Below are 144,179 nucleotides of genomic sequence, written 5' to 3' on the forward strand. Positions count from 1 at the left end.
TGCCATCAAATCTAGTTGGGGGTAACAGATAAGAAAAGAGATATTTGTAACCTATGGAGGACAGTGCAGCAGAGAAAAGATCAGCATGGAGGCTGTGGGAGCACATTGCAGATACAGCAACTAATTCTCTTGGGGATGAGGGTGGAGTGGTCTAGACCAGGTGATATTTGAGCTGAAGCATTGGAGCATTGTATGAGTTTTCCTAAGGGACAAAGGGAAAGGGCATTTCAAGCAAAAAGTCTGGCTTCAGTATAGGCATGGGGGCATGAGAGAATATGATACCCATGGGAGTAGGGTCTGAAATAACCTGGCATGGCAAAATGTGGGATTCAGGGTGAGATACAGAATGGAGCCAAAGGATGAGGAACTTTAGATGCAGCACTGAGGGATTTGGCCTTTATCCTGAAGGCAGCCGTGATATATGAAGGTTTTATTTTAATGTACATTTAGAGGTGTGACATGGTCAGATTGGCATCTTACTATTATCACTCTGGTTATAAGTTAAGAGAGAGATTGGAGAGAACTGTGGATATGACTACAGTGGTTTAGAAATTTAAAAAGTGAGGTTCTTGATTAAAGTGACAGAGTAGATGCGATATGCCCAGTGCAGATCTTCTTAAACCCACCTTCAAGTCACAGGGAAGTCAGCAAGGGCCTTTCTTTGACTGTTCCTCTTAGCTTCAGCTTCCAGTCAGCCACCTTGTAACCCTAGACCCCATCAGCCTATGAAAGATAACAACTGAGAGTTTCCCATCTTCTCATGAGTCTTTGGACTCACAGAGATCAGGATCTCATGATTGCTATAATTTTACACAGCGGTGTATTGGTGAAATAAAAGGCAGTATGCATGTCCCAGGAAGTATCTCCAGGCAGGCACTTTCTTTGATTTGTGTGTTTGTACAATTAAAGCCTGAAGGTTTGGCAGACTTCTTCTGTGTGAGTGTCTGTGTGTGTCCGGTTCTCCCTGTATCCAGTTGCCCAGTATGACTTTGGACAATGAAACCTTGTTTGCCATCTGCCTGGGAGCAAACCTCCTCATTGCAAAGCTGGACTCAGTGAATTTTCAGATATACTGCGTGAACTTCCAGATGTTCAAGTTGGATTTAGAAAAGGCGGAGGAACCAGCAAAGGTCCGTCTAGTCAAAGCCGTGGTTTTTCCAGTAGTCATGTATGGATATGAGAGTTGGACTATAAAGAAAGCTGAACGCTGTAGAGTTGATGCTTTTGAACTGAGGTGTTGGAGAAGACTCTTGACAGTCCCTTGGACTGCAAGGAGATCCAACCAGTCCATCCTAAAGGAAATCAGTTCTGAATATTCATTGGATGGACTGATGCTGAAGTTGAAACTCCAATATTTTGGCCACCTGATGCAAATAAATTACTCATTAGAAAAGACCCTGATGCTGGGAAAGATTGAAGGGAGGAGGAGAAGGGGACATTAGAAGATGAGATGGTTGGATGGCATCACTGACTTAATGGGCATGAGTTTGAGTAAACTCCGGGAGTTGGTGATGGACAGGGAGGCCTGGCGTGCTGCAGTCCATGGGATCACAAAGAGTCGGACATGACTGTGCAACTGAACTGACTGAGGAACCAGAGATCTAATTGCTAACATCTTCTGCATCATTGAAAAAGCAAGAGAGTTCCAGAAAAATATGTATTTCTGCTTCATTGACTATGCCAAAGGCTTTGACTGTGTGGATCACAACAACCTGTGGAAAATTCTTCAAGAGATGGGAATACCAGACCACCTTACCTGCCTCCTGAGAAATCTGTATGCAGGTCAAGAAGCAACAGTTAGAACTGGGCATGGAGCAGACTGGTCCCAAATTGGGAAAGGAATACGTCAAGGCTGTATATTGTCACCCTGCTTATTTAACTTATATGCAGAGTACATCATGCAAAATGCTGGGTTGGATGAAGCACAAGCTGAAATCAAGATTGCCGGGAGAAATATCAATAACCTCAGATATGCAGATGACACCACCTTTATGGCAGAAAGCAAAGAACTGAAGAGCCTCTTGATGAGAGTCAAAGAGGAGAGTGAAAAAGTTGGCTTAAAACTCAACATTCAGAAAACTAAGATCATGGGACCCAGTCCCGTCACTTCATGGCAAATAGATGGGAAAACAGTGGAAACATTGACAGACTTTATTTTTTTTTTTAATCACTGCAGATGGTGGCTACAGCCATGAAATTAAAAGATGCTTGCTCCTTGGAAGAAAAGCTATGACCAACCTAGACAGCATATTAAAAAGCAGAGACATTACTTTGCAAACAAAGGTCCATCTAGTCAAAGCTGTGACTTTTCCAGTAGTCGTGTATGGATGTGAGAGTTGGACTGTAAAGAAAGCTGAGTGCCAAAGAATTGATGCTTTTGAACTGTGGTGTTGGAGAAGACTCTTGAGAGTCCCTTGAACTGCAAGGAGATCCAACCAGTCCATCCTAAAGGAGATCAGTCCTGGGTGTTCATTGGAAGGACTGATGTTGAAGCTGAAGGAAGCTCCAATACTTTGGCTGCCTGATGTGAAGAAGTGACTCATTTGAAAAGACCCTGATGCTGGGAAAGATTGAAGGCAGGAGGAGAAGGGGACAACAGAGGATGAGATGATTGGATGGCATCACCGACTTGATGGACATGAGTTTGAGTAAGCTCCTGGAGTTGATAATAGACATGGAAACCTGGCATGCTGCAGTCCATGGGGTCACAAGGAGTCTGACATGAATGATCAACTGAACTGAACTGAGCTGTGTGATTGGGGCCACATTTCTATGGCCTTTTTGTCAGGTTTTTTCATTGGAATTTCAAAACAATGAAAGTGTTACATGTAGACATTAACAATTTTCATGAGTAGCTAGCCTGGAGAGTTCCAGTTTTATGTATCATTTGCATTGGTTTGTCTGTGTATTTATGTATGTATTCTAGAAATTTTCTTAGCAGTTCCGTGGGAAACTAGGAAACCTGGTTTTCCCAACTGTAACCTAAGCATCCCTGTCTTATTCAACTGTGGAATATTAGGTAAATTACTTAAGCTCTCTGAATCTCAGTATCATCATGAGTAAGACAGAAGTGTTTCATAAACTCTAAGGAGCACCATAAATGCTCTTCTTGCTATTTTTATTAATAGCACAATTTGGATATATTGCAAATGTCAGTGTAACCTTTGTAAAACTATCCTTCTGACAGTGATTACGATGAGTCTTGATGGCTCTTACAGATTTCAGATCTGGTATCTTTGATAGGTAAATACAAGAAGAACTACTCTTGCCTGAGTAGAATAGATTGCTTGTTTGTTTATATGTTTAAGATCTAAAGAAATTTCAACTATAGTTGCTGTTCTGTAGCTGCTACTATTATTGTAATTTAGAATAAGAATAAAGTCAATGCTGGTAGTGCTGGGGCAAGACTTGAAGGTTCACACAGGTGAAGATTAAAGTGTTCATTGAGTTGTGGGATGTGGAGTTCACAGGTATTCTTGGTGAGAGCATTTACGGGATTGAATAGAGAATGAATGGTAGAATTAAAATAGATTGAATGTGAACAACTTTCTAGATACTTGGTTTTAAAAAAGAGGGAGGCACTTCCGTGGTGGTCCAGTGATTAAGCCTTTACCTCCCAGTGCAGGGGTGCAGGTTTGAGCCCTGCTTGGGAAGCTAAGATCCCACATGCTTTGCAGCCAAAAAACCAAGTATAAAACCAAAGCAATATTGCAACAAGCTCAATAAAACTTTTAAAAATGGTCCACATAAAAATTTTTTTAAAGGGGAAATAAGGGGCAGCAGCTACTTAGAGATGGGAGAAGGCATCAAGGTTAGGAGAAGCTTGCTCATTTTTCTCAGAGGTGAAGAAGGAGTCAGTAGAGAGGGAGGATTTGGACTGTCCAAAGTTGAAGGACAATTGATGGGGAAAGTTAAAGCAAGAACGATAAGAAGAATGTGTTTATAGCAGGAGGAGGAACATTTCTTCCTTGGATATTGGAGGCAGACGGTCAGGATAACGTGGTATATAGGATGGTTGTTGGTGTAGAGGGTGGAGGGTGAGGGAATCCAGCCTGGGTCACCTATTTTGTCTTTGAAATAATTTTCTGTGAGATCATCTGAGGTGGGGGTTTGAAGTGAGTGGTAAGGTTTGGAGCAGTTTCTGAAGGGGATAGAGAGGAAACTGGTCTCAGACAACTAAAAGCAGTGCTAGTTAAAGCACCCTGATTATGAAAGAGCCTGAAGCTGTCCTGGTACCACTCTGAAGAGCAGTGCCACCTTCTTAGACTCCATCTTCCCTCCACCTTCCGAGGATACCCAGGATGCAACAGGACAGTTGACCCTTGAACAGTGCAAGTGTTAGGGGTGCTGACCTTATGTGGTTGAAAATCAAGGTGGGATGTTATGACTCTAGATCTTTCAGTTCCGCGTTACTAGTTTGAGGCCCCCACAGGGCTCCCTCCCTTCCTAGCTGTCTCTCCCCTGTCACAGAGGGGACACTTTCTATCACACACCTTTCAGGAGAATAGTTACTGCCATTTCTATGTCTTGATGTTAGATGCATCAAGAAGATGGACCTAGAGAAGACCTTCTGTTAGCGCTTAATCAGGTAACGGTGACAGCATACAGCACAGTAACCTCTGCAGTCACAGAAGAAGATTCATGGATGAGGAACTCGATTCCTTAGCGCAAACGTGATGGAGATATGGTAGCAGGGGCAACAAAGAGCACAAAACTAGCTTTAATTCCACTTGTTAGTTGCCTATTATGCGTTCTATGATTTATATGCATTATCCTTCATCCTTATGTAGACCCTGTTGAGAGGAATATTATCATCCCATTTCATAGATGTAAGAAAAATGAGGCTCTGAGACATGAAGTAACTTATCTAAGGTCACAGAACAAATGGAAGGGTTGGGAGTCTAGTCAGATCTGCCTGATTCCAAAGTAACGTCTTTTCCTGTTAATTCTCATGTTGAAGTCTTATGTGTAAAGTCTACAACTGTAGGAGGAGTGAGACATTTAGAGGTGCATCTGTGGTCACCGGGAGGAGAAGCCTTCTCTCAGGAGCTGCTCAGGGGAAAATTCAGGGAGAGAAAGCCCCGGTGGTGGCCTGGTCCAGAAGAAACACTGGAGGAGACAAGGGTCTAACCTGAATTCTTACGTGGTTTGTGTGGGGAGGAAATTGTCAGGCTCCTCTTCCATCTTTTCCACAGACCTTGAGTCATGGTGATTTTGCTCATTGCTTGTTATTGGAAGGATCCTGAAGAGGCTTTAGTTTGGCATTTGGGCTGATGTGGGCTGAAGAGAGCATGCATGGGAGTGAGGAGCTGGAGATGCAGAGGACAGAGGACCTCGGGGATATCTGTGTGTGAGGAATGTTCTTCTTGGGAGAAAGAGAAGAAAGGAGAGAGATGAAGGGAAAGAGAAAGGAAGAGAGACAGACATGCAGTGGAAGAGTGTAAGATAAAAAAGCCTTCTTGAGAGATAATGAAAGTCGCTCAGTCATGTCTGACTCTTTGTGACCCCATGGACTACACAGTCCATGGAATTATGCAGGCCAGAATACTGGAGTGGATAGCCATTCTCTTCACCAGGTGGCTTCCCAGCCCATGGATCAAACCCAGGTCTCCTGCATTGCAGGTGGATTATTTACCAGCTGAGCCACTAGGGAAGCTCAACATGTAGAAAACTAAGATCATGGCATCAGGTCCTATCACTTCATGGCAAATAGATGGGGAAACAATGGAAACAGTGACAGACTATTTTTTTGGGCTCCAAAATCACTGCAGATGGTGACTGCAGCCATGAAATTAAAAGACACTTTGCTCCTTGGAAGAAAAGTTATGACCAACCTAGACAGCTTATTAAAAAGCAGAAACATTACTTTGCCAACAAAGCTCCATCTAGTCAAAGCTATGGTTTTTCCAGTAGTCATATATGGATGTGAGAGTTGGACTATAAAGAAAGCTGAATGCCAAAGAATTGATGCTTTTGAACTGTGGTGTTGGAGAAGACTCTTGAGAGTCCCTTGGACAGCAAGGAGATCCAACTGGTCCATGCTAAAGGAAATCAGTCCTTAATATTCATTGGAAGGACTGATGCTGAAGCTGAAACTTCAATGCTTTGGCCACCTGATGTGAAGAATTGACTCATTTTCAATTGACTCATTTTCAATCAGAAAAGACCCTGATGCTGGGACAGATGAAAAGCAGAAGGAGAAGGGGATGACAGAGGATGAGATGGTTGGATGGTATCACCGACTCAATAGACATGAGTTTGAGTAAACTCCAGGAGTTAGTGATGGACAGGGAGGCCTGGTGTGCTGCTGTAGTCCATGGGATCTCAAAGAGTTGGATACGACTAAGTGACTGAACTGAACTGAGGGATAATGAACTCCAAGTCAAAACAAAGCAGGGGGAATATTGAAGAGGAGCCAGATTTCAGGATCTTTTTGAGGTAGAACCAAGCATTCCTGGTGATTTAGGAGGAGAAAAAGGGTAGAGTCTAGGCTAACTCAGAGCTTTATGGATTGCGTGTACATTGGGCTTCCCTAGTGGTTCAGAGGGTAAAGAATCCTCCTGCAATGTGGGAGACTTGAATTTGATCCCTGGGTTGGGAAGATCCGCTGGAGGAGAGAGTGGCTACCCACTCCAGTATTCTTTCTTGGAGAATCCTCATGGACAGAGGAGCCTGGCGGGCTACAGGGTCGAACACTACTGAGCGACTAAGCCCAGCATGGAATGCTGACGGAAAGAAGGCTGAGAGCCCAGAAAAGGAGACAGAGACAAGTGTCATAAAAATACGAGCAGGAGTCTCCAACACCGTCCAGTGGGTGGAGCAGCGATTTTCACACTGACTGAAGCCTCAGACTCAGAATCCTTTCTTCACATGGTGTTTCAGCCGAAACCCAAGAAGTAGCAGAGGCAGTGGTTTTGCCTGGAGGTTGGGGGAGGGGATTCCCTGTCTGCTGCCCGCTCTGTGTCCCCTGCTGGGGTTCTCAGGAGTTCCCACTGATCCTTAGAGAAGGGTCTGAGAAATCCGTGAATAGAAGGTAAGGAGGCTAAACTGTGAGAGGGTGCAGAAAAGAACAGAATAGGAACAAAAGAGATAGTTCCCACAATATTATGCATTGCAGGCTGCTGGTGAAAGACTGAAAGTTCCTGGCTTCTTCATGCCCCGTCGCAAAAGGCTTTAGAGCCAGAGGACTAATTACGAGGCAGAAAGAAAAAAAAAAAAGAGTGGCTAGCTATTGTCACAAAGAGAGAGCTTGTGGAATTCTATTAGAAAGAAAGGGGAGGAAGAACAAACCCCCTCCTAAGTGGAAGATACGAACCCTTTAAGACATCAGAAAAACCTGGAAATGTGTAAAAATGTGGGTCAGATGAAACTTATTATGGATAAGAGAAGAAAGGAGAGGTAGGGAAAGTGATTATTTTTCAAAGCAGAGAGTTTCTACATATTGACACAAAAATTGTGCAGTTTTTTTGTTTTTCTTTTTTGGTTTGGGGATGGGAAAATAATTTGCAAATATGTATTTTCATGGCAAGATTTGACTTTATAAAACCCTCTGAGGGTGAAACAAGAAAATCTATGAACACGTTTTTAAAATGCTTGAAGATAAATAGTATGTGGTGTCAAAGTATTATTATTGCAATTTTTCCGCACACTTTTCTATTCCTGGTCATTCATTGAGTCTACAATATTAATTAGCAGCTAATACCTTGTACAGAGTATATTCCATTAGAAGATGCTCTCTTCAAGAAACTCAGAGTCCAGTTGATTGAAACTCAAAGAACTTGGTCCTCTGTGTTATTTGTTATCCGTGGATATGTGCTAGGCATACCCTGAGTGGCAGAGGGGAAGGAGGAGTAGGTGGAGCTAACCTGGGTTTAAGGATTGGGTGGAGTTGAGATTTTCCAGATGAGTAAGCTGTCGCCAGGTAGACAAGGAGTGGATGTGGGAAGTGTATGTGTGGATTAAGAAAGTGAAGAGTAAAGCCTGTACCTCCAGGAGCTGCAGAGAGGTGGGTATGGCTACAGTATGTGAAGATGTGGCAGGATGGGTATGAAGGTGGAGGGGTCATCCAAGGCCAGCCCATGGAGGACCTTGGAGGTATTGCTGAAGGGCTTGAATTGTATCCTGAAGGCAAAGCAGAACCACTTGAAAGGTGTGTCTGTCACCTGCATTGCCAATACTCCACCATCGTTGATTCTAAATTGTGTGCTGAAATCAGCCAGAATTCAGCCACACTGAGGCTTCTGGTGTATGTCACTCACATGCCTTTGGCCTCAATCTCCTCATCTGTACAGTGGGTTTTTCATAGTACACACCTCATAGGCCTAGGGTAAGACTTGAACTACTTCCTAATGTGGAAAGGGACCTGTAAGATTTCTGTTATTAGAGCAAATTAATTTTTGTCCTGTTTTCCTTTCTGCTGCTTTAACTACCGTGTTCCCACCGTCAGAAACACGCAGAAAATACTTCCAGTGTTGTTTTAGATGTGAGCACTTTGGTCTAGAGTCATATTTTAATTATGAAGGAAAGAGTCATCATTTGAATACACTCAGAGGGTGAACAGGAATGTCTGAGGTTTTTTTATTTTGGAGCAGAGAAGGGTTTACTGCAGGGCCAGGTAGGAGAACTCTGAACTCCTGAGGCTGATGTTTTGGAAGGAAAGGCCAAAAGCCAAACAATGAGGGTGATTTAGGGGCTTATCCTCCCCTGGAGCCAGGACACTTGATGGCCATAACCAACCTACCTAGAGCTTTTCGGTTTACCTGGTGTTTTTTGCATCTATATGTAAATCCATCCATTTAGCGATGCTTATAGGTCTTTGACTTCCCTGGTGGCTCAGACCCTAAAGAATCTGCCTGCTATGTGGGAGACCTGCGTTCAATCCCTGGATGAGGAATATCCACTGGAGAAGGGCATGGCAACCCACTCCAATATTCTTGCTGGGAGAATCCCCATGACAGAGGAGCCTGGTGGGCTACAGTCCATGGGGTCCCAAAGAGTTGGACACAACTGAACGACAAAGCGCAGCCGCACATAGATCTGTAGTTACTGTTCTGATGTTAAGGGCAAGAAAACTGAGACTTCATCCATATCCATAAATAGGCAAGACTTGATCCAGGTCCTTGATCCCACATCTTGTGTTCTTTCCGTTTTCCCACATCGGGTAGGAATTAAGTGGAAAAGCTAATTTTTCCTTTGAGGTCACAGAGGTCCAAGCTGGCTGCTTACTGCATTCCTTGTCTGAGAGTTAAGGGAAACTCTGGCCAGCGTCAAGCTCCTTCCTATAGATTTTCCTAAGCCCGAGTGGGAAGATGGGTGAAACATAGCCTAATTTATTGTCTAGTGTCCAACAAGTTTCCAGTAAACACCATGAGTTTCCTTGGATTTTCCAAATGTGTGGACTCCTAGTGGGCTGGAAAAAGTGGACTTAGAATTCTTAAAAAAATTTTTCTCCTCTCTTTCTACCCCTTATTCTTTCCTCACTTAAACTTTTACAAAAGTATCATTTTCATGTTTAAGCCTCCTGATTTTGTAGCATCAATAATTTGTTTTGAATATAACCACATCTCGTAATTTTAAATGCTTTAGACATAAACTCCTGGGATGCTGACTACAGAAAGCGGGGGAAATCTCAGTGCAAGAAATGAGACTGTGGTAAGGAAAGCTTGTCAACTGTCATGGGGAGGCTTAAAACTTCTGCAGCCGCCCTGTGTACTTCTCATCCAGAAAAAAAAATCGTTGGTAAGAACCAGCTGCAGTGTCCTGCTGAACTGATTGTTCCAAGACAAAGCGTCATCATCTCTGTAGCTTCCTGCTTCCCATCCATCTCCTCTGGCTCTTCTTTGCAACACTCTTCCCTTTGCTTTTCTTCTGTTCTTTTACCTCACTCTTTACTCCTCCACCACCTTGGATATTGTGTTTCTTTTCATGACTACCCACTGGAACAAAAGAAAAAACAGCTGTGAAAGAAAGAAAATAGCTTAAGAAGAAACCATTTTCTTAAGAGAAATAGTAATTTGTTTTTTTTCCTGGGGAATTAAAAAAAAAAAAGGAGCCTGGGTCCACCTCTTTGCAAAGTTGCAGGTCTAGGTTATGCTCTTGCTCACGGATAATGTGGAAGCAACATGTAAGCTTGAAAAATGAACCTTTCCTTGCTGGGTGAAACTTTGCCTATCCCCCTCTATCATAATTATCGACACATTTAGATTGAAGTGATTGTGGAACGCATTGTCCTTTTAAGATATTCAGGGACGTGACCACGAGCAACTCTGATGGAAAGACTGAAAGCAGTGCAGTTCATCATCTGAGCCCCTGAAATGGCTGAGATATGCAAAAGTGCTGGTTTGATCCAAAAGGTATAAATAGCATGCGAGGGGGGAGGGTGAGCTGGGCTTGCAGGCTGCTGTGTTGGAGGAACAATTTGACAGAGACAGAGCAAGATGATGATAACTCGGAAAAAGGATAATTTGTCATGATTACCTCTTTCCCCCTCCTCACTAGAGAGAAGAGCTTGCACCCAATGGAATTCATGTGTGGGTTAAAAAAATATGCAAATTGGCATCGTAACAAAGAAAACATATCATTTCATCTTTTTCCTTTCTGGGTCGACACTTTGGGTGCACAGTGGCATCAGATTGTAACCATTCTGCTAAAAAGAGAGGGCCTGTGGATAGGGTTCTTCTGAAATTTTAGAAATTTTTGGACCAGTAGCTTCTTCCTAAGTGGTGTTCCTAAATGCAGGTGCTGCTGGTTTATGACTGCTCATGCAGAGTCATCACACAGCCGTGTCTGCCCCACCGATTTTGTTGCAAATGCATCTGCCCCATGAACTCAAAGGGTGCTCACTGCTATCAACGGTCTGAGGATAAACCCTAAAATTTTCATGGCAAAATTTTCAAATAGCCTACTTTTCCTTTTAAAATAACACTGAGTTTTAGAGTTAACTGAGTTTTAAAGATCTGATTAAAAAGTAGCATATAGCCAATGTAGCAGTTTTGGAAATAGGGAAAAGTATAAATACTCATGCTTTCGAACTGTGGTGCTGGAGAAGACTTTTGAGAGTCCCTTGGACTGCAAGGATATCAAGCCAGTCAATCTTAAAGGAAATCAACCCTGAATACTCATTGGAAGGACTGATGTTGAAGCTGAAACGCCAATACTTTGGCCACCTGATGCAAAGAGCTGACTCACTGGAAAAGACACTGATCCTGGGAAAGATTGAAGGCAGGAGGAGAAAGGGGCACAGAGGATGAGATAGATGGCTGGATGGCATCACTGATGCAATGGACATGAACTTGGGAAAACTCCGGGAGGTGGTGAGGGACAGGGAAGCCTCAAGTGCTGCAGTCCATGGGGTCACGAAGAGTCAGACACGACTTGGTAACTGAGCAACAACAAGAACATTGGGGAATAAAATAGTATCTGTAATTCCATCGCCCATGTTGTGGTACGATTTCCCCAAGACCTCGAAATCTTGGGTCTAACCTATGATGGAGGTGGTTTCCTTTCCTTTGTCCTGCTCCTTTTCCTCTTCTCATATTTACCTTTTTTCTTCTCCTGCACGCCTTTGTGTCTCTGATTTTGGTCTTTATTCTCTTCCTATGGCTAATCCCTGAGTTCTTTCAGGAACAACCCTGGAGGAGGATGGTGGTAGTTTCTTTATTCGAAAATTTGATGAGCCACAGGAATGCATTACATAAAAACGACTCTGCTTGTTTGCCAAGAAGGGGGCACTCTAGAACAGCGTTTGAAGATTCCTGTTCTGTGGCTAGATAACACCTCCTCAGATTTCCACTCCAGGCCATGGGCAGGGTCACAGTGGGGATCCCTGGATGAAGACGTGGGCTGAAACATAGTCAGATTAAACAAATAAAAATTCTGAATGCCCTGAGACTTCCCCAGAAGTCCAGTGTTTAAGACTCTGTGTTTCCACTGTAGGGAACACAGGTTCGATCCCTAGCTGGGGAACAACGATCTCACATGCCACATGTGTGGCCAAAAAATAATAAACTTTTTAAAAAAATTCAGAATGCCCAGATGTTTCACAGGACATACTTAGATGTAAAAAATTTATTGTTCATCTGAAATTCAAGTTTAAATGGGTGTTCTATATTTTATCTGGCAAGCCCTCACTGAAACAGTAGCTGAACCTCTAGAAGGGCAAGAGTTGACAAACAAAAGAAGAGACCATGGAAAGTATACTCATTCTGATTCACTGGGTTCATGGGAGCCCTGTTTGTTTCCAGAATGGGATGGTTCCACCCGAAGACCTAGGTTAGACCCTCTCCCTCCCCTCTCTACCCTCAAATCATTACCCATCCTGGTGTTGCCATCACCTAAAAACCCTTTACCTTCATCCCCCCACCCCCACCATCCAATGAGGCTTGCATCGTTGAGGACCTTGATCATCATGATGCATGCTTAGACCAGACTATAATATGTTCTGAAAAAGCTTCTACAATGGTGCTGAAAGATCTTTCTAACCACCAAGTTGGTTAAGTCCACTCTGCTGTTTAAAATCCTTCTTCAGGTCCCCTTAGGAGACTGGCCTTAGGAGAAAGTCTAGACTCTAGGAAACCTGGCCAGATCTCACTGAGATGGTCTCTGCCCTCCTCTCCACCCTCTGTCAGGTTCCACCTTTACATTTGTCTTAAGTTTTGCCCCCAACTCCCTGAAAAAGACATGCTCTTTTTTGCATCAGGCCCCTTGTACACACTTTTAATTCATTCAAAAAACACTTATTTCTCCTCCATTAAGTGCCAGGCACTGTGGTATTGAATCCACAGAGGTGATAAAGACACGGTTCCTACCATCGTGGAGACCTAGCCCAGGGCCTCAACACTCAAATGTGTATAAGGTCTGGTTGGCTATACTGGTGAGGGCAGAGAGCAGGGGGAAACATGGCTCCCTCCCTCTATCCTACCTTGTCCATTTTGGCAAAAACACGGATGTAAGAAACATCTTGCTTTTTCTTGAACTCTTCTACTAGCAAGACAACATCACAAGCTCTGCAATGAATATCAACTAATCTAAGCTTCTCTGCTGGTGCACAGGATGGGATGGTGGGGACTGTAGCAAATTAGGGCCTGTTTAAAGGGGCCAGTCAGTGCTCAGTTCTAGCAGGTTGTTTTTATAAGGGAATTTCCAGAGAAATCACAAATCTGAATTTTCATGTGAGACTTTCATGTGAGACCTTCATCATTGGCCAGGAATGAACAGCAGCAGCAGTGAAAGCAACAATGTCAAACCCACAAAACCGTGGGCCACACACAATACATTCACGAGTTTGCTCTGAATGTTCCAATAGCTTGATTCATTCATTACCTCCTCTTTACCTGAAAAACTCTTGCTCACCCTTTAGGCCACAACTTACAATTTATTTCTGATAGTAACTTTCCGTAACCACCACTCTCGACCCTGGACTGTGCCCTATCACTGTGCAGAGTGTTTCCATGGCAGGGCCCTACAGGAAGCCTGCCTCCCCTGCTATAGCACTTGCTTTAATTGCACAGTATTGTAATTGCCTTGGTGATTGTTTGTCTTGTAGCAGACAGTCATCTCCACGAGGCTGACAGTTCTGTTGATGGTGTGACTTCCGGTCCCACGGTACAGAAGGCCTGAAACATAAGGGTGCCTAGAGATTACTGGTCAAATGAATGAGTGATGTTTGTATTCTCCTACATATGTGGCTGTGAGCCCACTTTTTCTCTACTCTCTTAGGACTTGGGCTGCTCATTTATTTGCAGGATTCTACGCCCTCTGCCTTCTCCTCATCTTTATGTTCCAGGCTTCGGTTAGCTGTCGCTGTGCTCAGCTCTTACTGCAGAGACGTGAGAAAGGTTTAATCTTGCTTGGTTCTTGCCAGATAGATTGGAGTATGAATAAATAAAAAGCAGATCCCTTGTTGGGCAGAAACATGGATGCTCAGACACTGTATATAGTACCATCCAACATCCCTCAGTCGCTCTGTCTCTCCCTCACCAACTCAGTGGGTAGCAGTGTTTAACCCTTTCATTCCTGGTGTCATCTGCCTCCAGGAGTGTTCCTTGACATCAGCAAAATGTGCCAAACACTTGATTAGTAAGGATGATGCCCTCAGAGAGAAGTTTTATTATAGTAACTACTTAAAGTAAGACTTTGATATTAAGTCAGTTCCTCAGAGCAAATATTCTATTTGTTAAGAGGCTGAGTTTTTTTCTCCCTAAAAATTTGCCTTTGTTGGTTTAGTTTCTGAAACTCTTGTGAGGTCTAAGGGGTACTTTATGCATATGTAAGGGCCGCAGATGGAGTTGTATGTATGTGTGTGTGTGTCCATCCCGGTTCTACCTTGGTGGGAGACCTTAAGCTGGTTCCACCAGGTCTCACCGTGAACAAGTGTGGGGATAACCCCCAGCCCCATCCCTGTGTCTGCAAGGCACTACTTTCTACTTAGTGCAGGTGTGTGAGTGTGTGTGTGTGTATAGAGGGGGCCCTTCAAGTGCCCTGGGCCATTTCTGACATGGAGTGGGTTGGATGAGAAGCTGGGCAAACTTTTGGATGGAGAGGAGATGAACCCCTCCTCTCCTGGGTGATGTGGGGCTGTCACTGATTGGTCGTCATCAGCAGATAAAAGTGAGGGAGCTGGTTTTCCATTCAAGTCCCAGGTTGATGATGGTGATGGATGACTCCTGCTCAGGTCATTCCATCTCACTGTTTCTGTCCATGGGGGTCTCTCCTCTTCTACTGTCTCAACCTGTCTTTTTAGTCCAGTCTAGTATCAAGAAGTACTCACTCTGGGAATATGCTCTAGATCTGTCTTATGCTTGGACCAGGGATGTTGAACTTAATATTTAAGAATATTCCCTCTTAGTTTTCTGGTTCCTCTATTTCTCTCTTACTTCCACACATTAGATGACTCACATACGTGGAGGTGGATGTCCTTGGAGGAGCAGTGAAGAAAACCAGTCACGGAGGAAAAACACACTGATTACTCCTCCAAAATATTATTTTGTACCACATAGGTATATCTTATATCCTTTTTGCTATTTAGTCGCCATATCGTGTCTGATTCTTTGCAACCCCATGGACTGTAGCCAGGCTCCTCTGTCCATGGGGTTTCCCAGGCAAGAATCCTGGAGTGGGTTGCCATTGCCTTCTCTGGGGATCTTTCTAATTCAGGGATCAAACCCGTGTCTCCTGCATTGTCATGCAGATTCTTTACCATTGAGTCCCCTGGGAAGCCATCTTATATCCTACTTGCTTGTAAATGTAAGTTCAAGACTTTAATGGAAGAACATTTCTAGGGGGCAGACATTTAAAGAATTTAGGCACATTTGCTGAGCTGACCAGAGGATAGACCCTTGAGAAAGTCAAATAAGGATGATAGCATGTATCACCCTTGGTTAGCAGAATACTCTTACATGTGATAACTGTCCTTGTGTCCAGATTATGGAACAGCCAGGATGGGTGGTACCATCCTAATTGACAAATGAAGACCCAGGCAGTCAGGTGACTTCTGCAGAGTTGCAAAGCAGGGGGCAGAGAATCCACACCTTTGGACTTCAGTCCCTGGCTTGTTCTGCACCCCCCAGGCCACCTCTCCAGGATATGAAGGGTTAATTGTGTCTCTGAGGTATCTCTTCCCAGGAGGTGCCTACAGGGTGGGGACAGGATCTTTCCTCACCCTGTGCCTTACATGGCACCATCCCTCCATCCTACGGAAGGTCAGGTCCTTCAGGCTTCCCCGGTGGCTCAGCAGTTAAGAACCTGCCTGCAATGCAGGAGCCGCAGCAGACTTGAATTTGATCCCTGGGTTGGGAAGATCCCCTGGAAGAGAACATGGTAACCCACTCCAGGATTCTTTCCTGGAAAATCCCACGGACAGAGGAGCCTGGCGGGCTATAGTCTATGGAGTCACAAAGAGTTGGACACAACTAAAGCAACTTAGCACATGTGCAGGGGAGCTTTCATGAAGACCTCTTGGCCTCTTTTCCTGCCATGGCTGCCAGGACTGCAGAAACCTCTGGCTTGTTTCTTTGATGTTTAATGAATTCATTAATCCGTGCATCAGTTTTTCTTGATGCTCATCCTAGGCTAGGCTGAGGGGAGAGAGGTGTGTGAGTTGTCCCCTGTCTGGCTGAGATGCAGAGGGATGAGGAAGAGGGGATGAGACTTAGTGCCAGTGAGTGGCCGACAGCCCATGCAGTGCTGTGGGGTAAGAGAGGGGGTCAGGGAGAGCTTCATGGAGTGGGTTGAGATGCTGGCCAGGCTGGGGTGGGGAAGGGACATCAGGCAGAGGGGTCAGCTTGAAGAAAGTCATGGACGCCTGAGAGTGGGTAGGTTTATCTGACTGGTGCTGAGCTTGGGCAGTGATGGGAGTGATGGGAGAAAAGGTCATGGAGATGAAACTGTTTTCCTCAGATTGAGACTGAACCCATGTACCAGGACTCAAACTTGGCCAAAACCCTGCTTGGGACTCTAACCTACATGGCTGGTACTTGAACCCAGCCAAAACCCACAGTAATGAAACTCAGGTTCTTGATGTCTCATCGCAGAACAAATTCAGTGAGAGAAGAGACAAAGTGATGGTAAGAAGTGGATTTATTCAGAGAGACACACACTCCACAGACAGTGTGTGGGCCATTGCAGAGGGCAAGTGTGGTGGCTTTGAAATATGGTGTGGTTAGTTTTTATGGCTGGCTAATGAGCAGGAGGATTATCCAACTATTTTGGTGAAGGGTTGGAGATTCCCACGAGTTGGGCCTCGGCCCGCGTTTTGGTCTTTTGATGGTGCCTTGGAGCTGTCATGGTGCCTCTGGATGCGTCATTTAGCTTACTGATTGAGGATCAAGTTCTAGTCAGAGTGTAACTTGTTTGCCATCTTGACCCGTTTGATTCTAATTGGTTTATGTGGTGTCCTCAGGCTGTGTCATTCTTTCAAAAGTTGTACCCTGCCCCCTTCCCTCCGGTTTCAGAGATGGACAAAGGTGAGATGATGAGGGGCCCCAGAGCCCAGAGTAGGTCTGGACTTTATGCTGAGGCAGGTGAGAATCACTGGGAGGTGGTGATGAAGGTGAACAGAATAGTAATTTAAACAAAAAACAAAAAACATGCACTTTCCTGCTGCAGCATAGAGGATGAATCAGAGGAAAGTGAGGCTTCAGGCTGTAACATCAGTTAGGAATGAAGAAGGCCTACACTGGAGCACCCTCCCAGGCTGGAGAAGAGGGCGTGGGTACATTTCAGAAGTAGTCCGCAGAGAAGGTTGACCTCAGTAGAGATGGATTTGATGAGGTGACGGGGGACAGAGGGAAGTCTCTGGGCTGACAACCCTTCATGAACAAGGGGAGCATTGCTGCTCAGGAAAATGAGGAGTGGAGGATGAATCCAGTCTGGCCAGGAAAAGTAGAGAGCCCTGTGGGGGTGTGTACCAGGCAGGAAGGGGATGTGGGTCCAGTGTGACTTCCAGCCCTGAAGGAACTCCAGCAGAGGGGCTGTCATTCCCTCTCTTCTCTCCCGCAGCATCGCCGTCATCCCTGAGACAGGGTCTGGACCAGCCCTGAGGGAGGAGGTGTTCTCAGTTCCAAACATGTGTCCTCACACTACCGGCCGCCCCTTCATCTCAGGAGTTTTAGGTGTGCTCAGGCAGTGAGGAGAGAGAAAAGAAGGCAGACACTTGTAAAGCAACTGCAATTAAAACCAAGAATTAGAGCATCAGGTTCTTGCCCGGCCTGTCAGTGGAGAAGAGGGGTAAGTTCGAATTAAACCTCACTTGATCTGGGTCTGAAATAGATTTAAAGCAGCTCCACCAAGCCAGGGCAGGTCCTTAAATCAAAACCCGGGCTTCGGGTTCCTTTTGTTAAAGAAATGCCCTTACTTGATGGAACACCAAAACCTCATTAAATTGCAAACACTGGACTATAAAAGATGGAGAATGAGCAATTCCACTTAAACGCGGCAGCTCTCCACATGTTGCCCCGGAAGGACAATGAGTTCTAAAGTTCAGGGTTACACATGGCATGGTAAGTGTTTTTCTGCGTCCAACACTAAACAGGCTTGGAAAAGGGCCAATGTGGGAAGGAAAGAGAGCAAGAGAGAGGGAGAGACATTCTGTAGTCAGGCTCCTTCAAGAATGAAAAATAAACTTTTCCCCCCTGCAGGAAAAAAAAAAACCCTGAAGAAAAGCAGACAGCTGCTAACTAGTTGTCTAGCTGTCTATTCGTGGACACTTCCTTTCATCTTGTCATATCTTTTGTGCTGTTTGAAATGTTTGGAGCTTAAGAGTGGAAGGACGCTCAGTGGAATCCAAACTTTCATTAAAAGAAAGGGAAAAGGAGACAGTAAAGTTCTGACAACAAGTGTGTGTTTAGATGTCTGGGCCATATTCTGCCCAAATACCAAGCGGAGGAGAGATTTATTTTTAGCTAAATGAAGCTCCGCAACACACTTCTATTAAAAAAATACGCAAGAAGCTAACATGTAGGAAGCCAACTGATTTTGTGGGGAGGCTGCAGAGAGATACAAATGGACCTTAAGAAAGGTCCAGGAGGAGAGGGGCCTCCTTCCCAGGCTTGGTCAGGGTCCCTTTGTGCTGGTTCATTGGAATGCTAATTTCTGCCCCATTGTCCCTCGGAAGCTACTCTCCTTTCTCTCGCTGGAAGCCCTTTCTCACTCCCTTGTCTTAGGTGGTCTTCACCAGCTGCTCCTATTAGCTGAGAACCTCAGGAGATTTTATTTCTCCGACTGCCGTTGTGCTCAGACCTCTTTTTTTGTGTTTTGATCGATTCCTCAATTTGATTTTCATTTTTTTCCCCCCTTGCATTCTTCGTCAGGGGTTAGACCACCAGATTATGGTTTCCTTGTCAAAATTAGAAACCCAGCGTGGACGGTCACAAGGATCCCAGGGTTTTTTGCCTTTGACATCCATTTTGGAGGAAATGGAGATTGAAATTGTAGCAGGAGAAGCTCTTCAGGGACTCTTTGATTTTCCCTTTAAAAAGAACCAAGTCCTGAATTAAAATAAATACCTAGACTTCAGATGAGGCGACATTGAATCAACAGAGGGCCCAGGCCTTTGTTTCTCGGGCTATCTGCGTGCACCATAATTAGGGGGAGAGAGCTTGGGGAATTATCTACAGCTCAGCTCACACAGCCAGGTTTCTTTTCAAACCCAATCCTTACCATATCACTCAGAGAATGCATTTGAAGGACTTGTCTGGGTGCCGATGGTATGCCGCGGAATGACAGAGGGGCAGGCGCAGGAGAGATGGGCTCTGCTCATTCATGTCCCGAAATTCCAACAGCCTTTGGTCTGCCCATCCCTGTGGTTCTGGCTGCTTTTTACCCAGTGTTAACCTGAGTTGATGCTGGGAGGGATTGGGGGCAGGAGGAGAAGGGGACGACAGAGGATGAGATGGCTGGATGGCATCACTGACTCGACGGACATGAGTTTGAGTAAACTCCGGGAGTTAGTGATGGACAGGGAGGCCTGGCGTGCTGCGATGCATGGGGTCGCAAAGAGTCGGACACGACTGAGTGGCTGAACTGAACTGAACTGAACCTGAGTTGTATCCTCTTTCATTTTTCCACTGTGTCAGGAGGCAGCTGGTGCAGGGTGACAGGGTGGCGTGACAGGAAGAGCTGCGCTGGGGGTCAGCCAGGTCTGGCTTCTGCCCCACCTCCTCTCTGGGCCTCGTTCTCCATGCCTGTAGAATGGGGATTGTCTACTCTCTGGTCATTTGGATGATACGAGATCATGTATGTTGAGTTCCAGGGATCTGGAAGGCATTCAAGAAGTATTAGTCTCACCCCCCTCTATTCCTCCACCCCTGCCCCCAGGGAAGATTGTGGTATGATTCTCAACTTAATACCCAGTTTGAGTCTGTCCCTTGAATGTGCTCCACTTCCTCATGGCTCAGTGATTTATTTGACCCTGCTGCTCTTCTGACTGCAGTGGTCTTACCCCAGATCCTCCCACAGCTGGTTCCTATGCATCATTTAAGTCTTAGCTCAAATTTCAAAACCCTTTCTTGACCTGACTAAGGTAACCCTTGGTTGGTCCCTTTCTAATAACCCTGTTTATTTTTTTCATAGCACTTGCCGCTGTCTGAAATGTTCCTGTTCTTTTGTTTTGCCTTGATGTGTGTTATTGACTTCCCTCTACCAGAATGTCAGGTTGCAGTGTTAGGGACTTTGTCTGTCTTGTTCACTAGCATACTGGCTGGCATCAAAGTTTATATACTTTGGTCTGGTCCTGGCTGGAGATACGGCATGAGAAAGACCCAGATCCTGCTCTCCAGGAGTTTATAGACATGTAAACAAATAATGATGATGTGCACAGGATTCTTACGATGATTCAATTGACTTTTGGCTTCCAGAGAGGAAACAGACGTATACACACAATTACATAGTGCTCTGAGGTCAAGGCATCAATAAAAGTGTTCTAGGTATAATTGTAACACTAAAAAAGGATTTGACAGTTCTGCCTGGATGTGCTCGCTAAGGCTTCCAGGAGAAGACAATTCAGCTAGGAGGTGCAGAATGAAGAGCAGATCCTGGCTAGGTGGCTGTTCTAGGCAGGGGACCAGCATGAAACGTGGAGACATAAAGCAGCAGCCAGGGGCAGTGGGGCATACCTGGTTCAGGTGTCGATGTTAAATCTGTAAAATTTCATCAAATTGGTTTCTGCTCTACATTCCAACCTGTTGTTTTCAATTCTTCACCCAACATCTGTGATATTAATCATCTCTCCTGACTTAGAGTCATCTGAAATGTGTTCATAAAGCCCTATAAAATTGATCGGCAGCTGGGACTGAAGAGGAAGAATGGAAATGGGCATAGGAAGGGAGATATTTGCCCAGGAAAGTGATGAAATTTGAGCTAGTCATGGCGGGGGCCGAATGTGAGGTGCAAAGAATCCTGGATCTGAAGTTGGAAGTCCTGGACTCTCGCTCTTTTCTGTCACTCCTTGTGTAGTCTTGGGTGGATCACTTAATCTCTCTAAACCTCAGTTTCTTCATCTGTTAAAAAATACTCAGAACCATTAGTTTAGCTAGTAATGGTAAGAAATAAGAATCATAGGAGAAAAGTGTGAGCTTCCAAGGACGCTTTGCCATCAGTGAAGTGGTACTAATGGCTATGAGAGCACCCAGAGGTGCTAGGATTCCATGGGCTTGAAATGCCTCTTATTCAGTTTCCTAATGGTTTCCAGGTTTAGGTTTAAATATTTTTATATAATTTTATTTATTTATTCATTTGTGGCCGTGCTGGGTCTTCGTTGCTGCATGGGCATTTTTCCTCTGGTTGTGGCTAGCAGTGGCTACTTTCTAGTTGTGGTGCTTGGGCCTCTCATTGCAGTGACTTCTCTTGTTGTGGAGCACAGGCTCCAGGCATGCGGGCTTCAGTAGTTGTGGTACATTGGCTCAGTAGTTGCCTGGGCTCCAGAGCAGAGGGTCAGCAGTTGTGGCTCATGGGCTAAGTTTCTCTGAGACATGTGGAATCTCCCCGGACCAGGGATCAAATCAGTGTCGCCTGCATTGGAGGTGGATTCTTTACCACTGACCCACCAGAGAAGCCCCAGGTTTAGGTTTATAAAGCCTTTTCACTTACTTTTTTTCCCCTCAATCTCCCCTACATTCATTTTTAATCCAAAGTATTGGTGTGTCTTCTTTTATAAGTCAACAGTTCAGCACTGGAGAGATTTCCATCCCAGGTTCTTCCCCAAGAAGTGATCAAATAATACCCATTCTTTGGTGTCTCTCCTTACAGAGACGTTAGTGAAGGTTGGAGTCACTGGGCATCTCACCTTATGTCAGCATGTTAAATCCATTTTTCAGATTGCTCAGGGTATGAGTCTTTGTTGCTATGATATGAGCTGGAGTTCTGCCCTTCACTGGCTGTGCCATCAGGGTGTATGTATGGTGTGATAACTTTAAGGAACCCCAGGCATCATCTAATTCAGCTCATCTATTTTGCGGAAGAAGAAACTGAGGCCTTAAGAGAGGAGGGGATTTGTTCAAGCCTTTACAGTCAGGAGGTGAGTCAAAACAAAGCAACAAAAGACAACAGAAGAAAGAAAAAAAATCACCCCTGGTATAACCTTCATTATTCTATTCATGTTTAAAAATATGTAAAAACTGTCATGTCAGTATATGGCAAAATCCACTAGAATATTGTAAAGTAATTAGCCTCCAATTAAAATAAATAAATAAATTAAAAAAACTATCAATATGCTAATTTGTCTCCAAAAGGATCAGAGTGACTTTTAAAAATATACACTACAAAAAGATTTCTATGAAGTAATTGAGAATGAGAAGATAGGCCACAGATTCAGAGAAAACATATGCAAAGACATATTTGATTCAAGGACTGTTATCCAAAAATATACAAAGGACTATTAAAACTAAAATGACCCAGTTAAAAATAGGCAAAAGATATGAACAGACACCACACCAAAGAAAATATACAGATGTCAGACACTGTATGAAAAGATGCTCAACATCACATGTCATTAGGGAAATGCAAATTAAAACAACATGGTACCACTATGCACTTATTTTTCTTCAGTCCCTAAGTCGTGCCTGACTCTTTGAGACCCCATGGACTGCAGTATCTCAGGTTTCCCTATCCCTTCACTGCCTCCTGAAGTTTGCTTAACTCATGTCTATTGACTCGGTGATACCATCCAACCATCTCTTCCTCTATTGCCCCCTTCTCCTCCTGCCCTCTCTCATTCCCAGCACCAGGGTCTTTTCCAGTGAGCTGGCTGTTCGCATCAGGTGGCCAAAGTATTGGAGCTTCAGCATCAGTCCTTCCAATGAATAATCAGGACTGATTTCCTTTAGGATTGACTGGTTTGATCTCCTTGCTGTCCAAGGGGCTCTCAAGTGTCTTCTTCAGAACACAATTCGAAAGCATGAATTCTTCAGTGCTCAGCCTCTCTATGGTCCAATTCTCACATCCATACATGACTACTGGAAAAACCGTAGCTTTGACTATACAGACCTTTGCTGGCAAAGTGGTGTCTCTGCTTTTTAATACTCTGTCTAGGTTTGCCCTAGATTTTCTTCAAGGGAGCAGGCGTCTTTTAATTTCATGGCTGCAGTCAACATCCACAGTGATTTTGGAGCCCAAGAGAAGAAAATCTGTCACTGCTTCCACTTTTTCCCCATCTAGTTGCCATGAAGTAATGGGACCAGATACCATGATCTTAGATTTTTGAATGTTGAGTTTTAAGACAGTTTTTTTTACTCTCATCTTTCACTCTCATCAAGAAGGCTTTTTATTTCCTCTTTGCTTTCTGCCATTCAGTTCAGTTCAGTTGCTCAGTCGTGTCCGACTCTTTGCAACCCCATGGACTGCAGCATGCCAGGCCTCCCTGTCCATCACCAACTCCCAGAGCTTGCTCAAACTCATGTCCATCGAGTCGGTGATGCAATACAACTATCTCATCTTCTGTTGTCCCCTTCTCCTCCTGCCTTCAATCTTTCCCAGCATCAAGGTCTTTTCTGCCATTAGAGTGGCATCATCTACATATCTGAGGTTGTTGATATTTCTCCCAGCAATCTTGATTCCAGCTTCTGTTTACCCAGCCTGACATTTTGAATGATACACTCTGCATATAAGTTAATTAAGCAGGTGACAATACACAACCCTGTCATACTCCTTTCCTAGAGTTGTTCCAGTCCATTTTTCCATGTCCAGTTATAACTGTTGCTTCTTGACCTTCATACAGGTTTCTTACGAGGCAGGTAAGGTGGTCTGGTATTCCCATCTCTTTAAGAATTTTCCACAGTTTGTGGTGATCCACACAGTAAAAGGCTTTAGTGTAGTCAATGAAGAAGAAGTAAATGTATTTCTGGAATTCCCTTGCTTTTTCTGTGACCCAGCAAATGTTGGCAGCTCCCTCTACCTTTTCTAAATCCAGCTTGTACATCTGGAGGCTCTCAGTTCATGTACTGCTGAAGCCTAGCTTGAAGGATTTTGAGTATAACCTTGCTAGCATGTGAAATGAATGCAATTGCATGGTAGTTTGAACATTCTTTGGCATTGCCCTTTTTTGGGGTTGGAATGAAAACTGACCTTTTCAGTCCTGTGGCCACTGCTGAGTTTTCGAAATTTGTTGGCATATTGAGTGCAGCACTTTCACAGCATCATCTTTTAGGATTTGAAATAGCTTAGCTGGAATTCCATCACCTCTAGTAGCTTTGTTCATAGTAATTTTTCCTAAGACCCAGTTGACTTCACACTCCAGGATGTCTGACTCTAGGTGAGTGACTACACCATTGTGGTTATCCAGATTGTTAAGACCTTCTTACTAGACACACTTTTTAGAATGGCTAAAATCCAAACGACTGATAACATCAAATGCTGGCTAAGACGTAGAGCAGTAGGAACTCTTGTTTATTGCTGATGGGAATGCAAAATGGTACAGTCCTTTTAGAAGACAGTTTGGAGGTTTCTTACAAAACTAAATATACTCTTACCATACAGTCCAGCAATTGCACTCCTTGATATTTAGCCAGAGGACTTGAAACCATATGTCCACACAGAAACCTGCACACAGATGGCAATTTTATTCATAATTTCCAAAACTTGGAACAACCAAGATATCCTTCAGTAGGTGAATGGATAAACTATAATATATCCAGACAATAAAATATTATTCATTGCTAAAAAGAAATGAGCTATCAAGCCTTTTTGAAAAAGGCTTTAAATGCATATTACTAAGTGAAAGAAGCCAATCAGAAAGGCTACATACTGTATAGCTCTAACCATATGACATTCTGGAAAAGGTAAAACTATGAGAACAGTAAAAATTTAGTGGTTACTAAGGGCTAGGGGCTAGGGGTGGGGGAAGGGATTAAATGATGGAATACAAGTCACTGAAACTATTCTATGTGATACTATAATGGTGGATACACATTTGTCCAAGCTCACAGAATATATAACTTAAGTGTGGACCCCAATGTAAGCTATGGATTTTGGGTAATACTGAGGTCAGTTGGTGTCAGTGTAGGTTCATAGATTATAACAGTACCAGTCTGGCGAGTGACATTGATAATAGGAGAGATTGCATGGGTAGAGGAAGGGAATATATAGAAATCCTCTACTTTCTGCTCAGTTTTTCTGTGAACCTAAACCTCTCTAAAATAAAGTTTATTGAAAAGTGTAATTGAGGAAATTAAGGCAAAAGGACAATAATGACAGGGAAATAAATGGGAACCCTGAGTGAGGTTAATGAGTAAAATGTGTGCCTCAAACTTTTGCACTCTTGCTAGAGGTGGGTCACATACTTAACTTCCAAACAGATAATTTCAAAAAAGGAATCATATCAGTATTGAGTTGGCCAAAAATTTTGTTTGAATTTTCCCATGCCATCTTCCAGAAGAACCTGAATGAACTTTTTGGCTAATTCAATATGTATTAAGGGCTGATCGTATCTCAGTTGGTAAAGAATCTGCCTGCAAAGTGGGAGACCTGGGTTTGATTCCTGGGTTGGGAAGATCCCTGGAGGAGGAAATGGCAACCCACTCCAGTATTCTTGTCTGGAGAATCCCATGGACAGAAGAGCCTGGCAGTCTACAGCCCATGGGGTCACAAGAGTCAAACATGACTTAGCGACTAAACCAACCAATGTGTATTAATATTTATATGTGAAAAGCAATTTAGCACAGTTGATTCCTTTAATCCTGCAACTAAGATCAGAGAAGAATTTCTCTTATGTTTCTCTGTCCTGGGGACGGGATGAAATAGTGAACAATGTCTTCAACAACATTTGCTATGTAATGAAAACAGTAGATTTCATAGGTAGAGGCCCTAGCCTTATAATGCAGTTTACCCAAAGGGGTCCTAGTCTCAGCGCTCACCTGGGGCATTCTGGCCTGGCAGTGTAGGTCTATATGAATAACAGGTTGGCAGACCTCCTGAAAGAAATTGTCACTATTGGTGCTAGGCCTGGTTGCTACGTGTCAGGGGAACAGAGGGTGTCCTCAGGGTCTCAGGCAGTGGACTGGACAGTGGTGAGAGTTGGCATTCACCTCCCCCTGCCCCATTAATTAAATTCCAGGACTGTGGAGTGATTTCAGATAGAACACTGTAATTGTGTCGACCTCTTTCCCTCTAAGGAACTTGTTTCATTTTTTGAAAGAATATTGCACAGGACTGAAAGAATGAGGAAATTAAAAAAAAATCAACTTCATTGAGGTGTAATTTGCATATAATGAAACTTACACTTGCTAGTGTACAGGCTACTGACCCGTGTAACTCCCACCCCATGAAGACACAGAACATTTCCATCTCCTCTGACAGTTTTATGAACGTCTCTTTTTCAGTTAATCTCTGCCTCCTTTCTCCTCTCCCCATTCCCCACTCCAGGCACATGCTGACATGTCACAGCTGATTGGTGGTCTGGCTAGTGTTTCATATAAATGGAATCATACAATGTGGGTTCTTCTTTTGTGTCTCGTTTCTTTCATTTTGTATAATGCCTGTGAGATTCACTCAATATCCTTTCATATATCAGTACTATACTCCTTCTTATTGTTGACTACTCTTTCATTTCAAAAGTATACCACGATGGATTTATCTGTTCACCTGTTGATGAACATTATGGTTGTATCCAGTGCTAGGGTGTTATGAGTGTAGCTTCTGTGAACACCCATGTATGACTGCTTATGTGGACACATGTTGTCGTTTCTACTATTACTGTGACTAGCGGGTGGTGGTGTGTGTTAAAGATTACCTACTACTCATGTGCTGGATCTCTTCCTGCCTGTTTCCTGCTTCCTTTTACCCTCCAACTAACTTAGCAGACCTAAGAGGGTTCCTCTGGTATTTCTCATCCCCAGGTGGTAACACTTACCCAGGTGGTGCCTCTCCTCTATGAAGATGCTCATCAGCCTCCGTTCAACCTGCAATGGGCTTTTTTTTTTATAGTGAAGCTCCAGAGTATTCTCTGGAGGCATGCCTGAACTTGCAGGTCCTCATTTTTGGCCTTAAGGCAAGCCTAGTCCAAAAATCGGAGAAGGCAATGGCACCCCACTCCAGTACTCTTGCCTGGAAAATCCCATGGACGGAGGAGCCTGGTAGGCTACAGTCCATGGGGTCGCTAAGAGTCGGACACGACTGAGTGACTTCACTTTCACTTTTCACTTTCATGCACTGGAGAAGGAAATGGCAACCCACTCCAGTGTTCTTGCCTGGAGAATCCCAGGGACGGGAGCCTGGTGGATTGCCGTCTATGGGGTCGCACAGAGTCGGACCCGACTGACGTGACTTAGTAGCAGCAGCAGCAGCCCTAAAATACAGCTTTTCCCAGAGAGAACAACATGGAGGGGTGATGTAGTGCTTGCTCTGTTTAATAACCCTCACCCTCCTATTACTCTCTCTTATAAAATTCAGTTACTTGCCTTCATTATATTTATCACAGTTGTTAATTATATACAGTTTATTTGTGGTTTATTGATTATAATGCTTGTCTCTGCTATTACATTGCCATTTTATTAACTACTGTGTACCCAGCACTTAGCATGGAACTTGGTTTGAGTAGGCACTAAGAAATATCTGTTGAATGAATACAGAGGCTCCAGCCATCATACAGTCTCCATTATTGCATGTTTCAGACTAGGATGCCTAAAGGTAGGTCAGCTTCTTGGCCCTGAGATGGTTTGCCCAAGTTGCTGAGGGCGTTAAGATTTCCCTTCCTCTGTTTAATGTACATATGATGCGGAAATCTGCCAGACACCAGTGGCTGAAGTGATAGATCTGCATCCTCATACTGATGGGGATTTGAGACCCAAAGGGGTTTTTCTAAGGCATCAAGCCCTGTTTCAAGCATAATAGTTTTGGGATTTAGGATGTTAGGACTAGGCTTGATTCTCAGCTCTGCCACCAAGTCATTGTGATTTTGATCAAGTAACTCCCTGAGCTCTGGTTTCTGTCCTAACAGGCCTTTTGATATGATCACAGCTCTTATGTCACTTAAAGCCATCTCCAGGCCAGATGGTTTCTTTGACAGGTTCTCTTGTGCCGTGCGTTTAAGTCCACTTATGTTATGGCTACTTTCAACTGAGTTTTCCATTCTCTTCTTGTGGAGTGGAGTCCAGAGGTGAGCGCAGCCACTGCTCAAAATGTGGCCTGGTAGTGCAGAGATAGGCAGGGTTATGTTTTTCCCTTTTTCTGGGTGCAGCTGAGGGGCATGTCAGCTCTCGTGGTGGACACGTTGCTGATTCAGGTCCAATTCCTCGTTGATTAATAACCCTACCTCCCCTCTTTATGTCAGTCATTATTAGCATTGCTATTAAGTTTTTAAATTCAGTTTTAAGCCCACTTGCTGTCTGGGTGACTTTAGAAAGTCAAACCCTCTTGGGTATTTTCCTGTTGGTTCTCAGTTGATCCTATTGCCTTGAGGTAAAACCAGAAGCCTCATTATTGCCCTTATTTCGAGGAAAAATTTGCCGTTTCATCTCTGTGAGTAAATCCTCAGGACAGAATTTACTTAACAACATCTGTGAGTTCTTATTATGTGCCAGGTAATGTGTCAAGTTTAGTAGGGAAGACAGAAAAGAGGAAATTCTTCTTCAGGTAATAAGTGCATGGAGGAAGGGAGATACAGGGGTTCAAGCAGCAGAGGAGGGACCCAAAACCACAGAGACTGGAGCAGCAAGTCAGCAGTTCAGGATACAGGCTGGAGGAATAGTTAGAGTTGATCCTTGGGGTGGATAGTGTCTAATTCATCAAATTCTTTGCAATTTGAAGCTTCTGCTTCTCCCAATCTTGCCATGCCATTAACCAGCACCATATAAAAGAGGAATTCCATACCTGGATGATCCATCCATTTTTTTCAGTTCAATTCAGTTCAGTTGCTCAGTCATGTCCAGCTCTTTGTGACCCCATGGACTGCAGCATGCCAGGCCTCCCTGTCCATCACCAATGCCCGGAGTTTACTCAAACTCATGTCCATTGAGTCGGTGGTGCCATCCAACCGTCTCATCCTCTGTTGTACCCTTCTCTTCCCACCTTCAATCTTTCCCAGCATCAGGGTCCTTTCAAATGAGTCAGTTCTTTGCATCAAGTCTGCCACTGTTTCCACTGTTTCCCCATCTACTTGCCATGAAGTGATGGGACCAGATGCCATGATCTTAGTTTTCTGAATGTTGAGCTTTAAGCCAACTTTTTCACTCTCCTCTTTCACTTTCATCAAGAGGCTCTTTAGTTCTTCTTCACTTTCTGCCATAAGGGTGGTGTCATCTGCATATCTGAGGTTATTGATATTTCTCCTGGCAATCTTGATTCCAGCTTGTGCTTCCTCCAGCCCAGCGTTTCTCATGATGTACTCTGCATATAAGTTAAATAAACAGGGTGACAATATACAGCCTTGACATACTCCTTTTCCTATTTGGAGCCAGTCTGTTGTTCCATGTCCAGTTCTAACTGTTGCTTCCTGACCTGCATACAGTATTCTCCCGAGGCAGGTCAGGTGGTCTGGTATTCCCATCTCTTTCAGAATGTTCCACAGTTTGTGGTGATCCACACAGTCAAAGGCTTTGGCAGAGTCAATAAAGTAGAAATAGATGTTTTTCTGGAACTCTCTTGCTTTTTTGATAATCCAGGGGATGTTGGCAATTTGATCTCTGGTTCCTCTGCCTATTCTAAAACCAGCTTGGACATCTGGAAGTTCACAGTTCATGTATTGTTGAAGCCTGGCTTGGAGAATTTTGAGCATTACTTTACTAGTGTGTGAGATGAATGCAGTTTGTGCAGTAGTTTGAGCATTCTTTGGCATTGCTTTTCTAGGGATTGGAATGAAAACTGACCTTTTCCAGTCCTGTGGCCCCTGCTGAGTTTTCCAAATTTGCTGGCATATTGAGTGCAGCACTTTTACAGCATCATCTTTTAGGATTTGAAATAGCTCAACTGGAATTCCATCACCTCCACTAGCTTTGTTTGTAGTGATGCTTCCTAAGGCCCTCTTGACTTCACATACCAGGATGTCTGGCTCTAGGTGAGTGATCACACCATCGTGATTATCTGGGTTGTGAAGATCTTTTTTGTACAGTTCTTCTGTGTATTCTTGCCACCTCTTCTTAATATCTTCTGCTTCTGTTAGGGCCATACCATTTCTGTCCTTTATTGAGCCCATCTTTGCATGAAATGTTCCCTTGGTATCTCTCATTTTCTTGAAGAGATCTCTAGTCTTTCCCATTCTATTGTTTTCCTCTATTTCTTTGCACTGATCACCAAGGAAGTCTTTCTTATTTCTCCTTGTTTTTCTTTGGAACTCTGCATTCAGATGGGTATATCTTTCCTTTTATCCTTTGATTTTTGCTTCTCTTCTTTTCAGAGCTATTTGTAAGGCCTCCTCAGACAGCCATTTTGGTTTTTTGCATTTCTTTTCCATGGGGATGGTCTTGATCCCTGTCTCCTGTACAATGTCACGAACCTCCATCCATAGTTCATCAGGTACTCTATCAGATCTAGTCCCTTAAATATATTTGTCACTTCCCCTGTATAGTCATAAGGGATTTGATTTAGGTCATACTTGAATGGTCTAGTGGTTTTCCCTACTTTCTTCAGTTTAAGTGAATTTGGCAATAAGGAGTTCATGATCTGAGCCACAGTCAGCTCCTGGTCTTGTTTTTTCTGACTGTATAGAGCTTCTCTATCTTTGGCTGCAAAAAATATAATCAATCTGATTTCAGTGTTGACCATCTGGTGATGTTCACGTGTAGATTTCTTTATCCATTTCTTTATTCAGTGAATATTGGGGCATTTTCCAAGTGCAGGGTCATAGAAGGGCACAAAAGAAATAAAATCTCGGTTCTCATGGAGAGATGGCCATCACAGTCTTTGGCTTAGACTCAGGCCTCAGGCCCTTTTGTGCCTTCCTGACCTGTCCCCAAGATTCTGTGTTTTTCACTTCCTGGTTATTTGCCTTTTTATTGCTTCAGTTGTAACCTTATAGCAGAGACCTAACACCGCTTCTCTGGAGTCCCCTCACTGATATGACCCAGCCTCTTTCTGGCTATATATATGACTTTTGAAAAATATCCTCAGCTTAGTTGTAGCCCTGAGACCTGTTACCTTCACACACAAGCCTCTGGGTGTCAGCGGGTGGCACACCACATGGGGTTTGTTTTAGCTACACCAGTCAAAACTGGAGAGCTGAGAAGCTGAGTGGGTCCAATCAAGGGTGATTTTTGATATCAGAGTGTGTTGTGTGTGGTTTATAGCAGAACTCCATGCTGAGCTGAGAATAAAGAGAACACATTGAACTTTACTGGGAAAGGGAGCTGGCAAGAGCTTTGCCATGCTTAGGACCCAGTCACATGGGCTGGGATTTGGGGCAAGGATCTGGGCTCAGGAGGGAAACCAAACCAGAAGCCCCTCCTATAGCCTGGGATGAGCAATGACTGTGATGGGAAGGAAAATTAAAACAACGAACACTGATAGTTTTTTACAATGGACTTAACACTGTTCTAAACACTCAGCATCTATTTACTGATTTAATCTGGGACTAATTTAGTCTGTGTCTTTTCTAGGAGGTCTTGAAAGGATGCCATTAAAAGAGGCTAAGATAAAAAGAATAAATAAAAAGGGTCAAGATCACCAGATGGTCCCCCCGAAGACAGACACATTTACGCTGAGAGCTGAGGGCTTTCAGTTCAGTGTTGCTTCTGTTTCTCCTAAGAACGTACCATTATCTTTCTTGACTGTTGTGATGCTGAAGGAGGTAAAGAGGGAAGTGTCCTCACAGTGCAGAGTGGTGTGCATGACAGGTTGCTTGAGCCGTGTCTGACCCTTTGAGACCCTGTGGACTGTAGCCCCCCAGGCTCCACTGTCCATTCTCCAGGTGAGAATACTGGAGTGGGTTGCCATGCAGGGTGGTGGGAGGTGGGGTTTAACTTCTGTGAACCTTTGCAACAGCTTCTCTTTGCAACCGTTGCCACCTTAGATTTTATTTCCCACTCTGGCATCCTGCATCTTTTTCACTTTTAAGCAGAATTGAGCATAATGAGCCTGTTGAAAAGCCCAGGAACCTGTCTCTGGGTCTAGATTGCTTTTGCCTTTTCCCTTATAAAAGAAGCCTCACCTCCTGGTTTCTTGTTGATTTTTAGAGGCACGACTGTTTGACAAACCATTTCAGGTGCTGTCGGCAGGCTGCCTCACGAGTCCTCATCCTGCACATCACTGACTATTCAACTGATTTAGGGAAAAGTGCCCCCCACTGATGTGTAAGAAACAGATGCCGCATAATTGTTCTGTATCTACCCCCGCCCCCCTTTCTCTTCCTCTGTCTCTACTTCTGTATATGCTTTCCCAGGAGATCTGATGGTTTCCCTTGCCATTTCTCTACTAGGAATGTATTCTAATAATGCAACTTACTGCCAATTAAGGTATTATATTAGTTAATATTTATGGGTATTTTTTCTTACCTTAAGGTAAGAAATTACCTTAATTTCTTAATGTAATTTAAGAAATTACATTAATGTTTGTTGCTGTTTCAGCTTATGTTTATTATTGAATGACTGGTTTTCCTATTTCTTGGTTACTTTAAACCTTGAAAACACTTTTAGCTTGTCTTTAAACATCACCTCTGTTTCCCCCTGATTTGGTGGTTCTTCTCTTGTCCTTTCTTCTTAAGGTGGTAAATAGAAGTTCTTGTGGGTCTGTGGTTAACCTGGTCCATAAGTACCTTCAGCAAACTTCTCTAGCTGTGTGCCTCTTAAGTGGCAACCCTTGACTAGAACCTATGTATTTTGTTATCAATCTGATTTCCTCCATGGACTCATATGCTTTGTATCTTGGGAATAGCAGAATACACATTTGAGTTATGGGCTCCCAGGGCTCTGTGGGACCTGAAAGGGGGTCTAGTTTGAATTCCTATCTGATGCTTTGCTTGACTTCCTTGGCAGCATAGAGATATCAGAACTTCTTACCTGCTTGTGTGTTCTGGACAGGCGAGGAAAAGAAAGGAGTGTGTTGCTGAATTCAAGAGACAGATTTTTCATTTTCATGAATAAGTCTGCAGTTGTGCTAATTTCAAAACAGCAGACTTTGTTCTTGTTGTTTTTGTTAGATTAGAATATGTTGACTATTACCAGTCAGTGAGAATTGGTAGGTCCTTGGTGGTTTGTGGATAAAGCCTTAATATGCTATTACAGATGTGTTGCATGTCTATACGTGTCTTTGGTCTTCCCCAGAGTTGCAGGAGGAACGCGGTCATAGTGATTCAATTAATCCTGTTTTGTAACTAGGATGGAAAAGTTCAAGGGAAACTCAGCTGCCTGTGCCAAAAGCCAGAAACTTGATTCTAGGAGCTGCTTAATTGTGGCGGTTATTTTAGGTGTAATTATTTGAACCAAGGATTCCTGTCTTCTCTGGAAATGCATTTCTATCCTGATCTGTTCCACAAAGGATTAGAGACAGCTCAAATATTTCTTTTCATTACCCAACAACCCTTTTCCTCAAAGAGCTGAATGGAACATATTTATCTTTCAAATTAGCATAAATTAAACGAACTGTGTTTTGAACATTTTTTGAAAATTAGAGGGGAAATGCAGTAGGAAAAGCTCTGGAGTTAGATAACCTGGCCTCTTCTCCCAGTTTCACTGATTAATAAGAGCTCTGTGGCTTTGGATAAGTCATTCTAATTTTGCATCTGTAAGATTGGGAAAGTAATATAGATGGTTTAATGGTAACAGCTCCCACTTAGTTCAGCTGGTAAAGAATCCACCGGCAATGCAGAGACCCCAGTTCAACTCCTGGGTCGGGAAGATCTGCCGGAGAAGGGAGACGCTATCCACTCCAGTATTCTTGGGCTTCCCAGGTGGCTCAGCTGGTAAAGAATCCGCCTGCAATGCAGGAGACTTGGGTTCGATCTGTGGGTTCGATCCCTGTGTTGGGAAGGTCCCTTGGAGAGAGGGATGGCTACCCTTTCCAGTATTCTGTCCTGGAGAATTCCATGGACTGTAAGGTCCATAGGGTTGCAACGAGTTGGACATGACTGAGCGACTTACACTTTCATGTATGTATTATAGCTCTAAATCCCATTCTGTCCCTGCAAAGTGTGTTTTGATGTTTCCTGGTTTAAAGATGAGAAAAATGGAGGCTGAGGACATGTCCACATAAGTCCAAATAAATCAATAAGTGATTAAAAAAAATTAGGGCATTAAGGCTCCTTCCATGATGCCAGGGTCTGTAGGTAGAGGGAGGAGCTGATGACTGAGATTCTGTTCATCACATGTTTTTTTGATGCTCGTGGAGTGGTGGTCAGTGATGTAGCTGCTGCCTTAGCACAGGGACGGTCATCTCACTGGGGGCTGCTGAGCCCCTGCCTCACTTAAATCCACAGTTTGTAAGCTTGTTCTGGCTATCCAATTTGTTTCTTACTTGTGCAACTGAAGAAATAAAGGTTTGTGTTAGGATAACCTGGGTTCACGCTGCGCTCTGCTTGCACTAGTTATCTAAACTTAGTGGCTTTGAGACTTCTCTGGTGGCTTAAGTGTGGTTAAGAAGCCACACTTCCAATGCCGGGGATGCAGGTTTGATCCCTGGTGGGAGAACTAAGATCCCACATGCCACGCTTGCAGTGAGGCCAGAAAAAAAAATAATTAAATTTAGTGGTTTTAAATAATATGCATTTATTATCTTGTAGTTTCTGTAACTCAGAAGTCCAGGCCTGGCTGAGTTAGGGCCTCTACTCAGAGTCTCAGCAGGTATAAACAAGGTGCCTGCCAAGGTGTATTCTCATCTGGACGCTTGAAAGGAGAAGAATCCAACTCCATCTCATTCAGATTGTTGGCAGAGTTCGTATCATCATGGTTTATAGAAGCCAGGATCTTGGCTTCTCACTGGCTGTTGGCTGGAGGTCACCTGAAGGTCCTGGGGTCCCCTGCAGTTCCCTGCCAGGTGGCCCCTTCCACAGGAAATTCAAACACAGCAGCTTACTTCTTCAAGGCCTCCAGAAGAGCTGGAGCAAGCTGGCTGGTGAAGTGGAGTCTCACATTAAGTAATGTAATCACAAGGTTGACATCCCATCTCCTTTGAGGTTTTCTATGGGGCAACCCACTCCAGTAGCCTTGCCTGGAGAATTCCACGGACAGAGGAGCCTGGTGGACTGCAGCCCTTGGGATTGCAAAGAGTTGGAGACAACTGAGTGACTAACATCCCGTCCATGTTCAGGGAACTCTCAAAGCTGGTTTGGAGTTTTCTGTGGGAGCTGGATCTATTTATTTATTTCTTTTACTGAAGGTGGTCTTTGAGTCAGGAAGGTTTGGCCATTCGTGGAGCTTCAAAAGAGTGCAGAACTAGGGGAAGGTCATACCTACCTGGGTGATCACATAGCTGACTCAATTTGGTGCATCCATGTTGAAGCCAAGTTTTGTTATGCTGAACCCATGTTTGGAACGTCCCTTACTTTTTTTTTTTTTTTCCATTTTCTTACTTTTTACGTTGGGATCTTAATTCCTTACCTTAAGGGATTATGGTAAGATGATGGTTGTCAAAAAGGCTATTCGCAAAAAGTAACATGGGCTTCCCAGGCGGCTCTAGTGGTAAAGAACCCACCTGCCAGTGCAGGAGATGCAAGAGATGTGGGTTGGATCCTGGGTTGGGAAGATCCCCTGGAGGAGGAAATGGCAACCCACTCCAGTATTCTTGCCTGGAAAATCCCACGGACAGAGAAGCTTGGCGAGCTATAGTCCATGGGGTCCCAAAGAGTCAGACATGACTGTGTACAAGCACGAAGCATGAAGCAGTAACATAATACACACAGTAGTCACCTTCCCGCCCAGATTCTGGATTCCCAACCCCATCAGCTTCTGAGAGATGGCACAGTGCCAGCTTCTTTTCCAGGAGTTCACCTGCCCCTGCCCCACAAAAATAAAAATGCACACACTTTCTGGTGTGATGAAAAATAATGCAACGATTTGCACATTTTGGATGCTTAAAAATCAACAGGGGCCATTGAAAAGAGTCTTCCAAGCATCTTTTCAAAGGACTGACATGTCATCATTTTGCTGAGAGTTTTCATCTCTTTTTCATTTTACCTTGTAATTTTCCTTCTGGACCAGTTAGTGAAGAAAAAAAAAAAAGTTTAAAAAGCAGCAGTAAAAGAAAGCCTTAAGAAAACACTCCCATACTCCACAGTTAGACAGAGATTTCTGAAATGGCCACTTCCTGCCTGATTCTGGCCTTGCATCCTTATTCAGGTGCCTGAGTTAGGAATCCTTGGTTAAGAAAACAGGACCATAATGATATCTTCTGTAAACATATGCTCACTTCTAAAGGGATTCTTATGATTACCAGAATATTTATAATTTTCGTCACGAGGATTGGATGGTTTAGTTTTTGATGGTTCTAAATCTTAACATGTTTGCTCTGACAAATGGTAGATGGACTTGCCTTTAGCAGTCACTCTTTATGGTTGTGAAATGAGATGGTTTAGCTCAGTTTTGACTATTACAATTTTCTATATTCCTTCTGGGGTTATCATGAACAATACTGAGCAATTTTTATTATACTTTTATCTATAATAGTAGCTAACTTTCACTATTTTTGGATCATTGTTATATTCAAATTATACATTTTTGAGGAGGACATTGATACCTACACTTGGCTTTGCCTTTTCCTCTATAATTCATAGACTAACTGGTCTCATTTATCTATGCACGGATCACCCTTAATGCCCAAGTCTAGTTATCTAATTGCTGGGTTTGATTTCTTTAGAAGAATCTTAATACAGGCACTAAATCAGAATCCCCAAACAAAGCAGTATTTTAAATGAACCTCTTAATTTTCTTTTTACATTTCGGAAACTATTTCTCCCAAAACTTTTTCTGAGAGTCAGTTGTATGCAGGCATTCTGATTGAGGTTAGAGTACAAAGAAAACTATAATTGCAATAGTATTAGCTATAAGTTCCTTGAGGGCACTTTGATTTACTTACGTAAATGGCTTTGTTTTACTCACCTTTGAATATACCAAACACAAGCTCTTATAACATACTAACAATCATGAAAGAAACAGGTAATGTTTTATAGAATTATTGATAAAATGTTCTGGAACCAGATGGTTTTAGTGCTAAGTTATTTCAGAATTAAAAAGGACAGATACGTAAATTATTTTCTATTGCAAAGAAATGAGCAGGAAGCATTTTTTGTTGTCAGGGAGGAGGCACATCCTCCAAACGCCCTCCATCTGTTTGTGTGAGTCCTCATAGGAGGCACGACCCACTTCATGCTGAAATGGACGTGTAATTGCCTAATATAAGCTGAAATAATATAAGCTGAAATGGACATGTAATTGCCTTCCTTGGGCCCAGAAACTGGGCTTTGTGCAGGCTGTCATACCAGAGTTTTGAATCTGAATCAGTGGAGCAAAGAAATAGGAGCAGTTTAGAATAAATAATCTGGAATGGTGGGAATGGCACCTGAGGTCCAAAGATAGAAGTGTCAGTGGTCATGTTCCCAGGTCTCCTTTATTTACAGGACTGGTTTCCTAGCTTTGTTACTAATCCTATGGACTGTCCTCTATCTTAACTCACAGAGGCTCTGTGGAAGCCTCTAGAATCCTCGCATCTATTAAGGAAATTAAAGCAATACTCCATCTTTGGAGGGAATTTGCAGTGATTAATTTTTTCATCAAAGAAGTGAAATTATGAAGGTAGAGATTCCTATAATATTACATTTAATTCTCTAAAATGAGCAATGCACAGTATGAATAGATCTTGTGAAATTTTTAGAGCAATGTAATACTGATAGTATACAGAGGAAAATGGTAGCCATTCTCACTAATGAACTGATACAAACATCCTCAATAAAATGATAGCAAACTGAATACAATAACATCAAAAGAATCATTCATAATGACTTAGTATGGTTTATTCTGGGAAAATGAAGGTAGTTCTTTTATTAATTCCAGTACAGAAACAAATTGATTAATATAATACATCATAACTCTAGGTAAAAGAACAAAGAACTATATGATAATCTTAATAGACAGTGAAAAGACTTATAAAAACTTGCTATTCTATATTTAAAATATAAATCTTAAGAAATTAAGAATAGTTTTTTCTCCAATGTGCCAAAAGTGAACTATTCAAGAATAAACACTGTGATATTTAATAATGAAACATTAGGTTCATTGCCACCAAAATCAGAACATTTTCCTGGAAGTTCTAGGCCATACAATAAGATATCAAACTTAAATAAAAGACTATTGTAAAGAAATACATAAAGGCATCACTATTTGTACATGTTTGTCTTCCTAGAAAGCCCGAAAATATTAACTGTAAAACTCCTAGAAGTATCGCGTTAAGTAAAATATCTATATATGAGATAAATATATAAAATGAATAGATTTTCTCTATATCACAAACAAAATATTGGGCAATATGATAGAGAAAAATATATAACAACTATGACAAATACAAGTAGCAGCAGTTTTAAAGCATGAAGGAACTAGTTAGCAAATTATATGAAGTAGTATAAAGAGCATTTGGATAAGTGAAAAGACATAGCATGATCTATATTCTTAAATGAGGAGACCAACTAGTGTAAAAATGTCTTATCTTCTCACAGACACGGTGCTCAGTTCTTCTCTACTCTTGTCAAGTAGGAGATACATAGTGAGGCCTGATCATAGACTAGTCATCATTACCCTGTTGTAATCCAAGTACTGTAATATAACTCATGGACCATATATAGCACTGTGACTCAACAGGCAGAATAGGAAGCTGTACTCAGGACCCAGACATCAGATTCAGATGTGGCTTGCTAAAGACAGTTTTCGAAACTACATAAAGTCTCAGAATGACATAGGAGGGAGAGATGAGACCCGCAGAGGTCCCGCTCGGGTGTTTCCATTCCCCGGTTGTACCCCACCCAGTACAGACAGACACCATTGGTGGCACTCAAGGGAACTGGTGGAGACTCAGGAAGTCCGGGTCAGGTTGATATCCTTGAATAAACAGGGTAATATAGTGTATAAGCGTGTTACCTTTACCAGTGCACACAGGGACTCATACGCAAAAGGGTCCTGCACTGGGTTTAATGCTATGCTGAGATCTTGAAATTCTTGATATTTTTTGAACAAGAGCACCTGAATTTTCATTTTTCATGCCATATCACCATAAAAACCTAACTTATGTGAGATGTCAGAGTGTTCATTTTTGTCTGTCTTCAAACCCAGCTGTTTCAGGACAAATTCAACTTTAATGCTATTTTAATTAATTTTCTCCTTTTGGGCCCCTATCGTCCCCACATACCCTGGAGAGAAACTACAGGTCCTTTATGAATATGTACTCTGTAGGATTCTAGTTTATGCGAGACACAGAGATGAAGGACATAGTCACCATTCTCAGGATGCCCACTTTTGTTGGAGTGAAGTGATAGGAACACAAATAAATATAGTACAAGGTGAACGTGTTCTCTAAGAGAAGCAGAAACCAAGAATTCCTGGAGAAGGAGATGAGCAATTAACTGCTTTTCATAGAGATGTAATGTTTCTTCTGGTCTTTGAGGATGAATAGAGATAAACAGAGAAGTTGGGGGAGGGTGATTCCAGGCAAATGAAGAGTATAAATAAGAAGGTCATGAAAGAAGAATGCATTTCAGCAATGGCTGGAGTTCATGGTGACTGGAAGAGGGGAATGGGGTGAGAATAATGGGTAGAAGATGCTACTGGAGAGGTAAGTTGGGATAGACTGAAGAGGTTTGCATACCTCTTTGCAGGCAATTTAGATCTTATCTAGGAGACAATTAGGATGGTGTGAAAGTTTTTTTTTCTTTTTTTATAAAAATGAAAAATTTCATAAGTCAAATTGAAAGAATTTGATTGTGAACACTTCTCATCACCTAGATTCCATCATTAGCATTTCATCACACTTTTAAAAATCACATAAATTTAAAAAGTGTTTAGTGAGGAAGCAGGCCCAATTCAAAGGGTATGGAAGATATACTGGAAGTAGAGAAATTGGTGGGAAGGTATCAAGTAAGAATCACTTCCCATGTAACACAGAACACAGCATAAGAATCTCAAATGAAGAATGATTTCCCTGGCTTCAAAAATACTCATATAACAATATTTTCCCTCAAAACTTTATAGACATTGGTTTATGACCTTCTGAAATTTTAGTGTTTCAGAGTAAAAATCTAAGGTCAGTTTGAATTTTGTTTCTTTAAGAATAGCTACTTTTTTTTTCTTCTTGGAGGTTTTTAGGACTTTCTCCATTAACTATATAATTAACAAAAATTTCAGCTATTTCTTGATTTTGCTGGACCAAATATTCAAAAAATAGTCAAAAGTTTTTTGGCTTCTGGGAAATTTTCTTCAGTTATGTCTTTGTTTTTTCTTACTCAAGATTCCTAGGAGCATCCAATATTCTAGATTACATCATTTTTTTTTCCCCTCTCATTTCCCTTTTAGAACTTTTGCTCTTTTCCTTTCAGTTCTTAGGGAACCGCAGTTTTTCCTTTAGATGTGTGTCTTGATTTTTCCTTTAGATGTGTGTCTTGATTTTCACAATCAAGATTTGTGAAAAAGACTTCCACAATCAAAATAGATTGGTCTATTCTGTTTCTAATAGAGATATATCTACTATTACTCTCTAATTTTTGCCTGACTCATCCTTTAACCTTAGCTAATTTACTTTTCCTTTCTGTCCTTTCCTTTTAGTTTTCTAATTTCTTTATTAAAATAATAGTTATTTTTATTTTATAGAAGTTGTATGATTAAAAACCTTCCACAGTTCCCCATTTCCTAGAGGACAAAGTGTAGTTTTTGTGGTATGTCATTTATGGTCCTTCGTAGTTGGGCCCCATCCACTGTCTCCCTGTATCCACATGCTGTGCTTCAGCCACTCTGGATATTCTTTTACACCTCTCTCCCATCGTTCATGCTGTCCCTTCTGGGTGGAATGCCTTCTTTTCTCACTTCCATCAGGAAAATTGCTGTTTACCCTGAGTCAACTAACAATGACGCCAACGCTATTGTTTTAGCAGTCTTCCATTATTTCTCCACTTAGAATTAATTATTTGTTCTTCTATGCGTCCATGATATAATGATTAGAGGACTCAGTTATAGTTGCGTGGATGCATTGTCTTTTCCAATAAATTCAATGTAACAAGAATCCCATTTTGAATGTACGTAGTGTAACAGCCGATATTCATTCAATCAACAAATATTTATTGAAAAACTACTCAATGACAAACGCTGTGCTAGGCACTTGAGATATATGGGTGAACAAGACAGACAAAATTCCTGACTTCATGAAACTCACAGTTTGTGAAGGGAAAATAAATGACTAGTAAATAAACAATTTCCTATGATGACCCAAAGCAGCCACTTGTAAAATGTTAGATGAACTAAATTTTTGGATGAATCTTTGGTGCTAGCACAGAAGAAAGTACAATTTTTGTATCAGTTATCTTTGGCTTCAAAGCGTTTAATAACCAGAAAAATTTCAGTGGTGTACAACAGTAAGCATTTTTAAACTAGTGTCTGTGGATCAGCTCAGTTCTAGGTTACGCTCATACAGGTGGTTGAGCAGCGTTCGCTTATGTGTCTGTGTGACTTGCTGGGGTTAGCTGATTTAGGCTGGGCTTATATAGGGGTAGCTTAGCTTTCTTTTGCAACCAGCTGAATAACTCTGACAAACTCCAATAAGCAAACCTATCCTAAGTTTTTGCTTGTGTCAAACCTGCCACTGACCAAAGCCAGGCGCATGGTTAAGCCCACAGTCAAAGGGAAGGGAGGTGCACTGTGCCCAAAGCAGGGGGCACTGCCAAGTCACATGGCAAAGGTTGATTTGTAATCCCATTATTGGACAGGGTGTGAAAAGTTGGAACAATAACCTAGACTGCCTCAGGTCTCTTGATGTACATGACATCATGTGATAGATTGTTGTTTAGTCGCTAAGTTGTGTCCGACTCTTTTGTTACCCCCACGGACTGGAAACCACCAGGCTCCTCTGTCCATGGGATTTCCCAGGCAAGAACACTGAAGTGTGTTGCCATTTCCTTTTCCAGAGGATCTGCCTGGACCAGGGATTGAACCCATGCCTCTGCATTGGCAAGAAAATTCTTTATCACTGAGCCACCTGGAAGCCCCCATAAGAACGATTGTTCAATTACTAAGTCATGTTTGACTCTTTGCGACCCCAAAGACTGCAGCACACCAGAGTTCCCTGTCTTCCACTATCTCCTTGAGTTTGCTCAAGTTCATGTCCATTGAGTTGGTGATGCCGTCCAGTCATCTCATCCTCTGCTGTTCTCTTATCCATCTGCCTTCAATCTTTTGCAGCATCAGGGTCTTTTCCAATGAGTCAGCTATTTGCATCAGGTGGCAAAAATATTGGAGCTTCAGCTTCAGTATGAGTCCTTACAGACTGATTTCTTTAAGGACTGACTGGCTTGATCTCCTTGCTGTCCAAGGGACTCCCAAGAGTCCTCTCCAGCATCACAGTTCAATAACACCAATTCTTTGGCATGATAAGGATGATTAGAGTCTGATGAATCCTCAAGCCACTACTTGGGTACATTTTTGACCTTCCCTTACCCTCTGACTTGTCCTTACCCAACCTACCTTCCCCTGACACCCCATTTCCCATGCAACACCACCAACATATCATTTACTTGGTCTTGATTCACTTATTTACTCAGTGATGTGGTTTCTAATATTTGCATCTCTTGCTTGGGAGGTTTGTTTGTTTGTTTGTTTTCTTTTCTGTGGTGTATATACATGTCTTGGGCTGCTCTGCTGCATAGCAGGGCAGAAGTCCCTAAACACTAATATCAGCCAGGAGTTTGTGTATAGATATTCCAGTTCCTTCAGTCAAAGGAAAGGGGTATCTGAAGCATATCTTCCACTGCCTCCCCAGAGTTTCTGATGGAATCAAACTCCTTGTTTGGCAGTAAATCCTTCTGTGACTGTCTCATGCCTCAGCTCCCCTACTGGTGTTTCCTGGGATAACTCTCAAACAAACTGTTATTATTCCTGTTAGTCATCTGGGCATGTCCGACTCTTTTGAGACCCCATGGACTGCAGCACACCAGGCCTCCCAGGCCCTCATCATCTCCCCAGGTTTGCCCAAGTTCATGTCCATTGCTCGGTGATGCCATCCAGCCATCTCATCCTCTGACGCCCTCTTCTTCTTACTTGCACTCAAATCCTTGTTTCAGGGTCTGCTTCTGTGGAAAGCTGAGTAAGATAACATGTATTGAAAGTCTGCCATGAGCAGAAAGCAGCGTGGGAGTCCACTCTTCTGCTAATAAATGTATCCTGAGAAGCTGTATTATTGCTGGTATCAGTTTATAGGAAAAAATCAGGGGGGTAGTGAAAAGAACATGGGGCTTTGGAATCAGACAAAGTTGGGCTCCAGAACTTTCTCCACAACTTACTTTCCTACCCTTCCTGAGTCTTGATCATTATAAAATGCAGATAATGTCTGTCTAAAAGTGTAAGATGATGCAGTAACACATGTTAAATGCTCTTCACCATGCCTGGCACATGGTGGGTATTCACTAAGTATAAGCTCAAAGAATTAGCAGAGAGGTACCTGGCAGTTTCTATGAGAAAGTAGCTCTGAGAGAGAGGCTGATACTCTCCCACATTTCAAGGCTCTTCTTTCCTCCTTTTTGTGTCATTTCATTCTCCCTATAGTTCTCTATCCATTAGGAGGACTCATTAGCCTCATGGATTTGAAGTTATTCCAGAAATTCCTCTTTAGACTTGGAGCAAGTAATGTGCCTCTTCGTCCTTTGATTTCCTTATTTCTGTAATTGAGATTATAACACCTAATGTAAAAGTTGTCATAAGGCTTAACGATAATGATACATTTAAGAGGTTCAGCCCACAACCTGGGAGAGAAAATGTTCAGTAAGTGGCATCAGTTAACATTTCCTTTAAAATAATGATAGCATTTATACAGCATCGTGAATAGACAATATCTCATTTAATCCTCACAACAAGTGCACAGGGCAGGTATTATTATCAGACCCATTTTATAGAGAAAGAAGCTACAGCTCAGGGAAGCCAAGAGACTCACCCAGGATCACTCAGTTAGTCTTGGGCATCAGAAACAAATCTTCCCTTCAACATCCATATTCTTTCACTTTATCTTCCTTCTGCTATCTTTGTTATTTATTCTCTGCCTTGCCTAGTGTAAGTTCCCCAAAGACAGGAATAGATTTATTTTCCCCCTGGATTCTGGGGCTCCACTCAGGGAACTTGGTTATTGAGAAAGGAATTAAATAATTGTCAGGGGAAAAGACAGCTTGTAGGAGAATGTGATAAATTCAACTGAGAAAGCGCCAAGGGCGAAGACACATGCAAAGCTGGCACTAGAGCAGAGGCCTTTAGGCTGTTGCTTAATAATATTAACAAGTAATATTTGTCTAGCATTTTACAGTTGTCAAAGTACTTCCTGATGTTTAGTCTCACTTGATTCTCACAACAGCCCTGTACTCTGCAGTAACTTCTTTTCACAATATTTTTACTGCGGCTCAGATAGGATAAGCGATTGGTTAAAATGACCCAGCCAGTAAATGTTAGAAGCAGAGGGTCTTGGAGGGTCTGGAAACCAGATCTTCTATTGTCTGATGCAACTAGAATTTGCATCGTGCTAAGAAGTTAAAACACATTCACAAATGTCATCTCGATTCTTACAGTTACGAAGGTGTTATCCCCATTGGTGGCTCAGATGGTAAAGTGTCTGCCTACAATGTGGGAGACCCGGGTTCAATCCCTGGGTCGGGAAGATCTCCTGGAGAAGGAAATGGCAACCCACTCCAGTATTCTTGCTTGGAAAATCCTATGGACGGAGGAGCCTGTAGGCTGCAGTCCATTGCAAAGAGTCAGACATGACTGAGCGACTTCACTTTCACTTTCATGGAGAAGAACACTGGGGCTCAAAGAAGTAAAAGGACTTGTCCAAGGACATTGTAGGCAATTGCCTGAGTTGGGTTTCAAACAGGGGTCTTTCAACAGCAAAAATCCGTCTACCGCTCAATCCTGCCAGACCCTAAATGCAGCCTCCCTAATTAAAATGAAGAGATGAATTGTTTTAATCTATTCCCAGTGTCTTCTCAGGGAAAAACCTTCCTTTTTGCCCCTCTCTTCTCTTTAGACCTTAGTCACCATGGGAACAGTCCCCCTAAGGGGCAGGAGAGGGCCTAGGTGGAAGGCCTTAGTGGGAGCCTAGCTCATCCCATTTGCTTATGAAGATCAGCTGAGCTCCTTGAGTTTTCCTGCCTCTCAGAGGAGCAGGGAGGCGTCTCACTGAGTTAAAAATGCAACTTCAGAAGCAGATACTTCTCACAAACCAGGAACCCATGTGGTTTCTTGGGCAGGATGGAGTCTCCCAGCCTGGGCCTCTGATGTCCATCCACCTCTCTCCAACCATAGGAAAACATGGTGATAAAGACAGGGAGGCGGTGGGAATGGAGGCTAAGCTACCCTCTTCCCAAAGAGAAACAGCTCCCTGCTTGTAAACAGCAGAAGGTCTGGGGGAAGACCGAGTTTTGGTATCACACCAAGCCAGAGAACTTCTATATCAGTTGCAGGATCTGAATAGTTTATTTTTCTTTGCTTGTATTGCAAATTTATAACAAACTGAGAATAAAGTATACTTTTTTTTTTTTTTTTAGTTGGCCTCTCGCTCTCTTCCCCACAATGTCTGGGTTTCCCTCAAAGCTACCAAGTGCTAATTTGAAAAACATGTTGCCGACAAGTGGGAAAGAAAAAGGCAACCAACGTGAAATGCCCTCTAGGGCATGGAGGAACTCCCAGAGAGACTGCGAGAGAGCAAGGGCGCATGCGTGCGCCTGGGCTGCGTGCTCCCTGAGAAACAGGAAGAAATGGGAGCAGGAAGAAGTGCGGACGTTGGAGTCTAAGACGTGGAAGCCGGCGTGTCCCTCGGCGCTGGATGAAACTCTCTGTTGCATTTAAGGTACTACACAAATCTCATTGTTGGTATTATTTGCTGCATTTCTCAGGGTGACCTGTAGGATACTTCCTGAGAAAAATTTAGAGTTAATAACTAAAAAGAAAAAAGCACTTTTACTGAAGAATTTATATGTTTCCTTCTCATGGATTAAAAAGACCTAGGTTATGCATTGTTTCCAATTTTGCTTTGTCTGCCAGGAAGCTTAGAGCAAAAAGTACGGCTCACACAGAGCCTTGGAAGAGATGCCATCACCTGCTTAACCAGATTGTTTTTACCCCATGACTTAACTCTCCTTCCTTCCGTTTCTTTCTCTTTCTCTCTTTGACTTAAAGACAAATATTTTATCATTCTATGTATGTAATATAAATGGCTTTAAATTCTTTGTGGAATATGGCAATATGTAAGTAAATAAACAAATATACACATAAATAAGCCTTGCTGGAACAAATTTGGGATGAGCAAGTTAAGAGGATAAAGGAGCGAGGAAAGGAAAGCCTGAAATTGACTTCAGGCTTTCCTCACCTACATCAAATTACATCACCTCATTCCCAGCTGCTTCCAATCTTGAGATCGGCACCATGGATTGGGAGAGAACTTCCAAGATAAAGCTAATAGGAATGGCTTATGGTGGGTGAGTGCTGACCCCTTGCACTTCCTGCCTGCAGAACGCCAAACACAAAGGGCATAGAATTCAATTTGAACATTTCAGAGAGACCTTCCTCTGGGTTCTTCCCATGGCAGTCTGGGTTTTTTAAATTGAGGTATAGGTGATTTACAGATTAGTTTTAGGTGTACCATATAGTGATTCGATAATTTTGTAGACTATACTCTATTTGAGGTTATAAAATAATGGCTGTAATTCCTAGTGCTATACAATACATCCTTATTGTTTGTTTTGTACATGGTATTGGTATTTTGTATCTCTTCATCCTCTATCACTATCTTGCCCCTCCCTGCTTCCTTCTCTGCACTGTTAACCAGTAGTTCTCTTTGTGAATCTGTTTTATTTTTTAGTTTTTGTGTATAAGTGATAACAGTATTTGTCTTTCTCTGACTTATTTCACCATGTACAATACCCTTTAGATATATCTACCTTGTTGCAAGTGGCAAAATTTCATTTTTTTATGACTGAGTAATATTCTAGTCTTTGTATATAAATATATTTATATATGCATAAATATCTCACATCTTTATCCATTCATCTGTTGAACACATCTTGACAATTATAAATATTGGGGTGCATGTATCTTTCCAAATGAGTGTTTCATCTTCTTAAGATATAGACCCAGGAGTGGAACTGCTGAGTCGTGGTAGTTTTTTGCTGAGTCATATTTTTAGCTTTCTGAGGAAACTACATACTGCTTTTTATAGCAGCTGCAATTTACTTTCCTACCGCAGTGCATGAGGGTTCCCTTTTCTGCACACCTTCACCAATATCTGTTTCTTGTAGGGAGGTCTGGTTTTTTTTAAGTATTAGAAAGAATTAGAAGGATTTAGAAGCCAAAGACTGTAAAGTTTCTAGCTCCAACTGTGAGGACTTGGGGCTAACCTCTTACTTTTTGCAAAGAATGGATAATATTAACAACTCTACAGAGTTAATTAAGTATCAAGTGAGAATAAAGGTGAAAGTGTCATGTTGAGTATAAGGAATTACACAAATCTAATTATCTTCATGGGTTCAGGGTTCTTTGCAGTCGTCTCCCACCACCATTTGATACCTTAGTTCACAAACACCGTAACTAGCCGTCCCTATGCTCCAGTCATTGATTGACCATGCCTGGGCGCCCTTCTCCTCCCCTTCAGTCCATAGTAGATTCCTACACAACTTTTAAAACCCATCTCAAATATCACTGCCTTGATAAAGTCATAGCCCCATCATTTAGAATGAGTACTTTTTCTTACTTTTGATCATCAGAGGATTTGGTTCACACCATTAATGTTGCATTCATTATACTGAACTTGGTTGCTTTCTGCCTGTTACCTCTCTCGTGTTCAGTTTTAAATCTCTAACACCTTGTAGGTACATCTAGCTTTGAGCCATTATATCACAGAGTAAACAGAGGTGAATTTTGAGACTTGTGAGGAGAGAACAAAATTTTTGCAAAATCCATATATATCTTAGAAATATTTTGTGCTACAAAAAGCCATGTTGATAAAAATGATATACCAAGCAATAGCATTGAGGTGGGCTGTTTTATTTTGTTACTATCAAATGTGATGGATGAATGTTCCCAGTTTCTTCTGAGAACTCTTGATTTCCAAATCTAAGGCTACATCAACTCTAGACTGGGACATTAGGGAACTGTAAAGAGATATCTGTGGACATTTCATTTTTTTTTATTTTTTATTTAAATTAAAAAATTTTTGTAGTCACAACTACATTTTATTATAAAAAACACAATTCAGGAATAACTGAATGGAAGAGAAACATAGGGCAGGGGGAGGAGGAGGGTAATGCAGTTTTTATGCCTTCTCTTTACGCAATCCAGTGCCTTATCATCATGGCATATTAACGTGTTTATGAACCAGGAAGCTCCACTGAGCCTCAGATCCAGAATATTTACTGGGGTTTCATTGCATAGGTATGGTTGACTAAATCATTGGCCACGTGACTGAATCCAGTTTCCAGTCCATCTCCCCTCCCAGGAGGTTGGGAGTGGGAATTAGGAGAATGGGGCTAAAAGACAAAGAGTATTTTGTTTTTAAAAAGGATACGAGGCAGATTGACAGCGATGGGAACTGCAAAACAGAGAGATTTGGACCCAGACTGTGGCATCAGCTGCCTGAGTAAGCAACTTCACAGTGTTTCCTTGTGATGGTTAATTTTGTGTATTTACCTGCCTGGGTGAAGAGATGCCCAGATAGCTGGTAGAACTTTCGTGGGTGTATCTGTGATGGTGTCTCAGGATGAGATTGGCTTTTGAATATGTAAACTGAGTGAAGCTGCCCCTCACCAATGCCAGTAGGCATCATCGCCTCCATTGTGGGCCTGAATAGAACAAAAAAGCTAATAGAGGAAAGGCTAATAGTCTCTATTTGGTTGAACTGGGACATCTGTGTTCTGTTCTCAGACATTGGTGCTCCTGGTTCTTGGGCCTTTGGTTAGGATCAGCATCAGCATGTATACCATCGACTGCCCTGGTTCTCAGGCCTTCGGGTTTGCCCTGAAAGTATTGATACAACAACCCTCCTGGGCCTCCAGTTTGCAAGTGGCAGATTATGGGACTTCCCAGCCTCCATAATCACGTGAGCCAATCTTTCATAATATGTCTCTTTTTATGTAGATACTATCAGTTTTTTTCTCTGGAGAACATTCTTCATTTGAAAAATGGGAATAATAATAGCACACATCATTTTGTTTTGAGACTTAAATGAGATAATAACATGGAAAGCAGTAAATCTAGTGCCTGGCCTAGGGTAAGTACTCACCAGATGTCATCTCATAATTAAAGTGAAAGTCACTTCGTTGTGCCTGACTCTTTGCAACCCCAGGGACTGTACAGTCCATGAAATTCTCCAGGCCAGAATACTGGAGTGGGTAGCCATTCCTATCTCCAAAGGATCTTCCGAACCCAGGGATCGAACCCAGGTCTCCTGTATTGTGGGCAGATTCTTTACCAGCTGAGCTACCAGGGACTCAGTGAAAAGTGCAACCTCATTTTTACACAAGAGGCCTGTGTATCTCCTGAGCTTTCAGAGTTAGGGCGGCTCTCTGCAGCTGGCTGTCGCCTTTCTCCCTCCTGAATACATGGATGCTTGTGTGAAGTGGGCGAGATCAGATTCCAGGGGACTTCAGTGGCTGACACAGGAGTGACCAGAACCTCTGAATGTACCCCAACAGAAGGCACACAGCCTTGTTCTACTCTGCTCATGTCTCATGAAAAGCACTGATTCATCTGGATGCAGCATTTAGGAAGGATCATTGTCCAGAAGGACCATGTTCAACAACTTACTTCCCTGTCTATAAGATGAAGATGACACTCTGGTAGCTCAGCTGGTAAAGAATCCACCTGGAATGCAGGAGGCCCTGGTTTGATTCCTGGGTTGGGAAGATCTGCTGGAGAAGGGATAGGCTACCCACTCCAGTATTCTTGGGCTTCCCCGGTGGCTCAGCTGGTAAAGAATCTGCCTGCAGCATGGGAGACCTGGGTTCAATCCCAATCCTGGGTTGGGATGATCCCCTGAAAAAGCGAACAGCTACCCACCCCAATATTCTGGCCTGGAGAATTCCATGGACTGTATAGTCCGTGGGGTCACAAAGAGTTGGACAAGACTGAGCACTTTCCAGTGAAAGAATAAATGATACAAGTATGTCAGGGTGTCTAAATGTAAAAGAATGGTCTGTATCTTTGTCATTATTATGATGGGCCAATATGAGGAGGAATTCAGTCTGAACAGCAATCAAATTCATGCATATGCAAATGGCTTACCCCATTATATAATTAGCCATCAAGCCCAGTTGTGGGTTGTTATTCTAGGTATGGAACAGTCACAAGAGCAGATAGATTTCAGTGATGTTCTTCAGTGCTTTGTGCTGGATGTGGATTTTATTAGAAAAATAAATGAATAAAAGCAGAAGACATCCTTGCCAGCTCTGAAGGACAGCTTGGAGCAGTCTCTCCCGGTTGACAGAAAACCACAGTCACCTCTGCTGACCTGAGAGAGCTCTACCTTGGATGATGGAAGGTTGTCACAGAAATATTGTGTTCACTTAGCCCAGGGAGCTGCATCAGCATTTTAGGAGATTGCTGAACTCAACTGTTCAGAGAGCCCTACATCTCCTCCCTGACAGGACACCACAGCCGTGGTGAGGATGAGGGGGAATGGGACTGTTCTGGCAGGGACATGGTGATTTAAACTCAGCCCCTGCTCACTTGGATAATGGGCATCAAAGCAGGGAAAAATCTTGTTCCAGCTGTGAGTGTTCCTCACTTGGTTGATAGCTGTTTGTGTTCCTGGAGATTTGTGTGCAAGGCAGTTTTCAGTAAACCAAATCATTATTTTCTGGAATTCACTGGGAAGTCTGAGAAACTTTTTTTGTGTGGTGAAAGTTTTAGATGTTGGGTACATTTGGAGTTTTTTGTAAGTTGCATAGATTTTGAAACATGGACAATACCAGTAACTGACAAAAAGCTGCTTGTTTTAAGTTGTACTGTGGATTTCTTAAATATTACAGCAGGCTGTATGCAATATTTGCATTTGTATAGTATTATCAAATAATGCAGAATTCTGGATATCATTGGAAATTAATTGAAGTAACCTGGACAGTTTGCTTGGAGCACTGTGTGAATCTAATTCTTTGGCATTTTATGAAGCAAGGGCATTGGGCACTCATGCATGTCTCTCAGATCTACAACTCGTTTCTCAGGTATCCTTTTGAAGAGTGGAGCTGGCTCTTAAATATTCACAAAATATTTCTATGAGATAGCTGAAGAGCCTGCAGTGTTGTGTTTCTGTAACTCTATTTTGTATTTTGGGAAATGGCTTTGCCTATCAGCTTACCCCGTGCCATCATAAACTGAGCACCTACGCTCTGCCTATTCATTATACCATTTTATCATTACAATTGATATTATTTAACCTACTTTACAGATGAGGAATCTGAGGCTCAGAAACTTTAAGTGACTTTCCAGAGGTCAAGTAGGTGGCAGATCTTAAACCAGAGGTTTTGTTCTACATTATCATGTAACCAGGGAGCAAAATTGACTAATGATGTGATTCAAGACTGAAGGTTGGAGGGTTAGAAGGGAGACTTTCAAACTAGTGACTAAAGACAGAGTTGCAAAAAATGGAAAGGCTTTTTAATATGGATATAAGAACCATATGACTACCATTTATCAAGTGCTTATCATGAACTTGGCATTATGCTGTGTTTCTCATGAAAACCAACAGAATTCCCGGGAAATACTGTTCTGTTTTCCAATCATACAGATGAATAAATTGAGGTTCTGAGATTTAAATAAATTCATCTCAGGCCATACACCTTAATAAGCAGGACCATTTGGTGTTGGACCCATTGTTGTCTCCTTCTAAAACTTGTACTCTTTCTGCTCATTATCCAGTCAGCGAGGATTCTCTGCTTGCTCCCTGTCCAAACTCATGGAATGTGAATGCTTTTGCCCATTAATGACAGCTGGAATTTAGGCCTCAGCTTAAGACTTGATCAATACTATACAAGGCCATGAAACCATACAAAAATGTCCTTTGAAACTTAAAGACCAGCATTTTTTTACTAGAACAACAACAAAAACCTTTGATGTGCAAATAGTAAAAATGTAGAACTCATCTTCCCTAAAATTCTACAGGAGCTTAAAATGTGGCAAGATAGCTTTTTAAGGATACATTTTTATAAAAGTTGCAAGTACCTGTAGTTTAAAAAGTCTAGTAGTTTTACATGACTTATAATGGAAAACAGCAGTCTCCTGCCCACACCCCCATCCATTTTTCTACTTCCCAGAGGCAACCACTCACATTTATGATTGTCCCATGTTTAGAATAGCATATATCTATGCATACATGCATACACTGCCATTTCCTATTTGTTTATTTACTTACCTCAGTTCAGTTCAGTTGCTCAGTCATGTCCAACTCTTTACGACCCCATGAACCGCAGCACGCCAGGCCTCCCTGTCCATCACCAACTCCTGGAGTCACCCAAACCTGTCCATCGAGTCGGTGATGGCATCCATCCATCTCATCCTCTGTCATCCCCTTCTCCTCCTGCCCTCAGTCTTTCCCAGCACCTGCCTACCTACCTATCTACCAGCCTATCAACTGAAATTTCTTAGCCCTGCCATAAGTAAGTGCTACAAATTTGTGGCTTAAATATCAGAAATTTTTTGTCCTGTGATCTGGAGTCTAGACGTCTGAGATCAAGGTGTCAGCAGGGTTGCTTCCTTCTGAGGGTGATGAGAAAGAATCTGTCCCTGCTGGGTAACTTTGGTGTTCCTTGATGTGTAGCTGCATCACTCTGATTTCTGGCTTTATCGTCACATTCTCGCTGTGCAAGTTTGTGTCCAAATTCTCCCCTTTTGTGAGGACACTAGACATATTGGATTAGAGCCCAGCTTAAGGATCTCTTTTCTGCTTGATTAACCCTATAGAGACTGTTTTCAAATAAGGTCACATACTGAGGTACGAGGGGTTAGGATTTCAATATACCTTTCTTGGAGAGTGGACACAATTCAACCCGTAGGATTTATCTATTATCTTCCTAACATACAAGATGAGATTCAGCTCTCATCTTTACATCTTCCTTCCATTCACTTTTAGGCCTCCTATCTCTCTGGTAGTGGTTTTTGTTAGATTTAGTGTTTATGCTGTTATGATTGTGAAAATATTACTTACATCTGGGTCATGTAATGAGTATGATTAAATTTTCCTTTCTGTGCAACTCTCGGTTTTCATGGAATTATTAATGGTCTTATGTTCTTGTTTGCCTAGTTTTCTTTTTCTTGTTTATTTTTAAAACTTTTTATTGGTGGAAATTGCTTTACAATTTTGTGTTGCTTCTGCCATATACCAATGTGGATCAGTCATAATTATATATGAAAGTGAAAGTGAAGTCACTCAGTCGTGTCCAACTCTTTGCGACCGCATGGACTGTAGCCTACCAGGCTTCTCTGTCCCTGGGATTTTCCAGGCAAGAGTACTAGAGTGGGTTGCCATTTCCTTCTCCAGGGGATCTTCCCAAGCCAGGGAATGAACCTGAGTCTCCTGCATTGTAGGCAAATGCCTTACCGTCTGAGCCACTAGGGAAGTCCAATTATATATAATTATGGGAAATATATGTATTTTTATATACACACACACACATATATATATATAAATTAAGGGAAATATATATATATATATATTCCCTCCCTCTATCCCATCTCTCTGTCATCATAGAGTGCCAGGCTGAGCTCCCTGTGTTATTTAGCAACTTCCCACTCACTATATTTTACACATGATATTGTATTTATGTTAATGCTACTTTCTAAGTTCATTCGACCCTCACCTTCCCCCACTGTGTCTGTAAGTCCATTCTCTACTAGGTTCATCAGTAACATTTTTCTAGATTCAGTGTGCGCACATTAATATATGATACTTGTTTTTCTCTTTCTGACTTACTTCACTCTGTGTAAAAGGCTCTAGATTCATCCAACTCACTACAACTGACTCAAAGTTGTTCCTTCCTATGGTTGAATAATATTCCATTGTATAAATGTACCACAGCTTCTTTATCTATTCATCTGTTGATGGACATCTCAGTTGCTTCCATGTCCTGGCTATGTGTAAATATTGCTACAATGAATATTGGGGTACATGTGTCTTTTAAACTTGTGGTTTTCTCAGGGTATATGCCCAGTAGTGGGATTGCTGGGTCATATGGCAGATGAATTCCTAATTTTTTTTAAAGGAATCTCCGTATTGTTTTCCATAATGGCTTTATCAGTTTACATTCCTACCAACAATGCAGGAGGGTTCCCTTTTCTCCATATCCTTTCCAGCATTTATTGTTTGTAGATTTTTTTGATGATGAATGAACAGTCACACCATTCTGACTGGTATGAGGTGGTACCTCATTGTAATTTTGATTTGAATTTCTTTAATAATGAGTGATGTTGAGAATATTTTCATATGTTTATTTGCCATTTGTATGTCTTGTTTGGAGAAGTGTCTGTTTAGGTCTTCTGTCCTTTTTTTCATTGGGTGGTTTGCTTTTTTGATATTGAGTTGTATGAGCTGTTTTAGATTCTGCAGATTTACCCTTTGTCAGTTGCTTTATTTGCAATTATTTTCTCTCATCCTGAGGGTTGTCTGTTCATCTTGTTTATGTTTCCTTTGCTGTGTAAAAAACTTAAGTTTTAAGCAGAGTCCCCACCTATTTTTTTTTCCATTAGTCTAGGAGGTGGGTCAGAAAGAATCTTGCTGTGATTTACATCAAAGAGTGTACTGACTATGTTTTCCTCTATGAGCTTTATAGTTTCTGGCCTTTCATTTAAGTCTTTAGTCCATTTTATTTCTAATCTCATTCTTTTGCACATAGCTGTCCAATTTTCCCAGCATCATTTATTGAAGAGGCTGTCTTTTCTCCATTGTTTATTCTTCCCTCATTTGTCAAGGATAACGTGCCTATAGGCATATGGGTTTATCTCTGGGCTTTCTATCTTGTTCCATTGGTCTATATGTTTTTGTGTCAGTACCGTATTATCTTGATGACGTGTAGCTTTGTACTATAACTTGAAGTCAGGGAGGTTGGTTCCTCCAGCTCTTGTTTTTTTGTTTTTTGTTTTTTTCCTCAAGATTACTTTGGCTATTCAGGGTCTTTTGTGTTTCCATACAGATTGTGAAATTTTTGTTCTAGTTCTGTGGAAAGTGCCATTGAGTAATTTGATAGGGATTGCATTGAACCTAGAGATTGCTTTGGGTAATATAATCATTCTGACAATATTGATTCTTCCAATCCAAGAGCATGGTGTGTCTATCTGATTTTTGTTCTCTTTGATTTCTTTCATCAGTGTCTTAGAGTTTCCTGCATACAGATCTTTTGTCTCTTTAGGTAGGTTTATTCCTAGGTATTTTATTCTTTTTGTTGCAATGGTGAATGGAATTGTTTCCTTAATTTCTCTTTCTGAGTTTTCATTGTTAGTGTATAGAAATTCAAGGGATTTCTGTGTATTGATTTTGTATCCTGTGACTTTACTAAATTCATTGATTAGCTCTAGCAGTTTTTTGGTGGCATTTTTAGGGTTTTCTCTGTATGGTATCTGTGCCTCAGTGGTAAAAAATCAGCCTGCAGTGCAGGAGATGAAGGACATGTGGGTGCAGTCCCTGGGTCGGGAAGATCCCCTGGAGGAGGGCATGGCAACCCACCCCAGTATTCTTGCCTGGAGACTCTCATGGACAGAGGAGGCTGACGGACTACAGTCTATAGGGTCACAAAGACTTGGACACGACTGAAGAGACTGAGGACAGCACAGAGCACACACATGTATAGTATTGTGTCATCTGCAGACAGTCAGAGTTTTACTTCATCTTTTCCAATCTGGATTCCTATTCTTTTTCTTCTCTGTTGCTGTGGTTATAACTTTCAAAACTATGAAAGTTGTAGTGAGACTTTGAGAGTGGGCACTCTTGTCTTGTTTCTGATCTTAGGGGAAATGCTTTCAGTTTTGAGAATAGTGTTTGCTGTGGGTTTGTCATGTATGGCCCTTATTATGTTGAGGTTGGTTCCTTCTATGCTGATTTTCTGGAGAGTTGTTTTTTTTTTTTTTTTTTAATCATAAGTGGGTGTTGAATTTTGTCAAAAACTTTTTGTCTGCAATATTCATATGGTCATGTGGCTTTTATCTTTCAATTTGTTACTATGGTGCATCACACTGAAGAATCCTTGGATCCCTGAGATCAATCCCAGTTGATCAGGGTGTATGATCCTTTTAATGTGTTGTTGGATTCTGTTTGCTAGAACTTCGTTGATGATTTTTGTATCTGGTTCATCAGTGAAATGCTTTGTTTTCGAAATTATTAATAAATGAGACCAAGTTCTAAATTGTAGAAGAATTTCTACAAGTCAAAAAATACAAGAAATTAGTAAAAACACGAGGGAAAAGTATGAAGAATTAATTCCAAAATGAAAAAACCCCATGGATTAGTAAGGACATAAAGAGACGCTCAAACCCATTGGGGATTAGAAAAATGAAAATGTCAAAATGCTACTTTTCTTCCACCAGATTGGCCATGGTTAGGAAGCCGGATGGTGCTAAGGGTTGTCAGGTCTGTGGCAATACAAAAATTGCCAAGCTCCATAGTGGAAGTATGGACCAGGGCAGCAGTTCCGGAGAGCACTCTGCCACCTACGCCACTACTTGCTGCTCTGGCATACTCCAAGATGTATGTTCTACAGAAATTCTACTTTGTTTGTGATAGCAGGAAGTCAGAGACAAATCAGGTTGGTGATCAGTAAAGGACCAGATAAGTACATATGGTGAATGCATTTTGAGGACTGCTTGTGAGTCGAAAGCAATGAATTTGATGTACACCCAGCAGTATGCATAGTTCTAAAAAATGGTGCTGAATGAAAGAGGTAAAGAAAAAGCCTAAGATACTTAGCAAATTAAACTTGTATACATTGAAAATATGTGCGTATAATTTAATATACATTTTAAACGAACTCATATAAATGAAATGATACATTTCACACATATCAAGGTGGTTGTCTGTGGGGAGATGGAAATAAGGGAAATGCATAAATAAAGAAGGGAGAGTTTTGCTGAGACCATGGCTGGTGAGCCAGGGATTGAGGAATGTGATTGACTCAACCATCTGCACTTGAGATCTAAAAACAGACTCAATGTTTACACAGTTATGACTAAATAAACATTATTTACACCTGAATCATGGAGTGTATTATGATTACATTTCCCTTTTGGGATAGGAGGAGGTAGTTTACTTTCCTGGAATTAAAAATGATTGGATAAATTTTTGTTCGCTTTTCTGTGCATATACTGCTCTTTTATCCCTGAACTATTTGCCAGTGAATATATCTCTTCCCTTTGTATTCAAATTCCTCAGATAATCTATGTTTTACATTTTCTTTTTTTTTTTTTGTGACATCCATCTTAGAGCCTTTGGTACTTGGCTGTGTACTTAATTGAGTCCCCCCCCCCACCAGCCCGAATTCATGTTAAAGCCCTACCCAATGTGACTATTTGGAAATAGTCTTTCCTTAAAATTTTTATTTTATATTGGAGTATAGTTGATTTACAGTGTTGTTAGTTTCTGGTATACAACAAAGTGACTCAGTTGTACATATACATAAATCTATTCTTTTTCGAATTGTTTTCCCATTTAGGTTATTAGAGAATATTGAGTGGAGTTCCCCGTGTTATATAGTAGGTCCTTGTTGGTAATCTGTTTTAAATATAGTAGCATGTATATGTCAATCCCAAACTCTCAATTTATTCCCCCTCCACCACTCTTCCGCTTTCATAACCTTAAGTTTGTTTTCTGTGTCTGTTTCTGTTTTGTAAATAAGTTCATATGTATCATTTTTTAAAGATGCCACATATAAGTGATACCATATGGTATTTGTCTTTGACTTACTTCACTTAATATGATAATCTCCAGGTCCATCCATGTTGCTGCAGATGGCATTATGTCATTCTTTTTAATGACTGAATAATATTCCGTTGTATATATGTACCACATCTTTATTCATTCCCCTGTAATGGACATTTAGGTTACTTCCATGTCTTGGTTGGACTTCCCAGGTGGTGCTAGGGGTAAAGAACCCACCTGTCAGTGCAGGAGACTAAGAGACATAGGTTCAGCCCCTGGGTCAGGAAGATCCCCTGGAGGAGGGCGTGGCAGCCCACTCCAGTATTCTTGCCTGGAGAACCCCATGGCAGAGGAACCTGGTGGGATATGGTCCATAGGGTCACAAAGAGTTGGACACGACTGAAATTACTTTGCACCCATGCACGCATGCGTGTCTTGGTTATTGTAAACAGCGCTAGAATGACCACTGTGGTGCATGTATCCTTTCAAACCACGGTTTTCTCTGTATATGTGCCAAGGAGTGGGATTTCTGGATCATATGGCCACTCTATTTTTAGTTTTTTAAGGAAGCTCTATACCCTGTTCTCCATAGTGCCTGTACCAATTTACATTCTCACTAACAGTATAGGAGGGTTCCCTTCTCTCCACACCCTCTCCAGCATTTATTGTTTGTAGATTTTTGATGATGACCATTCTGACTAGTGTGCAGTGATATCTCATTGTAGTTTTGATTTTCGTTTCTCCAGTAATCAGTGATGTTGAGCATCTTTTCATGTGCCTCTTGGCATCTGTATGTCTTCTTTGGAGAAATGTCTAGGTCATCTGCTCATTTTTGATTGGATTGTTGGGTTTTTTTGATATTGAGTTGCATAAACTGTTGGTAAATTTTAGAGATTAATTTCTTGTTGCATCATTCGCAAATATTTTCTTTTCATTCTATGGGTTGTCTTTTCATTTTGTTTATGGTTTCCTTTGCTGTGCAAGGCTTTTGAGTTTAGTGAGGTGGAGATAGTCCTTAGGGGGTCTTCCCTCATAGCTCAGTCGGTAAAGAATCTGCCTGCAATGTGGGAGACCTGGGTTCGATTCCTGGGTCAGAAAGATCCCCTGGAGAAGAAAATGGCAACTCACTCTAGTATTCTTGCTTGAAGAATCCCATGAACAGAGGAGCCTTGCAGGCTACAGTCCATGGAGTTGCAAGAGTTGGACATGACTTAGTGACTAAACCATGAGTCCTTAGGAGGTAATGAGCTCCTAAGAGAGGATACCTAATTTAATTGTACTGGTGACCATCTAAAAAGAGGAAGAGATCTCTCTGTCTCTCTGCCACGTGAAGCATAGTGAGAAGATGACCATCTGCACCCAACATGCAAGGTCTTAACAGAAACCAGCTCTGTCAGATCTGAGACTTCTACCTTCAAGAATTGTGAGAAAATAAATTTCTGTTGGTAAAGCCATCCAGTCTGTGGTATTTTGTTATATTAACCCAAGCTGACTAAAGACAGATTTTGAAATCAAGAAGTGGGGTGGAGCTGTAACAAATACCTAAAATGTGGAAGCAGCTTTGAAACTGGGTGGTGGGTAGAGGCTGGAAGAATTTTGAGGTGCATGCTTGAAAAGTCTAGCTTGCTATAAAGAGATTGTTGATAGAAATATGGAAATTAAAGGTGATTCTTTTGAGGACTCAGAAAAGAGCAGAGCTAGAGAGAAAACCTTTGTTTTCTTGGAGTATATGTCAATAATCATGAACAGAAAATTGGTGGGAATACAGATGTTAAAGGTCGTTCTGATGAGGTCTCAGATGGAAGTGAGGGACACATTATTGGAAACCAGAGAAAAGGCAATTCTTGTTATAAAGTGACAAAAAACTTGTGTTCTAGTGTGTTTTTAGAAGGAGGAACTTGTGAACAATGAAATGAGAAATTTAAATGAGAAGATTTTGAAGCAAAATGTTGAAAATACATCCTGGGTCCTCTTGACTGCTATGATAAAATGTGAGGTGAGAAATATGAAGAAGAAACTAAGTGAAAGCAACCAGAACTTGAAGATTTAGAAAATTTGCAGCCTAACTATATTGCAAAAAATGAGAAAACTAGTTCTGAAGGGAGGTTGAACAACCATTTGATAAGGAGATTAGTGTATATGTGAACTATGAATTCAGTCAGCCACTTCAGCAGAAACCAGAATTGGAGATAGGATTATATCCACAGAAACACTGCCAGTTTTAACTGAAGGAGATGGAGATGGATGAAATGAGGAAAGGCTGTCAGGATTTCTTAGATTCTTCAAAACAGGGCAATAGGGATATTTGGCTGCCATACTGTGCTTCTAGTTTTATGGAATAGGGAAGGATGATCCTGAATTTTCTTCTCTGCTTTGGTTTCTCTGTTCTCTTCTCTAGACATTCCAAAGTATGACTTTAATTTCTTTCTCTTTTCCCTCTAGTTTCCAAATGTTTTTCTTTTATACTTTCTGAGAGATTTTCTCAACTTTATTTTCCCACCCTTGTATTGATTTTATTTCTGCTCACTTATTTTTAATTTCAAAAGATCTCATTTTATGCAGACTGATTCCTCTTATTTAATAGATGCATACTCTTTCTTTATCCTTACAATATTCTTTTTTTTTTTTTTTAAATTTCTGTGAAGAGGTCAGTTTTTTGGAGATGTTTTCTTCTGTTTCCTGCATTATTTTTCTTTCCTTTGAGATCCTTTTACATTTTGATTTCTTTTATATCAGAAGCTTTCCCTCAAGTATCTGGTGATGTGGGACTGTTTCATCAAAGAGCAGGACACTGAAAACTTAGGGAAATGAACATTCGGGGAGCAGGGACAGAGCTTGTTAGATGGTGAGTTTCATTGTAAGGTGATCTGGTAGGGCTGTACAAGGACAAAAAGAATTAAGAATACTTTTAACTCTTTTCTGTTGGGCTGATCACTGTCCCCAGAGATGAATCTTCCAGTCTCCCTCCTGGAGAAGATATGCTTGGCTTCCAAGCATTCCTGTTGCTGAGCTGGGTAAGGAGACTGGTGCTCTTAGCATTCAATAAATAGACCTTCTTCTGCCCCTCCAGTTTTCAGTATGAAGTCAGACTTCAGCTCTGCTTAATAACCCTGAGACCAGAATGTCTGGTTCAGTCTCTTTATGGAGCCTGTACGTAGTCTTCTGCTGGAATGGGAGGTCAGGTCCCCCAGTTGCAGATTCTGATCCAGATTTCCAACTTTATCTCCTGTTTCTGTCTCATTGGTCTCCAACTTTCAAAAGTACATTGAGCCATGAATTCCTGAGCTTTCTTGAGTTCTTCCACTTGCATAGGCTTGTTTCTGCGATACCCTCATCATAAGTTTAGAATTCAATTTCCATGTGTCTGATGAATAACTTACTACCTTTCCATCTGCACTCTAGTTTCCAGAATTTCATTCCTGTCACCTTCTTTCCCATTCTCTTGTCATTACATCATATCTTTTTGTACCTCTGTATCATTGTGATTTGTTTTGAGTTGGAGACATGGCAAAACACTTCTGTTAAGTCTTCAGCTTGATCAGGAGTCCTATCAAGTTTTTGAGAGAAATAATTAGCGATATTTGGGAGACATTTATTATTTATTGAAATAAGGGATTTCAGAGCCAAATACTTGAAATTTAAATTCTGGTTCAGAGTCTTTGTTAGCCATGTGCCTTGCGCATGTTAACTGAACCTCTCTTGGTCTCATAGGTTTTAAAAAAAAAGAGGATAATAACACCTACCTTATTGACTTATTAGAATTTAGAAGTATACGTATAAAGCATCTAACTCAGAAACTGATATATAAGAAGAACTGGATAAGTAACAGCTTATATCATTTTATTGTTGACAGATAGAGGTACAATTTATCTATTATTTACTGAGAATGGAGGAAGAGAAACAAAGGCAATTCAAGAGTCAGTTTTATTAGAGGTACCAGGGGAATGTCGAGTAAATCTCCCTCCATGCTTCTCAAATGCAAGATTCTCTAACAACAACTAGATTGGAGAATGGAATTGGGTCTCCTATTTTCCAACTAGAAGGACACTATTTACATACATCCAGTAGAAGCAACTTAACTTACCTCCTTTATTGCAAGTAGGTGGAGAGCTAGGAAGTGGTTAACTTTCTCTGTGCTCTACAGAATCTCTGTTTGGGAATCTTTATCCTCTCTGGAGTCTAAAAGTGCAGTTAGAGAACAATCTATTGAAACACAGGTAAGTGTGAGAAGAAACAGGAGAGAAAAGACATCTTAGACAGTGGTGGCCTCTGAATGCACTGACCTACCATTTAGTAGAGCTATGGCCCGTTGGATGACAGACTGTCACCAACCAACCTAGTTCTACACCAAGTCATACGGTTAAAAGAGAAACTGGAAGACCACTCCAGATTTACTTCTTAGGCCTCTCCTATAGGGAGGGAAGTAGAAATCCCCTTGATGATAAGAACAGAGGAAGAGAGGTTCCTTCCTGAAAGAATTCTTGATACTACCTGGGTCACATCCCATCTGCTGCGATATTCCTGTTACTGTCACCTTCAGAACATTGAGTATCATTTCTTTATATACATTTTTTGTTTGGTTCTCATTTCTTTGTAATTAATTGCCCATAGCCTAACGTGTATCTCTTTGTCTTCTTTAACTTCCTGAGGGAGAGAATGCAAGAATTGTTTTGTGTGCGTTAGTCGCTCAGTTGTGTCCGACTCTTTGCAACCCCTTGGACTGTAGCACACCAGGCAACTCCATGGAATTCTCCAGGCAAGAATACTGGAGTGGGTTGCCATTCCCTTCTCCAGGGTATCTTCCCGCCCCAGGGATCAAACCTGGGTCTCCTCATTGCGATCAAATTCTTTACCATCTAAGCTACCAGGGAAACCCTAAGAACTGTTTTTCCTCAAGGTAATTTTTTCATATTACGTTAGAAAAGAATGAGAATTTCAGACAAATCAAGAACTACTCTTTAAATTGCTATTCCCTTGATGGGAGTGCGGTCCACAGAAGTCCACTTTGGTGACAGAAATCAAACATCCAGTCTTCTCCCTCATCCAATATTGATGTGAGGCTTCTTTCCTGGGGCCATAGTACACAGTCGGATGGGTCCTTTTCTGGCTTATTACAATTTTTCATGCCTTGAGCTTCTAATCTGAGATGAAGGGATGCTTTCCCTGTGGGATTGAAATGCAAAATCTTCCCCAGTGACTTCCTTTCTTTGGAGGGTGATTTTTAAGTCTGGATTTTTTTGTGTGTGCCAGATTTAGCTTTTGTAAAAGTGAAATTCCTATAGAAGGAAGCTCCCTGTTGTGAGAATAATGAATATAAAACAAACAAAAGCCCTCCTGGAATGGAGAGGTTTCTATTTATTGTCGTGATAGAATTTCACATCTCCTGCTCCTTCCTTTCTCTCTCCTTTCCCCCTACCTCTTCCTTTCTGTTTTCTTTTTCTTTTATCCTTTTTCTTTACTTTGTCTGCTGCTTTTTATCTTTAGTTCTCTCTTGCTTTTATTTTTTCTTACTTAGTTTATTTTAATTTCTAGCTCCTCTTTGTCTTCTCCTCCCTTTTTCCCCTCCTCGTTCACCTTCATACTTCGTGGATTGTCCCCACTCAGCTGAATTAAGCAGGATGCTGAGCAAGAGTTTTCCAGAGTTACTAAAAAAAAAAAAAAAAAAAGACTTCTGTTTCTCATGGAGCTTAACATTTGAGAATGCACACTTGTGAACATAATGGTACACAGGACCAACTTAGGAATCTCGGGCCAAATCTTTGTGCTTCTGCTGGAATGGTTATTCCTGGAAGAATGGAAGAATGGGTCCATGGGTGTCACTTATGAGGGTGGTGACTACAAAGCCTCCTCTGGGGCCTCCAACTCATTTCTCAGAGTGCACTGGGAGCCCAGCGACCACGACAGCTCTGTGCAACTTTCCACCTCAGATAGATCTGAACTGATGACCTGAGGGTAAGAAGCTCTGTGTAACTTGATTACATTTTTTAACAATTCCATTTTTCTCATGAAAAGACACCTTCAGAACACAGTGTCAGTTTATCTCTGCAATTTTAGACATCAAATAGCTTATTTTTTTAGTTCTCTCTGGGTCAAAGAATGTTATTAAGAAGAAAAATGTAAAAAAATATTGGCTTTGTAACAATTCGGAGTCCAGACTGAAGGCTCTCATAAACCCACAGAAATGTTCTTGCTTTGAAATTCTTTAGAGGAGAAAGGAAGATAAAAATATTGTACAGGGGAAGAGTGTCCTAAAATATACATTAAAAAATGAAACCAAGCCAATAAAATGGCCAACAGATTTTGAAGGTTAATGTGCCCAAACACTCTTTTGGTGGAATTATCATGTAGGTTCTAGATGAGATTTTACTGCTTCTGGGGAGATCACTTTAGAATCCAGAGTATAGATTTTGCATGAACAGGAAATGATAATTACTCCTCACCTTCCTTATTTATTTTAGAATCTGTGAACTGAGATGTTTGCTCCATTTTTCAGGACTGGCAAAAGATACTGCTTCTTATTTCAGGATCCCCAGATTAGAACTTCATCTCCAGATATTGTGAGTTTGCTTCATCAAAACAGGCACTAAGAAATTAAAGCAACGAACACAGTGGAATGAAAATGAACAAGCCATTCTTTTTTTTTTTAGTGCATAGGAAAAAAATCAATAATTTGTCTTCAAGTGCTTACACCTATGCAGGAAAAGGAAGTGAAAAAATGAATTGTTCCATCTGTAAATTTCAAGCAGGGAAAATGAGTTGCAAGCCTATCAGTAAAATACAGACAGAGGTGGACCTGGCGAAGCAGAAGGAAAATGACTAACCACTGTTTCCCTTTATTCCCATAACTGATTGGACATAAACAAAACATTCTCCCCCAAATGAGACGCAGAGGTCTGATACTGAGCAGTGGCTACTTCTCAAGATATCTTTGTCAGCAAGATGGGTTCAAGTTATGATTTCACCATTTCCATGATTGACATTGTTACGGTTCTTGGAGCAGTTACCATGGAAACAGAAGGGCCTTGCATGTATTTGAAGTAATTCACCTGACCTAGTGCTCAAAATGAGGGAGGGCTGAGTGCTAGTATTTCACCCAAGTATTCCCCATGATCTAGCTGATGCAGGCTGCAGACTTGGCTCTGATCTGAAGAGGCTGTCGAGCAGTGCACATGAGGAAGGATGAGAAAAATGGCAAATTCCTGCATCTGTTTAGACAAATTCCAGCCGGAGATTTCCCCTCGGGAGTTACGATGCTGTCAGTAGCCTCTGGTATTTTCTCCTTCCTAAATGTGGACTTGATTTCTGTCCTTTCTCTCCTGATATCCGCTGGGGAGGCCTACAGGAAGGATGCTTCAATCAATTTGCAGCAGGACATTTGTGTCACCCCTGGGCAGAGGGAAATGGGGAGAGAGACAGATTGAGAGAGAGCCATGAAGCAAGTTTAAGGTGGTTCTCTGCCTTGGGGCGGATGCATCCCAGTCCTCCAGAAATAGTATCTGGATTAGATTAAAAATCAGCGTGTGGTTTCCCATCCCTTTTAGATCAGAGGGCAAAACTCAGGCAGCTGACCATCAAGCCATCACTGCATCTCACTGCATCACTGCAACCTTGACGTTAGTCAGATCCGTCCAGGACTCAAACACTCTCCACATTCTACCTGGCCCCCTTCACTAATATGTTCCTCTGGACTACACAATGCTTCCTCTCTATTTCAGAGTGCTCCCATTTCTTTGAACTTGTGGAACAAGAAGGAGTTCTCCCCACTGCCCCTTGCTTTTTCTATCGACACTCTTGAGTCTTCTTTTTGAGAAACTCAGATTACCACCTGGACCTTCTTCTCCCATCTTCATTGCTTTCGTTAACTCTCCTTTGGGATCTTCTGCTCTTCTCAGTGACCTTAGCCCCTGACCTGGTGTCGTTGCTTCCTGCCCTCTCTCTTCTGATGCACAGGGAATTCACTTTCACACTGATAACTCTACTAGCACATTGGTCCCCTCCCTTTCTTGACCTCTCAACTCTGATCGCCCTCATCTGGCCTCTAATTATGGTCCCTAGGGTAGAAATAACTACTTTTTGATCTCATCTTCACCCAAAATTGAGATGCTTCCTCTATTCCCACATCTTCCTATCCTTTCACCTGATATAGCCTCACCCTCGATGAGCCTCCTCCTGATTCTGATGACACCTTCCATCTTGGGAACCACTGTGCTGTCTTTCTGTCTCTCAGACCCTTCTTAGCTTCTCAGACATTCTCACCATAGCTCACTATGGTTAATGAGTTCAGCTCTCTTCTCGACAACAGGTTGGGATCTCTTAGACCTTATACACTGAATTGTACATGATATGAACTCATTCATTCATTCCCCATTCATTAAGTATTTGTTAAGCCGCTGGCATTTTTATATTGGAGATATGGACCAGTTCTCTGCCTTCCTGGAGCTTGTGAAATAGTGGATGAACCATACAGTTAACATGAAACACGAAAGTACAAACTAAAGTGATAGACAGAATTGACAAGGTTCTGGGGTGATAAATTTGTACTAAACATTTATAAGGACCAGGCACTTTTATAAATTTCTTATGATTATTAATTCATTGAATCACCACAACCACCTTCTGAATAACTGCTTCACATTATTCCCATTTTATCCTGGAGAACAATTCTGTTTCTTGCCTGGGGGTCACACAAGTGATGGAGCTGGGATTTGAAATCCGGCAGTTTCCTTATGCCACCATTTTAACTGCTAAATCCCTGCTCTGGGGCAGTGGTTAGGGGATTTTCTTAGACAAGCTGGTCATTGAGGGCCTTTTGGAGAAGAAAGTTTTTAGCTTGAGGCTTCAGGAAAGAGAAGGAATCCTACACACAGTCATAAATAAATGAAAGAGCTAGGAAAGTATTTCAGTTAGTGCAAGTAGAATGGAGAAAGGTCTGAGTAATAAGGGGAACAGGGTTTATTTGAAAAATGGAAAGAATGTCAAGATGCTTGGACTATGGATGGGGAGGGAGAATGGTCTATGATTGTGCTGGAGAGGAGAGCTGGACCAGATGATCTGAGGCAGTTTTGGCAGAGTAAGGGATTTTTATTGTATTCAAACAGCCGTAGAAGAGCTGGAGTCAATTTTTACTTTTGAAATCTCTTTCTGGCAATTGTATGGAGAGTGGATTGAGAGTTAATAGAGGAAGTGGGGGAAAACAGCTGGAAGCTCATGCAGAGTCCAGGCTGGAGATAGTTTTGACTTGGACGGCAGTGGTGGCTCTGTAGATGGAGAACAGGGTCCATGGTAGATGCACTTTGGAGGTAGGATCAACTGGACTAGGTGACGGGTGAACACGGAGTGGGGGGAAGGATAGAAATGAGGATGGGTCTCAGGTTTCCGACTCATACCTGTGAACTTTACCTTCATTTTACCAGGCAGACAAGACCAGCAGACAGCCCAGTCCTCACCTCTCTTCCTTTTACCCTATGAATTACCACGAATTTTCTTTCCTGCTGTTTCCAATACCAGGGAGTTTATCTCCTTGCCTCATTCCTATGTATCATCTTCAATCACCGGTTTCCAGCCACCCTTCCCGTCTTCTCTGTGGTGTCGCTCAGTCTCTTATCCTCATTCTGTCATGTTCCTTCAAGTTTTCTTCTGCTGGCATCTTGTTTCACTTATACAGCAAATTCCAAGTTTTATCTACTCTGAAACAGAGTAGATAGCTGTGACCTGGGACCTGTGACTTGACCTCCTTGTGCTTCAGTTTCCTGATATGCAAAATGGAAATAATCCTAGTAACTATTTCAGACTGCTGTGATGCTTAGTGAGTTGCCATCCGTAAAGTATTTAGAATATTGTTTGGTACATAGTAAATGCTCAGATTGGAGAAGGAAATGGCAACCCACTCCAGTATTCTTGCCTGGAAAATCCCAGGGACAGAGGAGCCTGGTAGGCTGCCATCTATGGGATTGCACACAGTCGGACATGACTGAGGCAACTTAGCAGCAGCAGCAGCAACAGCAGATGCTCAGAAAGGCAAAGGAGAAAAGGAAAGATATTCCCATTTGAATGCAGAGTTCCAAAGAATAGCCAGGAGAGATAACAAAGCCTTCCTCAGTGATCAATGCAAAGAAATAGAGGAAAACAATAGAATGGGAAAGACTAGAGATGTCTTCAAGAAAATTAGAGATACCAAAGGAACATTTCATGCAAAGATGGGCACAATAAAGGGCAGAAATGGTATGGACCTAACAGGAGCAGAAGATATTAAGAAGAGGTGGCAAGAATACACAGAAGAACTGTACAAAAAAGATCTCCCTGACCCAGATAATCACGAAGGAGTGCTCACCCACCAAGAGCCAGATATCCTGGGATGCAAAGTCAAGTGGGCCTTAGGAAGCATCACTACGAACAAAGCTAGTGGAGGTGATGGAATTCCAGGTAACTATTTCAAATCCTGAATGATGATGTTGTGAAAGTGCTGCACTCAATATGCCAGCAAATTTGGAAAACTCAGCACTGGCCACAGGACTGGAAAAGGTGAATTTTCATTCCAATCCCAGAGAGGCAGTGCCAAAGAATGTTCAAACTACCACACAATTGCACTCATCTCACATGCTAGCAAAGTAATGCTCAAAATTCTCCAAGCCAGGCTGCAACAGAACATGAACCGTGAACTTCCAGATGTTCATGCTAGATTTAGAAAAGGCAGAGGAACCAGAGATCAAAATGCCAACATCCTCTGGATCATCGAAAAAGCAAGAGAGTTCCAGAAAAACATCTGTTTCTGCTTTACTGACTATGCCAAAGCCTTTGACTGTGTGGATCACAACAAACTGTGGAAAATTCTGAAAGAGATGGGAATACCAGACCACCTGACCTGCCTCCTGAGAAATGTATATGCAGGTCAGGAAGCAACAGTTAGAACTGGACATGGAACAACAGACTGGTTCTAAATCAGGAAAGGAGTATGTCAAGGCTGTATATTGTCACCCTGCTGATTTAACTTCTATGCAGAGTACATCATGAGAAACGCTGGGCTGGAGGAAGCACAAGCTGGAATCAAGATTGCCAGGAGAAATGTCAATAACTCACATATGCAGATGACACCACCCTTATGGCAGAAAGTGAAGAACTAAACAGCCTCTTGATGAAAGAGCAGAGTGAAAAAGTTGGCTTAAAACTCAACATTCAGAAAACAAAGATCATGGCACCTGGTCCCATCACTTCATGGCAAAGAGATGGGGAAGCAATGGAAACAGTGACAGACTTTTCTTTCTTGGGCTCCAAAATTACCGCTGATGGTGAAGCTGAAACTCTAATACTTTGGCCACCTAATGCATAGAACTGACTCATCTGAAAAGACTCTGATGCTGGGAAAGATTGAAGGCAGGGGAAAAAGAGGACGACAGAGGATGAGATGGTTGTATGGCATCACCAACTCAATGGACATGAGTTTGAGTAAACTCTGGGGTTAGTGATGGACAGGGAGGCCTGATGTGCTGCAGTCCATGGGATCACAAAGAGTAGGACATGACTGAGTGACTGGAGTGAACTGATGGGACCAGATGCCATGATCTTTGTTTTCTAAATGTTGAGTTTAAGTCAACTTTTTCACTCTCCCCTTCACTTTCATCAAGAGGTTCTTTAGTTCTTCTTTGCTTTATGTCAAAAGGGTGGTGTCATCTGCATATCTGAGGTTATTGATATTTCTCCCAGCAATCTTGATTCCAGCTTGTGCTTCATCCAGCCTGGCATTTTGCATGATGTATTCTGCATTTAAGTTAGATAAGCAGGGTGACAATGTACAGCCTTAATATACACCTTTCCCTATTTGGAACCAGTCTGTTGTTCCATGTCCAGTTCTAACTGTTGCTTCCTGACCTGCATATACATTTCTCAGGAGGCAGGTCAGGTGGTCTGGTATTCCCATCTCTTTCAGAATTTTCCACAGTTTGTTGTGATCCACACAGTCAAAGGCTTTGGCATAGTCAGTAAAGCAGAAACAGATGTTTTTCTGGAACTCTCTTGCTTTTTTGATGATCTGATGGATGTTGGCAATTTGATCTCTGGTTCCTCTGCCTTTTCAAAATCTAGCTTGAACGTCTGGAAGTTCTTAGTTCACATATTGTTGAAGCCTGGCTTGGAGAATTTTGAGCATTATTTTGCTAGCATGTGAGATGAGTGCAATTGTGTGGTAGTGTGAGCATTCCTTGGCATTGCCTTCCTTTGGGATTGAAATGAAAACTGACATTTGTTCAGTCCCGTGGCCACTGCTGAGTTTTCCAAAGTTGCTGGCATATTGAGTGCAGCACTTTCACAGCATCATCTTTTAGGCAAATAGTTGGGAAAGCAAGGAAACAGTGAGAGACTTTATTTTTCTGGGCTCCAAAATCACTGCAGATGGTGACTGCAGCCATGAAATTAAAAGACACTTGCTCCTTGAAAGAAAAGCTATGACCAATCTAGATGACATATTAAAAAGCAGAGACATTACTTTGCCAGCAAAGATCCGTCTACTCAAGGCTGTGGTTTTTCCAGTAGTCACATACGGATGTGAGAGTTGAACTATAAAGAAATCTGAGCACTGAAGAATTGATGCTTTTGAACTGTGGTGTTGAAGAAGACTCTCCTTGGACTACAAGGAGATCAAACCAGTCAATCCTAAAGGAAATCAGTCTGACTACTCATTGGAAGGACTGATGTTGAAGCTGAAACTCCAATACTTTGGCTACCTGATGCGAAGAACTGACTCATTTGAAAAGACCCTGATGCTGCAAAAGGTTGAAGGCAGGAAGACAAGGGGATGACAGAGGATGAGATGGTTGGACGGCATCACCGACTTGATGGCTATGAGTTTGAGCAAGCTCTGATAGTTGGTGATGGACTGGAAGCCTGGCATGCTGCAGTCCATGGGGTCACAAAGAGTTGGACATGACTGAGCAACTGAACAAAACTGAAGTGCTCAGTAAGTGTTGGCTAGTAGTTTTTTTCTATGTAGAATAACTCATTCCTTTTTTTGATCTCACACAATACATTCTTCTATAATAATGATTATCACAATGTCACGGTTGTGATAGGCTGTGGCTTAGAAAAAAAGAAATCCAAAACCACAGCAGTGTTCTTCCCATCTCCTGTGTTATTTCATGTGATACATGATCTATAGTGCACATTCAACAAATGTTTATTGAATTAAAGAAATGCGAGAAATTTTGTGGTTAATTTAAAGATGAATTAATAGGGGACCCAAGGTGAAGTTATTGCTAATGAAATCAGCTATGGTGGTTAACCAAATTACCTAGTCATTTTTAATTTTGTAATTTTAATCTTTGAATATACTAAATCTCTCTCTCTATGTACTAAGATAAAAGTAGGAATCAAAATTTAGTACTGTGCAATCTATGTGCTATATGCTTTTTATATTATAATTACTGCCCTCTTTTAATTTACTAATACCATTCTACAGTGGAAAAATTTTATTTGGAGTTCAGTGACTCATCTAAGGTCAGAAAACTCATGAGTTGTTGGAAACTTATGTAGGTTTCCAATCCATAGAACCAAACTGTAAACTCTGTCTGATCTTTTTACTTTCCTGTATTTTACTTCTTCCCTTCCATTGTTGGTAACTTTCTACCATCTCTAACTCTACTTGCATTGACAATTTTATAATTTAGTTATAAGTGCCTTTGCTTCACTGCTGCTTATGTTTTACTTCTCATTGATACCTTTCTGGTAGTCTAAAAATGTTTTTGTGGCCAGATAAAGGAATTCTGGGTATGAACGGAGGAGTTGCAGTGTTCAGTTCACCCTGGTGAAAATATCAGACTTCAACTGTCAGCTCTGCTTAGCTTCACAGTCCTCCGCTGGCGTGGTGTAACCCCAGCCATGAAAGATACCTCTCCTTGATGGCTCTCCTAGTCATGGAGGAAATGTGTATTTTTTGCCTTCTAGTTTCTCCAGCCCTACCATCAGTTTCAGGTTGAACTTCCCTCAAAGCAGCTGCCATGCTCTTCGGTCATGAAATTCCCTTGGTTTCTCATACAGGAAAGCTTCATTCTTGAATCTTTCCCTTTCCTGGGTACTTCCCACTTAAACAATGTCCCAGCAGTGACTGCCCTCTGCTCCCGTGTACTGTAAAGTTAGTTCCTCAGTGCATCTGCATGTTGACTGTTCCGCAGAGGTCTTTCAACCTGGAAAAAGTCCTGCAATCTCTGAGACATAATTTCTCTAAACTAAGAGTTCTTTCACCCTATATCCCTCCTTCCCAATAGTTTCAATATTCAGAATACCCAGGCTTCCATCAGTGATGAATTTGGCTCCTCCAGTCTCTATTTTTACATTTGAGAACTTAGTTAACTGGAGAATAAGATCAGATTGCCCCGTTGTTGAAGGGGGTTTGTTTTTCCTTCTCTTTTTGGTTACAACACTAAATGATGTATGAAAAACATTGTACAGTGCTTGATGGCACAAACTTGAGGATAAATTTGTACTCTTACAAAGGCGTATATATTTCAAAAGATCTTGTAGGTTAAATAGACTACATTACTTTTGAGTAACACATATATGATATCAGGGGCAAGCAGCAACCTACTAATTAAATGATGGGTGTTTGTGTAGCAGAACCTCCCTCTCACCACCATTTTTTGAAGGATGATATTTTAGTTGATGGTGTTGACTTAGGGAATTATTCCATAAGCAGGTGGTCTTCACTAATACCTGCGTAGATTCTGTTGTTAGGGAAATTAATCATTCCTGTGCTACAGCCTAGGGCTTCCCAGATGGCTCAGTGGTTAGGAATCCACCTGCCAATGCAGGAGATGCAGGTCTGATACCTGGGTCAGGAAGATCGTCTGGAGAAGGAAATGGCAACCCACTCCAGTATTCTTGCCTGATGATTCCACGGACAGAGGAGCCTGGCAGGCTATAGTCCGTGGGGTCACAAAGAGTTGGACATGATTGAGCATGCATGTACTCATGTTCCAGCCTTCCAATCAGTAGCAGATGAAATGGATTCCTGACTTATCTTCTTGTTTCTGCCCTTGTCATCTTCCTAAACACAGCAGTCAGAGAGATTCTGTTAGAGCGCTGTCGCTGTTCGGTCTCTAAGTTGTGTCCAACTCTTTGCAACCCCATGAACTGCAGCACGCCAGGCTTCCCTGTCCTTCACTGTCTCCTAAAGTTTGCTCAAACTCATGTCCATTGACTTGGTGATGCCATCCAACCATCTCATCCTCTGTCACCCTCTTCTTTTGCCTTCAGTCTTTCCCAGCATCAGGATACTTTCCAGTCAGTTGGCTCTTCACATCAGGTGACCAAAGTATTGAAGCTTCAACTTCAGCATCAGTCCTTCCAATGAATATTCAGGGTTGATGTCCTGTAGGATTGACTGGTTTGATCTCCATGCAGTCTGAGGGACTCAAGGTTGAGTCTTCTTCAGCACCACAATTTGAAAGCATCAGTTCTTTGGTGCTCAGCCTTCCTCATGGTCCAACTCTCATATCCGTACATGACTACTGAAAAAAACCATAGCTCTCACTATATCAGTCGATTAAAGTATAAGTTAGATAATTCTACTCCTGTGCTCAAAAACCTCCAGGGACTTCCCTTTTCTTACCAAGTGAAAGTCAACCCACAAGATCATCCATAATCTGTCCGCTGTCTTACTTCCTCTTTTCTTTGATTTTTCTACTAACAGCCACATTGTGCTCATCGCTAGTCCTTGGACTTAAGAGGCATTCTCTTGCCTGAGGATCTCTGTAAGCTTTTCCTGCCTCTTTCTCCGGTATCCTTCTGGCTCCACTTATTCACTATTTTACGTGTGTAAAGGGATAAAGTGCTGCGGGGGGGGGGGGGGGATGAAGCAATGTTTCTAGAGTGGAGTGGGATGGATTGGAGACCCTGTTAATTCTTTCCTTACTGACCCTAGTTCTCTTCTTGACTCTAGTTGGAATCGTAGCCTCTTAAAATGGCAGATGATTTGGACTTCGAGACAGGAGATGCAGGGGCCTCAGCCACCTTCCCGATGCAGTGCTCAGCATTACGTAAGAATGGCTTCGTGGTGCTCAAAGGCCGGCCATGTAAGATTGTGGAGATGTCAACTTCCAAGACTGGCAAGCACGGCCATGCCAAGGTTAGAATTTCATTTCTATACCTTGCCTTCCCTACCTGCTGTCATCAGTGCTAACCCTCTATCTTACTTAGCTCTTGTATTATTACCATCTGACTCCTTGTGGTCAGTACTCAGCCCTGGACATCTTTTCCAACTATTGCACCAGCCTTCAGCTTCCTCCTCTGTTCCCTCCTGTGCCCCAGCATCCTTGGAAGCCCCTTCCTTTCTCCATCTTTGTGTGTCTCCAATTTTTCTTCGTGGTCGTCTATGCTCTGGCTGTTCAGTTGCTCTTTTTCCTGGCCTTTGCTTTTTGTATTTGTCTCCGTTTGAGTCTTTTTAGGTGCTTTTGGTTTCCATTGCTTTGCCCATGTTTTCACCAATCCTAACATAAAACGCACCCCTCCCCTGGCAGGGCACCAGTGCACATCTCTGCACCTCTGTACGTCACTGCTCCACTCTCCAGTTCCAGCTTTCCCATCAGATAGATCTCTGATGCAAGGTCAGAGTGCCTCTACCTGCCCCGTCTTGGAGCCTGCTTGCTTACTTAGTCAACATTTTTCTTTACAGCTTTCCTTGTAACTTCAGACTCCCCACCCCCCACCCCCACCCAAAGCTTCAACCTGATTCATCTTTGAATTTCCTCTGCTTTTGTTCCTTAATCACTTTTTCTGTCTTCTGTTGACTTGGCATTCATCATGGGTTACCCGCAAATGTCTAGATCATTCTCTGTTCTTTCTGGTTTCCTTATTTCCTATATGTGTAGTTCTGTTCTCTCCCAACTCCTTTTATTTTCAGCTCTTATTCCTTCCTGTTTTCTGAACTTTCTTATTTCCTACCTTCCAAGTTCTTGGCCTTTTATATTGATGTCAATAAAACTTCTTGTAAACTTTTACCTAGGTTCCTCCTACTCCCCTAGAATCTTGGGTCTCTTGTTAATGTTTTGATAGCTTGAGGTAACTGCTCCAAGGCTGCCCTACAACCTTACTTGTGTGGTTAGCTGCAATTTCAGTAGCAGTCTTTTGACTTCAGGCTCTTTTTAGAGCCCTTTAGTAGTGAGCCTTTTAGTGTTTTCCTTTTTGAGTTGACTGGTTCAATTCCAACTCTTCTTTGTCCTGACAACCTAGTGTGACTTCCCCCCACCAGCCAAGGATCTCCTCCATCCTAGAGTATAAATGGATTTCTCTTTGATGTGATGTATACATACAGGTCCATCTGGTTGGTATTGACATCTTTACTGGGAAGAAATACGAAGATATCTGCCCGTCAACTCATAATATGGATGTCCCCAACATCAAAAGGAACGATTTTCAGGTATGTAGGTGATGTGATTGTAGATGGTTTAGGAGTCGGGGGGGAGTAGAAGTTGAGACTGACCAAAGACCTTGTGCTGAGAGAAGGGAGATGGGCAAGAGAGGGTATTCGGTGTTCGCTGTTTGCCGCCCTAGTTTGCCCATCACACCCTTCATCCTCAGGCTACTTGGGCTCATCTTCAGCTTTCTTCTCTGTCTTCCCCTAGCTGATTGGCATCCAGGATGGGTACCTATCACTGCTCCAAGACAGTGGGGAGGTGCGAGAGGACCTCCGTCTGCCTGAGGGAGACCTTGGCAAGGAGATTGAGCAGAAATACGACTGTGGAGAAGAGATCCTGGTATGGTGCCCCCATCTTTGTACCCAGCTTTGTTCTTTGTGCTTCTTCCCCTGCTTTGCACTCAGACATGACTCCCCTTCCCTGTGCTCTCCCAGATCACGGTGCTGTCCGCCATGACAGAGGAGGCAGCTGTTGCAATCAAGGCCATGGCAAAATAACTGGCTCCCAGGTAAGTGTGACTCCCCCCCTTTCACACACTTTATCTCCATTAAAGAGCTAGATTAGTCTTAATGGCTTATTTTTTGCCCCCCAGCATGGTTCTGCCCCCTCACCCTTTTTCCCTGTGAAGGTTTATCCTGTCTTACCTGGTTTCTCTCTCCTACCCAGGGTGGCTGTCGTGGCAGCAGTGATCCTCCAGCCTGCAGAGGCCCCCTCCCCCAGCGTGGCCCAGCTCTGGCCTGGCTCTTGGCTGGACTCCTCCTATACGATTTATTTGACGTTTTATTTTGGTTTCCCCTACCCCTTCAATCTGTCGGGGAGCCCCTGCCCTTCACCCTGCTCCCTTGGCCAGGAGTGAGTGCACCATGGCCTTGGTGAAGCTGCCCTCCTCTTCTCCCCTCGCACTACAACCCTGGTGGGGGAGACGGGGTGGGTGCTGCTTGTGGTTTAGTGTTTTTTGTTTTTTTTTTTTTGGTTTTTTTTTTTTTAATTAGCCTCCAACTAATAAAATTTTAAAAAAAGAAAAAAAAAAGCAGTAACTTCTGAAATATGGGTAAGGAAGTAAAAATATGCTATTACCGTTGTCTTGATGGGTCATTATGGAGCCAGCAGGAATTTTAAAGATATTTTTGAGATGAAGTTGACAGAATATAACGGCTTATTTATTGTGAGGTCAAGAAAGGCGATGCTAACTTTGTTTGAGATTGGCAATCCCATTAACTGGAGCTAGGCATTTTTGGATATGCTATTGAGTTGAGATATTTGTGAGAATTCTACATGGAAGTGTCCATTTGGTAGCTAGAAGTAGGAAAGTGAATCTCAGGCAAAATAACTGCTCTCCTCTTAGTACCTTGATACCTCTGTCTTGGCCCTGCATTTTGTTATAGGTTGATGAAAGCCATGGTGATGAGTTTAGCGTTAGTAACAAAATGAGAAAGTAATTCTAAAGTGTAGTACTGATTCAAATATGTCAACAAATTGAGCACTGGCAGGGTTGTTAACCACTGGAATAAAATAGGAGGTGAAGGAAACATTGCCTTACATGTAAAATTTCAGCTCCTAATACTAGTTATTGTTTATTGTTCTGTTTTGAAAGAGATAAATTCTAAATTCTTCATGGATAACAAGGTAAAGGCAAGTCATACATATGTTCCTTGGATACTTGGATACTATAAAAGCCAGATATGTGCTTTATTCCTGATTCAGTCAGAATTGTTATATACCCTAGTAATGAATTGTAATTTTAAACTTTATCCAGTGGTTTGATTAAAGAGATAAAATGCTTCTATCCTCAGCTTATCAACTCAGACTATAACTGATACTAAGAGTTTCGGTATTGTTTTTCTTATAAAGAAAATGGATTGTCCTTGACTGGTAGTTCTGTAAGGACCCTTTATTCTAGTGATTTTTAGCAGCTAGCATAAATTCAGTGTCAAAAGTGCAAAGGATTTTAAGCTTCATATAATGTTATTGTTAAAGTTTTAATTTGCATCAATTTAATTCTCTTGTCAGTTGTCACACCCTATTAAAGATGTGCTTCATCATATGCTAAGGGAGCAAATTAAGTCTGAGGTACCAAATAATGTGGCTTTTTGGGAAAGGCTCTCTAGCCATGGTTCCAAATTCAGCCATATTGACTTCAGTTCAGTTCAGTTGCTCAGTTGTGTCTGACTCTTTGCAACCCCATGGACTGCAGCACACCAGGCCTCCCTGTCCATCACCAACTCCCAGTGTTTACTCAAACTCATGTCCATTGAGTCAGTGATGCCATCCAACCATTTCATCCTCTGTCATCTCCTTCTCCTCCCGCCTTCAATCTTTCCCAACATCAGGGTCTTTTCCAATGAATCAGTTCTTCCCATCAGGTGGCCAAAGTATTGGAGTTTCAGCTTCAGTATCAGTCCTTCCAATGAATATTCAGTACTGATTTCCTTTAGGATGGACTGGTTGGATCTTCTTTCAGTCCAAGGGACTCTCAAGAGTCTTCTCCAATACCACACTGCAAAAGCATTAATTCTTCAGCACTCAACTTTCTTTATAGTCCAACTCTCACATCCATACATGACTACTGGAAAAACCATAGCCTGAACTAGATGGACCTTTGTTGGCAAAGTAACATCTCTGCTTTTTAATATGATTTCTAGGTTGGTCATAACTTTCCTTCTAAGGAGTAGGTGTCTTTTATTTATTTTATTTATTTTTTTATTTTCACGATCAATTTTTTTCCATTTATTTTTATTAGTTGGAGGCTAATTACGTTACAATATTGTAGTGGTTTTTGCGATACATTGACATGAATCAGCCATGGATTTACATGTATTCCCCATCCCGATCCCCCCAGACACAACAGATGGGAGGAAACTAAACGTGTTCATATGGATTGGGAAGAATCAATATTGTCAAAATGGCTATCTAGTCCAAAGCAGTCTATACGATCAATGCAATCCCTATCAAGCTACGACGGTAATTTTTCAACAGAACTAGACCAAAGAATTTCGCAATTTGTATGGAAATACAAAAAACCTCGAATAGCCAAAATAATCTTGAGAAAGAAGAATGGAACTGGAGGAATCAACCTGCCTGACTTCAGACTCTACTACAAAGCCACAGTCATCAAGACAGTATGGTACTGGCACAAAGACAGGAATATAGATCAATGGAACAGAATAGAAAGCCCAGAGATAAATCCACGAACCTATGGACACCTTATCTTTGACAAAGGAGGCAAGGATATACAATGGAAAAAAGACAACCTCTTTAACAAGTGGTGCTGGGAAAACTGGTCAACCACTTGTAAAAGAATGAAACTAGAACACTTTCTAACACCATACACAAAAATAAACTCAAAATGGATTAAAGATCTAAATGTAAGACCAGAAACTATAAAACTCCTAGAGGAGAACATAGGCAAAACACTCTCCGACATAAATCACAGCAAGATCCTCTATGATCCACCTCCCAGAATATTGGAAATAAAAGCAAAACTAAACAAATGGGACCTAATGAAACTTAAAAGCTTTTACACTACAAAGGAAACTATAAGTCAGGTGAAAAGACAGCCCTCAGATTGGGAGAAAATAATAGCAAATGAAGAAACAGACAAAGGATTAATCTCAAAAATATACAAGCAACTCCTGAAGCTCAATTCCAGAAAAATAAATGATCCAATCAAAAAATGGGCCAAAGAACTAAACAGACATTTCTCCAAAGAAGACATACAGATGGCTAACAAACACATGAAAAGATGCTCAACATCACTCATTATCAGAGAAATGCAAATCAAAACCACAATGAGGTATCATTTCCTGCCAGTCAGAATGGCCACTATTCAGAAGTCTATGAGCAATAAATGCTGGAGAGGGTGTGGAAAAAGGGAACGCCCTTACACGTTGTGGGAAGCAAACTAGTACAAGCCGCTATGGAAAACAGTGTGGAGATTTTTTAAAAAACTGGAAATAGAACTGCCATATGACCCAGCAATCCCACTTCTGGGCATACACACTGAGGAAACCAGATCGGAAAGAGACACGTGCACCCCAATGTTCATCGCAGCACTGTTTATAATAGCCAGGACATGGAAGCAACCTAGATGCCCATCAGCAGACGAATGGATGAGGAAGCTGTGGTACATATACACCATGGAATATTACTCAGCCATTAAAAAGAATTCATTTGAATCAGTTCTAATCAGATGGATGAAACTGGAGCCCATTATACAGAGTGAAGTAAGCCAGAAGATAAAGACCAATACAGTATACTAACGCATATATAGAATTTAGAAAGTGGAATGATAACCCTATATGCAAAACGGAAAAAGAGACACAGAAATACAGAACAGACTTTTGAACTCTGTGGGAGAATGTGAGGGTGGGATATTTCAAAAGAACAGCATGTATACTATCTATGGTGAAACAGATCACCAAGCCCAGGTGGGATGCATGAGACAAGTGCTCCGGCCTGGTGCACTGGGAAGACCCAGAGGAATCGGGTGGAGAGGGAGGTGGGAGGGGGGATCAGGATTGGGAATACATGTAAATCCATGGCTGATTCATATCAATGTATGACAAAACCCACTGGAAAAAAAATAATAATAATAATAATAATAAAAGTAAATAATCAGAGAAACAATTCTTAAAAATATATATCTGATAGCTGCTGCTGCTGCTAAGTCCCTGCAGTCATGTCCAACTGTGCAACCTCACAGACGGCAGCCCACGAAGCTCCCCTGTCCCTGAGATTCTCCAGGCAAGAACACTGGAGTGGGTTGCCATTTCCTTCTCCAATGCATGAAAGTGAAAAGAGAAAGTGAAGCCACTCAGTAGGCAGATTTTAAAATTTTTAGATCCAATAAACTTTAAAAATTGCCCTGTCACTTTATTATAAAAGTTCTAAAACACTTTCAGTTCTTGTACTTCTCTCAATGAGATTGAGTAATATCTCTTATGGACTGAGAAGTATATGAGGAATTTTCCAGAAAAGAACACTGAGGTAGGTAGCCAATCTCTTCTCCACGGGATCCTCCCAAGGAAGGAATCGAACCGAGGTCTCCTGCCTTGAAGTCAGGGGTTTTTACTGTCTGCGCCACCGGGGGAGGCCATGAGGAATAAAGAGTATCATAAACAATTAAAAAATCTGCTTCTGTTCTTCATTCAACAAACATTTATTCTGAGATTATACACTCACTAGGCTCCAGGAATAGTGAGATAAAAGGCATTCTAACCTTCAAGGAATTCTCAAAAAAAAAAGATAAAAGAAAGTCATAGATATAGAGGGCAGACACATGTTTGCTAGAGGCAGGGGATTGGGAAGGGAGGGGTTTTGGTGTGAGAAATATGTAAAGGGCTATAAGACATAAAAAGGAAAAATTTGTTAAAAATAAAGAAGCAAACAAACAAAAAAACACCAACCCAAATCTTCTCCCATAATTTAATAGATATGCTGCTTGCCTTGTGGCTTCAACTTCTAATGATTCTAGGAATATGTCACTCATTTCTGACTGGAAGTTTTTGTCCCTCTTACTCTCTTGGGCTGTCAATCTTTCCCTTCTAGTCTCTGCCTGTCTAAATCTATACATAATTCAAAGGCAGGTTCAATCCCATTCCCTTAAGAACTTTGCTCTACCTCACTTGAGTACTTATTTAATAATCCTTCCTCCAGTTTCCTACAGCATTTCCAGAACAAGGCATATAATTGAAAAAAATACAAAAACTAAGCAAAACCTGTTGAATGAATGGATAAGTGAAGATATTCTTGTTCTCATATTTCAGCATGCTACCATAAAGAGTGAAACTGTTGCTGAGTGTAATTTTTATATGGTATATGAAGTAGCCCATATTCAGGTTTCATAGGAACCCAAATCTTGATCTATCAGTCCTTTGATTAACATTGATACTGCTAGGGTTGGGTCTCAGATTTAACATTCAACAGGCAAGTTGGCTTCACAAAGGAAGCCTTTCTCGTGCCCAAGGCCTAGAGCATCATTTTGGTTTCCTAGAAGATAACACATGAAGATCCTGTGAAGAATCTGAAATATAGGATGAGATTAGAACCTGAGAGATATAAAGGTAGGTAGATAAATAACTGTGAAGGGACACAGCAAGGGGACAGTGCTTAGAACTTGGATCTTTGAGTAAATGCTCTGGACTCTGAGTACATATGGCATAACCTGAGGGAGTTAAAGGGAGGATGTTACAGTCCATGGAGGTAGTTGGAGGTGGGGAAGGAATTCTCAGTCTAGTAGAGGAGCCAGATATACAATTTCAAAGAAGTGGTATTCGGTAGAAGATACTAGTCATCACAGGTAACAGGAGTGTAGAGGATGCTGAGAGATACCTAGTGTTGAGAAGATTGTGTCATGAATATTTCTCTGGTATAGGATCCATCTGTTGACTTAGAGACAGTACTCTTTTGTCACCAAACACACTCTAGAAATATGTGTTGAATACACATGTAACTAAACTCATAAAACTATTCATGAATATTTACGACACAGCAAAATAATAACTGATCATGACTGTCATTTACTCCCCTTTAATTACATGTCAGGCTATTTAAATGCATTAGAAGCACAGGGATTACATGAAATACTAAAACGGCAGCTGCACTTGTAGGGAAGAATGTGCTTGCAATCCATCTTTGCTGTAGCCAATAGTCGTCCATCTGACACTGAAACTAGGTTTTGTTTTTTTTTATTTTTTTTTTTTTTCAGTGGGTTTTGTCCAACATCTGATAAAATATGAATCAGCCATTGATTAACTCATTACCCACTCCGATCCATCCACCTCCCTCTCCACCCGATTCCTCTGGGTCTTCCCAGTGTACCAGGCCCGAGCACTTGTCTCATGCATCCCACCTGGGCTGGTGATCTGTTTCACCATAGATAGTATACATGCTGTTCTTTTAACCATGACAGGCAAGATGCTTAAAGTGATGTAATTGCTAGAAGTATTGCAAAATGATGATTCAGGTATTTTTTAAAGCTTGTTATCTTCCTCAAAATGGAGACCATTTATCATTTCTCTACTGATTTATTCCTGATAGCTAGAAAGAAATGTATGTGCCGTTCCTGCCTCCAATTACCTTTCCTTCTCTATAGTAGCTGTATTCTCAATTCATCTTTTTAATCACTTGTAATTTGGATGGCTAAACAGTGCCCCTCAGATTCATTTTCCTTGTAAAATATGTTGGTTTTAAATTACACATGTCTGTATGAGGTGAATAACCTTTGACAAATGCTTACCAGAGTTGGGGCATCATAGTGTTACCACATTATTGAGCTATTGCTCCTCTGTAATTCTGAAGTAAATGCTGCTAATTGGCATTGTACAGTGTGTTAATTGTACTTTATTTTTGATCCGAGTTCATTTAATAGGTTTAGGAAACTGAGATAGTAAAATTATATGTTAAAAACTGATAATGTGATTCTTGTGTTCCTCCCAGTTACCTTTAAATACATTATACTAAAAGAGACATATTACATGTAAGAAGAACATACAGATAAAATAGAATTATATTTGGAGAGATTATTCCATTATTATATTAATGTTGGTATGTGATTGAATAAAGTATAGTCCATTTATTCTAATGCTTGATCAAATGTACAAAAATAGTGTGGACAATAGAAAATGCAAAAGTTGTCATCTGATTACAAAAATACATACTGCATACTTTTATTGCTTGACATTTAAATTTTGCTATGATTCTGCAGAGTTATTTACATGCAAACTTAAATTACAAGACATGTGTTTATTTATGGTACACATGTGTACCTCTGGGTAATTCACTTATTTTTCTCCCCTAGGTTTGTGATCCAGGCTCAAAGGCTAGTCTTAATTCCAGGAAGAGGGGAATTAAAAGACAGATGGTAAAAAAAAAAAAATACTGAAATTTTAAAAATAGACAGATGGTAATAAATCTGATGGCTATGCATTGCCAGGTGTGATAGTTAAGTCCTTCGCTGTAGAATACGGGATGCTGCTGTTATTCAATTCTGAACATTTGTCCTGATGACCCACCAAGATATATTTTGCCTACCAGTGGAAAATGGAAACCAGATTTTTAATTTCAGGCTCCACAGTAGGGTCCTACTTCCTGTTGCCTGAGGCCAGGTTTTTCTAAGATTGTTGTTTCTCACCTACCACCATCACCCTGCTTAGCCCCTTTCTTCTTTTGAACATGTGTAGGTCAACAATTTGCCCACATGTTTCTCCTTTTTTCAAGCACAAATAATGCCTGGATATTCTCACAATTGATAGCATTTCTTTTACAGCTAAAATAGATATTTTTTCTCTAGTGTTCTAAAGTTTTATTTTAGTTTAAGTCACAAGAAGTTGGATAAATAGTACACAGTCCTTAGTGCCCTTTGCCTAGCTTCCTCTGAAGAAAACATCTAAAATAGCCATAGAACATTGTAGGAATCAGAATATTGACTATTAACTACTATAAACTTACACATAGATCTTGTTCAGATTTTACCACTTTTTGCATGCACTTTTTTAATGTTTGGTTCTATAAAAATTTATTACATTTTCAGATTTGAGTAACCATGATCACATTTAGGGGTTTCCTTTGTGGCTCAGTTGTTAAAGAATCCACCTGCAATGCGGGAGACCTAGGCTCAGTCACTGGGTTGGGAAAACCCCCTGGAGGAGGGCATGGTAACTGGGGGAAAGGAAGGGGTACATGGTGTTACCAGAACCTAGGAGTTCAGCAGAGGGATGACCACATGCCTGAAGCTCACATCTCTGAGAGGAGCTGCCAAGCTGCTTTTACTTGGTCCTCACCTGCGGAGGTGATGCAAATGTTCATTCCTGCGGTTCTGAATCCTCATGAGTGTGTGCTAAGTCATTTCAGTCGTGTCCAACTCTTTGTGATCCCATGGATTGTAGCCACCAGGCTCCTCTATCCATGGGACTCTCCAGGCAGAATACTGGAGTGAGTTGCCATGTCCTCCTCCAGGGGATCTTCCTGACCCAGTGTGTCTCCTGAATTGCAGGCAGATTCTTTACCACTGAGTCACCTGGGAAGCCCCTAGAAAATGATGCTTTTATTGAAAATAACAAGAGAATAATTTTAAGAAAACCAGGTCTATTTGGGGCAGACTTTAAAGGTTCCTGAGGAACACACTCAGGGAAATGTTCGATAAACCATACAGTGAAGATATGAAGCTTTGCAGCAAAATTAACAGAGCATGAATCAGAGTGGCACTGATAAGTAAAGTTTGGGAATAGATAAAATTATCTAAGAGCCCCTGTAGGATGACTAAATTTCTAGAAAAAGGGGGCATAATGGAGAATGAGGATTCTGGTGGGGGGAAAGGAAACTTGTACAAGTTTGACTTGATGTTCCTATGAGTCAAGCTATGTCTCTCGATTTTCTATTCATCAAAGCACACTGCACAGTGTATTTTCATTGTGTTGTCATAAAAACGTCAAGTGGGCATGCAAATGCTTGTTTTGGAAAAAAAGATGAAACAATAGCCAACACAAGGAAAACAGTGATGAGTGCTACAAAAGAAGTTCCAAATGTGCCATACAGTTTCAGAAAAAGTAGACATTTCTTTAAAGATCAAATATATTGGGTTGGCAAAAAAACTCCTTGACACACATACATTATTGATACTATGCATAAAATAGGTAACTAGTGAGAAGATACTATATAGCACAGGGAACTCTACTTAACACTGCGGTGACCTGCATGGGAAGAAAGTCCAAAAGGAAGGGGATATATGTATATGTATGGCTGATTCATTCTGCTATACAGTGGAAACTAACACAACATTGTAAACAACTGTACTCCAAGAAAAATTAATTTTTAAGAGTTCTTGATTAAGATCTTATAGAAAAACCTGAATGAAATTTTTGGCCAACCCAATACATGTGTGCGTGTGATGTTCTCTTACTATATCACATACATTATTGTCTCTTTAAATTTTCAAAAAGCCCTGCAGCACAAAATTGTAGCCCTCTTACACAGACAAGAACACCAAACCTCCCAAAGGTGAAATGACTTCATTGATGTGTTTCAAGAGGATGGTGGCTCAGTGGTAAAGAATCTGCCTACAATGCAGGAGACCTAGGTTCCATACCCAGGTCAGGAAGCCCCGGGGGGAAAAAAATGACAACCCACTGCAGTATTCTTGCCTGAGAAATCCCATGGACAGAGAAGCCTGGTGGGCTACAGTCTACAGACTCGCAAAGAGTCAGGCATGACTTAGCAACCGAACAATAACCAACAGGCAGATAAGGATTCAAATTCAGTTTTCCTCATGACCAGTACATTCCCCTGGCTAAGTTGACCCGCAGAGGAGACATAAAATAATAAGGATAGATATACAAGCAAGTCAGAATGTGTGCACTGGCAGAAGACTTGGCTAGAATTTTTACAATTAGAGAGGGCACTCCGGACACAGCGCTAGTTGAACAATAGGACAGAAATGGGAAATATGGGCTCACATAGAAGTTACGAACTTTAAAGCAGCAAAGTGATTCTTCTAGTCTCAGTGACTATCCTTACACCATCGCTCAGTCCATCTAAATGTATCTGGTGTCACTGAAGAGGATGCCAAGGAAATCCACAAGGAGAGAACGCCAGTAACATAAAACACAGCTGTCACACGCATTTATATCTCTGGCTTCCCAGGAAGTCATGTAAATTGTTCAGGGATGTGACACTGGGCCATGGACAGGGGTAAAAAAATAAAAGTAGAAGAAGTATTTCTTCTCTAAAATCACACTTTCCTTAAAGAGAAGGGGACCAAGATGGTATCACTCACAGACACACCAAATTTATACCTATTAATACAAACAGAGCAATTCCTTCCGAAGAGATGAGAGCTGATTGAGCGGCTTTTGCACACAGAAGGACCACCCAGCAACGGGTAGGAAAGGGACTTCCCTGGCAGCCCATTAGTTAGGACTTCGCCTTCCAATGCAGGGAGTTCGGGTTCCACCCCTGGTCAGGGAGCTAAAGACCACATGGCCCACAACCAAAAAAAAAAAAAGCATAGAACAGAAGCAATACTACAGCAAATTCAATAGAGACTTTTTAAATGGTCCATTTCAAAAAAAAATCTTAAAAGATAAAGAAATGGGGAGCTTCCCTGGTGGTCCAGTGGTTAAGAATCCACCTGCCAATGCCGGGGACAAGGGTTCGATCTCTAGCCTGGGAAGATGCCACATGTCCTGGGACAACTGAACCCATGTGTCACAACCACTGAGCATGCGCTCTAGAGTCTGAGAGCCACAACCTCTGAGCCCACCTGTCACAACTACTGAAGCCCACGCACCCTAGAGCCTGTGCTCTGCAACAAGAGAAGCCATGAGAAGCCCGCAGACTGCAACAAAGAGTAACCCCTGCATGCCGCAACTAGTGAAAGCCTGTGAGCAGCAATAGATTCTGCACAGCCAAAAAACAAAATACATAAATCTTTTAAAAATAAAGAAATGGGTAGGAAAGATGGAGACGTGGTATCCACAGGAACCCCAACCTCTATGCAACACCTACAGGAGGGAGGGATGTTACTGAGGAGCCTGAGCACAGACTCACCTGTCCCAGGGCACAGTGAAAAAGCAGCAGTTTAAGGCATGTTTAGATTACCCTGGGGGCTTCCCTGGGGGCTCAGTTGGTAAAGAATCCACCTGCAATGCAGGAGACCCAGGTTTGATCCCTGGGTGGGGAAGATCCCCTAAAATAAGCAGGAAATGGCAAACCAATCCAGTATTCTTGCCTGGAAAATCCCATGGACAAAGGAGCCTGGCAGGCTATATAGTCCATGGGGTCACAAAGAGTCAGACACGACTTAGTGACTAAACCACCACCACCATTCTACATGGGAAGAAGGCTTTTTTAAAATACAAATTTCTACTCTTTTCTCAGATAGAGTTCTAGAGAAAGATGAAATAGAATTATATTATGTTTCATACTTAACACCAGAAAGATTTCTGTGTAGGCTAGAAGTAAGACAGGAGTGTAATTGTACCATAATCTTTTTTTTTTTTTTTGCTACTAATTACTTTTTTTTTTCCTTTGGACGTCCGTATTTTATTTTTTTTATCAAGTGTGAAACAGATCGCCAGTCCAGGTAGGATTCATGAGACAAGTGCTCAGGGCTGGTGCACTGGGATGATGAGGGATGGGATGGGGAGTGAGGTGGGAGGGGGGTTCAGGATGGGGAACACATGTAAATCCATGGCTGATTCATGTCAATGTATGGCAAAAACCATTTCAATATTGTAATTAGCCTCCAACTAATTAAAAAAAAAAAAGTGATTGTACCATAATCTTTACCGCTCCCAAGGGCTGGTTCCATTTTGTGTTGAGGCAGAGAACAGGGGCCCACTTTCCAACAAAGAGGCCAGAATAGGTCAACCCAGGGCTTTGACCCTGGAGACATACTCTGGGAAGATGTAGCCCATCCTTTTTCTAGGGAAGAACTCTGAGATCAATTACTCCTGAGAACCTCTGTGTCCCATTAGGGCACAGTTGTAGGAGCACGCAAGGAGTCTCCACAATTACTCTGACTGGTTGGAATGAAGGTCTGAGCAAATCATGTTTCAGGAGACTTTATAACCTGCTGCATAATTCCAAACGTTCTCATTGCTGTGACCACCTTGCTCCCTTACAGAGGAAGCTAGAATCCTCATCTCCAGTATCCATCCAAGACAGCTCTTCCCACCCCTTCTGCTCTACAATTAGGAAACTTGGGGTCCTTCTTTCCAAACCATCCCAGTCCTATCTCCTTTCCCACAGAAAGAGAGGACCAACTCTGCCAAGCTTCTATCAGCACTTTCTCCAGCACAGCTACTCCCCAGGAGGAATCTGCTAGAACTGGTGGCTGTAAAATTCCCTTTTGTGGAAGAGGCCAGAAGGCCACAAGACCAGGACCCTTCTTGAACATTATCTGAGCTGACGTCCCAGGTAGGGGCTTTGGCTATTGGAGAAGTGACTCTCTATCACAGTGACAGCATGAGATAGATAACCTGCAACTGCACTACATGTATTATCTCCTTTGAGTCTCATAAAACCCTCAAGAGGTAAGTAGAATTATTATATGCTTTTATCAGATGAAAACAATAACTAACTGAATTGCCTAAAGGCAAATAGAGATGGTAGCAAAACTAGGACTCAAGAACCAAAGTCCTCAAGATTTGATGGGTGTGTGTGAGAGAGACAGACAGACAGACAGACAGAGAGAACATGCTTCCCTTCTGATAATACTTCTCCTTGGGCTTTCTCTAAAAAAAAAAAAAAACAAAACAGGACGAGATGGAGTAGCTCTGATTTGGTTGTCTCAGTCTTGAACTGTCCACTTTCTAAAGTAATATTGTTTGTGTGTGCACATACTAGTAGTCACACAAGTGCATTATTTTAGAAAAGCGCTAAGGACGGCACTCCTTTCACCCCCACATTCAATGGTGCACGCTAAGAAGCTCCTCCAGGAAGTTGTGTTATTTCATTGTCAAAGCACTGATGCACCAACCTATCGGGGAGTCTCAGAGCACTCAGAGGATGCCTTTGGGTATGTTTCCTACCTCATACGACAAGGGGAAGCATTTGGCTTCCTCTATCCTCAGCATCACCACACTCATGCCACGGATACCACAGAGCCTCAACACTTTCCCTGAAAGTGGATTTTAGCAGGCAGCATTTCCTGGGACTCTGGCTTAACTCCAGGGAACTCGAGGTTCTTACTCCGCCTGTAGCTTCATGCTGATCCCTACCTGCCCCCTTTCTCCCATCCCCGGCTCCTCTCTGCGGGGGCATATGCTTTTTTACCTCTTTCTCTCGGGTTTCTGCAGAAATCATTTCTCCCCATGAAGACACTGACATCCACCACTAAGGATCTCTATCATCCATCCCTGTGCTCAGGAATCTCTCTGCTCTTGTTCCATTTCTTTGGTTCCTGTGTTGATTATACCAACCTCTTCTTTTCTGGTGCTAGTCTTACATTCTTTCATTATTTACCTTTTTTATTGCCTTGTGGTTGTTCTTGCACAAGATAAGCATTCAAAACACTGCCTTATGAATCAGTCAATTAAAATACATGTCCAAATTTCTCTGTTTATATTAAATAAAAGGTTGCATAACTGTATTATCAGAAAAGGTTAATTTTACTGAGGAGCCTGAGCACAGGCTCCTTATATCCACTATATTATCTTTGTATATAATGAATAAAGTACAAATCGCCTGTGTTGGTCAAAACTCCCCACAGTATAACCCCAAATTTCTTTTCCTGATTGAATTCTTCTTATTCCCCTGCCTGAACTCTCAGCTTCTGATAAAGATATACAACATGTGGTTCTGCCTGAAGGTACCCTTCACTGTCTAAACATCTTGTCCTTGAGATTTTTTCCATGATAAGAAACTTAGACTTCATCTATTAGGTGATATGTAGAAAATGATAGTTTTAAAGAGATAGACACAATCACATTTATATTTTATAATATAATTGTGAGTTCAATAAGCAGCCATCTCTATAAATAAGCCTAGATGAGCATTGTATTTGGTCCCTGGGTCCCTATTCCCAGTGTAAATAACTTCCATTTATTTTTAACCTCTTCACAAGGAACATTCTATCTCCTACTTTCACTGAGAAATAGATTTGAACCACCCAACTTCATGACTACACTCTAGACCCAATGATCATCCAACCTATGAAATCTATATTTTAAGTTAAATTTACTTATTATAAAGTTATTAAAACATCATAATGACAGAGTATAACATCAAAAAACATATAATCTAGATTTAACAAAAATAAGATTTGGTCAAACTTGCTACAAATTTTTTTGGAATATAGTTGATTTACAGTGTTGTGTTAGTTTCAGGTATACTGCAAAGTGATCCAGCTTGCTTCAGATTTTTTAAAGAAATAAATATTAGATACATTCAAAACTCCATTTATCCCATCTCAAATCTCAATTTTCTCCTTATCATTCCAGCAATAACTGTAATTATAGAGTTGATAATATACTCCCATTCAGAATTTATACTTATAAAAAACTAAAGCACTGAGTCTCTATTTCTGCTTAGCAAATAAGTTCATCTGTATTATTTTTCTAGATTCCACATATAAGCGATATTACACTATATAAAGAACAAACTATGGACACCAATGGGGGAAGGAGAGATGGGGTAAACTGGGAGACTAGGATTTACATATACACACTACTATGTATAAAATAGATAATTAATGAGAACCTGCTCTACAGCACAGGGAAATCTACTCAATGCTCCTTGGCATCCTAATTGGGAAGGAAATCTAAAAAAAGAGGTGATATATGTATTGTATAACTGATTGACTGATGTACAGAAGAACCTAACACAACATTGTAAAGCAATTATACCCCAATTCAAAATTAATTTAAAAAAACTAAAGCACAGAGACAATAAATAGAAAAGTTGGGTTATAGACCAATTATTTGAAATTAAATCAACAAGATCGAATGTAGAGGTTAAGGGAAAACTGGATGAGTATGTCCAGGAGTACACCACATGTGGGAAGCCCATATAATAAACCTGGGTATAATTCAAGAAATACTGAGTGTAAACTTATAGGTACACAAAATGAACACTATTCCACAAGTGTCTCTCTGGAAGAGATAAAAATAAAGAAGGCTTTCCTTTTCAAAAAACCTTGCAAACTATTTAGGTTGTATATGCAGTGTGTAGGGATTCTTAGACATGTCACAGTAAAACAAATGTGGAAATAAAGGAAAGAGAGATCAAGTGTACAGATGTTGATCAGACAGTCTACTAAGCAGTAGCTGAAGCCACAATGGGGTTGAATGAGTCACCAAAAGAAATAACAAAAGGGAGGCAAAACAAAGTGTTGCGCTTATATATAATTAAAGGTTTGGAAAAGAGGTAAAACCTACCAAGAGGTAGTAGAAAACATACACTTCAAAAATGGAACACCTGAGGAGGGATTTTACTAGGCTTGCTTTGCTAGGACCTATTCCCAGTTGTCTTTCTGATCTGCATATGTGTGCTCAGTCGTTCAGTCGCGTCTGACTGTTTGCAACCCCATGAACTGCAGTCCACCAGGCGCCTCTGTCCATGGAATTCTCCAGGCAAGAATATTGGAGTGGGTTGCCATTTCCTACTCCAGGGGATCTTCTCCACCCAGGAATTGAAACTGTGTCTCCTGCATCTCCTGCATCGGCAGGTGAATTCTTTACCACTGAGTCACCTGGGAAGCCCATCTTTTGATTTACAACCTTCTAACACCAGGGCAGACACCTGATACCACCTGGGCTCTGGGATCAGTCAGTAGTACAGTTTCTAATTATCCAGGATGCTCCATGTACAACACATTCTTTGTACTGAAGTTCTTTCTTCAAATACTCTAAAACACTGTCCTTTTCCTCTCATGTACAATAATCCTGTGACATTTAGGATTCTCCATGAAGTTATAAGGTCCCTAAGAGCAGAGACTATGTTATATATGTCGAGTAAATAAACAACCATATTTTTGACATGCTCATGGTTTTTCCACAAGGCCTTACAAAGTATCTAGCACACACAAATTGAAATTCAATTGTTAAATGATTAAATCAAAGGTTTTGAATCAGGCAGATGGGCATCACTGATCTTCTTAGCATGTGTCAAAGGCTCTCTGACAATTAGATTAATGAAAAGGGATCATTTTCCCCAAATATTAATTATCTCTGAATTTAGCATACCCAAGTATAACAACAGGCAATCCAATGTGGTGAATAAAGAATATATTAGACACAGTACTTCACTAAAAATTCTGGTTTCTTCTCTTCCCTTGCTAACAAAGGAGCTATGAGAGAAGAAAACCATTCCTCTGCCCTGGATTTCTTCCTCCTAGGAGTTAGTAGTCATCAGGAACAAGAAGACTTCTTCTTCGTTCTTTTCTTGTTCATTTACCCCATCACATTGATTGGAAACCTGCTCATCATCTTGGCCATTCACTCTGACATTCGCCTCCACAACCCCATGTATTTTCTCCTTGCCAACCTCTCCTTTGTTGACATCTTCTTCTCCTCTGTAACCATCCCTAAGATGCTGGCCAACCACCTCCTGGGCACCAAAGCCATCTCCTTTGGAGGATGCCTAACACAGATGTATTTCATGATTGCCTTGGCTAACACAGATAGCTACATCCTGGCTGCTATGGCCTATGATCGCACTGTGGCCATCACCTGCCCACTTCATTACACAACAATTATGAACCCACGGACCTGTGTCCTGCTAGTCACTGGGTCTTGGGTGATTGGAAATGGCAATGCCCTCCCCCACACTGTGCTCACAGCTAGCCTGTCCTTCTGTGGAAACCAGGAAGTGGCCAACTTCTACTGTGACATTACGTCTTTGCTCAAGCTGTCCTGTTCTGACGTCCACTTTAACGTGAAGATGATGTACCTGGGAGTTGGTGTCTTCTCTATGCCATTACTATGTATTGTCATCTCTTATGTTTGGGTCTTTTCCACAGTCTTACGGGTTCCATCCACCAAAGGTGTGCTCAAAGCCTTCTCCACCTGTGGTTCCCACCTCACAGTTGTTTCTCTGTATTATGGGACAGTCATGGGCATGTATTTCCGCCCTCTGACTAACTACAGCCTAAAGGATGCTGTGATAACCGTGATGTATATCGCAGTGACCCCAATGTTAAATCCTTTCATCTATACTCTGAGAAATAGGGTCATGAAAGCTGCCCTGGGGAAACTCTTCAGCAAGAGAACACCCTCACATCCAACATGAGCTCATACACTGAAGACTGCAGTCACCAGTTAGGGTATATCTGGAGACCCATCCCCAACGTCATCCCCTCCAAAAAGCTGCCTAGATCTTTCCTTCTGGAAATTCCTCCCCTCAGAAATCTTGTAACAGCTATGAGCCACGTTACTCAAATCACCACTTTGTATATTTCATTTTGCTTTGGCAGGAATATTGGGTTCATGTCCCAATTAAACAACTGACCATGAGAGGAAAAGTGAGAAAGACTGAGGTTCAGCCTCTACATCCACATGTAAAGAATAATAATACCTGCCCAGTCACTGTCATAAGCTGCAAGGATCACTATGGTTCAGACTATGAAGGCTATAAATCACTATTCAAATGTCATTAGATTTTTTATATAATTATGCTAATTATTAGATTACTACATCTAATCACCTCTACAGTTTGCAAGCCTCTTAAGGCAGGAGCTGTCTTAATGTACCACCATACCTTTCACATTCTTGGTCATATAAAGTGCATCCAATGAATACTGGTGGAAAACAAAATATATGAAGCATTGGTCTCTAAACTGTAATATAATCAGGATTATATGTAATCATAGTGGATATTGCATCCATTATGTACCTCGAGTGTCAAAAAGGACTCACTCTGGGGATAGAAATCATAACAGGTATGTTTAAATAAGAAGATTTACCTCCCACAAAATGGTTGATATCACTTCGATGTGGAATCTAAAAAAATCATACAAATAAACTTATTTACAAAACAGAACTAGAGTCAGGGATGTAGAAAACAAACATGGTTAACAGAGGATAAGGAAGGAGGGATAAACTGGGAGATTGGACTGACATATACATACTACCACATATACAATAGATAACCAGGGGCTCCCCTGTGGTTCAGTGGTAAAGAATCCACTTGCCAATGCAGGAGATATGGGTTTAATCCCTGACCCAGGAAGATCTCACAGCTAAACCAGTATGCCATAACTATTGAGCCTGTGCTCTAGGGCCCAGAAGCCACAACTATTGAGCCCACACACCACAACTACCGAAGACTGAGTGCTCTAGAGTTCTGCAACAAGAGAAGCCACTGCAATGAGAAGCCCACACACAGAAACTGGAGCGTTACATGCGCTGCAACCAGAACAAATCCCTCACAGAAACAAAAGACCCAGCACAATCAAGGAAATAATTTTTTTAAAAAACAGCTAACTATGAAAAACCTATTATATAGCACAGTGAACTCTAGTCAGTACTCTGTAATGGCCTATATGGAAAAAGAATCTTAAAAAAAAAAAAGAGTATCTATTTTGCTGAAACTAATACAACATTTTAAATGTTGTAAATGTCAACTATACTCCAATAAAAAGTTAAATTAAAAATGAATGGCTCAAAAGAACAGCATGTATACTATCTATGGTGAAACAGATCACCAGCCCAGGTGGGATGCATGAGACAAGTGCTCGGGCCTGGTGCCCTGGGAAGACCCAGAGGAATCGGGTGGAGAGGGAGATGGGAGGGGGGATCGGGATGGGGAATAAGTGTAAATCTATGGCTGATTCATATCAATGTATGACAAAACCCACTGAAATGTTGTGAAGCAATTAGCCTCCAACTAATAAAAAAATTAAAAAAAAAAAAAATGAATGGCAAGTTTACCAATACAGTATACTAAGACATATATATGGAATTTAGAAAGGTGGTAAGGATAACCCTATATGAAAGACAGAAAAAGAGACACAGATGTATAGAACAGACTTTTGGACTCTATGGGAGAAGGCGAGGGTGGGATGATCTGAGAGAACAGCATCAAAACATGTATATTATCCAGTGTGAAACAGATCGCCAGTCCAGGTTGGGTGCATGAGACAAGTGCTCGGGGCTGGTGCACTGGGATGACCCAGAGGGATGGGATGGGGAGGGAGGTGGGGGGGCGTTCAGGATGGGGAACACATGTAAATCCATGGCTGATTCATGTCAATGTATGGCAAAAACCACTACAATATTGTAAAGTAATTAGCCTTCAACTAATAAAAATTTTTTAAAAAGTGGTTTGGAAATTAACATGATTCATAAAAAAAATAAAATAAAATAAAAAAGAAGATTTAACACAGGGAATTAGATTGTTGTTGTTCAGTTACTAAGTCGTGTCTGATTCTTTGCAACCCCATAAACTGCAGCACACCAGTCCTCCCTGTCCCTCGTTATCTCCTGGAGTTTTCCCAAGTTCATTTCCATTTACTTTTCACTTTCATGCACTGGAGAAAGAAATGGCAACCCACTCCAGTATTCTTGCCTGGAGAATTCCAGGGACGGGGGAGCCTGGTGGGCTGCCGTCTATGGGGTCACACAGAGTCGGACACGACTGAAGCAACTAAGCAGCAGCAGCAGCATTTCCATTTAGTCAGTGATCCTATCCAACCATCTCATCTTCTGCTGCCCTCTTCTCCTTTTGCCCTCAATCTTTCCCAGCATTAAAGTCTTTCCCCATGAGTTGGCTGTTTGCATCAGGTGACCAAGATATTGGAGCTTCTGCTTCAGCATTAGTCCTTCCAATGAGTATTCAGGGTTAATTTCCTTTAGGATTGACTGGTTTGATCTCTTTGCAGTCCAAGGGACTCTCGAGAGTCTTCTCCAATGCCACAGTCCAAAAGCATCAATTCTCTGGCACTCAGCCTTCTTTATGGTCCAACTGTCACATCCGTACATGACTACTGCAATTAGATATATAGTATTAATATATTAGTATATCCTAAAAGAGACTAAAGATGAAAAAAGAAAATGCTGAGCTAACCCAGAGTAAAAACTGCAAGAAGTTACAATATCTCAAGGGAGCAAAAGGCAAAAGGTGGTGTAACCAGAACATTGGAGCTCAGAAGAAGGAAGACCACATATCTAATGTTCATATCTCCAAGGAGAGCTGTCAAATAATTCGCCTGGAGAGATTAAGACAATTTCTGGATTGTCCTGAATACTGCTCATTTATTTTCTGAAATGTTGTCAATTCTGCCTAAAATGCCAAGTACAATCATGCAGTGTTCCTTATTCACTTGTTTGCTGTTTCTATGTCAATTTCATTTTCATCGAAATTTATTTGTCTCATACTCTCTTATTTTAAAGGTCTTAAAAATATTTTAAAATTTAAAAAATCCTTTTTTTTTGTTCCCTTCTTTAAAGAACTTTCTAATACAATTTTTCATCCAAGTACTTAAGGTGTTTTTCCTCTTCTGTTATTCTGCAAATATATTGCATAGATCATTCTTTAGTATCTTTAGAAGAGATTTAACAAAGCTTGGTATTTTATAACAGACAGTACATTTTAGCCTCTGCAACAATCCACAGGATTTTCTCTTTAGCACATGGGAGGTAAGAGATCCTTTTATAAGCTAAGGAAAATTGCAGCCACTTTACATAGAAACAGTTGAATGTTTGAGGTTAAAACATGGTTTTCTTCATAGTTCTCTCTGATGCCATTACACAATTCCTTGCCCACAGTGAGCCCTCAGAAAATAAAAAGTGGAATTAGTAAGATATTTTGAAAAAGACATAAAAAGAAAAAGTGTGATTACGAGGATGAAATGTTATATTATGAGATGTTATATTATCCACGTCTGTGAAGCCCAAGTCCTAGACAGTGGACTGTGATCTGAGTAACAGTAATAACACAGCAAATATAATGGTGTAACCTGAAACAACTCCAAGGGAAAATGTAATTCAGCATATGTTTCAAGATCGGTAGAATCTGAAGATTTTGGAGAGTCATCCAACAGTTACATGGCTAGTAGTAAAAGAGGTAGTTGATAGGTGGTATTACAGGAGGAAAAAAGTGGCACAGAGATAATAAAATAACAGCTAAAATTTGCTAAGTGCTAACTATATACCAGGCTCTGGTTTAAGGACTTTTCAGATATCAGTTCATGTGATCCTCATAACAAATTTCTGAGAATGTTGTTGCTGCTGCTTTGTTATTCCAATTATACAGATGAGTGCATGCGTGCTAAGTCGTTTCAGTTGCATCCGACTCTTTGCAACCCCATGGACTGTAGCCCTCCAGGTTCCTCTGTTCATGGGATTCTTTAGGCAAGAATACTGGAGTGGGTTGCCATGCCCTTCTCTAGATCTTCCCAACTCAGGGATCGAACCCATGTCTCTTATATCTCCTGTATTGTCAGGCAGATTCTTTACCACAGTGCCACTTGGGAAGCCCCACAGAAATGAATAAGTACATTTAATAACTATGCAAAGTTACTTATAGCCCGAAAGAGGCAGAGCCTGGACTGAAACCCAGTCAGAGCTCACAGCCTTCACCATGGTCCTCTACAGACCACTCACTACTACAGAAGGGGCTAAATCATAGCATAATGACCACTAATCAGGGCTGTTAAAAAGGTGAGACATACATGAGGTGGACTAGATAACATCTGGAACCTTTTCTTCTCTAAGAATCTAAAACATTCAGAGACTTACTATCAAAGCACAAGAAAAAAGAAAGTTTAATTTCCCTCATAGCCTCCCCTAAGACAAATCACAGATAAAAGGTGAAATATAATTACTCTTCTTTGCACATTTAACACCAGAAAGGCTTCAGTATAGCCTAGGATAAAGCCCGGGAGTTCAATTTCACCACATTTCTTGTATCCCAAGGGATGGTTCCAGTTTGTGCTAAAGCAGAGGACAAGGGTCCATATTTCAACAGAGGTCAGAATAGGTGAGCTCAAGGCCTGGACCCTGGAGACACACTCTCTGGAAAACTGTTGCCCATCATTCCTTCTAGAAAAGAACTCTGACAAAATTACTCATGAGAACGACTGTATCCCCTCAAGGCACAGCATGTAATGAGTCTCAACAATTACTCTGACTTTGGCCCGAATTAAGACATAGGAGAGTCATGTTTCAAGAGACTTTATAACCTAGTGAACCACTCACAGTTTTCTCTATCATATGACCCATCCTGCTTCCTTGAGGAGAAAACTAGAGTCGTCATATTTAGCCCTCATCCAGGCCAACTCCTTCTGGCTCTTCTGCTCCACAGCGGGAAAACTCAGGGCTCCTCTTTCCAAATCATTCCAGTCCTGTGTCTTCTGCCTCAGAAACACAGGACCAGAGACCATCCTCTAGGACTACTGCTAACACATTCTCCAGCATGCCTGCCTCCAGAAAGGAAAGCTAACAGGTACTGACTGGACCGGCTGCCTGTAAACTCTCCATTCATGGAAGAGGAGTGAAGGCCACAGGACTAAGTCCCTTTTGGAAGCATCTGAGCTGACTCCCCAGGTAGAAGCTGTGGATGTTGGAGAAGAAACTTTTTACAACAGGAATGCCGCTGCTGCTGCTAAGTCGCTTCAGTCGTGTCTGACACTGTGCAACCCCATAGACGGCAGCCCAGCAGGCTCCGCCGTCCCTGGGATACTAGGGGATTAAATAGCCAGTAACTGCACTACATGCATAATCTCCTTTGACCCTCACAACACCAGGAGAGGTAAGCAGAATTATGGTCATTTTACTAAATGAAAAAGATGGGTGAATTGAATTGTCTTCACAGATGTAGAGACAAAACAAGGACCCAAACCTTGGCCTGAATTCAGAACCCAAGGTCTCCTGATCGAATAAACAGAAAAAGAGAAGGGAGGAGAGAGGAAAGAGGGGGGACAGAGAGGAGAGAGGGAGAGAGACACTCCCCTTCTGACAATGGTTATGCTTGGGCCCTTATCCATGAAAACTGGGTGAGGAAGGGGTAGTTTTGGATTGGTTATGCCATTCCTCAGCTACTTCCAGAAATAATACTCTGTGTGCGTACACATGCATGCATGCAAATGAACTCACAAAAGCCTGTTGCCTCAGAGAGAAGCTACAAACCTTGCACTCCCATATTCAACAGTGCATGTTAACAGACCCCTTAAGAAAAATAAGTTATTTCTCTGACAAAGCAACAAGAGATCAAAGCACTTAAGAGGGCATTTCTTTCACCTGAACTACTATCCTTGATGCCACAGGGAAGAATTTGGCTTCTTCTGAAAAACTGCCTTCAGCATCTTCACACTCATGAGACAAGTATCTTAGAACATAAACACTTTCCAGGAAAATGGATTTCAGCAGCCCAGCATTTCCTGGAACTCTGACTCAGGGTCTCTGTTCATAGCGTTCATGCTGATGCATCTCCTGGCTCCTCTCCTGGGGACATATGGTTCTTTTACTTCTCCCTTCAAGATTTCAGCAGAAATCATCTCTCTCTGTGATCTGCGATGGCACCTTAGCATCTAAGTCAGTCTTTTATATTGAATACATGGATGAAATTCTTATACATTTTGCAATTTTTCCACATGTCTAACAAAGTAGCACATGCAATGTAAAAATCAGTATTTATTAACTGATTAAATCCTAGATGTTGGGTGAGGACGGTTCTGGGGTGGAGGAGGATGGGCACCTCTGATTCACAGACTGTTCAGTTTTTATTCATGACTGTCCAGGGGTAATTCTTGATTAGTCCTACTAATCAATAAAGATATTTCCCCCAAAATATTGGTTATCTCCAGATTTAGTTAACTAAGTTGTAGAGGTGGTTGGTCATGTGAGTCAAAAATGGTGGATAAGAAAGATCATTACACACAGTCACCACACTAATAATTCTGGATTCCTCTCCCCTTTCCTGCTGAAGGATCCATGAGAGAAGACAACCAGTCCTCTACCTTCAATTTCATCCTCCTGGGAGTTACTGGCCAGCAAAAACAGGAAGACTTCTTCTTCTTACTTTTTCTGTTCATTTACCCCATCACATTGATTGGAAACCTGCTCATCATCTTGGCCATTCGCTCTGACATTCGCCTCCACAACCCCATGTATTTTCTCCTTGCCAACCTCTCCTTTGTTGACATCTTCTTCTCCTCTGTAACCATCCCTAAGGCACTGGCCAACCACCTCCTGGGCACCAAAGCCATCTCCTTTGGAGGATGCCTAACACAGATGTATTTCATGATTGCCTTGGGTAACACAGATAGTTACATCCTGGCTGCAATGGCCTATGATCGAGCTGTGGCCATCACCTGCCCACTTCATTACACAACAATTATGAGCCCATGGACCTGTGTCCTGCTAGTCATCGGGTCTTGGGTGGTTGGAAACGCCAATGCCCTCCCCCACACTGTGCTCACAGCTAGCCTGTCCTTCTGTGGAAACCAGGAAGTGGCCAACTTCTACTGTGACATTACCCCTTTGCTCAAGCTGTCCTGTTCTGACATCCACTTTAACGTGAAGATGATGTACCTGGGAGTTGGTATTTTCTCTGTGCCATTACTGTGCATTTTCATCTCCTATGTTAGGGTCTTTTCCACAGTCTTACTGGTTCCCTCTACTAAAGGTGTGCTCAAAGCCTTATCCACCTGTGGTTCCCACCTCACAGTTGTTTCTCTGTATTATGGGACAGTCATGGGCATGTATTTCCGCCCTCTGACTAGTTATAGCCTAAAGGACGCTGTGATAACTGTGATGTACATGGCGGTGACCCCAATGTTAAATCCTTTCATCTATAGTCTGAGGAATCGGGACATGAAGGCTGCCCTGGGGAAACTCTTCAGCAGGAGAATCTTCTCACAATCAATGTGAGGTCATCCTACATTCGAGACTGCCCTTAGAATTTAGAGTGCATTTGGAAATCCATCATTCCTCTCAAAGAAGCTGTCTTTGCTCTTTCCAGCTAGAAAGTCCTCTTCTCAGAAATCAATTTATGATAGATCATTCTGTACTCATCATTGTCCATTTAGCAGAGTGGAAGCCCAGGAATATTAGGTTCTTATCCCAGCAAAGATACTGATTATCAGAGTAAATTTGAGAAGGTTTGAAGCTCAGCTTCTACATCTACATATTAGGAATAATAATACCTGTCCCACCACTGTCACAGGTGTGAGGATCACAGAAGTCCATGGTTTGAAGGATATAAATCACTATTTGAATGTCAATTTTAATTGGACTATGATGTTAATCAGCCCTACTATGCTTGCAAATCTCTGAGGCAGGAGCTGTTATATCACTGTACCTTTTACAACCTCAGTTATATAAAGTGTATCCAATAATTCTTGGTAAAAAGTAGGATGAACAAATGAAAATATCAGTCTCAGAATTGTAATCTAATAATGACAGACATGGGGCTTCCCAGATGGCACTTGTGGTAAAGAACCTGCCTGCCAATGCAGGAGACATAAGAGATGCCAGTTCAATCCTTGGGTCAGGAAGACTCCCTGGAGGAGGGAATGGCAATACACTCCAGTATTCTTGCCTGGAGGATCCCACGGACAGGGAAGTCTGGTGGACTACAGTCTATAGGGTAGGGTCACAAGGAGTCAGACATGACTGAAGAGCCTTAGCAAGTATGCACGCAATGACAGACATAATCAGACTAGATACTATCTGTTGTTGTTGTTTAGTTGCTCAGTCATGTCTGAACCTTTAGCAGCCTAGGGACTGTAGCCCGCCAGACTCCTCTGTCCGTGGGATTTTCCAGGCAAGAATATTGGAGAGGGTTGCCATTTCCCTCTCCAGAGGATCTTCCCAACCTAGGGAATGAACCCACATCTCCTGCACTGGCAGGCAAATTCTTTACCACTGAGCCACCAGAGACAATATTTACCCAACCTTGAAATCTTTAAAGGAAATTACTTGAGTGGATACTTTTGTTCTTTCTGTATTGTTAATTAAACTAGACTGCTTCAAAAGAGTATAAGATTCTCTCTAAAATCTTACTAAAATGACACTCATCAATAGAGTCATTGCACCTAAAGGTAATAAATATTCTGGTTTAATTAATATAATAAAATGGTGATTTAATTATAGCATGAAACAAAGTTACAGTGGCAAGAAAATTGAGTGCCAAATAATAAACGAAAAAAAAAAAAGAGAGCAGTATTGAAAACGATGCAACCATGTTTTTCCAGCATGGCTTGGGAAGGATGAGGCTTTCATTCTGGATGACCAGCTCTCATCATGTAAGTAATATTCCTCAAAAACAGATAGTTAATCCAGAAGGTAATTAAGTACCACTAAGGAACTCTACTGTTTATGATTTGATTCTGTTCATGATATAATTATAAAACTTTTTAAAAATATTAATAACATACAAATGATTGTCCTCAAATATAGTATGTCCACATAGAATGTTTTGAATAGTTAGATTGAGTGTATCTTGGAACAATGTGCAAGTTGTTTTGTATCTACTATATTAACTGGCAATAAAAATATAAAATTATTATCTTCTGTAGATCATTCAGATCGCCAAGAATTTGACCATGGGCGTTGGATAATGACGTTATTCACCTTTCAATGCTTTCTGGGTCTCTAAAACACCAAGGATGAGATTTATCCCAATTATCTTCTTTTTAATCAAAAAAGATTTGATTACAAATGCATATGAATCTGTGTGAATGAATGACCAAATCATGGAGGGAATGAAGGTATTTAATGTAGAGAATTTTCAAGATTGGTCAGTAAAAATGTTACATAATCTTTTTACCTGTTATTCCCACACTAATGTGAAGATTTGTATCTTCAACACTTAGGGCAGACATACAGTAACTACTTAATAAATTTATATTAAATAAATAATTACTGCAATATTATGTTTAAATAAAGAATGCAACAATTTTGATGACTGCATAATTTTGCTGTTACAGGTAAATGGATGTAGACTCTTAGGAGAATCCCATACCACTTAATTGCCCCATCCTTCCCATGTTATTCTTCTGTTTGAATTTAGATAAGGCAAGTTGATCTCCTCTACTAAATTCCCTACAACAATCATAAGAATCTATATGTATGTTTGTAATTTTAAATGCAAATAAAAATCATTGCATCAACATGTCTAGTCACTGTCCTGCCCATCTCCCTTTGATTCTGTCAAACATGCTTTCCTGGGGTAACATTAACATTGCAGTTTAAATTACTTCAAGTACCAATGTCTTGAGATTGTCCGGAAAAGACTGCATAGTAGATATGGCAATTCAGGAAAATTAGGGTCCATTCAGAAAACAAAAGTCACATTAGATATTTTTGAACCAAGAAGATTTAAAACAAGGCATTAAATACACAGGTATATCTTGAAAGAGACTAGAGGAGAAAAAAGATGGATGCCAAGGTAAGCGAGAAATTATTAACTCAGGAAGTTAACTCTCATAAGGCTAGGGGAACAGAAGGGGAAGGTAATGCTATCAGAACCCAGGCGCACACAGGATGGAATGACCACATATCTGATGCTTGGATATCTAGTGGAGGTACTGAACAGCTACCACTTGGTCCTCACCTGATGAGGTGACTGGAACTTTGGTTCCTAAGGGGTCTGAGTCCTCAACAGAACTGCTCTTTGCTTTTTTGGTTGACACAGCTGCTAGTAGTCTCTGCTACTGGGTATGTAAATACAAAAGGCATTCCATACAGAATTCTAGACAAATTGTAGCAGCAACACAATGTCCTTGGTAATTGGATTAGTCACTCCAGCCAGTAGAGAAATCTCTTCTTTTCTAGATGACCCACAGAGACATGCTACAGTTTGGATGGATCTTAGTAATATTTTAAAATGTGTATCCCCCAAAGATTACTATTGATATCCTTCTGTAAGATTATAAACAGTTAAAGAAATCAAACAATAAACTTTCTGGGAATAGACATATATGCAATAAAAGTATATTAAAAACAAAAGCAAGGCAAAGATGAGCATAGGATTCAAGATGGGAGGAAATTCAAGAGGGGAGAGTCAGGAGAATGCAACTGGGAGTACCACGTTATTAGATGGAAGTTACTACTGAAGTCCAAACTCTTCAGTTGCCAGGTGGTCCTAGAAGATTTACAATGCTAGATAGATGGATAACAAAATCTCTGCATGAAGCAATGGTGAATGTTTTCGTTTAACTAAGACTGAATGGATAACAGTAAGAAAGCAGGGAGGAGTGGTGAGACCAAAGTTTAACTAGGCAGCTCCTAGAGCAACCTAGGGGCTTCTTCGGTGACTCAGTGGTAAAGAATCTGCCCACAATGCAGGAGCCGCAGGAGATGCAAATTCAATACCTGAGTCAGAAAGATCCCCTGGAGGAGGGCATGGCAACCCACTCCAGTATTCTTGCCTGGAGAATCTTGTGGACAGAGGAGCCCGAGGTGGGCTAAAGCCCACCGGGTCACAGAGTCAGACATGACTAAAGCGACTTAGCATGCACACAGAGTAATCTAGAGGAGAGACAGTAAAGCCAAAGATAAAGGGTCTAGATATAAAGGTCATGTGGAAATAAAGGCAAAATGCATGATTCTTATGAAACTAGTAAGTAAGCAGATGTCTTCAAGACTTTGGGGTTGAGCCACTAAAAGGAAAATGATGCCTTTAATGAAAATAATTAACAAGGGAGCAATTTAAGAAAAATCAGTTCCATTTTGGGTGTATTTTCAAGGGTTCCTGTGGGACTTTAAAAAAAAAAAAATAGCCAACACAAGGTAGAAAATGGTAAGATCTACAAAGGAAATGCAAAACGTGCCATGCAGGTTTAGAGAAAGTACATATTTTATTAAGTATTGAATATGCATATGTATACAGTCATGTGTATTTACTACATTACATGTAGTATGGTCTCTTAATTTTCAAAATAGCCCTAGGACATAGAGGGAAATAGTCCCCCTTTACAGACAGAAAAGTCGTATGTCTGAAAAGTGAAATGACTTATTTACTAAATGTTATTGTTTATTTTTGACTGTGCTGGGTCTTTGTTGATGTGCAGCCTTTTCTCCAGCTGCCCCCAGTGGGGGATACTCTCTAGTTGTGGAGCATGGCCCTCTCATTGTGGAGGCTTCTCTAGTTGTGGAGCAAGGGCTATAGGTCACCCAGGCTTCAGTAGTTGCAGTTTTCAGGCTCTAAAGCACAGGCTCAGTAGTTGTGGCACATGGGCTTAGCAGCTCTGCAGCCAGTGGGATCTCCCCAGATCAGCGATGGAACTCCTTCTCCTGTATTGGCAGGTGAGTTCTTATCCACTGGACCACAGGAAGCCCTAAATACCTTTTAATTAGTACGATGTTGCTCTAGAATCTGACTCCAGTTTCCTCATGCCTAATGCTCTTCTTTAGACTTTACAGCTAACCCACAGAGGAGATATAAAATACTCCTCTTAGACAGAATAACTGATGGTTGTGATTTTTAATATCTAGAATCTTTCTAATATCAAAGGTATTACATTTATCCTGTGTAGCTCCAGAGGACAGGTTTATGATTAATTCCACTTAACTAATATATATATATATATATATATATATATATATATATATATTTTTTTTTTTGGCCCAGCGTTTCTCATGATGTACTCTGCATGGAAGTTAAATAAGCAGGGTGACAATATACAGCCTTGATGTACTCCTTTTCCTATTTGGAACCAGTCTGTTGTTTCATGTCCAGTTCTAACTATTGCTTCCTGACCTGCATACAGGTTTCTCAAGACGCAGGTCAGGTGGTCTGGTATGTCCATGTCTTTCAGAATTTTCCACAGTTTATTGTGATCCACAGAGTCGAAGGCTTTGGCGTAGTCAATAAAGCAGAAATAGATGTTTTTCTGGAGCTCTCTTGCTTTTTCGATGATCCAGCAGATATTGGCAATTTGATCTCTGGTTCCTCTGCCTTTTCTAAAAGCAGCTTGAACATCTGGAAGTTCACAGTTCATGTATTGCTGAAGCCTGGCTTCAAGAATTTTGAGCAAGTAAAGAATTATTTTACTTGCGTGTGAAATGAGTGCAATTGTGCGGTGGTTTGAGCATTCTATGGCATTGCCTTTCTTTGGGATTGGAATGAAAACTTTTGCTGCACTCAGTATGCCAGCAAATTTGGAAAACTCAGCAGTGGCCACAGGACTGGAAACATATAAGTGTTAAAATTATAAAAAAATAAAGGAATAAAATTTACTACTTATGAGAAGAAACATTTGTAACCTTAGTGAGTCTTAATTTCTGGCATCTATAAACACTGGGGAAACAATACCGTCCTACATATGCCATACGGTTGGTACAGGATCAGTTAGGATAACCCAAATCAAGGATAACTCAAACCACCATATGGAAGGGTTAAGTTGGGTATGAAGCTTATCCAAATATGGGATAGTGTCATTAATAAATACATAAACCTGTTTTTAGTAAAGAATGAGAAGAAACCACTTAAGTAGCTAGATGACGTGATTATGATTTTGGTCACTCAGTCGTGTCTGATTCTTTGTGACCCCATGGACTGCAGCATGCCAGGCCCCCTGTTCATCACAAACTCCCAGAACTTACTCAAATTCATGTCCATTAAGTCGGTGATGCCATCCAACCATCTTATCCTCTGTCATGCCCTTCTCCTCTTGCCTTAAATCTTTCCCAGCATCAGGGTCTCTTCAAATGAACCAGTTCTTCACATCAGGTGGGCAAAGTATTAGAGTTTCAGCTTCAGAATCAGTCCTTCTAATGAATATTCAGGACTGATTTTCTTTAGGATGAACTGGTTTGATCTCCTTGCTATCCAAGGGACTCTCAAGAGTCTTCTCCAACACCACAGTTTAAAAGCATCAATTCTTCGGCACTCAGCTTTCTTTATGGTCCAACTCACATCCGTACATGACTACTGGAGAAACCATAGCTTTGACTAGATGGACCTTTGTTGGCAAAGTAATAGGGCAACATACTATTGCTTTTTAATATGCTGTCTAGGTTGGTCGAACTTTTCTTCCAAGGTGCAAGTGTCTTTTAATTTCATGGCTGCAGTCACCATCTGCAGTGATTTTGGAGCCCCCCAATATAGTCTGTCACTGTTTCCTCATCTGTTTCCCATGAAGTGATGGGACCAGATGCCATGATCATAGTTTTCTGAACGTTGAGTTTTAAGCCAACTTTTTCAGTCTCCTCTTTTACTTTCATCAAGAGGCTCTTTAGTTCTTTGCTTTCTGCCATAAGGGTGGTGTCATCTGCATATCTGAGGTTATTGATATTTCTCGCAGCAATTTTGATTCCAGCTTGTGCTTCATCCAGCCCAGCGTTTCTCATGATGTACTCTGCATGGAAGCTAAATAAGCAGGGTGACAATATACAGCCTTGATGTACTCCTTTCCCGCTTTGGAACCAATCTGTTGTTCCATGTCCAGTTCTAACTGTTGCTTCTTGACCTGCATACAGATATCTCAGGAGGCAGGTCAGGTGGTCTGGTATTCCCATCTCTTGAAGAATTTTCCACAGATTGTTGTGATCCACACAGTCAAAGGCTTTGGCATAGTCAATAAAGCAGAAGTAGATATTTTTCTGGAATTTTCTTGCTTTTTCGATGATCCAGTGGATGCTGGCAATTTGATCTCTGGTTCCTCTGCCTTTTCTAAATCCAGCTTGAACATCTGGAAGTTCATGGTTCACGTACTGTTGACGCCTGGCTTGGAGAATTTTGAGCATTACTTTGCTAGTGAGATGAGTGCTGCTGTGCAGTAAACCAGGCAAATCAACTGGAATAGAAAAGGGAGCCCAGTGATCTGGCTTTCACTGGGACTCCTTTTCCAGTCTGGGGTCACTGAATTTTCTTCGAATTTGTACTTGATTTTATGCCTCCAGCTGTTTCAAAGAAGACATATCTCTATCTTTTACCTCATTCTTTTTTACAATGTATTGATTACAAAATACTAAAATATACAAAAAAAAAAAACAAAGAACAAAAAAATCTTAAGTAAAACGTCAAGAAGTTTGGTGTGTATACTAATCTTTATTTAGACTAAAAATATGTAGTCTATAAAGCCAATTTTAAAACTTTCAATAGCTTTTAAAAACTATAAGCTATTATTTTTACCCCAGTTGCACAAAAGAAGCTTTCAGGCTATCAAGAGGAGCATTAGATAATGAAAGCAAGGTCATTTCATCTTCTAAGAATCCAATCAACAGCTTTCGGTCTTCTTCCTACGGAGGAAAAAGACTGATGATGAATTTCCAAGCAATCAAGTAGAACTTAAAAACCATCATTTCGTATGTACAATTAGAAAAATTTATCAAATAAGGGGAATATATCCTAATTTGGAAGCATTTTAATTAAAGATATTTATTAGGCATATCTATGATCACAATGGTATGAGGACAAACACTATTCTTTTTTTTTATGTTTTATTTTTTTATTTTTTCCATTTATTTTTACTAGTTGGAGGCTAATTACTTTACAATATTATAGTGGTTTTTGTCATACATTCACATGAATCAGCCATGGATTTACATGCATTCCCCATCCCGATCCCCCCTCCCACCTCCCTCTCCACCCAATTCCTCTGGGTCTTCCCAGTGCACCAGGCCCGAGCACTTGTCTCATGTATCCAGCCTGGGCTGGTGATCTGTTTCACCCTAGGTAATATATATGTTCGAATATATATATATATATGCTGTTCTCTCGAAACATCCCACCCTCACCTTCTCCCACAGAGTCCAAAAGTCTGTTCTGTACATCTGTGTCTCTTTTTCTGTTTTGCGTATAGGGTTATCATTACCATCTTTCTAAATTCCATATATATGTGTTAGTATGCTGTAATGTTCTTTATCTTTCTGGCTTACTTCACTCTGTATAAGGGGCTCCAGTTTCATCCATCTCATTAGGACTGGTTCAAATGAATTCTTTTTGACGGCTGAGTAATATTCCATGGTGTATATGTACCACAGCTTCCTTATCCATTCATCTGCTGATGGGCATCTAGGTTGCTTCCATGTCCTGGCTATTATAAACAGTGCTGCGATGAACATTGGGGTGCACGTGTCTCTTTCAGATCTGGTTTCCTCAGTGTGTATGCCCAGAAGTGGGATTGCTGGGTCATATGGCAGTTCTATTTCCAGTTTTTTAAGAAATCTCCACACTGTTCTCCATAACGGCTGTACTAGTTTGCATTCCCACCAACAGTGTAAGAGGGTTCCCTTTTCTCCACACCCTCTCCAGCATTTATTGCTTGTAGACTTTTGGATAGCAGCCATCCTGACTGGCATGTAATGGTATCTCATTGTGGTTTTGATTTGCATTTCTCTGATAATGAGTGATGTTGAGCATCTTTTCATGTGACAAACACTATTCTTATTCATAGATTTTGACCTGAGCTGTCAAATATGGTAGTCACTCACCACATGTGGTAACTTACACTCAAACTAAAGAGAAGTAAAATCAAAGATTCAGTTCCTAAGCTGCACTAATTACAATTCAAGCTGTTTAACATCCATGTATGGTCACCTCACTGGACAACTCAGATACAGATTACTTGCATCACTGCAGAAAGTTTGATGAGATAGTTCTGGTTTAAAACACAAAACGGTATATATTTTTTTAATTAAAATTCATTTTAGCAGTTTTACTTCTCATTAATTTTGGCTCTAAATACTTAAATATAAGCCACTAAAACAGTTATCCTCCTAAGAGTAGAAATTGATATCTGAGTAATTATCAGTGGTGAGAAGTTGCACAATTGCTGAAATACAGACCATTGTGTCCTTAAAAAAAAATAGTCACACCTTTGATTAAAAAATTACCTTTATTTTTAAGCTTTCTTTGACAAACCATTATTTTAATAATCAGAAAATATTTCTTTCTTTTTTTACACAGCACACTATTAAGAAATTTGTTAGAAAAAGCAAGTCTGCTCAATATTAAAGTTTAAAAAGATAACTGTACATTAAATTAGCCAGAATCTGTAAGGGAAAGAATCTGACATTCTATCATGGAATAAATATATAATAAATTAGAGTCAAATATTTTGTCTTTAGGGCTATATTATGTCAACAATAAATGGCTTCTATATATATCAGTATCAACGCTTCCTGGTGGCTTGGTGGTAAAGAATCCACCTGCCAATCAATGTAGGAGACGCAGGTTTGATCCCTGGGTCAGGAAGACCCCTCGAGAAGGAAACGGCAACCCACTCCAGTATTCTTGCCTGAAATATCTCATGGACAGAGGAGCCTGGCAGGCTATAGTCCATGGGGTCACAAAGAGTTGGACATGACTGAGTGACTAAAAAGGCACATACATCACTAGATCCATGAGGAAGACTGGATTACCATCTAACTTTTCCTACATGGTAGGTTAATTTAGAGTGAGGCAGAAATAAAGGACTGTCAAAAGTAATGTTCAGCATGAATAAAGGATGGACACAGCAGTTTTGTAATATGCTGGTTTGCTTAGTGAAGAACGGAAACACTGACAAGCCACCATCAGAGCTACAGTGGAACAGAAACCTCACTCATTTTTAGTTGCTTACTGTATCAGAGGATCCATAAAATTTGGAAAATAAACTGTAAATCTGAAAAAAACTTAACTGTGAAGCAACAGCTATAAAATATACTGCTAAATGAACATGAACTCTTTGATTTGAAAATTTACTACAACACAATTTCTCAACTTTGAAATTTCAAAACAAGTAATACTGCTTACGTACTTGATTCAAAATAGGCTTTGTTTATCAAAGCAACAAGGACAGTTAATTTACCTTAATGGAAAATTTTGTTTAGTAAGAAAAACACTGGTGTGTGCTTCCTTAGGCACTGGCAATCTATGATAGCCACTCAGTTCTCATTTTGTAAATAGTAGCAAAGCTCTTATCTCTTTAGATATTTGGATTTCACACAGTTACTCAAAAAATACGTCTATATTGATTTATTCAATAAATCTATTCTGAGGGACTGCTATGAGACAAACCTTGTATTTCATACTTTATCAAGCCTTAAAATATGTATTTCATATTTATTATGCCTTAAAATACTATTTATGGTCAAAATCAACATACTTAGCATACTTACTGCCCAAGCTTAAAAATGAGAGAGGAAAATACTGACATCACCTTTGTTATCCTGCTGGAAGAGCTTCCAAAATTAAAGAGGAAAATGGTATTTGTGCTGTTGTGCCTGGTAATGTGCTAGGAGTTAATCGCCACAAATTTAAGGACAACAATGGATGCAATCTGTTAAGGTTACATGACTTAAAATATTCTAAACACAGAGATCCTGTGTGTATCTGTATTATGAGGTAGTCTGAGAAACTAGGGTAGAAAAGTTAAAAGAATACTGTACTACTTTAACTGAGTTGGAGCTTCTACTACAAGATATCTTATGATATTGTAGAACTACAGTTTAATATTATAAGAAGATTCAAATCTGACTTGGAAGAAGAGTGCAATAAATATGAACGGCTATACTTTGAATTCAAAAGGCAAAAAAAAGTTAGGATTAGTATGGAAAATTAGGGGAAAAAAGATCTTCCTCTTTGATTTTCCCATTCTAATCCTTTTTAAAACTTAATTTGGATTTATTTTATTGTTTTCCTATGATTACATTCAGATTAATTGGGGGGAGTGGTCAGAAATACTACATAGGAATTACTGTGTCATAATTTCTAAAATGCTTTATCTTGAGTCCATATTTTCAACTCACAGGTGGGACTGCCTCACACTTAAAAATGACTGATATGCCTTAATACACAACGTGTTAATTTAAAGCAATGCTAAGTAGAGTGAGGTGGTCTGCTATACTGGTGACCACCAATGAACCACCTCCTGGGTCAAGCTCTCATTCAGTTTCCTCTTTTTTCAATCGGGGTTGGACCTGTGACTTGCTTTAACCAACAGAATACAGTAGTAGTGATGTGCTAACTCCAAAGCCCAAGCTGTAGCCTAGCAAATTCTGTTTCTTGCAATTTTGGGAGCCCTAAGCTAGCACAGAATGAGCCTGGCTCTGCCACTCCACAGGACGTGCGGACAGAGAGAGGCCCTAAGACCGTGGGGACTGAAGCCCAGCCACCCTTCCAGGAGCCCCACCAACCAACCAGGTGAACACAGCCACACAGCAAGAACAGTGGAAGAGACACCCAGCTGAGCACAGACCATGAGCAATAAAAGAGTTATAACAATCCTTCATGTTTCGGGATTACAAAATACTTCGCTAAAAATGATGAAACAGTATGTTACAGCATTTTGCAGTTTGCTTTAGCTAACACATGTGCTTTGTTTATTAATGAAAAAATTATCATGAAACACAAAGAAATTGCTACATAAGTACAACCCAACACTTTTAAACAAAATATCAAGAAGCACACAATCTCTAATTTTATTTGTTTAACAGAGACTCAAGAGACTATTATTAAAATATGCTTTCTACTATAAACTATTTATTGAATAAGAAGAATAAATAAATTTGTTTCTCATTTATGGGTATTATTTTCACTTATAAACACATTAAAAGATATAACATTAGCTATCTTTCTAAATAGAAAGTGCTTTTACATTTTCCAACCAAAGAATTTTTCCCTTACCTGAATATAACACGTAAGGACTCCTGTTGCATAAACGGGGACAGTAGCTTTTGTGAGGACCCCATTTCCTGCTGAGGAATCTAAAAATCACAAAAATAATTTAAAATATCTGAGTATGCTTTAAATGTAAAGCAAAAAGTCATAGTACAAATTATATTTTAAATTACAATTGGTTACAAGGCTTACAAATAAATGTTATCATTACTTTAAAAATACTTTGATCAAAACATATATATCCACTGGTGGTTGTGAAAATGCAACTTAATACTTTTCAGAGCCATTAGCATACACAATTTTGATAGATGGGAAAAACTTTAATGACCAAAATGCGATGCTATACTGTTATTTGCATAGTCATAAATCAGAGCTCTCTTTAACACTTTCCCAACTGGCCATATAAGCATGTTGTATGAATTTTCAGGCTTTTAATTTGCAGTATTCAGTAAAACATCAAGGTACTCAGCTGAAAGGAGACACCTAGATATATATTTAACCTGCTTCTAGACATCGAGACACTACCTAGTTTCTACTATTAGCCTAGTTCCAGAGCTCTTCCTGTATCCTGTACGGGGGTTTTTTAGAAGCCAGACAGAAGCCTGACTATTTTCATGGAGTAGGGAGGTTAAATACAGCTTGGGGAAAGGGGAAAGCATCTGTAGACTTTTGGATAGCAGCCATCCTGACTGGCATGTAATGGTACTCATTGTGGTTTTGATTTGCATTTCTCTGATAATGAGTGATGTTGAGCATCTTTTCATGTGTTTGTTAGCCATCTGTATGTCTTCTTTGGAGAAATGTCTGTTTAGTTCTTTGGCCCATTTTTTGATTGGTTCATTTATTTTTCTGGAATTGAGCTTCAGGAGTTGCTTGTATATTTTTGAGATTAATCCTTTGTCTGTTTCTTCATTTGCTATTATTTTCTCCCAATCTGAGGGCTGTCTTTTCACCTTACTTTTAGTTTCTTTTGTAGTGCAAAAGCTTTTAAGTTTCAATTAGGTCCCCATTTGTTTAGTTTGCTATTCCAATATTCTGGGAGGTGGGTCCATAGAGGATCTTGCTGTGATTATGTCGGAGAGTGTTTTGCCTATTTGTCTCTAGGAGTTTTATAAGTGTTCTGGTCTTCATCTGGTTTAGATCTTTAATCCATTTTGGTTTATTTTTGTGTATGGTTGTTAGAAAGTGTTCAGTTTCATTTCTTTTACAAGTGGTGACGCAGTTTTCCCCAGCACCCGACTTGTTAAAAGAGGTTGTCTTTTTTCCATTGTATATCCTTGCCTCCTTTGTCAAAGATAAGGTGTCCATAGGTTCGTGGATTTATCTCTGGGCTTTCTATTCTGTTCCATTGATCTATATTTCTGTCTTTGTGCCCGTACCATACTGTCTTGATGACTGTGGCTTTGTAGTAAGAGTCTGAAGTCAGGCAGGTTGATTCCTCCAGTTCCATTCTTCTTTCTCAAGATTACTTTGGCTATTCGAGGTTTTTTGTATTTCCATACAAATTGTGAAATTCTTTGTCTAGTTCTGTGAAAAATACCGTTGGTAGCTTGATAGGGATTGCATTGAATCTATAGATTGCTTTGGGTAGAATAGCCATTTGACAATATTGATTCTTCCAATCCATGAACACGGTATGTTTCTCCATCTGTTTGTGTCCTCTTTGATTTCTTTCATCAGTGTTTTATAGTTTTCTATGTATAGGTCTTTTGTTTCTTTAGGTAGATATACTCCTAAGTTTTTTATTCTTTTTGTTGCAATGGTGAATGGTATTGTTTCCTTAATTTCTCTTTCTGTTTTTTCATTGTTAGTATATAGGAATGCAAGGGATTTCTGTGTGTTAATTTTATATCCTGCAACTTTACTATATTCATTGATTAGCTCTAGTAATTTTCTGGTAGAGTCTTTAGGGTTTTCTATGTAGAGGATCATGTCATCTGCAAACAGTGAGAGTTTCACTTCTTCTTTTCCTATCTGGATTCCTTTTACTTCTTTTTCTGCTCTGATTGCTGTGGCCAAAACTTCCAACACTATGTTGAATAGTAGTGGTGAGAGTGGGCACCCTTGTCTTGTTCCTGATTTCAGGGGAAATGCTTTCAATTTTTCACCATTGAGGGTGATGCTTGCTGTGGGTTTGTCATATATAGCTTTTATTATGTTGAGGTATGTTCCTTCTATTCCTGCTTTTTGGAGAGTTTTAATCATAAATGAGTGTTGAACTACTTCATTCTTAAATTGCTTGTCATTGATATGCACTTTTACCAGAATTATTTTTATGCTGTTAAATTTTTCTTTCTTTTGTATGTTCATGAGTGTCTTACACTAAAACAAAATTTTAAATCTGTTATTCTGCTTTTTATTTATTTTTTAAATCTGTCCTGATTATTTTCTGTGTGAAATCTCAGATGGCAATATTGAATGATCAGTTAGATTTTACAGAATCACTTGTTGAATTGTTCATTCTTTCTTCACCGAGGTAAAATGCCACCACCGTTACAGTTGTATTTGTGGGTCTACTTCTGGGCTTTCCCTCCTGTTTTATTTGTCTCTCCTTCCCTGATAGCATCCTGTAATTACAAAAGAGATTTATAATGTATTTAATATCTGCCAGCGTGAGTCCCCACTGGTTATTCTTTCTTCACAGTTTTTGAGGGGGTATTCTTATATGTGTCTCTTTAGCACTAACTTTAGAATCGCTTGTCAAATTCCATTAAAGGAAACCCCTGCTGGTATTTTGATTGGGTGCTGCATTTACAGGTTCATTAGGAAGAACTGCTTTCTTTAGAACCCTTCCGTGAGAGTTTATTTAGAGAGAGCATGTCCAAGTGTTCTCTAACCTTCTGCACTGACAGTGAGCAAGACCCCAGGTGACTGCCTCTTGCGGGGTAAAGTGGCATGGTGTAAGCAGAGGGCGGTCCCTTTGTGCTGAAGATGCTTGCACCCCCACCACACCTGTGCTGCTGGCACGTCCTCCCCTGTCTGGGATGGGACTTGCAGCTGGTGACGAGTGTGCTTAACAAGAAAGCTTCTGCCATCACCTTGATGGCAGTCTTCCCCAGGCCTGGTTTGGTCTTCCAGTCTTCTGCCCGTTTTCTGTGTTGCATTAGAAATGATCCTCTTGGCAATACCAGAGGCATTGTTTGTGGCTCAGCCTTGAGGGAACACCGTCACCTTTCCTGTAAGTGCATAGAATTGATTTCTGCCAGAGTTACACCACTTAAACCATTAGTGCCCGAGGAACAGTAAATAAGTGGGGTGTTCTATGCAGAAGAATTGCTTTAAAATGTTACTTTTGAGTGTGGATTTTTAATAATTTCTCTTCTGAGATGAGGACCATTCCTCTCTCTGTTTACCAGTAATTGCTAGAGTGGTTTCAAGTACTGAACAGTACAGCATGTCCAGAAGAATATTTCTTTTAGCAGATTCATGTTAATATCTTACTGTTCTGTGATTTGAAAAAAGTTTATGGGGCCAAATCCACTTGTACACCTTCAGTGTGATTTAAATCATCTGGAGAATAAAGTGCTTACGGGTAGGACTGAAAAGAAGAGGACCGCAGGGAAACCCTGCACATTTGAGGACCTAGGCAACTCTTCCGAGCTGACTTTGTAAGTGAGGAGTGGGTTCTGTTATAGAAGCCTGGAGAAGCTTTGGAATAGATGGTGAACAGGACCAGGGTAGCACACAGAGCTTTGGGCTTTATGGAGAACGCTGTGGTTTGCCTGCAGGTAGGTGGCAGAGGAAGGGTGGGTGTGAAGGCGCCGTGATGGGACACGTGGGAGGAGATCCCTCAGTGGAGTCAGTGTGCTCCCGGGGGAGGAGAGGAGAGAGCCGAACAGAGGAGGAGAGGAGCTCCAGCCAGGGTTGAACTGTGACCACTGCCCGCCTCTGTCTGATTGAAACAGGCAGATGGTGGGGAGCTTATACTACTGCTGTTCTACTGCAGTGTGCGATATATGCAGCAGGTCCCGTGCATGGGACCCTCTTGGAGGTGCAGGTCCTGGTGAGCAGGCAGAGTTCTCCAGGTATGAGTCACAAACATGTGCTGTTTTCTCTTCCAGAACTACACTCAGTACATCCCTCTGTCGATATACGACCTGCAGACGTGGATGGGTAGCCCCTCCATATTCGTCTACGACTGCTCCAATGCTGGCCTCATTGTCAAGTCCTTCAAGCAGTTCGCCCTGCAGAGGGAGCAGGAGCTGGAGGTGAGGCATTTTTATTGGCGCCCGGGGTGGGAGTTGGGGGTGAGGGTCCGCCCCTCAGTGGTTTTGTCTTCTCAGGTGCGGTGGGCTCTCTGTGGTGCTCAGAGTGCTGAGTAAGGTGGTAGGGTCCGTGACAAAGAACTTGGGAGGGACTCCAGACAAGCTCTTGGTCTTATTTTGCATTTCGCTTTACCCAGCATCATTTTTAATACGAATTTTAATTAAGTGATAACATTAATAGAGTTGATTTGTGCTCCAGTGGGCTCTGCCTCCGAGATAAATGTGAAAATAAAGCAGACACATTTATTTTCAGAGAAATGGGCCTGTGTCTGGGCACAGTCTTCAGTTCCACTCTCATCTTTGTTATTGCTCTTTTTTTTTTGTCTTTGGTGTTAGGGGGAAAAAAAGCCCTACTGTGCTAAATACAGAAAACAAACCAAAATAGCTGTCATTGGTGGCTTCTGTTGAAAGAACTGGAGAGCCAGTGTAGTGCTCTGATCGTGAAGAGCTGTTTTACTTGGTTGTTTTAATTAATATTTGATGTTTGAATTAAACAGTGAGTTCTAAAGAGAAATTGAAGAGGCAGTTTCAATTAAGAGGCCTCCATCCCGTGGCCTGCACAAGAGTGAGAATAAAATATCCTGCAGTCTCCAGGGGGTCATGAATTCCAACTGGTTGCTGTGCAGGAAATTCTCGATTCAGAACAGAAATGGTCCTGAGAACATGTTTCCTCAAGCCCTTTTGGGCCTCTCCAATTTTAATATATTGTTATGTTTTTTGCATTTCATCTGAGGATATTGCTGAAAGTATCAGGAATAAAATTTGAAGTTCTACTGTGTAGAGTTTAACATGTCATACAGTTAATTTATAAATATTTTATAAATTACCCTTTGCAGAACTTTGCGCCAGAGTGACTGTTAAATTGCCCTTTATTCTTGAAAATGAAACCCAGCGCCACCAGTTGTTATTATTGTTGTTGTCATTAGTAATATTATCATTTGCATTCTAGAATAAAGGAAGGGAAGGATCAAGTTTAATAGCATTAAATTTTTACCTTGCATTTAGGCATGCCATCTCTGTTTACCCAAGGGATAGGTTATGTTACAAGTGCTGAAAACTCAAAACACCAAGAGGTAATTGCTCTTCCTCGCATCAAGTAATAAATATTGCAAAAAAAATTTTTTTTAATTTAAAATATGTAAATAAAAATGCCAAAGAATCTGGCTGGATATTTATTCCCAATTTATGAGCTTCAGGGTGGTTAAGGAAAGACCAGTACATCATCCTTTGATAATTAAAACATGCTAAATACAGCCCCTCTCCCACCCTCTCAGCAGAAGGCAAGCATTTCCCTCTCAGGCATGAAACTAAATGTTTATGCTCTAGCACTTGGTGTATCTGCTCTGTTGGTTCTGTATGTGTTCTCTGTATGTTGCCAAGGATTAATCAGCCTAAGAAACTGTTCATTTCATTGAGTATGACAAAAAAAGTTTTCCATGCATCTTTTTCTTTTTAGGGGGAGGGGGTGAAATGTTTAATTGACTAATTCCTCATGGAGGAGAGTAAATGAAAAATATGTTACCTGAAGTGGCAAATAGATGGCAATGCAAAGTTATACCATATGTTTTATAATTAGCTCCAACTTTAATCTTCATTCTTTTCTTAATTACAATGTAGATAAGTCTTTCGGTTTTCCATTACAGTTACTATTATTGGCTATTGTTCAGCTGGTCTCTTACATAAAGAGCGGAAATTAAAATGATAAAATTGGCTCTCAGCTAATATCTTAATGTTCATGTTAGTCATTTTTTTTTTTTTTTTAATCTGCTGTAGAAACCACAATCCTGTGTGGCCTCTTACGTTTATTCTTTTAAAGTATTCTTTCCCTCTCTCCAGTTGGCCAGATTCTTTGTAAATTTACAATACATTTGAACAGTTTTATTGGGTAGCTGATGACATGAAACTGAAAGAAGTTGGCAGGTAAAATGGTTTTTGCCAGAGTTTAAAAAATAAAGAGGGTAAAAATGATTAAATATAATGCAAGAAAATAGTTACCTGGACCAGAAAGCCTCCAAGTAGTAAACATTAACAACAGATATGAGTGACATAAATTTTAAGAGATGATTATCAGCTTTCATGTTCTCCAGAGCACAGTGCTCATGCTGGGAGCAGGAGGTTTACTTATTGTGGACTTCCATCTCAAAGGAAAACTGCAGGTGAAGCAGCAGACTCCTCTGTGAAAGCGCAGCATAAATTACTGCACACAATAGAGACTTCAGCAGAGCCAGGAAAGTGCCTGTCACTCAGTCACGTTCTCTGCATTTTTCGTTGTGTCATATTGCTTTGCATATTGCTTCAGTTTTCTTTGCTTTCAGTGTTTCTTTTTTTAAGATACATGTTTTTATTTTTACTAAATTAGTATATGCCATGATTTTAAAAATTAAATAATACTGAGAGTTTATGGTGAATGAAATAGTCCCTGGCCCCACACCTCCTTGGCCAAGACTCTGCTATTATAGGGAACCTATTTGAACTGTTTATATTTCTAGTTCCTCTATGAGTATCTCCATAAATGCAAATAATATGCTTATACTAATGCTTCTTGATTCATAATGTTCAGGTTATCTCTGGGCTTTCTGCTACCATATAAACCAAAAACAGAACTGCTATGAGTAAATTCTATTTAAACAATTGGAGAAATTATATAGAACTTAGATAGTAAAGAGACATGTTACCCCAGAGTTTTAAGTCACATTAGTGCATTGTAAATTGTGAGTTCTAAAGAGAAATTGAAGAGAGTGGGTCACTGACTACCCCCTCCTATTTCCCCACTGTCATTTATTTGTGTCTCTATATTTGGATTCCCTATACTTTCTAACCTTTGCCGTTTGAAATCATATGCTTATGTTTTTATTTCTATAATAGTTTTGTCAGTAATCAGTCCTATCTTCTGGTTTTATTAATAGGTTCTTAGCTTCTTTGGACTTTCTTTTACCTCTGGACCTTCCCAACCTCTGTCATCTGTACTTTTGACTATTCTCTAGTCTCTGACCATAATTAACTCCCCATGAATACATACACTAAGAAGATATGCCTAAAAAATGACAAATATTAAACTTCAGTTCCCTGATTATGACCATGTAAATACTGTTCATTGAATGGCTAACTAGGGTGCTGTGCTTTCCATTTTTACAGCAGTTGTTTGTTTCTTTGATTTTCCTGGAGATTGTCTTTCTTCTTGATTAGATCTTTAGCATTTCCACAGTTCCCAAATTTGTATGGGTAGCGTTGAATCTCAAAATATGCCCCTTCCCAAAGTTTTTTCTTCTCCATCTCTCCACCACCTGCTTCTTCAGCTGTTCTAGACAGTCATGCTCCAAAACCATCTTCCTGAGAGTTCTCCTTATTGCTCTCCTGGGTGAATCCACTGTTGCCACCTCTGTCTCTTTTCTCCTCAGTTTTCTCCTTTGTTCTGCTAGGGCAAATCCTCAAGTAGCAACCTAAGAAAGGATGTATAGGAGTAATCTTTCTCAGACTTTAAGCACTTGCATTTGGGCTGCTTTTAGCTGTAAGAAAAATCTCACTTCTGCTTTCTAAACAAGTCACAATGTGTCATTTTCACTAGGATCTCTGAGGCAAATGATTTAATTATTCAGCAGTACCATCAGGGAACCAGGCTGTTTTTCAGTCTTTCCACTCTGATGTTTTATCCTGATGCTTACAGCACATTCTTCCATTTTGAGGCTAGATGAGGAGGGGAAAGGGCAGAGCCCTCACATCTGTCTCTTTGTTAGGAAAGCAAGTGAGACCTCTGCTGAATCTCATTGGCTAAAGCTGGGTCATATACAGTCCCCCCACCCCACCCCCCATATGGCATGGCTGTTGTCTTCATTCTGTCACACTCATCGTGGACAGTATGGGTGTGGAGTTTAGACTGTTTTCACTGAACAATCTCACCCTTACTTCTTATGGTAGGTGAGAGGGTGTACTTGAGAAGTCTGCCTGGTGACCTTGTTGTAGCCATCACAAGAGTCCAGAGGTCCAGCTACCTCCATTCATAATAAAGCCAGAGGAGTATTTATATCCGCCATATATACACAGTGTATACATTGACAGAGAATCCAGGTTTGTTTTGTTTTTTTTTGGCAACAACTTTTATCTTGAATATAAAATCTTTGTAGCTCTAAGAGGAGATTAAATCTTAAAATGGATTCTCTTTGAAATGGTCTTTATTAAGTTTTTTCATTCGTTAGTTCTGCTCCCAATAGATACTTCCCGTGAGCAGTTACGATCCTTCTCTTCATTGAAGACCACAGTGAAGCAGGGGTCAAGTTTTGGCCTTTCTCTCTCTTTCTGTGGAGGCAGAGAAGTGAGTTGATGTCTGGTGGTGGGAAAAAGAGTGCCCTTTTTTTACAGAGATTGATGGGGCTGTGCTGTGTCCCTGTAAGACTTGATCCTGAGCATGACCGTCCTCACTGGTGTGGGACGGGAGCCCAGACAGTTTCTTGGTGGCAGCCATAGCAGTGGTGGGACGATGTCTTCCCCCAAGGACAGTTGACACACTTTGGTTGGGTGTTCTGTTATCAAGGCTCAGGCCATTACTGTGGTGGCATCATTCTCTCCTCTTACTGCCTGTTTACCCTTGGCAAGGCTTCTCTCACAATACCTCCAGCGAATCATGTTTTGTTTTTGTTTTGTTTGGCCACGCCTCGTGGCGTGCAGAATCTTAGTTTCCTAAGCAGGTGTTGAACCCTTATGCCCTGCAGAGGAAGTGTGGAATCTCAACCATGGGGCCACCAGGAAAGTACCAAGAATCATGTTTTGATCCAATGTTTGGTTAACTTCTTTGTGTGACCTGCTTCTGCTGGCTCCAGCAGAAGCACCTTGTCCAGCGGACACTCATTTTCATAGAAACAGTTGTGATCCTGCAGTATCACTGAACTCACAGTGACTTAAATACTCATTTGAAACCCTCTGTTCATACTGATATATGACATTATCTTCATGTAGTCATCACTGTGACTAAATTTTATGTCAGGTATTTAAACTAATGGTGACAAAAATGTCTAACATCAAAATCTTCAGGTTTCTTCAAAAAATGTTAAATGTGTATCCCATAGAACTAGCGAATCTATATTTTGAAACCTTGTGGTTTCTTTGCTAGTGTTGTAGACAGCACATTGTGTGGATGTCTGTGGAATTTGAAATAGAAGTTGACTCTGCATTAAGGTTAATATTTGTAGTATTACAATGTCTGTCTGTGATTTTTGAGTGTCACAGGTTAATTCTAAGGTTATCTGTAGAAAGGAATATGTCTTGATGACTGCTTACTAAATGGAGCTTGTGTGTGTGAATTTGTGAGCATTCTCCATGGACTTGCTGTCGGGATGTTCATGCTACAGAGCAGAGGTCCACCATGCTAACTCTACAGGGAGCTCAGGCTTGTCCATCTCTAGCTTTCACGTTACAAGTTTTTTCATGTCTCCCATTCTTTCTCTTCTATAGCTTCATAATTATCATTTGTAGGTAGTAGGGAAAGAGGAGGTCTTTGATGTGATAACCTTATTTATTTTCTCTTTAAATTTTAATTTATGGACTTTAAAAAGATGTTCCCTTTTCTAAGTTACCTCCATTTCCTCCAATATAAATTTATCTCTTATGGGTCATTTGGATTGTTCTCCTTTCTGCGGAAGGCTTATGATGATTCCGTGTTGCTTCTCATATTTAAGAATGAAGGGAGGCTACCCACTGTTGCTGTGTGCCATGGTGGGGCAGGCAGGTGGGAGCTGGCTATCCTGGAGCACCCTTGCCCACAGTCCAGAGAGCATTCTTTCTCTGGGAGCCGGCGACTACACTAGCCACCCTAGTTTCCCCCAGACACATAAGTAACTCTCTTTAGAGAAGAGCACCTCCAGGTGCTTCCTAGGGCGGGGTGGTTGCAGGACGCCTGGCTTTAGGACATGGGTGAGCAGAAGGCAGTCCTGATGGCAGGTCTTCAGGTGAGCCCTGTCTTACCCCTGCACCACCTCAGGCTTCAGCAGTGAAGTGCCTCCCCCATTTGCTTCTCCACACACACCCAGGACAGGCCCTTTTTGAAATAAAGGCTGGTCAAGTTCACCCTTCTGTATCTTATATTCTATGTATAGTAAGCTGTGAGAATTCTTAGTAGTGAACATTTTCAAAACAAATATTGGTAAGAAACCTATTATCTAGTTGAAACACTTTCCCCCTCCACATTTGTAAATTAAGAAAAAATGCTGCCATTTCCACTTTTTATAGGAGAGTGAGTGGGGGTTAACCTGTAAGCAGATACAGCAGAAACTCCTTTCATTGTGCTCCACACAGCCACCCGCAGCCCCTTGCTGGAGAAGATGAAGCCATTATGGAAATGATGAGTGGAGGAGGAGGGTGGGCCTCCTAGGGTGCTGGGAGCTGGCTTGCTAACCAGAAATTGTAGAGGGTCACAGAAAAGCACTGATAAGAAAAGCAGCCTCTCGAAGATCAGGACCCTTACTGCCACTGAGAACTGGGACGAGAGGAGGCCATGCAAGGTGGAAAGGCACCACCAGGGGAGGCCAGTGCACCTGCAGGCCTTAGCTGAGGGACACTATGTACCCGTTTTTACTTATATGACCTTTCCTAGTTTGCAGAGCACTTTTACATTTAGTCCAGTCAGCCTGGGCAACAGAACATACGTCAAGCTGTCTCCAGACTCAACTCCTATGCACCTTCCCTTTTATGATTTTTATGGGAACCTGCAGTTCTTTTTTCTTGGCACCTTGTACTGTTCCTAGTCCTGGAATTTGAAGACTCTGGGTAAAAGAAAAGTAATTTCTCTGCATAAGAAATTCAGAAATCCTTACTACTGGTGGTATTAAATGAAATTCGCAGACAAGCAAAGTGTATCATTAGTACAGTCAACTTTAAGAGTGTAACTACAATTCTACTTCCCTGTGCCTGAAATCTTTCTCCGAAGACCTCATAAAGCAAATTTCTATGCAATTAATTTGACAAAATAATTATGCATTGTCTTATAGTATCTCTTCTATTGGTGTTGTCTGCTGTATTTATCAAACCTATTATGTAAACCTGTCAAGAAAGCTTCATATGAAGTAGCTGCTTAGGAAACATTTCCAGATTTGGTCTGATAAATAAATATACATTTGAATAAGCTACATTTAGTTATCTTCCTTAGATATATCTATGATTCACTGAATATGTTTAATCTTTGATTGATTTGTATGAAATGTAAAAAGAAATAAAAGAAAAATTATTAGCCCAATCCATGAATATAGTATATTATTGCAGCTATCATAAAACTGGGAGTTTCTCCAAGTTAAGTCTTAGGTTTAATGCTTTTTCCTAATTTCGTCTATTTTAAAACATGCCAGAAATCACTTAATATTTTGGACCACAGATCATGACCAACACTATGGGATATGGGTGCAGGGTGCTGTGGTTCCTGGCAGGACTCATCTGCATGGCCTGACTTGCTATCGCAGGAGGGCCCCCCTCTGTCAGCTGGAGGCCATGGAGATAAAGGCGGGATGTTCTCTCGCAAAGGATCTGTGGTGGCACAGGCCATGGTGCTCCTGGTGGCAGCCAGAAAAATGGCAATACTCAGCTGGGTGACCACAGAGCCATGCACAGGGAGAAGGGCAGGTGGGAAGTTACCAGCCCATTTGAGGGGAGGGACAAGAGGGTAAGTGATTTTCCTTAACATTGGGGTCAGAGGCAAGGAAAAGATGTTAATTCTCATGATTCCTCTTCAACATTGTACAGTAAGACTTTTGCAAGGGGAAAAAACAGAAGGCACAGTCCTATCTGTTGAATGTCAGTCACAGAGCTCTAATTGACCCTGACTGAACATTCCAACAGCAGCAGCAAGATACACAAGTGTCCATGAAGCATCCATCAAGATAGATCCTGGGTCATAAAGCAAACCTCAACCTATTTTAAAGAATAGAAATCACACAGGCCTGCTCTTTGACCATAGTAAAATCAACTAGAAGTCAGTGGTAGAAAGACAACAGAAAAATATCAGAAAAAAAAATTAACCTATAATTGACGGGTTAAAAATCTCAAGGGAAATAAAAGAAAGTACATTAACTGAGTGAAAATGAATATATGTTAGAAAACTAAAAATAGAATTAAATTACCATATGATCTAGCAATCCCACTCCTGGACACATATCCAGAAAAACTCTTAATTCAGAAAGACACATGCATCCCTATGTTCAAAACAGCACCATTTACAATAGCCAAGACACAGAAGCAGCCTGAATGTTTATTGACAGATGAATGAATAAAGATGTGGTATATATACAATAGAATATTACTCAGCCATAAAAAGAAGGAAATAATGCCGTTTATAGCAGCATGGTTCCAACTAGAGATTATCATACTAAGTGAAGTAAATCAGAAAGAGAAAGACAAATGCCACATGATATCACTTATGTGTATGTGGATTCTAAAAAGTGACACAAATGAACCTATCTATGAAACAGAAACAGACTCATGGACATAGTAGACAGACTTGTGGTTCCCAAGGGGTGGGAGGTTGGTGTTAGCAGATGCAAGCTATTATATATAGAACGGATAAACAGGATCCTGCTGTGTAGCACAGGGAACTATACTCAGTATTCGATGATAAGCCATAGTGGAAAAGGATATAAGAAAAAGAATGTGTGTGTGTATATATGTATGTATAACTGAATCACTGTACAGTAGAAATTAACATAGCATCCTAAGTCAACTATATTTCAATTAAACATAAAAAAAGAAAATAAATGTACAACCTGTCAGCATTGATAAGATACAGTGAAAGCAATTGGAAGGGAAATTTATAGCACTATTGGCTTCTGTTTGCCGGTCTCTTCAGAGCCTCATTTCCGCCCTGACACAGGCGGGCGGAGGTGGACTCTTATTCAGGTAGCTAGTTCCGTCACTCTGCGGGGCAGGGAGGGGCTGGCGCTGCCGGGAGGGGCTGGCGCTGCTTTCTCCGTCTGCGCTCCTCAGGCTCCCGGCTGCTCTATAGGGAGCGCGCCCCGCGCTGCTCGCGGTTCCAGCCCTCAGGTGTTCCACAAAAGTGTGGAACAAAAAGCTGCACCTGCTCTCTGTGCCTTCCCCGTCAGAGCGGTCCAGGCAGCCAGGGCCTTGACGGGCGCACTCTCCCCGGGTGCGGCGGGCCCACTGCCTTCCGCGGTCCCACTGCCTTCCGCGGTCCCAGCCTCAGTTTCCGCCGGCGGCGGTCAGGTGCCTGCGTCCTGTGTCTCGCCGCGACCCTCCCGGCGGAAGTCGACCATCCAGAATCTCAGGAGGTCTTTAATTAGAAACTGGAGGCCTGTTTGTAGTGCTGCAGGGGATGCGGTCCTTGGGGCCAAGCCTGCCCCCTTCCCCCCCCCGCCCCGCCCGCCTCCTGCCTCCGGCAGGGCTGGGCCGGTCCGCAGCCTGCGAGCTCTTCTCTGGACTTTCTCGGTCCCTTTGTTCTGCGAACGGCCGGCAGTGTGTTCGGGCCAGTTAATTTTCTCTCTCTCTTTTGCTCTCCCACAGTTCAAGTTGGCAACTCACAAAAGCTCCCTCCGATTGTCCTCAGGGCACTCAGGCCCGGACCCTACCCCAAGCAATGCCGCCCGCTCCTCTCCGTTCCGCCCCCACTTGCTGGTGGCGGATGCGGGTGTCTGGGGTAATTTTCTGCTGGGAGTTGCTTTTAGGCTCGTAATCTGTGGGTTTTATTTATTGTTTCCCTCCCAGTCAGGTTGCCCTCCGAGATTCAAACACTTCCCCCAGGCCCGCCAGTGCGAGGGTTTCCCGGTGTCTGGAAACGTCCTCTATTAAGACTCCCTTCCCAGGACGGATCTCCGTCCTTAGCTCTTCTGTCTCACTTTTTATCTTTTATATTTTGTCCTACTTCCTTTCGAAGACAATGGGCTGCTTTTCTGGGTGCCTGATGACCTCAGCTAGCGATCAGAAGTTGTTTTGTGAAGTTTGCTCTGCGTTCAGTTATTCTTTTGATGAATTTGTAGGAGAGAAAGTGGTCTCCCCGTCCTACTCCTCCGCCATCTTGGCTCCTCCCCAGGAATACCATTTTAAAGTGTACACTTCAGTGGCATGAAGTACAACACAATATTGTACAACCATCACAGTAATCTAGTTCTTAGACCTTTCATCACCCCAAAAGGAAATCCTGTACCTATTAGGCATACATCTAATACTTCTTTTGCCTATACCCCTTTGAGTTCTTTTTTATTCCTTTTGATTATTAGCCATGGCCAGAGTCCTCAAAGAGGATGCCTAAGCTGGGGTTAGAACTCCGAGGAAAGGTGGCAGCCTGGGAGAAGCACAGAAGGGCCAGGTCAGGGTCAGATGATAAGACCAGTCTTAAGGATGCTACATCCTGGACAGAATCACCCTACTCAGACAGGTAGACGATGCTCTTGTCTCTCACTGTAGAAAGCTCCATAAAATAGAATCTGGGATAAAATATTGAAAGCCACCAGATAGATAGTACACTGAAAAAGTTAGATGGGGTGCTAAAGTTCCTAGAAATATATAAAATGCCTAAAGTGGTGCTTGTATAAATATTAAGGAAACTGAAAGTCATCACATTGTCTCTCCTGAAAAGAACAAGTGATACAAAAAAAGAAAAAAAGAAGACTTTCAAAATTTGCCTAGTCATTCTATGACATTAGTGTAATATAGATTCCAAAACCAGATAAGGGCTGTACAAGAAAACAATAACAGCTAATTGAATCCACCAGTGATTGTAAAAGGCCCTGTGTCTTGATCCAATAGGAATGGATGTACCACTAACTGCAGCCATGGGGGCTATCCCATTGGTAACTTTTTCCTCACAACCCCTGTCCACAGACCAGAGCTTCTTCCTTCCTGACTTTCTTTCCCAAAACTGTAATAGAAGAAGCAGGGAGACTTATCACTCATTGGTTCACGTCATACTATAATAGAGCCCAGGCAAGGAATGAGGTTTAAGATCTATTACCTCCTGTGGCTAAACTGCTTAGGTGAAAACATGTTCAATAAATCAGAACAATCTTCTGGGTGGATTGAGTCAACAAATATTAAATAACTTAAGCAATTACCTCTGAAGCCAAAACATCCTTTTTATCTAATCTCTGGCCTTGACTCTATTTATTTTAGTCCAAAGTTCAAAATTAGATAACTGAACATGGAGATTTGGGGTGTAGCCTATCAGTTCAGTTCAGTTCAATCAGTCATGTCCGACTGTTTGTGACCCCATGTACCACAGCACGCCAGGCCTCCCTGTCCATTACCAACTCCTGGAGCCTGCTCAAACCCATGTCCATTGAGTTGGTGATGCCATCTAACCATCTCATCCTCTGTCATCCCCATTTCCTCCCACTTTTAATCTTTCCCAGCATCAGGGTCTCTTCAAAAGAGTCAATTCTTTGCATCAGGTGTCCAAAGTATTAGAGTTTCAGCTTCAGCATCTGTCCTTCCAATGAATATTCAGGACTGATTTCCTTTAGGATGGACTGGTTGGATCTCCTTGCAGTCCAAGGGACTCTCAAGAGTCCTCTCCAACACCATAGTTCAAAAAAAGAACTTCAGACGCTGAAGGAGAAAATAAGACTGAGTCACTTTTAGCAAATTTCACAGACATTAAAACAGGCACCTCTGGAGTTTCTGGAACCTTCCAAATTAAAACATGTGACCTCACTGACAATGCTCAAGGTTTGGGTTTGAGAGTCTCTGTTACCATAAACATAAAAGGTGGAGGATACACAAGATTTCAAGCAGAAGGCATAACCCTCCACACCTGCAGAAGCAGGAGCGTTCTGCCCAGGGCCTGCGGCACAGGAGCTGCATTCAAGAAGCAGGATGGTTCCCAAAGGGGCGCCCCCAAGGGAGGGAACGCTCTCTGAGAGGAGCCGATGGGGCAGGGCAGACGTGGACTAGGACAGACACGAGACAGGACAGACTAGACACGGGACAGGACAGACAGACACGGGACAGACAGACATGGGACAGACAGAAATGGGACAGGACAGACAGACACGGGACAGACAGACACGGGACAGACAGACACGGGACAGACAGACAGACACGGGACAGACAGACACAGGACAGGACAGACATGGGACAGACAGACAGGGGACAGGACAGACAGACACGGGACAGACACGGGACAGACAGAAATGGGACAGGACAGACACGGGACAGGACAGACAGACACGGGACGGACAGATAGGGGACAGGACATGGGACAGACAGACACGGGACAGACAGACATGGGACGGGACAGACAGACACGGGACAGGACAGACAGACACGGGACACAGACAGGGGACAGGACAGACACGGGACAGACAGACAGACAGGCACGGGACAGACAGACACAGGACAGGACAGACAGACAGACATGGCAGACACAGGATAGATGGACACGGGACGGGACGGACATGGGACAGGATGGACAGATACGGGACAGACAGACACGGAACAGGACAGAGAGACACGGGACAGGACAGACAGACAGATACGGGACAGGACAGACAGACACGGGACGGGACGGACACGGGACGGGATGGACATGGGGAGGACAGGCTCAGGACAGCCTGCAGGGAGCCAGGTGGGCTCAGATCTGTCTCCCCACCGGGCGGCCTCCCAGTAGGGGGACCTGGTGCCCGCGCCCCCGCCTCCTGCCCACTCTCTCCTCTGCACTTACAGGTCGACCGGTGCCACTGTTGAAGCCAAGGCTCCCACCGTCCACAGTGGGGATCCCAGGGAGTTCAAGGCTCTGGCACGTTTGGGGAGAGACCACCCCAACCCCCGCCCTGCACCCTCATTTCCTGTCTCGAAGGTCCTGGGGTGCTATGGCTACAGCTGCGGGAGGTGATGAGGGCGTAAAACCAGAGAAACCTTCCTGAAACTGTCAGAGAAACCTTTTTTCCCCCCAAATACATTTAAAATGCGTTGTGGTAATTCACTAGGCACACGAAAGAATCTTCTGGCAGATGGAACACAACGGTTTATGTCATTGCATGTGTGCTTAGCCAGTCATGTCCGACTCTCTGCGACCCCGTGGACTGTAGCCCGCCAGCCTCCTCTGTCCATGGGCTTCTCCAGGCAAGAACACTGGAGTGGGTTGCCATGCCCGCCTCCAGGGGATCTTCCCGACTCAGAGATCAAACCTGTGTCTCCTGCACTGGCCGGCGGATTCTTTACAACTGAGACACCTGGGAAGCCCCATTTATGGCCGTGAGCACACATTTTTCCCCACAGGAAATAGCTGCAAATATTTTAAGAAGGCACTAGGTATGTTTCCATACATTCTCCTTTTTCTTTAAATGAAGACCTTATATTTTAAAGGAGATGTTAGGCTTATGAGAAAACTGAAAGTACAGAGACATCCCTGCTCCCAGTTGTTGAAATTGCTGAAACCTGCAATGTCTTTCTAATGACTTCAGATTTTTATTATGAAATAAAATATGCAAAAAAACCCTAAAAATGAATTGACAGCTTAATAAATTATTATAAAGAAACTCATGAAAACCACCAAGATCAGGAAGTTAGATGTTGTCATAATGATCTCAAAGATGAAGGAAAAGGGCTTTCGTGGTGGCTCAGATTGTACAGAATCCGCCTTCAATGCAGGAGATCCAGGTTCCATTCCTGGGTGGGGAGGATCTCCTGGAGAAGGGAATGGCAACTCACTCCAGTCTTCTGGCCTGGAGAATCCCATGGACAGAGGAGCCTGGCGGGCTACAATCCACAGGGTCGCACAGAGTCGGACACAGTCGACTGAGTGAATAGCACTTTCACTGTTTCACTTTTCATGATCATCTCAAAAGCCCTTCATGTGCCTCTTTCCGATTTCTGCCTATAATCTAATCTCCCTGTTGGTTTTTTTATATTAATCTCTCTCCTTATTTTCTAAAGCAAGATACAAAAAATAAAAATAAAGTAGGACACAAATGACTTTTGCCGATTTTACAGCATCCACCTTCTTTCCGTTAAAATGGCACATGGCGCTCGGCTCTGCATCAACCACTGACCAGGCAGGGGCCTGATCTGTCTCCTGGTGACTGCAGGGTGGCGAGCAGCTGAGCTCAGGTGGGCCAGTGGGCTGACCCCCTATTCCCCGGGCACCAGCCTCGGGCTGAGGCAGCTTCCAGGCGAGCGGCGTGGACCGTGAAACCCAGATGCCCCACGCCCCAGGGGTGGGAGCCGTGCCCCACCACTGGGCTTGCTCAGAACCGGGCCGAAGGTGGCTCTTCCCTCACCCCTCAGCTCAGCCTGCTGTCCTTCCAGGGCCAGGGGCCTCAGCCCTGGCCGCGTTGGGGCGGCGGGCACGCGGCTGGCACGGGGCTGGTCTTGGGGAAGCGAGGGGACGTCCGCCCAGCCAGGCCCACAGTCCGGCCCCCGCATCCCCCTCGGCCAGCGTTTGTCGACCTTGCACCCACACGCCCTTCTGCAGCCGCCCCACCCGAGTCTCGGGGCTCCAGCTCCCGGCGATCCTGAAACACCCAAGCGCACGTGCAGGGAAGTGTCTTCACCTCACACAAAACGTCACGTGACATCTGTCACTGGGAGAAAGAGCTGAGCCCTTCTCCCCACCCCCCCATGACCCACGAGACCCCCAGGAGACCGTCAGTGACGCAGGCTCAGCGCGACTATGAACGTTCAAGGGGTCTTCTTACAAGCTCTGAAGGATGTGGCAATTTAAAAATGTCAATACTTAATCTTCCCCTGATCTATCTTTTCTCATATTTCCATGAATGGTCATGATGTTCCTGCAAAGACCCCCATATGACTTCCAGGTCCCTTCAGGACCCCATCCTGTATCCCGCCTGGGCCCAGGGCACCACGGGCTAGACAGCTGTCCACAACCACACATTTCCAGCCACAGAGCCAGAAACATCGGGGGGTGGGGCAGGGGCTGCAGCTTTCTCCTGGGAGTTCGCCCCGACCCGCCCCATCACTGGCATTACCACCACCATCACCACCACTGTCACTGTCACCATCACTGGCATTACCACCATCATCACCATCATCATCACCACCACCATCATCACCACCACCATCATCATCACCACCACCACCATCATCACCATCATCACCACCACCATCACCACCATCATCACCACCACCATCACCACCACCATCATCACCATCATCACCACCACCATCACCACCACCATCATCACCACCATCACCACCATCATCACCACCACCATCATCACCACCACCACCACCGTCATCACCACCACCATCACCACCATCACCATCATCATCACCACCACCACCATCATCACCATCATCACCACCATCACCACCACCATCATCAGCATCATCACAATCACAGTTGCCATCACTGGCATTACCACCACCATCACCACCACTGTCACTGTCACCATCACTGGCATTACCACCATCATCACCATCATCATCACCACCACCATCATCACCACCACCATCATCATCACCACCACCACCATCATCACCATCATCACCACCACCATCACCACCATCATCACCACCACCATCACCACCACCATCATCACCATCATCACCACCACCATCACCACCACCATCATCACCACCATCACCACCATCATCACCACCACCATCATCACCACCACCACCACCGTCATCACCACCACCATCACCACCATCACCATCATCATCACCACCACCACCATCATCACCATCATCACCACCATCACCACCACCATCATCAGCATCATCACAATCACAGTTGCCATCACTGGCATTACCACCACCATCACCACCACTGTCACTGTCACCATCACTGGCATTACCACCATCATCACCATCATCATCACCACCACCATCATCACCACCAGCACCATTATTACCACCAGCACCATCATCATCATTGACTTTGTCATTGCCACCAGCAGCTGGTAACTACTGAGCACCTGTAAGCCAGGCTGAGGCGTTTCAGATTTATTCTACGGCTCATAGGCTGCTCAAGAAGGCATGTGCACCTCCGAGAGCAACTACCGGTTACAGGGCGGAGGCAGGGAGCCCCACACAGAGGCCACTGTCATCTTCCAGAGAAGAGATGATGACGCTCTGGGAACCGCGATGCCACTCCTCTTATTTTTTTATTTTATTTTATTGAAGTATACTTGATTTACAATATCATATTTTTTCTCATTCGTTGTCTATTTTATACATAGTATCAATAGTGTATATATGTCAATTCCAATCTCTCAATTCATCCCACGCCCATTTCCCCGCTGGTATCCATGCATTTGTTCTCTGCGTATATGTCTCTATTTCTGCTTTGCAAATAAGTACATGTATACTTTATTTCGGAAGCTAAACTGACTTGCATTTTGGATTATTTTTTGCATTTTGGATTTTTTAAGCTCAAATTTTGCTTGTTTGTGTTGCTGTTGTTCAGTTGCTGAATCATGTCTGACTCTTTGTGACCCCATGGGTTACAACATGCCAGGCTTACTGGTTGCTGTTATTGATTGCTTATTTTGGGGAAAATAAGTCTTTGGGAAAGGGTATTCTAAAAAATCAATTCTGTGTAATAATGAGGTAATACTGTGTTGTTATAACATCTTATGGAAAAACCCAAGTGAACGTTTTGGCTAACCCGGTATAATGGAGTAATATGCAGTAATGAATCAAATGGGGAGCTGAGGGTCACATACGTGACTGTTTTTTAACTTTGCATTTGAGAAGCAGTTAGTCGAGGTTAAAATGATACTGAAGATGCAGTTTGCTGTGGAGTTGTGAGGAGGGACCCCAGCAACGGCTGTACCACATGTCAGGAAAACCTTCCCAAGGAGAGAGACCTGAAAATGAGTGCAGATAAACCCAGGAAAATCATCGAGAGGGAGGAGTCTGGGCAGTGAGTAGTTTGCCATCTGAAAATCAGATCCAGGTCTCAAGTCTTTTTCATTAACCTTGTAGTGTCGGGGGGAATCAAACTTTTAGACTAGTGGAGGGTTTGATTCTATTCTGCTTGTCTGCTTCGCTTTGTTTCTGGAATGTTGTATGGCCAAAGCATAGGGTTCATGAGCAGACAGAACAGAGGCTACTGGCCTTGCTCACTGGGTTAGAGACAGAGCTTATCTTCCAGGTTGTGGGAAACACCAAAGTGGAAGAACCTCTTGGCTTCTGGAATAGCCTCCCCACTTCCAGAACGTGGGGCACTGATTAGTCTCTCCATCCCGTGCCGGAGACCTGCAAGGACAGAGCTGGTCAAGGAGTGCACCAGCACTGCCCAGGCACTGTTGACTTGCTCCTCATCACTATTCCACTTTGATGGGGGAGGAACATGTGCTCCAGAACACACCATGCCGGGAGGGAAGGACAGAACCCCAACTCACCCCAGGAGCTGCAGGTGATAAAAGCAAATTGTGTTCAGATCATGCTGTCTGTCACCTCCCCTCTATTCTCCTTATTGCTTTCTTTAGTCCACTTCTCCCCTGGAGAAGGAAATGGCAACCCACTCCAGTACTCTTGCCTAGAAAATTCCATGGATGGAGGAGCCTGGTGGGCTACAGTCCATGAGGTGGCAAAGAGTTGGACATGACTGAGTGACTTCACTTTCTTTCACTTGGTCCACTTTGTTACTGAATCTGACTCCAAGCACTTTCTCCTCCTGCTTCCTCTCCTGTTACTCATACCCTGCCCCCCCACTCCTAGTACCCCACCCAAGTCTAGGTCGTGAATACCTCTAAAGTCTTTCCAGCCATCATGTGCAAATCCAGTCTTCCAACCTTAGCATGTTTTTACTTCATTCAGAAAACAATCCTTTCCATTCCGCATACTGGAGAATTCCCATTCTTTGCTCCAGTCTTGGGTTAGACATCACCTCCTCCAGAAATCCTTCCCCGACTCAACAAGTAGACTTGTTTCTACATCCTTCCTGTGCTTTCCTAGTGCTCCCGTCTTCCCTCACACATTCCACAAGGTACTGGAATTGCCTGGCTATTTATCTGTCTTTTTCATCAGAGAAATAGACTCTAGCAACTGTAGGGAGACCGCTCCTATTCTCCATCATCTCTCCAACACCAAGTGTGGCATTTAACAATCAAGCGTGTTCAAAAAGTATATATCGATTAGATGAGTAGATAAATGAATGAAGGAACTAGTGTGGACAATTTGCAAGAATTTAGAGGAAGAGGTGAGGAGAAACATGCCAAGGTTCCAGGGGAATAGGCGCCTGTGTTTCCATGGCAGCTCAGGCTGTCTGTCTTCTGTCTCTCACAGCCATGTTCCCACATTCTGCCCTTGCTCAAGGGGTCAAGCAAGGTCTACTCAAGAAAGAAGCCCGTTTTCCTCTGAGAAGTGTTCCCTGCTTCTACTCTGCATTCTTGCACCTCTGATGTTGTCAGTGAAGCCAGGAGCGTCTGGGATCTCTATTAGCACCAGACTGTGAGAACAGACTCCGGGCCAGAGCTGCAGCTGGGAAGAATGCCGCTGGTGTGAAGGCGCTGTTCTGAACACACGCGGAGAGAGCAGGAAGGATACGCAGGTGTAAAGGACAACGGATGAGAGCCGAAGACGGGGACCCTCAAACACTAGGGGACTCTGGAGAACAGTGAGCTTTGAGTGTGGAGGGAAGTACACTTCCCGGAGTGAGAAGGCAGGTCTGCACTAACCATCAGGATGACCTTGGACAAGGGATTTATCTTTGGAACTCCAGTTTCTTATCTGTTAAGTCAGACTAATCTCAGTCCCTAATTCTTAGGCATGTTTGACAGATAAGATGAAATGATTCCCTTGGGCTGCTTCAGTGAGTGCTGAGTAATCAGTAAGCTTGGTCTGTCTGTCTGTCTCTCCAGGTTCTCCAGAGAAGTAGAACCAGTGGGGTGAAGAGAAAGAGACAGAGACAGAGACAGAGAGAGATTGATTATAAGAAATTGACTTGTGTGCTTGGGGAGCCTGAGAGGTCCAAAACCTGCAGGGCAGGCTGGCAGAGACCCAGGGAAAAATTGTTGCTGCAGCTCCAGTCCAAAGTCAGCCTCCTGGCAGAATTCTCTTTCGGGAAAGGTCAGTCTTCTTCCTTAAGGTCTTCACTTGATTAAATGAGGCCCACCCACATGATGGAGGGGAATCTGCTTTAAAGTCTACTGATCTAAATACCAATCTCATCTAAATAATACCCTCAGAAAAACATCTAGAATAATGTTTGATCAAATATCTAGGTACTGTGGCCTAGCAAAGTCAACACACAAAATTAACCATGACCCTATCTACCTATCCAACTATCTATCCTCTATTTATTACGTTAAATGTATGAATGAATGGGGTAATTCTGCACCCTTAAATATAGTATGAGCCCACAATTCTTAAAATTAACACAAAAAAAGAACAGAATCGGGTCATTTGCAGAGACATAGATAAACCTAGAGGCTGTCATGCAAAGTGAAGTAAATCAGAAAGAGAAAAGCAAATATTCTATATTGACACATATATGCAGAATCTAGGAAAGTGGTATGGATGATCTTATTTACAAAGCAGAAGTAGAGACACATACATAGAGAACAATTGTATGGATGCCAAGGGGGAAAGGGGGTGCGTAGGATGAATTGGGAGATTGGGGTTGACATATTACACTACTTAGTATAAAATAAATAACTCTCAGTATTCGGTAATAAACTAAATGGGAAAAGAATCTGAAAAATATATGTATATGTGTAACTGAATCACTTTGCTGTACATCTGAAACTAACACACTATACATCAACTATACTTCAATATGAAATAAAAAAAATTAAAAATCCAAATAAATAAATAAATAATGAGAACCTGCTGTTTGCAGAGGGAACTCTACAAAAAAAACACAAATTCACACAGCAACAAGGGCCTTCATTTTATTTTAATCTTCCATTGTAAATGCCCAGGAAACAGTGACTTCGGTCTCAAGGGCAGTATCAAGCATTCATTGTATTAAAGGAGTCTATACATTACCTGTAGCCTGGCGTCCTGTGACCCATGGGGTCACAAGAGTTGGACACAACTTAGCAACTGAAGAGCAACATCTTACCAGTTCTCTGCCTCCAAAAGATGCACATCAGCGTCCATTAAAAGAAATGCTTAATCTGGTTTTCTGGAAATGTGGGCAAGTAGCAGCCCATGCAATAATGGTGCCCATTACGGACTCTCAGCTACCAGATATGGAGACATCAGAGAAACTCTGATTATTCATTCTTCTCACCCCGCCTTCATCTAGGGAGAGCAGGCAGTAGTGAGATAAAGAAGTCAGACATGCGCCATCACCATGACTGCCAGCTGGGAAGCCTGGGTCTCTGTCTCCAGCAGACAAGCCCAGTCTCCCCCTGTGTTGACACGTTGTCTCCAAGGTACACAAAGTACTCTCCAAGGAGACCATACCTGCATTGAGCTTCCTCTTGGGCCACAGCTGGGGGAGCGACCCTGGGTTGGCTATTTATTTTGGACTTTGGTCCAGCAGCACACAACTTATCCCCGATCTCTCTCTAAATGTAAATGGGGCCGTGCTTGACTTCCTAGCCAACTCAATGGGAGTCATTTCAAGTTTTCTGTAAATCCTGCAAAATGCATTTTGCATCAGACAAGGGATATCCCTTAGATGTGGATATCAGGAGTGAAAATGACTAAATGTCCCTGTTTTTAGCTCATTGGGTTATTGTTGTACTGACACAAGCTAAAATAATAGAGTAGGACCAATATACACTGAACACGCTCTACTCTGGTAATCATATTTTTCTTCTGCCCAGTCTGACTGTTCAACCCTCTCTGTCTAATTATGACATCTCTTTCCTATAGTAAAATTGTTTCTCAATCTATAAGGTCCTAGTGGAGGAAGGAACCATTTAGCTCCCAATTACCCAATCACAGGGAGATCTAGGTTGCATCAGGAATAATGCTTGATTTCATTGATCAGAGAACATACCAAAGAGGGATGTGTATGTATGAGACAGAGAGAGAGAAAGACTGAGAGAGAGAGAGACAGGGAGACAGAGAGAGAGATGGAGAGAGAGAGCAGAGAAGAAAAAGGAGGAGGACGGGAGGTAAGGTGGGGGAGGAGAAGGAAATGGAGGAGAGGAAGAGGAGATTATTTAAGACTTAAAACCTATAGAATCTACCGTAACTGAAGTCAGTTACACTCCCTGGACAGCACAAATTATTATATGTGTGTGTGTTCGAATTATAGATAGTTTATGTTTTCTGTGGCTTCTTAAAATTATTTTTTGAAAAATACAAACAACAGAAAAAAAAAAAGGCTAAACTAAAATATTCCGACAGAAGGAATTCAATGTTGCTATTCAGTAAATGGTATTTACAGCATAGTTAAAAATATCAAATAATGATAATGGTAAACAACACTAGTAGGAGGAATCCCACAAATATAATGTTGAGGTAAGGAACTCAGACCCCAAAAAGTACATGAGGTATGATTCCATCAATGTAAAGTTCAACAATAGACAAAATGAATGTATTGGAACCTATGGTATCAGCAGCGAGGAGGGTGATCAGCCTGGTACAAGCCCTGGAGGGGCGTAGGAGAATGTAAATGGCAATATTCTGTTTTTCTCCTGGTTACAGATGTGAGTTCCATTTGTGAGCATTTATTAATCTGTGATTTGTGTACTTTTATATACATATGTTATACTCCCATGGAATCTAAAAACAATTTATTTTTTTAAGTAAACCTTGCCCTGAATTGCCTACATCAATTGCTCAGGAAAGATAGCTAAGTTATTCCCAGAAATGTGCTGTGATATAATACATATCATTTTTTAAAAAAAATTCTGAACTAGCCCTTACTGGTTTGAAAATTAATGACTTTTGCACTTGCATTCTTCCATGCTTCCTTTTTTTTGCAATCTCTCAGTGGAATGCTTCTGAATCCACCCTTCTCACAAATTACCGTGATATTAAAGGCATGTTTTTCTGGGTCTTATCCATGATCTGTGTTCTGAAAGGGTCAAGAGGCACCAGCTCTGCTTTCTCTGAATGACAACATAGTCTTGCCTGTTTATGGAAGGAGAGAGCGGTAATTACTGTGCTGCTCCTTTATTTACAGAGAACAAACTGAAATTCACCTATGCAAAACATTCCCAGATGTATCATGTATATGTAACTAGTAAAGCAACATATTGCTGTTGTAGCAACCAGCACCATTTTCCTCTTTGGGAGTAAATTTTCTTTTATCAGGGAAAAGTTCCTTAATGTGTGACTGTGATAGAAATTGAAGTACCAAGGGCCTTGACGTTGGCTAATTCTAGGACTTCAGAGGAAAAAGGCAAAGCAGCCCATGGAAAGAATGGAAGAGCAGTGGATTTGTGATTCTTTAGCGAAAGGGAAGAGAAAGAGTTGAAAGCTCAGAAAAGATGAGAGAAAGTCTTTGTGGTATGAAAGAATATTTTATTTTATTGGAAGAATATTTTTAAAATGAAGACACTCCTATATGTCACTTAACTACTTGAATTAATCTCATATAAACCCTAATTTAAACTCTACTGGGTCAATAGTTGACTTGTGAGAATATGGTTTTATGGAGCCTGAAGACAGGGCTGAGTTTCTCATGTTTTCAGAGAATCAGAGACCAGAAAAATAAGGACCTCCAGAGGCAGAGGAGACCCTGAGAAATGAGCTGGGTGTCTACTGAATATTTGTTTAAGCCTTTGACTTGATGGAAACACGCAAAGCAAGGAACCAGAAAGGGAGGAAGATGGGGGTTCAGGCAGGAAATCAAGTGACAAATGAGTTACACAAATATGCGTGCCTGCCTGTGAAGTCACTTCAGTCGTGTGCGACTCTTTGCGACCCTATAGACTGTAGCCAGCTCGGCTCCTCTGTCCATGGGATTCTCCAGGCAAGAATACTGGAGTGGGTTGCCATGCCCTCCACTAGGGGATTTTCCTGACCCAAGGATCGAACCCACGTCTCTTACATCTCCTGCATTGGAAGGTGGATTCTTAACACCTAGTGCCACCTGGGAAGCCCCACATAAATGAGAAAGTGAGTTATCTAGAAATTATGCTTCTCACCACACTGTGGGTAGAATTTTAGGGTCGCAAAGAATTGGCCACTTACTGTAAATTAAATATACAAACAGCCCCTAAGGGGTCAGTGGTAAAGAATCCACCTGCTAATGCAGGAGACACAGGTTTGACCCCTGGATCAAGAAGATCCCCTGGAGGAGGAAATGGCAACCCACTCCTGTATTCCTGCCTGGGAAATCCCAGGGACAGAGGAGCCTCGCAGGCTACTGTCCATGGGGTCGCAAAAGCGTCAGACACGACTTAGTGACTGAACAACAACAGGGTCCGCAACACTTCTGTAGAAGGGAGAGTTTTGCCTCCTTTCACGAAAGTAAATCACTCATCACAGATTGGAGAATTTACAATTCTCAAAAAAAAACAAATGTGCTGGGGATACAGTGATGAACACATCAGACATGGCCCTGGCTTATGTTCTAGCAGAAGCAACAGAAATGAAAGATATTACCACATAAGTGCCATGTTCTACTAGGGAATCAAAATCCTATGAAAGTCTGTGATAGGAAGCGAAAACTTCATCTGGGGGAAAAAAACACATCTTGAGGAAGAAATCAAGAAGGCAGACAGTGTGCATCAAGTTGCCTTAAAGACCAAAGAGAACTGTTAGGAAAAGGTAGAGGTAGTCATTGATATAAATCTAATTGTCATTGATGTAATATCTAATCTGGTTCCTTCTAATCCATCTTAGGTAACTATTCAATAACTTAATAGTCAATCATGTTCCTTAGTAGACCTGTCTTCAAGGGTGTGTAGTGTTATACTTGACAAGTTAAAAATTGCTCTAAAGTTTTATAAATAATTCTGTCGAAAAGTTAACATCATTGGCTTTTTCTTTCTAGAAAACAAAATGTTACTTTAAAAAGTGGTAAAGAGTTTCTGCCTGATTTAATATGAAGGTCAAAGAAATAAAATACCATTATCCTACACCTTAAGCATCAAATCTTCTTATAAACAGATAAAGTAAATAAGATCTTTAACATCAATAGGTCTATGTGTTTAAAGAGCTAAAAACATAACACTACAAAGAGATTTTTCCCATTAGAATGGCAATATTTAAAAATATAAAAAAATAAAAAATCATGGCAAGATAATGTTGAAAGAGGAACACTTGCAGAGAATTTAAATCAGTACTCTTTTTAAGAGGAAGAATCTATTTAAAAAAACAAACTTGCATCAGTCCTTTTATCTAACAATTTTATTTTTGGGATACTACACAGATTTATTTTCACAATCACATACAGATATTCTTTGCTGTTGTATCATTTTTGCAATTATTAAAAGTGGAAAGACTAACGCTTAAGAGTGGAGAAAAGGTTACATTACATTATTCCTCAAGGATTCTTCCTGTGAGAACAGTGCAGCCTTCACAGGGAACAGAACATTTATTTCTAAGATATAAGATTAACTGAAAACAGCTTGAATGCCAGTTCTACGCATAATCTATGCACATATCTTTCTATTTTTCTGTTTTCTGGTCCTCTTCATATCCAAAGAATCTCTAAATTATGTGAATCCATAATTACATCCCGTGCGTTCTGTGTCTATGTGTGTGTCTGTGTACTTTTTTCACATGTACAAAAATGCTCAGAAGAACAGATATTCAGGGTTGCAAAAATGAGATGATATTTACACTCTTTCACCTATGTATTTTGATAGTTAAAATTTTTTTAATGAGAATGTATTTGTGGTTTATCATTTAATTGAAATGAAATACAAAGAAAAAAAATGTGACCATATGATTCCCTTGGTTATCTTCATCTGCCTCTGGGTATAACAGCACAGTCCTGTTTGTGAGCAGTCATCTCTGTCTAGAGAGCAGAGGTTGTTTTTTATCCTATGCCTAGCACCTAATAGGAGAAAGAAATAGCACCCCACTCCAGTCCTCTTGCCTGGAAACTCCCATGGATGGAGGAGCCTGGGCTCTCAAAGAGTCAGACGCGACTGAATGACTTCACTTTCACTTTTCTCTTTCATGCATTGGAAAAGGAAATGGCAACCCACTCCAGTGTTCTTGCCTGGAGAATCCCAGGGACCGGGGAGCCTGGTGGGCTCTCGTCTATAGGGTCGCACAGAGTCAGACAGGACTGAAGTGAATTAGCAGCAGCAGCAGCAGCACCTAATAAGGGCTTGGTGAATCCTTGGGGACTGAAGCAGTGACTTCTCAGCATAGACTACATATTTCAAAAATATAAGGACATCCAGAAACAACTTAAATGCCTATCAATTAAGAATGGGTATAATACAAAGCATAGTTTATCCAAATATCCAAAGAGAGAATAGCATGCAGCTGTTAAAAGCTGTTTTATAAAAATAGTGAATAGTCTGGCAAGATGTTCCAAATAGATTAAGTAAGAAGTGGAAGTCCCAAGATAGGGCGCACAGCTAGAACTCAGGTGGCAGCTGGAAGAATCTCCCCTTTCCCCCATTCCATCCTTTACCCGTGGACCTTCTCCCCTTGGAGAGGGCCAGCAGGAGCAATTTTAGTCTTTGCTGGAGGAAAAGTCTCTGTCTGTCTTCTGAATGTAATTAAGAGTCTGACTCCACTTTTCGATGCTTGCTCATGGTGGGCGCTTTTCCCTTCCACATCTGAGAAGACTGATGAGAAAGCCTGGCACTCCCTCTTTGGGGCCCGTGGAGGATTCGAACCATGCAAGCCCCTGTCCGCACAGAGGAGCCCTCACCCCAGCCCACCCTGTGGCCACGTTAACAACCCAAGCCAGTCCCCTCTTTCTGCACCCTGAAGTTCATTTCCAGATCAGCTTGGGATCATGTTCTATCCTCCCCGGAAAACTTAATTCTATGAGTTAAAAAAAGTCTGTTCATGCCTTCTTGGTGAGCATGGGACCATCAATCTCTACATCAAAACCAGATTTTGGGTGGTCTACCCTGTCTCTGCAAAATGTTTGCAACGCCAACCTCGGAGTCCATTTAAACCCTGAACTGTGAGTCTGGGGTCTGGGTTGTGCAAGCCACACCTCCCCTTAGCCACTTCTTCTCCCATTAGGCTCTAGAAACAGCCTCAGTCTGGGAGGGGAAGGCACTTATTCCTTCTGGGTGACTTACTTTTCTCATGCTGTGATCGGCTTCCCTGGTGGCTCAGATGGTAAAGAATCCGCCTGCAGTGCTGGAGGCCTGGGTTTGATCCCTGGATTGGGAAGATTCCCTGGAAGAGGACATGGCAACCCACTCCAGTATTCTTGCCTGGAGAATCCCCATGGGCAGAGGAGCCTGGCGGGCCACAGTCCACAGGGTCGCAAAGAGTCAGACACAGCTGAGTGACTAAGCACACAGCACATGCTGTGATCAGTTTCTCCCTAAAATATCAGAAGCCTCACATGCACACACATGAGCAACATCAACAACTCTTGACTACATTTGTCATTTTGACTTGTGAATATAGGGGGAAAAGAGGGAATGGGAAAGCAGAAAAGTAGGGGAAAAGGAAGATGAAGTATGACATAATTGGGAGAGAAAGGTAAGTACAAATTCTTTGGGGCTGTAAGTTATGTGTTGTGAACTGTTGCCCACCCCTAAATAACTTTAGTTCTAGTAATCTAGATTTATTTTAAGATAAACACCTTACAGCAAATGGTTTTTTTAGAGTTGAAAATGCAGGAAAAAAGAATAAAATGATTTTGTAACAAAATGCATTTGTCTTTCAGAAATACTGGTTCACTAGCTGAGGCAGATCTTCCAAATGTTGGCTTGTTTTAATTATACTATATCAAACAGTCCTGCTTGTTCCATAACTCAAAAAGATACATGCACCCTGATGTTCACTGCAGTACTGTTTACAATAGCCAAGACAAGGAAGCAACCTAGATGTCCGTTGACAGAGGAATGAATAAAGAAGATATATTACATATACAAAAGAATATTACTCAGTCATAAAAAGGAATGAAATAATGCCATTTGCAGGAACATGGATGGACCTAGAGATTATCATACAAGTGAAGTAAGTCAGAAAGAGAAAGACAAATATCATATTATATCATTTATGTGTAGAATATAAAAAATGATACAAATGAACTTATTTGCAAAATAGAAACAGATTAACAGACATAGAAAACAAACATACGGTTACCAAAAGGGATTGGTGGGCAGGGTGGGGTGAAGGGTAAATTAGGAGTTTGAGATCAACATATACACATTACTATATATAAAATAAATAATCAACAAAAACTTGTGGTATAGCATAGTAACGTCTACTCAATATTCTATAATAACCTACATGGGAAAAGAATCTGAGAAAGAATAGATATATGTATATGCATAACTGAATCATCATTTTTCTGTACACCATAAACTAGCACAACATTGAAAACCAAACATACCACAATAGAAAATGAAAAAATAAGTTTAGTCCTGTTTGTTAATATGAATATCAGTCTCATCAGCAAACATTTTAAGGGTTGAGAAGCTGTCAAACTCATGGTGGCAGAAATAAGTTTTCCAAAATTCTAATTTTTGCTTGAAAACTTGTACTTTTATCATGGGAAACAAATACTGTCAGTTGTTTTCCTCGAAGTGACAGGCTTGTTTTGTTCATTTTCAAGAAAATATCTGCCGAATACCCTAACCTGAAAAACCACAGTTTGTCTGTCAGT

The 144,179-nt window shown here is 41.6% G+C and overlaps 3 protein-coding genes and 1 long non-coding RNA gene across 4 annotated transcripts; 3 read left to right on the plus strand and 1 right to left on the minus strand.

Annotated features, from left to right (window-relative positions):
* Positions 1 to 45,835: 45,835 nt before the first annotated feature.
* On the minus strand, positions 45,836 to 71,778 carry LOC122432002. Its single transcript, XR_006266692.1, has 3 exons — positions 71,749 to 71,778; positions 67,347 to 67,353; positions 45,836 to 45,924 (listed from the first exon to the last, which is right to left on the minus strand). It is a non-coding gene; the product is annotated as an uncharacterized LOC122432002 (long non-coding RNA).
* Positions 71,779 to 73,849: 2,071 nt separating this feature from the next.
* EIF5A (eukaryotic translation initiation factor 5A) lies at positions 73,850 to 76,350 on the plus strand. Its single transcript, XM_043453717.1, has 5 exons — positions 73,850 to 74,071; positions 75,257 to 75,361; positions 75,567 to 75,698; positions 75,794 to 75,867; positions 76,026 to 76,350. The coding sequence occupies exons 1-4, from the start codon at positions 73,907 to 73,909 to the stop codon at positions 75,854 to 75,856; spliced, it is 465 nt and encodes a 154-aa protein (XP_043309652.1). The 5' UTR covers positions 73,850 to 73,906; the 3' UTR covers positions 75,857 to 75,867; positions 76,026 to 76,350.
* A 15,797-nt stretch (positions 76,351 to 92,147) lies between these two features.
* Positions 92,148 to 93,086, plus strand: LOC122432016 (olfactory receptor 1A1-like). The gene has a single exon (XM_043453716.1). It carries the CDS (start codon positions 92,148 to 92,150, stop codon positions 93,084 to 93,086), a length of 939 nt encoding a protein of 312 aa, XP_043309651.1.
* A 6,641-nt stretch (positions 93,087 to 99,727) lies between these two features.
* On the plus strand, positions 99,728 to 100,666 carry LOC122432006 (olfactory receptor 1A1). Its single transcript, XM_043453704.1, has one exon. The coding sequence runs from the start codon at positions 99,728 to 99,730 to the stop codon at positions 100,664 to 100,666; it is 939 nt and encodes a 312-aa protein (XP_043309639.1).
* Positions 100,667 to 144,179: the final 43,513 nt, after the last annotated feature.

Source organism: Cervus canadensis, chromosome 30, assembly GCF_019320065.1.
Source record: "Cervus canadensis isolate Bull #8, Minnesota chromosome 30, ASM1932006v1, whole genome shotgun sequence".
Lineage (NCBI taxonomy): Eukaryota > Metazoa > Chordata > Mammalia > Artiodactyla > Cervidae > Cervus > Cervus canadensis.

What these genes read in the sequence shown, in the direction of transcription:
- EIF5A (XM_043453717.1), top strand. Translation starts at nt 73,907, where the DNA reads ATGGCAGATGATTTGGACTTCGAGACAGGAGATGCAGGGGCCTCAGCC. An exon ending in TCAAAAGGAACGATTTTCAG is followed by an intron (nt 75,362 to 75,566) that starts GTATGTAGGTGA and finishes GTCTTCCCCTAG; the next exon opens with CTGATTGGCATCCAGGATGG. An exon ending in ACTGTGGAGAAGAGATCCTG is followed by an intron (nt 75,699 to 75,793) that starts GTATGGTGCCCC and finishes GTGCTCTCCCAG; the next exon opens with ATCACGGTGCTGTCCGCCAT.
- LOC122432016 (XM_043453716.1), top strand. Translation starts at nt 92,148, where the DNA reads ATGAGAGAAGAAAACCATTCCTCTGCCCTGGATTTCTTCCTCCTAGGA.
- LOC122432006 (XM_043453704.1), top strand. Translation starts at nt 99,728, where the DNA reads ATGAGAGAAGACAACCAGTCCTCTACCTTCAATTTCATCCTCCTGGGA.